The sequence below is a fragment of the Heterodontus francisci genome, chromosome 41 (assembly GCF_036365525.1).
Source record: "Heterodontus francisci isolate sHetFra1 chromosome 41, sHetFra1.hap1, whole genome shotgun sequence".
Classification (NCBI taxonomy): domain Eukaryota; kingdom Metazoa; phylum Chordata; class Chondrichthyes; order Heterodontiformes; family Heterodontidae; genus Heterodontus; species Heterodontus francisci.
In genome coordinates this window covers 30,742,646-30,886,824 of record NC_090411.1, presented here as the reverse complement: position 1 = coordinate 30,886,824, position 144,179 = coordinate 30,742,646, and the positions used below count along the sequence as shown (strand labels likewise).

Genomic DNA, 144,179 nt, shown 5'->3' with positions numbered 1-144,179 from the left:
ATGTGATGTAAATTGGACCTGACACAAGGAGCCTGAATATTAACAATTACATGGCAATTTTTTGCCAACCATTCACAGAGTCTCTCTGCCCTAAAACTCTCTGATGGCTTCACACAAGCTATAGAACATAGAACATAGAACATTACAGCGCAGTACAGGCCCTTCAGCCCTCGATGTTGCGCCGACCTGTGAAACCATCTGACCTAAACTATTCCATTTTCATCCATATGTCTATCCAATGACCACTTAAATGCCCTTAAAGTTGGTGAGTCTACTACTGTTGCAGGCAGGGCGTTCCACGCCCCTACTACTCTCTGAGTAAAGAAACTACCTCTGCCATCTGTCCTATATATATCACCCCTCAACTTAAAGCTATGTCCCCTCGTGTTTCCCATCACCATCCGAGGAAAAAGACTCTCACTATCCACCCTATCTAACCCTCTGATTATTTTATATGTCTCTATTAAGTCACCTCTCCTCCTCCTTCTCTCTAACGAAAACAACCTCAAGTCCCTCAGCCTTTCCTCGTAAGACCTTCCCTCCATACCAGGCAACATCCTAGTAAATCTCCTCTGCACCCTTTCCAAAGCTTCCACATCCTTCCTATAATGCGGTGACCAGAACTGCACGCAATACTCCAGGTGCGTGACCTTCCTTCAACCATAAGGTCAGAAGTGGGGATGTTCGCTGATGATTGTACAATGTTCAGCACCATTCGCAACTCCTCAGATACTGAAGTAGTCTGTGCAGAAATGCAGCAAGACCTGGACTATATCCAGGCTTCAGCTGATAAGTGGCAAGTAACATTCGCACCACACAAGTGCCAGGCAATGACCATCTCCAACAAAAGAGAATCTAACCATCTCCCCTTGACATTCAACGGCATTACCATCGCTGAATCCCCCACTATCAACATCCTCGGGGCTACCATTGACCGAAAACTGAACTGGAGTAGCCATATAAATACCGTGGCTACAAGAGCAGGTCAGAGGCTAGGAATCCTGAGGCGAGTAACTCACCTCCTGACTCCCCAAAGCCTGTCCACCATCTACAAGGCACAAGTCAGGAGTGTGATGGAATACTCTCCACTTGCCTGGATGGGTGCAGCTCCAACAACACTCAAGAAGCTCGACACCATCCAGGACAAAGCGGCCCGCTTGATTGGCACCCCATCTACAAACATTCACTCCCTCCACCACCGATGCACAGTAGCAGCAGTGTGTACCATCTACAAGATGCACTGCAGCAATGCACCAAGGCTCCTTCGACAGCACCTTCCAAACCCGCGACCTCTACCAACTAGAAGGACAAGGGCAGCAAATATATGGGAACACCACCACCTGCAAGTTCCCCTCCAAGTCACACACCATCCTGACTTGGAACTATATCGCCGTTCCTTCACTGTCGCTGGGTCAAAATCCTGGAACTCCCTTCCTAATAGCACTGTGGGTGTACCTACCCCACATGGACTGCAGCGGTTCAAGAAGGCAGCTCACCACCACCTTCTCAAGGGTAATTAGGGATGGGCAATAAATGCTGGCCTAGCCAGCGACGCTCACATCCCGTGAATGAATAAAAAAATATATATATTCCCCATTGCTTTCTCAGTACTGATGGATTGTGAAGTGGGAGACAGCCAGAAGTCCCACTGAGCCACACTGACCCCCAGCTGAAAACGAAATGAGATAAAGTTCAATCATTCACAGCAGAGAGTTAAGAGTCCCGAATGAAAGTGAGACTTGCTCATACTGTTGTTGAATTTCATTTCAAACACTCCTTGTAATCTCTGCTAATGAAGCCGAAAAAAAGGGAAAAACTAAATGGCACTCAAACTCACAACCCTGAGATTAAACGTCCCATGATCGACAGACTGAACTGCCACTTCTACTCTACCTCTGTTTGGATGGATGCAACTGTATTCTCCAATGCAAGGGCAGCTTTCAAATCCTCCCCTGGGTCCACACGTCAGACTGAGTTCCATTTTGTAGACTCAAGCAAAGGAAATCTGCTCAGTTCCAAAACTATCAGCAAATTGAAGCTGATTACGATCAACATCATCAGAGGTCAGAACTACCTGGTGAAAGAAGTTTTCCTGAAGAAGGATCCAAAGCTATGTAATTTGAATAGGACAGGATGAGAAATAATTTGACTGGGACAAAGGAAGTTTACCTATTTTTCTCTTAAACACCAAATAAACTTCCAAACATATATACAAATGAAACCCATAGGTGTCTGTGTTTAAATTGAATAGCTTAGTCTCTCAATGGATTCCTGACCTTGTAGCCTGAGGTTTTGTGTATAAAACACAAACTGTAAATTTCTTGTAAGTGAACAAGATTTTCAACCCCAAGTAAACATACTTCAGTTAGTAGCATTTTCATCTCTGACTCCAAAGGTTGTAGGTTCATAGTCTCACTCCAGAGACTTAAGTGCATAACATAGGTTGACATTTCAGTGCAGTACAGAAGTGTTGTCTTTTGTTAAGCTGAGGCGCTGTGTGCCCTCTCAGGTGAGCATTAAAAAAAACCTGCCACTATTTGTATGAGCAGGGGAGTTCTCCCCAGTGTCCTGGTTAACATTAATCCCTCAATTGATTTCATTAGGGAGATGATGGTGTAGTGGTAATGTCACTGGGCTAGTAATCCAGAGACCCAGACTAATGCCCCAGGGACACAGGTTCAAATCCCACCACAGCAGCTGGTGAAATTTAAATTCAATTAATGAATAAAAATTTGGAATTAAAGTCTCAGTAATGGTGCAATGAAGCTTTAATTGATTGTTGTAAAAAAAACATCTGTTTCAGTAATATCCTTTCGGGAAGAAAATCTGCTGTCCTTACCTGGTCTGGCCTGCATATGATTTCAGACCCACAGCAATGTGGTTGACTCTTAACTGCTCTCTGAAATGGCCTAGCAAGCCACTCAACTCAAGGGCAATTAGGGATGGACAAAAAATGCTGGCCTTGCCAGTGATGCCCACATCCCATGAAAGAATTTTAAAAAAATTAAAACAGGTTATCATTTATTTTGTTGCTGTTTGTGGGAGCTTGCTGTGCACAAATTGGCTGTTGCGTTGCCCTAAATTACAACATTGACAAGACTTCAAATAAAGTGCTTCACTGTCTATAAAGCACTTTGTGATGTCCTGATAACTTGAAAGGTGTGAGATAAATGTTTTAATATGACGCACACACTAATACATAGATGCACACGCATGCAGGCATGCACTCAAACACTGGCACAAATACACACAGTCACTCACGCGGTTGCTACAGTCAGATTAGCAAGTGTCTCTTAGGTGTTTTATCCATATTTCTTAGAGGAGACAGCTGCATTGTAGGCTTTCCACGTCCCTGCACACCATGATCAGCCGTGATCTAATTGAATGGCGGAACTGGTTTGAGGGGGTAAATGGCCTACTCCTGTCCCTATGTTAAAAGGACTTGTATTTATGGAGCACCTTTCGCAACCACAGAATGTCCCAAAGCACTTTACAGCCAATAAAGTACCTTTAAGATGTAGTCACTGTTGTAATGTAGGAAACACAGCAGCTAATTTGGATACAGCAAGCTCCCACAAACAGCAATGAAATAATGACCAAACAATCATTTTATCTTAAAGACAGCACCTCCAACAGTACAGTACTCTCTCAATAATGTATGGGAGTATCAGTCTAGATTTTTCCCACTCAAGTCCTGGAGTGGGACTTGAATCCACAACCTTATGATTCAATAGTGCTACCAACTCATTTCTCTTTGACTGTATATGTTTTCCTGATGGATTAGGAGATTGGGTAAGGTGGGCAGAGACTGTAACTGAAAAACCATAACATGGCATTTGGAAGGATGAGCTGAGCAGCCTTATCTTTTTCCGAAGAAGGGTCACTGACCCGAAACGTTAACTCTGCTTCTCTTTCCACAGATGCTGCCAGACCTGCTGAGTGACTCCAGCATTTCTTGTTTTTGTTTCAGATTTCCAGCATCCGCAGTATTTTGCTTTTATTATCTTTTTCCTTGCTCCCTTACAATAGCATATACACAAGACTCCAGTTAAGCTGTGTGAATATTTCCAGGTTAGCAATAACCAATTAGAAAACTGAAATATAAACAGAAATTGCTGGAAATGCACAGCAGATCTGTCAGCATCTGTAAAGAGGTAAGACAGGATAATGTTTTGCGAGGAGATTCTTTAGCAGTTCTGTTGAAGGGTCGTCACTCACTGCATAAACCTGCTTTTTATCTTTCAGTTTCCGTTGTGACAGTTTCTGATCGTTTGGTGAATAGATTTCCATGTAGGAGGATCATCAACCTTCAGGTTTATAATTCCCCGTGAGTATAATTAACAAATCAATGGCGTTTGCCAATGGACAGTAATTCCTGTAATAAACTAATTGTGTCAAAAAGAGCACTGACAGTAACTATGGTTGATCCCTGTAATATTATGTAATGCCATTTCTGGAAGTTGATGTGCTTCAGAAAACAGGTTGCTGCCTGTGTAAGCTGTGAAGAGGACTGAAGCATCTTTGACAGAAAGAGGGGGTTGTTGGTTGTTCAGTTTCCTTGCTGCTAGCATCATGAGTTCATTCCTCCTCCCTTTGCCACCCTCAGGAGGATGGTATAATCCAAAGGATGAGCTGAGTATTTGATATCTCCTCCAGGGCTCTCCCCACCCTCCCCCCTGCACCACCCTTGAGGTAGTTGTTACTCTGGATGCTCCTGGACCCCATTAAACAGGATTTACAGCACCACCCAGATCTGGACAGCTCCAACTAGAGTCAGCCCAGCTCAACAAGAGGGAGAAGAAAGCATCCTACCTGTAGCGCCAGCTAGACTGAGCAATTCTTTGAAAAGAATCTGTGCGAGGGGAAGAAGAAACTCCACAAAGACCACCCAAGGTAAGAGAGATGGGCCTTTTGTATTAAGCAGCTGCCTAGCAACCAAATTATTAACAGCAGCTTGTTGTTAAGCAAACAGTCTATTTTCTTTTGGAGAAGATTGTCAGTGATGCTGTTTGATAGTTTCCATTTTTTAAAGATATAGAATGTGCTGTTTAATCGGCCACTCCCTCAACTCAAAGAGTCCTTTGTGAGGGTTTTGGCAAAATTGCATGGTCGTCAGTAATCCCTAGGAGACCGCCCTCTCTCTCCCAATAATACCCTGTAGACTCAGGGATAGGAAAAAAAAACAGATTAGCGAAGAGGTGCTGAGTGTAATTATTTTCAGATTTGCTTCCTACCGCAAGGGTGGAGCTCTCGGACGTAACCTGGGCATCGTTCAATTTACTTAAGTGGAGCCGAGCAGCGAGGCACCAAGGAGGACAGTGTTGCCAGTGTTGGACAGAGTCAGGTAGAGCGCTGCTTGGGCGGTATCCTGTCGGGATCAGGCACTGCCCTTGCAACAACAACAACAACTTGCATTTGGATAGCATCTTCCTCGGAGTAAAAGGTACCAAGGTACTTATATAGGGTGGTGCTGCTGGGTTAGGGCGGTGGTACTGGCATGGAACTGCGCTGTCGGGCACTGGGCACTGTACTTGTTCGATGACATATTGTGGGAGAGTGCAGTGAGTTCAGGCGACCTTTTATTGAAATAATCGTCCTTTAAAAAAAAATCTGAATCATTCCTTAAATAATTCAGGTCCAGCTGGATTGCAGATTCTTCTGATTCTACTGTCTGTAAACTTTGAGGCTGAAAGATTCTCAGTGCAGCAGGTGAAAGCTAAAACAAGGTTTTTTGATGATTTCTGCTTGGCGATAAGGTGTCAGAAAAATGAGTGTCAGGCCTTTATTGTACTTCAACCTGACTTCACAATACTCAGTAACAGCATTTGACATAAAACAATTTATTTTTCTAAATTCTGTGCCCGTAACAAACAGGCATTTTAACTCTTTGACTGCTGGATTTTTGTGTACTTTGACAAAGTTCCGATAGCTCGAATTGCAGGCGCTTTGCGGTTGGCAGTTTGCAGCTGGAACATAGAGCTCAACAATTGAGAATACCCCTGAGCTAGGGATGGAAGTATCCCGATCCCTATACCTGTCCAGTGACAGATGCTGGAAGGCAAATGAGCACGGACATCAGAGAGACTAGCAACAAGGCTTGGCTGTGATGCCCCCACAGTTGAACAGCCCACTCACTCTTGTATTCTAGACTCACTCGTGATGTATAGCCACTTGGATGAAGTAATGTTGGGCCACTGGTGCAAAATCACTGCATGGTAATCCTACCTCATTTTTCTTCCAAAGAGAAAGAGAACCATTTAAAAATTCTCAACCTTGTGTTCAAATTTGTCCCTCGTCTTGCCCCTCCCTATATCTCTTTAATCTCCTTCAGCCCTACAATCCCCAACCTCCCTCCCCCACCACCCCCATCCCCCAACACCCCTCTCTCCCCAAGGTCTCTACATTCCTTCAGTTCTGGCCTCGCGCTCCCTCATTTTCATCACTCCATCAATGGCGGCCGTACCTTCAGCTCCTTGGGCCCTAATCTCTGGAATTTCCTTCCTAAACCTCTCCACCTCTTTACTTCTCCCTCCTCCAAGTTACTCCTTAAAACCTACCTCTTCGACCAAGACGGTCCTAATATCTCTTTGGATGGATTGGTATCAAATTTTGCCTGATTAGATTCCTGTGAAGTGCCCCAGGACATTATTACTATGTATAAATACAAGTTTTTGTTGTTATTGTTGGGCCAATACATTGTACCCCTATCTCAGATATGTACCCACTGTTGGAATCAGCTCTTATAGTCCAATAACTAACATATCATTTTGTGTTGTTAATCATAGTAACATTGCCATGTTTGAAGTAACTATTACATAAGACTCTGTGACATGATGTAGGGTGGTGCGGGTTAGAGTGTGGACCAGAAATCAGATGCCTTCTTTGAGTGGTTGAAAATCACAGGGAGAATTACTCCCAGCTACTGTCACACACTTACTAGGAGCTGGTTTCAAAGCAACACTGTCGGAGGTCCCGCAGTCTCGGATAGGTGTGTGGTACAGAGAAACCCAAGGAAGAGGAGTAGATGACACAGCAAGAATTGGATATTAGCCTTAAAAGAATACAAATAGGAAAATAGCGCTCCTTACGCTGCTGAATAAACACCAGCTCTATGCATTTGCACAGCAACTAATTCTTGCCCTGCTGACTAAACAGCAACTCTGTGCAGTTATATGATGAATAATACTAATCCTGATGAATAAACAGAAATAATACAGTCACACAATGAGTAATGCTCACCGTGCTGAATAAATAGTAACTCCATAGTTTCATGGCTAGTTACTTTTACTCTACGAGATAAACAACAACTCTGCACTGTTACACAAGTAATCCTAATCCTGATAAATAGTCCAGACCCCTTTCAGATGAATTGTAAGCCAGGGCGCCGTCTGCCCTCTCGGATCCCATTCACTATTCTGAAGACAAGCAGGGGAGTTACCCCTATTGTTCTGGCCAATGCTTATCCCACAACCAGCATCACTAAAAGAAAAAACAGTCATTAGCACATTCCTGTTTGCGGAAGCTTGCTGTGTGTAAAATGGCTGTCACGTTTCCTACATTACAGCAGTGACTACACTTCAAAAAAGTACCTGAGGTTGTGATCATTGCTGTATTAATACAAGTCTTTCTTTTCCTTATCTGTCCAAAGTGAATTACTGTAACTATAATTATTATTAGCTAAATGACTATTAAATGCCACTCAATAAAGATGTACTTCTCTGAAGTGTGTACTATCTACAAAATATACTGCAGAAACTCACCAAGGCTCCGTCGACAGCAACTTCCAAACTTGCGACCTTTACCACCTAGAAAGACAAGGGCAGCAGAAGCATGGGAACACCACCACCTGCAAGTTCCCCTCCAAGCCACAAACCATCTTGACTTGGAACTATACCACTGTTTCTTCACTGTCACTGGGTCAAAATCTTCGAACTTCCTTCCTAACAGCACTGTGGGTTTACCTACACCCCAAGGACTGTAGTAGTTTAAGAAGGGGGCTCATCACCACCTTCTCAGGTGCAATTAAGGATGGACAACAAATGCAGGCCTCACCAGCGATGCCTACATCCCCATCAACGAATAAAAAAAATGATATATTTATATTGATCTCAATTCTTGCCATTCTTCTCTCTTTCCATTGGAAGCTCTGTAACACCACCATTGGGGGGGTGAAGATTTGGCTTCCATCTGTTGGGTAGATTTTCTAATCTGTACATGTGGCAGATCAGGTACCTCACCACAGGTGAGGGCTCAGAGAGGCTAACGTATTGTCTTCACTCTGAATGCTGGGTGCATCCAATGATCATCAAATACGGGTGAGCTTACAGTTAGGCAAAACTAATTAGGCTTATTTTTTCTTATTATTACTTCTGACTCTCTGCAATTAAACTTCCTCACGCTTATTAAAACAAAACCATAGTTGCTACAACTCAGTTGTTTGCACCTCAACATTGATAAGCCTGAAGTCATTCTGTTTGACTCCTGCTGGAAACACCATGCCTTGGATTCTGATCCCATTCCCCTTTCAGATGTCCTTTGTTCAAGCTCAACCTAACAGTAAGGACTTTGGTGTCCTGTTCAACCCTGAGATGATCTTCAAGCCCCACATCTAGCTCATCACCAAGACTGCTTACCTCCAAGTCCAAAATGTCACCTTTCTGTACTCCAAGCATAACTGTCCCTGTTACAATCATTCATACTTTTGTGACTTTCAGACTTGACATTTCCTTTGCTGTACTCCGCCTTATATAAACTTTAGTTTTAGGTGTCAGCCTTGGCTCAGTGGTAGCAATCTTGCCTCTGAATCAGAAGTGTGGGAGTTCAAGCCCCACTCCAGGGACTTTAGTGCAGACTCTAGGCTTGTATTTCTGTGCTGTACTGGTGGAGGTGCCATGTTGTGCATGAGATATTAAATTATGACCCAATCCATCCTCTCAGGTGGACATAAAAGGTCCCATGATACTATTCAAAAAAAAGCAGTGGAGTTCTCCCAATTTCCTGGCCAATATTAAATCCTCAACCAACATCCCTGGGAAAAAAAAACATCTGGTCATATATCACATTGCTGTTTGTGGGATCATGCTGTGTGCAAATTGGCTGTCACATTTTTTTTTTAAAAGCACCTCTATGGCTTTGACATGCTTTGGAACTGCAGAGATCATCAAAGGCACTATATAAATGCAGACTCTTTTTTTCTTTCTTAACTTATCCAGAATTCTGCATTCCACGTTCTATCATGAACAAAATCCTGTGCACGTAACATTCAATCCTTGCCAGCCTCCATTGGTTTCCTATTCCTCACCACATTGATTTTAAATTCTTCGTTCATGTTTTCAATACCCTCTATGGCCTTGCCTTTCCTACCTCTACAATTTCCTCACATTGCTGCCTGCATCCCTCCTACTCTAATCAATTGCACATTCTACTCCCTCCCACTCCCCTGCTGACCACTGCGTGTTTCCCTCCACTCTCCTTCAGTCATGCCGCCCTACACTCTGAAACCTCTTTCGCTAGACCCCTTGATCTGCTTCCACCTATCTCTACCATCAAAATCTTCCTTAAAATTTCTTTGACTGCACTTTAGGTCACCTATCTAGTCCCCCTCATATCCCTGCTCTTGTTTGGCACCCAACTGTTGAAATGGGAAATTTCACTGTATTAAAGCACTAGATGAACACAAGTTGTTGTATGTGAAGAAATTTTGGGTGCAATTAATATATTATAAAAAGCTGTTTCAAATTAGAATTGTAATTTGTTTGGCTCATTTAGGTGTACTGATTCAATTCTAACTGTTAGTTAGACTGTCCTATGCCTAGCGGCTCATGAGATAACCCATTTCTTCCACTGTTTGTGCAGAGTTAAGATACTTATCTCCATTGCATCCAGTAGATCCTGGTTTTTTACAGTTGATGTTTATATATTTTTTTATTCGTTCGTGGGATGTGGGCATCACTGGCTAGGCCAGCATTTATTGCCCACCCCTAATTGCCCTTGAACTGAACAACTTGCTAGGCTATTTCAGAGGGCATTTAAGAGTCAACCATTTTGCTGTGGGTCTGGAATGACATGTAAGAATTTCACATCCAGGTAAGGATGGCAGATTTCCTTCCCTAAAGGACATTAGAGAACTAGATGGGTTTTTTACATTCGACAAGTCTGTAACAGAATCATCTTTTCTCTGGGTTGTTTGCATAACAAAAGACATTTTTACCTGAACAAGAGTGGTGGCGCCTTTAGTCTGGCTCCTATCTTACAACCTGTCTGGATTGTGCATCCGTACCAACAGTTATACGTCTGCCAGTACAGCTCTCAGGAACGTAGGAGTATGCAGGCCTTCTCACCACGTCAACATACAGTCTACCCAGAGGAGTATATTCAAGACTGATATTGATAGATTTTTGATCTTTCAGGGAATCAAGGGATACGGGCAGGAAAGTAGAGTTGAGATAGAAGATCAGCCATATTCATATTGAATGGTGGAGCAGGCTCGAGGAGCCAAATGGTCTACTCCTGTTGCTATTTCTCATTTTCTTATGTTTTTATGTATGTTATGGAGGAGCCTAATTCCCCGAAGGTGGATGAGATCAAGATATGTCGCCAGGGGGTTCATTTAGAGAAGATTTCAAAGGGATTTGGAGAAATGAAAGAGATGGGTTAAGGAACAGCAAGCAGACTTTAATTGTCAGATATAGCAATATGAAATGTATATACAGTGAATGAATACTGATCGGTGAGAAGGATGTGGGTGCTATCATTGATGTGGGTCACTTGCAAGGAAACTTAAAAAAAACAGATGCTCTTTGGAATCATCAGGTGAAAATGTTTATTTTGACCTATTATAACTCAATGATAAGGCTACAGTGGAATATTGTTGAAATCTTAGTCAAGAGATTGCTATTGATAATTTTATTGATCAAAAACTTAATACATTCGTAAGACATTCCGCTGTCTGCTATTTTAGAACAGGCATTAATCCATTTAAAATAAATGTATCAACGTCTGCATCAGAAACAGGAAACAGAGAGGAGCTGTAACTGGAAACTCTTCAAGCAGTTACAAATAAAATCATCCAGGAATAAAAACAGAAAATGCTGGAAATGCTCAGCAGGTCAGACAACATCTGTGGAGAGAGAAACACAGAGTTAACGTTTCAGATCCATGACCTCTCATCAGAACATCAACCTGAAAAATTAACTCTGTTTCGCTGTCTACAGATGCTGCTGGGCCTGCCCAGTATTTCGAGCATTTTCTGTTTTGATTTCAGATTTCTAGCATCTGCAGTATTTTGTATTAAGGTACCCCAGGAATTGGTCTGTAGCCCCTGTTATTTAAAGTATTTCTATAAATATTTCCGTTCAATAAGAAGCTCTCCGAGTTCAAAGATTATGCCAGAATTGGAGGCAATATTGGACCCAATTTTAACTCTGTCTAATTGATTTAGTTTTGAGTGAGTTAAAATATCACTCAATCTGTTCAAATCACGAAATATTTGCTTGGTGCTGTATTAGTCTGTTTTCCAGAACTTTCTTTCGATGTTTAACTTTGCAAATAAAATTGGAGGCCAAGCAAATAATAAAGAACAGCTTTTTCTGGATATATGAGAACACTGAGCTAGTAGATGCAAATACAGTTCAGTGCGGACAGATATAAAATAATGGCAAGTATTGAACCAGAATGGAGAGCAGGTGTAGAATAGAGCAGTCACACAACATATTGCGCAGCAAGTGGTTAGGATCTGAAATGCACGACCTGAGTGTGGTGGAGACAGACTTAATCGTGGCTTTCAAAAGGGAATTAGGTAATTATCTGGAGAGAAAAAATTTTCAGAGCTATGGGGAAAGGGCGGGTGAATGGTATTAGCTGAGTTGCTCTTGCAGAGAGCTGGCCCAGACATGAAGGGCTGAATGGCCTCCTTCTGTGCTGTAATCATTCTATAATTCTATGATTCTATATAGATCAGGAAAGGGATTCGGGTGGTGTATGGAAAATCATTGAAACCTGCAGCCCAGTGTGCTGGTGCAGTGAAAGGAAGACAAACAAAGTTCAAGGATGCAGCCTAGAGCAACTCAGGTGATGCCAGGTCTCAGCAATCTAAGTTGTTCTGCCTTTCTCACTTTCATCTTTCCCTTTACACCTTCCACAGTTTACTAAGTTATCTATTCTTATCTCTTGCTTGTTGCTGTATTGATCAATGAATTCAGTAACTTCCTTCTGGTGTTTAATATTGTCATTGTATTATGCAGTTACATATGCAAATAGAAATGAAGAGCTCCAAGCCATTTTCTGTCTACACGACTTATAACTAAATCTGTCTAGATTCACATCAGTGAGTCTCTGATTACATACACAGAACCCCCACTTACTCTCCTCTTTTATGTGTCAATTTCCACCTACTTTCACTTTTGCAGAACCTTCCTGTGCATCTGCTCTGTCATATTAAGGTTTTTCGAGATCAAGAGACATAAAAAGGGATTTGTAAAGGAGATTCATTTTCAGGCAGTTAATTCTTGTTAATTAGGGATTATCACATTTCACTGATTGCTCTGAGAGCTGTACTGCTGCTGAAGAAAGAAAATTTACAAACGAGGAGCTCATCGAGATCCTCCACAATATGTCTCATGTGAGAGCTCCCACGGCTGTTGCTCCTTTGTTAATTCATATTGCTCTGTGTAAGAGTATTCTCTTCTGTCATTTGCTCCTACCCCTTGTCACTTCAATCATAATCATTTTCTTGTTAGTCAGCTCTCTGCAACCAGGTAATGGGGTTCCTAATGCCCATCAAATGACCTCAACGATCAGTGGGCACAGATTGTTTTTGAAGGTCCTGCCTAATTGTTGAAGCAGAACTTGGTTGCTGTTAGTTCATGCCCTTTTCTTTGTCTGGCAGATTGAAGGTGTGACTAAAGTCATGTTCAGTTTAAATGCACAAACTGCTCAATGTCCCTTTATTTTGCTGCTGGCTTTGGCGATTGGATACTGCGCTTAGATCTACAAGAGCTTTAGATTTGTTTTCTATCCTGTGGCCTTTGTACTGGTCTGCTCACCGCATTTATATTACAGTCAATTTTTGGAAATCAACAACTCGGCAAATATATGGCCACTGCCTCCACACTCATTCCTCCCTTTAACTCCACATTCCTCTCTTTACCTCAACTACTGTGTGCGGTCCAGCCATGGGAGGGTGAATAAATGGGGAAAGTCATGGAGTGATACATCACAGAAACAGGCCCTTCGGCCCATTGTGTCTGTGCACCTCTCTATTCTAATCCCATTTTCCAGCACTTGGCCCATAGCTTTGTATGCTATGGCGTTTCAAGTGCTCATCTAAATACTTCTTAAATGTTGTGAGGGTTCCTGCCTCTACCACCTCTTCGGGCAGTGTGTTCCAGATTCCAACCACCCTCTGGGTGAAATTTTTTTTCCTCAAATACCCTCTAAACCTCCTGCTCCTTACCTTAAATCTATGCCCTCTGGTTATTGACCCCTCTGCTAAGGGAAAAAGTTTCTTCCTATCTATCCCATCAATGCCCCTCATAATTTTGTTTACCTCAATCAGGTCCCCCCTCAACCTTCTCTGCTCTGAGGAAAACAATCCTAGCCTATCCAGTCTCTCTTCATAGCTGAAATGCTCCAGTCCAGGCAACATCCTGGTGAATCTCCCCTGCACCCTCTCCAGTGCAATCACATCCTTCCTACAGTGTGGTGACCAGAACTGTACACAGTACTCCAGGTATGGCCTAACTAGCATTTTATACAGCTCCATCATAACCTACCTGCTCTTCTATTCTATGCCTCGGCTGATAAAGGCAAGTATCCCATATGCCATCATAATCACCTTATCTACCTGTGCTGCTGCCTTCAGTGATCTATGGACAAGGTCCCTCTGACCCTCTGTACTTCCTAGGGTCTTACCATCCATTATATATTCTCTTGCTTTGTTAGTCCTCCCAAAATGCATCACCTCACACTTCTCAGGGAGAGAGATGCTGTGTGAAATTCAGCAATTAAAATTGTGTGCCATTTGAATGTCCTATGTTCTCCAAATTCTAAATTGCTCCAGGATTAAGGTTGACCTCAACAAACTCAGAGCCAAGACACAGGTTGGAATTTCACGATGAGGCGGTGACCCTGCCCACCAGCTCGCCCCCACCGGCCCTGGAAGCCAGGCTGCTATCTTGCATGGCTCGGGCAATTAATTGCCTGTGGCCATGGCTTCCGCCCTCTGAAGCAGGATGTCCCATCTCCAGGAGCTGCCGATCAATCAGAGGGCTGGCAGATCTTCAGTCCCAGCAGCACTATTGGGAGTGATGGCCACTGCTCTGACTGCACCCAGCGAGAGGGGCCACAATGGATGCTGGCCTCGGTGCATGTAAGTGGGGTCGGGGCTCGTCCGGGCCAATTGGCCCAGCCCAGGTAAGGGGGATTGGATCGATAGAGACGGAAGTGGGGGGGCCTTACAGTGGGCACAGCCTGTGCTGCTGAGGAGCTCTTCATTGGGCACAGTGTACCCGATCAGGAGGGCGCGCTCCCCAGCCAGCAAGGAGCCCACCAGGTATTACTGGGCGGCATCCTCAGATAGCGGTGCCCATCTGCCGCTGGGAAAATACTAGCGGCAGGAAGAGGACCTTAAGTGGCTATTAATTGGCCACTTAATGTTCTCAATTGGCCTAAGGGCGGACGGGCCACCTGCCATCTCTCCCGCCACTGGTAAGATACCAGCAGGGGCAGGTAGGCAATGGGCATGGCACGTCCACCATCCTACCCAATTAGACTCCCCCCCCCCACCTCACCGCCCCACCTTCCAGCCCGCTCCTGGGGACAGAGGGCATTAATTTCTGGCCATAGTGACTGAGTCTGAAAATCAGCAGTAATTCTGAATTCTAATTATGCCATTACACTCCTTCTAATTAATCAAGCACCCCCCTCCTTTAGTTCAAACTGCATGATACTGTGAAATGCACTGTGTACATTGTTTGAGAATGACTTAGATTGTTAAACTAGGTCCATTATTCCTCATTTGCGTTGACATTTCTTTAATAATTAAAAATTGATTAACTGATAAATTAAAAACCCATAAACGTTTCTGTTTAACCCTCTCGCTCCAGGATGCCAAGGAAAGAAAGGAAAAAAAACACAGGTAAAAAAACAAAGAAAGCTTTCTTCCAAATTAGAGCCACAGCCTTGTTGGGAAACAGGATTCGATTTTCCGCCCACTTAAAGGAGCAGTAATTGTGGAAGATGAGTGGGGGAGCATGGCAGAGGAAGCTGACAGCACTGGAAGCAGCTTTATTGGTGCTGTCTGTTGGTTTGCCCAGATACACACGTCGAAATGTGACACAAAACAAATTTACACAGAGGAAGCAGATCACTTATCAGCTAAGCAAGTGTTCAATTAGGAAGGAGCCAGTGCAGTCAGAAGTATTGGATTATGCAACGTCTGGTTCCAGACCTCTCTGTTTAATTTCCTTTTCCAACAACACAGAGGGGCTAAAGCTTTGCTTCAATGGACAGAAAAGGAAATTCTGTAAAGATAAATGGACCAGAGAGTTAGATTGTTATACTCTTAAGTGCTAAGGGTGTTCAACAGAACTTTCTTGTAATCCCTGCATTTATAAAGCAATGGATTTTTTGATTTGTTTTTGGGCTGTGACAAGGCAGCATTTATCCATATTGCACAGAGAGCACAGAATGTGAACCACATTAAGGGCTGGATTTTGTTCCCAGTCCGACGTCGTGTTCCGTGATGGGCGGGGCCAGAAAATCAGAGCAGCAGCGGCCGCCCCGGATCCCGATGCCGGGATTGTTGAGCCCGATCTTCCCGGCGGCGGTGAAGCTCCGTGGCAGCCCCTCCACCGCCTTGTGATGGGATTCGACTTAGCATATTTAAATAACACATTTGCATGAATTAAAATATAAACCGCAGCGATATTACCTTCAGTTCTCGATCCTCAGCGCGATATGCGGCACTCACGCACCTTCACTTTCCTGTCCAGGAAAAGCTGGCACCACCGAGGTGGGGAAGGGGTAAACTCTGCACTTTGTTGAACTATCTGAGGGTTGTCAGCCTTTTAAAAATGGCGCCAGCACCTGCTTCTGTATCAGTGGCAGTGTGACTGGCATCGCCAATTCCACCCCGCCACACTCCTGGCAGCAGGATTACAAAATCCAGCTCGAAGTGTGGGATGGGAGTCACATGTAGGCTAGACCAAGTCAGGGTGGTAGGTTTTCAACAGTTCAGCATCTTTCAGGGTCATTCCTCAACGATTTACTAAGTTCAATTTTTAAAACTGCCACGTGGGATTTGAACCTATGGCGTATAAGTTTCCACTATCATAGCCACAATGCTACCTCACCTTTGTTGGTAGTCCTAAGTTATTTTAAAGCTACTGATTAGAGAAAGATTAGAAGCAGATATTCTGTTCATTAATTTTCCCAATGTGATGTTGTTTTGGCGACATTCCAACAGTCCCTGTGCTTCAAGACACTCAATGAACTCAAAGAAGTTTTGACATGAAAAGCACTGTGTAAATATGAGTATTTTTTTATTTATGGATCTAGACAGGGTCTAATGGGTAGAATTTCTTCTTCAGGATGTTGGAGTAAAAATTCATAATTGCGGTAACAAGGGGAAGAACTGAAAAACATCTGCAAGAATTCTGGGGCACTTTTGGAGTCTGTTGCTAAAATATATGCATCTGATGTTCTTGTTGCCCTACAACCCTCAGAGATCTCTGTGCATCTCCAATTTAATCTCTTACATGGTCCCGATTTTCATACTCCATCATTGGTGGCCATGCCTTCAACTGCCCTAAGCTCTGAAATCTTCTCCCTAAACCTCTCCGTCTCTCTACCTCTCTCTCCCTTCCAGACGCTCTTTAAAACCAATCTTTGTGACCAAGCTTTTGGTCACCTGTCCTATTATCTCCTTACGTGGCTGGGTGTCAAAGTTTGTCTGATAACACTTTTGTGAAGCGCCATGAAATGTTTTTACAATGTTAATGGCGCCACAAAAATGTGAGTTGCATTTGTTGCTTGCCACCGTTGCAGTTTAGAGTACCCTGTGTCCCTGGAGAGGATTTTCTCAGGTTACTACTCACAGAAATATTGTAAACATGTTCTATTGGAGTGAATATTTTACCCTGCCTTGGTAAAACCCCTCCCCTTTATATAAAGAGAGACAGGTGGTATCTGTTGTGAATTGAGTAATGACCCTGCAGCAACCTTGACTGATCTAAAGAGCTGATGCTGATACACATGTGAGAAATGTGTGATTCTTCATATTGGGGAGGAGAAGTATTCTCAAACAAGGGAATTGTTATTGAATGATTCTTTAATGTAGAAATCTGCACCTAAGATTTTTGTCTGTTCCCTGTCACTCGTAAGATTGTCAGAATAAGTGGCGTCTTTTAGATGAGACGTTAAACCATGGCCCTATCTGCTCTCTCAGGTGGATGTAAAAGATCCCATAGCATTTTTCGAAGAAGAGCAGGGGAGTTCTTCCTGGTGTCCTGGACAATATTTATTCCTCAACCAATATGACAAAAACTGATTATCATTTTCACATTGCTGTTTGTAGGTTCTTGCTGTGTTCAAATTGGCTGCTGTGTTCCAACATTACAGCAGTGACTACACTTCAAAAAGTGCCTCATTGTCTTGGAGACATCCTGAGACCGTAAAAGGCCTATTTTCCTTTCTTTCTACAGTTCATTCAGTTTAGTAGCAATGGACTTCAATATAGTAGGTCAGGGTTAATGGAATTAATGGTCCTTTGAAGAAGAACAGTCGACTCTGATGGCTTGTAGCTGACATTAATTCAGAGGCTGAGCTGTGGACTTCCCTTGTGTAAAGTGGGTCCCAGAGAGCATATCACACGCACTTCTGCTGTAGTCACTCGTGTGAGGTTGCCTAGTGAGGCACAATTTATAGGACTTCTGATCCCATCGCCGCCTTAACTATTACCCTTATTGTGTTCTCTGATAAGCTGAATACGTACAGATCAGAGCCAGACCACTAAATGGAAGAACTCATGTTTCAAGTATGTGATCTGTAGAAAGTTTGGAGAGACTAAAGCCTCTCCCATGACTGTGGCGTATCGCGGAACTGTAATTAATTTTCTCCTTGGATTAAAACAGTGTGCCTTTAAGACTCTGTTAAAAGCAGTGTGCCTTTAAGACAGGGAGAGAAGTTTTGGATTTCTGGGGCACAGTGTGATACATCTGCATTTTGTTACCTAGGCAACAGCAGGAGAAAGGTCACATGGTATAATGTTTCGATTTGGCAATGTGCAAAACTGGCAAAAACCAGTCTGAACTCAGTTTGTTTTAAGAGACTTTCTAGTGAGGTGTGCTGCTGAAGAGTTGTCTATTTTCTCTCAACAAAGATTCTACAGGGAGCTATGGGCCACATTGATAGCCTGTTGAGGACAGTTTGTATTGGTGAAGGTAGTAAAACTCCTTTACTTCCAAGCCAGGAAGTATTTGCTTCAAGATTGAATCTCTCTAGACTGATTGAATTTGCTGGAATTCGAAGTAAAGTTTCAACTGAGATACTGTCAGTTTTAAAATTCAAGTTGACTTATTGCTGTGCTCATCGTTGAAAGAATTGTTTAATGTCCGCTGCAGCCGAAGGGTTTGACTGTCTATCAAAAACAGACTATTTCATCAAATCCAAGTGGAGACTTCGAGTAGCCTTTGATTATTTTCACATTAAAATATCTCATCCATCAGGAACATAACCTGCAAAGACTTACTTGTTTATTTATTCTTAAGAAACAGCTGATTTTTAAAAACATTTTTTCAAAAAGAAACCAGTTAACCGTGATTTTTGAGTGTATGTGTGTGAATGGGGGAGTTAGGTTAAAATAAGAAGTTATAAGCTCTTTAGACATAAGTTTATTTTAATAGTGTTTAAGATTTAGTTTTAATAAATAGCTAATTTGTTGTTGTCTAATGATACCTGGTTTGGTCTGTTTTATTCTGGGGATTACTACAGTGTTTAATTTGGCTGTTTTCCGGTTGAGTGGAAAAAATCTTTTATAATATGCTGCGACCTGTGGAGTGATGGGATTGAATTGACAGTGTGTTGCTCCCACCTCAGTGGTAACAAGCGCAGCAGAGCAATTCACCCACTTGACCATTCAGATGGAAGGACAAAAATATGGAGGTGGAAAGGGAGTCAGTGCAATGTGCTGTGCAAAGCGAGTTGCAATCTAATCCATTTTCTAGTATCTGCAAGAACACAATGCAAACTGCCCATAGTTCTGCACAAATATGCAAACTCACCTCATGTCCTTCAGAAAATCCCACACAGTAAGGAATACTCTTCCAAGATTGGGCATATGATGCACTGTTGGGATAGCTTTTCTTTATCTGAGAAACTTTGTTTAGTGACAAGACTCAAGGAATACGTGCCAAAGTGTTTTATGTTAGTGGGTGCTAAGAAGGAGATGAAAAGATAAAAATTGAGAGGGGTAGTGTTGGTACTAAAGGACATTCAAAGAGAAAGAGGAGATATTTGATAGCAGGGAAAGAGTTGGCAAGGTCAAATGAACTGGGCAGAGAGTTTCAGAGCCAGAAATATCGTGGCTGAACAAACGTAAAGCCTTAGGTGAGCGGACAAGGAGACGTTGGAGGAATGAAAAGAGCATGTAAGGACATAAGACATGAGGAGATCACCAAGGTAGGATGGGGGAAAGGCTGTGGAGGGTTACAAAACTCTCTAGGGCATAGGAAACCAGTGGAGCTTATGGAGAGTGTGAGAGGTGGGCGCTTGGTGTGGGTGAAGGTCCATTCTTGGTGGCATCACAACCATTCACACAGCATCAGCTAAAACCGTTGACTGGATTGTTAACCTCGATATCAAACTGTAACTGCTTTCCCAGCCATCCGACTATAATAAAGCCAAAGTTGAAAACAGCAACAAAAACAGTGTAAATAAGGAAATTGTGAGCAATCTGGACACCATAAATTGGCCTTGGAGGGAGTGCAGCATAGGTTTACCAGAATGATATCTGAATCCTAAGGGTTAAATTATGAGGAGAGGGCTGATTCCCTGGAATTCAGCAGGTAAGGGGTAATTTGATCAAAGTTTTCAAGATATTAAGATAGGGTGGATAGAGAGAAACTATTTCTGCTGGTTGGGAAGTCTAGGACTAGAGGGCATAGACTAAAAATTAGAACCAGACTTTTCAGGACTGAAATTAAGAAGCATTTCTACACACAGAGGCTGGTAGAAGTTTAGAACTTTGGGCGGCACAGTGGCGCAGTGGTTAGCACCGCAGCCTCACAGCTCCAGGGACCCGGGTTCGATTCTGGGTACTGCCTGTGCGGAGTTTGCAAGTTCTCCCTGTGTCTGCGTGAGTTTCCTCCGGGTGCTCCGGTTTCCTCCCACATGCCAAAGACTTGCAGGTTGATAGGTTAATTGGCCATTATAAATTGCCCCTAGTATAGGTAGGTGGTAGGGAAATATATAGGGACAGGTGGGGATGTGGTAGGAATATGGGATTAGTGTAGGATTAGTATAAATGGGTGGTTGATGGTCGGCACAGACTCGGTGGGCCGAAGGGCCTGTTTCAGTGCTGTATCTCTAAACTAAACTAAAACTAAACTCTCTTTGGCAAACAGCAATTGATGCTTGATCAATTGTTAATTTTAAATCTGAGATTGATAGATTTTTGTTAACCAAAGGTATTGAAGGATTTGGGGCAATGGTGGAAATATGGAGTTAGGTCACAGATCAGCCATGATCACATTGAATGGCAGAACAGGCTCGAGGGGCTCTTCCTGTTCTTATGTTCCCATGAAAAAGCCATTGAGCGAGAGGTAGCTTGGGGAAGAGAGAATAGAGAGTAAAAGAAGTGGTGTTGCAACTCATGCAAGAAACAGCAGTGATTAGCAGTGCCAATGAGAAGTGATAGCAGTGTTATGTCGTGGGTCAGAGAAGAACAATCGCCCATCTAAGCTAGGAGTGATTGATGAAACAGAAAGTAGTCTCCAACCGAATCTCAGAATGCTTGATGCTGACACTGTACACAAATTGTCCCATTTTCTACCATCAACTTCCCTCATCTTGGTGAGCGCAAACATTCATGGGGAAATAAAACTTATCAATCAAAAAAAAAGGAAAGGTCATAGCAGATTGAAGAGAATGACAAATCATTTCACATTTCAGACACATATTACAGCTGACTCGTGTGAGGTTGCAGAAGAAATCTGCCCCCTTAATAAAAAAAAATTCTCCATTAGCAGTAAAGGTCCCAATTTCTGAAACACTGCGGGCCCAAATCAAGGCACTCTTGATAATGGAATTACCATGGATCGGAGTCAGTGCTGAGAGTGAACTCAGATGGTTCCATTAAAATAAAAGCAAAATACTGCGGATGCTGGAAATCTGAAATAAAAACAAGAAATGCTGGAACCACTCAGCAGGTCTGGCAGCATCTGTGGAAAGAGAAGCAGAGTTAACGTTTCGGGTCAGTGACCCTTCATCGGAACTGACAAATATTAGAAAAGTCACAGGTTATAAGCAAGTGAGGTTGGGGTGGGGCAAGAGGTAACAAAGGAGGTCTAGATTGGACCAGGCCGCATAGCTAACCAAAAGGTCACGGAGCAAAGGCAAACAATATGTTAATGGTGTGTTGAAAGACAAAGCATTAGTACCAATTAGGTGTTAATATACTGAATATTGAACAGCAGCGAGTGCAAACCTGAAAAAAACAGTGAATAAGCAAACTGAACAAACTAAGATGAAATGAAATAAATGCAAAAAAAAAGATTGTAAAAAATGTAAAAAAAAGAATGTAAAAAGAAAGAAAAAAAAATCACTAAAAATGAAAGTAAAATGGGGGGCTGTCATGCTCTGAAATTATTGAACTCAATGTTCAGTCCGGCAGGCTGTAGTGTGCCTAATCGGTAGATGAGATGCTGTTCCTCGAGCTTGCGTTGATGTTCACTGGAACACTGCAGCAATCCCAGGACAGAGATGTGAGCATGAGAGCAGGGGGGAGTGTTGAAATGGCAAGCAACCGGAAGCTCAGGGTCCTGCTTGCCATCTGAGCGGAGATGTTCCGCAAAGCGGTCACCCAGTCTGCGCTTGGTCTCCCCAATGTAGAGGAGACCACATTGTGAGCAGCGAATACAGTATACTACATTGAAAGAAGCACAAGTAAATCGCTGCTTCACCTGAAAGGAGTGTTTGGGGCCTGGGATAGTGAGGAGAGAGGAGGTAAATGGGCAGGTATTACACCTCCTGCGATTGCAGGGGAAGGTGCCATGGGAAGGGGACAAGGTGGTGGGGGTAATGGAGGAGTGGACCAGGGTGTCGCGGAGGGAACGATCCCTTCGGAATGCTGACAGGGGAAGGGAGGGGAAGATGCGACTGGTAGTGGCATCACGCTGGAGGTGGCGGAAATGGCAGAGGATGATCCTTTGGATATGGAGGCTGGTGGGGTGAAAAGTGAGGACAAGGGGAACCCTGTCACGGTTGTGGGAGGGAGGGGAAGGGGTGAGGGTAGAGGTGCGGGGAATGGGTTGGACACGGTTGAGGGCCTTGTCAACCACACTGGGGGGAAATCCTTGGTTGAGGAAAAAGGAGGTCATATCAGAAGCACCGTCATGGAAGGTAGCATCATCAGAGCAGATGCGTCGGAGACGGAGAAACTGGGAGAATGGAATGGAGTCCTTACAGGAGGTATGCCATCAGAGCTTGCCATTTCAACACTCCCCCCTGCTCTCATGCTCACATCTCTGTCCTGGGATTGCTGCAGTGTTCCAGTGAACATCAACGCAAGCTCGAGGAACAGCATCTCATCTACCGATTAGGCACACTACAGCCTGCCGGACTGAACATTGAGTTCAATAATTTCAGAGCATGACAGCCCCCCATTTTACTTTCATTTTTAGTGATTTTTTTTTCTTTCTTTTTACATTCTTTTTTACATTTTTTACAATCTTTTTTTTGCATTTATTTCATTTCATCTTAGTTTGTTCAGTTTGCTTATTCACTGTTTTTTTCAGGTTTGCACTTGCTGCTGTTCAATATTCAGTGTATTAACACCTAATTGGTACTAATGCTTTGTCTTTCAACACACCATTAACATATTGTTTGCCTTTGCTCCGTGACCTTTTGGTCAGCTATGCGGCTTGGTCCAATCTAGACCTCCTTTGTTACCTCTTGCCCCACCCCCACCTCACTTGCTTATAACCTGTGACTTTTCTAATATTTGTCAGTTCCGATGAAGGGTCACTGACCCGAAACGTTAACTCTGCTTCTCTTTCCACAGATGCTGCCAGACCTGTTGAGTGGTTCCAGCATTTCTTGTTTTTATTTCAGACGGTTCCATTGTTCTGTAGCTTCCCTCACCACCCCCCCCCCCACAGTCTGTTGCCATGGTAATCTCGGAGCAGCCAACCCACGACCATGTGGGTGGAATCAAAACCTGTTATTAAACCCACCTGCTGAGAGTAAATGTACCAAAGTGAGGAAACGTCACTGTCAGATAAGCTTTGGCAAGTGCCAGCAATCAGAGGAAGAAAATCAGCTTCTGTCGGAAATGAAGACAAGAGCTGTCATATTTTGGAATGTCAGATAAATGTGACCACTTAGGTACCAGTATTGCAAGAAAAAAATCAGACCATTGGAAATTATGCAATTATAAGGAGGAAAAAGAAATCAGTGACAGATTTTGAACTTGTTAAAGTGAATAGAGCTTGAGTTGTGTTCTGCAATCAGAGACATGAAGGAGGGAGTTAATTGCCAAACATAAGTGAGAGGACATATTTGACAAACTTCACCAATAAGCTCAGCCCATTTTATGGAATTGAATGTATGAGTTTTCCCCCTTTTTCTTGCCAAAGGTGGCAACTACCACATCTGCTTGGTTCCAGCTTTCATTTACTCAAACTCACCCAAGAACTGCTGTCAGTATCTTAACTCCCATAAAGTCCTGTTCACCCATTGCCCCCTGTGCTTGCTGACTTACAGTGCCTCAACAGTGCCTGATTTAAAAATTCTCATCCTCGCTTTCGAATCTGTCCATTGCCTCGCTCTTCGTTATCTCTGTAACCTCCTCCAGTACCGCACTCCTCTGAGATCTCTTTGCTCCTCTTTTTGCGCATCCCCAGTTTTAATTGCTCGACCATTGGTGCCTTCAGTTACCTGGGCCCTTATCTCTGGAATTCCCTCCCTAAACCTCTCGACCTTTCTCTCCTCCTTTACGACACTCCTTAAAACCTACCTCTTTGACCAAGCTTTTGGTCACCTATGCTAATATCTTCACATGTGGCTTGGCTTCAACATTTGTTTGATGAAGCTCCTGCAAGGCACTTTCAGAGGTTTTTACTATGTTAGAGACAACATATAAATATTGTTGTGTGGCTTGCTTAGTGATGACTGATGGGATGAATGGCATTAAAACTCTAGCCTCCTTCATTCTGTGGCTCGAGTTAACTGCTGCAGTTATCAGGACCTTTTCACATGAGACTGCTAGATTTTACAATGAGCTAAGAAAGGCTACACTGCCAGTGGTGACCGAGTTTATCTGCCAATCATAACGAGTCCTCCCTCGGTTGCATGCCTATTTTTAATGTGATGTCCTTAGCTGGATAGTTTGAACTGTTGCACTCCCTGTTACTTGAACGTACTGGTGTTTGTTGTGTTAATCTTACCAGTTCCTAGGTGAACTGCCAGATGGAACATTGCTCGGCGACAGGGTTTAGGGGCCTTTTTTTCAAACTCATCTCTATCTTGTTACAATTTGAAGTAATTACCTTTAAACATAAGGCCACACGCAAAGTTGCTCCTGGGATCCCGTAAAGTAAGTTAAGCAAAACTCCAGAATGTCTCTTGCATTACAACTTACATTATTCATCTGAAACTGGTTACCTTCCTCGGCATGACATTTCTACAGTTTCAACAGCACAGGAACCATCTGTTCCACATAGCATTTGATTATCTATTTGTACTTGTGCTTATCGCCCGCAATCCTGCTCCTAACCAGATATTCATATGGCTCTTATTAAAGGTGTTAATCAGCACAGAAGTCATTGCTTTAATTTGGGAGTTCAGTTTCTCATAACCTCAACTGCATAGAGACAAGGAACCCTCCGAAATCTCTGGTTTTGCCTGAGGCTTGTTAGTTTAATATGAGAGTCCCTTATTTCTATTTTCATAGTCCAAGTTAGACAAAATATTGTATTTGCATCGATCTATCTCTTCCTGTTTTATAATTCGGAAACATTGCCTCTCTGTTTCATTTTTGCTAATGAAAAGGAATTCACTTTTTTTCTGTGCGTCTTACCTCAGAGCCTGAGGTCCTGGAACTATTCCTTGCCACTCTTGTCCAAATCATCTATAATATATCAGTGTCTTTTTCAAAGTTACCAATAAGTTACACAATGAGTGGGGGTGGGTGCTGGGGAGGTGGGAGGGGGAAAGAATTGTTCTGGACCCCAAGAGTATCAACAACACTAATGTCTTCAAATAGAATCAATTTAAAGGGTGCAAGCCTGAAACGTTAACTATTTTCTTACCACCGAAGAAGCAACCTGACCTGCTAGTGTTTTCACTATTTTCTTTATGTTTCAGATTTTCCAGTATTTTGCTTTTTGCTTTGATAGAATGGGAGCAATTCTAATATCCATTGGGAAACTTATGGGATCTGCTGGTTTTACCTACCCATTTTCCTCTCTATTGAAGCGAACAGAGACCAATATTGGGCAGGATGTAAAGCCAGTGTTCCACCTGATCCCACAGCATTCCTGCCCAGCAAGTTGGGTTACAATTGCCTCCAATGCTGTTATGAAGGAAAGAAAGACTTGCATTCCTATAGCACCTTTCATGACATCAGAACATCTCGAAGCGCTTTACAGCCAATGAAGTACTTTTGAAGTGTAGTCATTGTTGCAATGTAAGAAACACGGCAGCCAATTTTGCGCACAGCAAGCTCCCACAAATAACAATGTGATAACGACCAGATAATCTGTTTTCATAATTTCGATTGCGGGATAAATATTAGCCAGGACACTGGCGAGAACTCCCCTGCTCTTTTTCCAAATAGTGCCATCGGATCTTTTGCATTCACCTGAAAAGGGCAATCAGGGTCTCAGTTTAACATCTTATCTGAAAGACAGCATCTTTAACAGTGCGGCACACCCTCAGTACTGCCCTGAAGTGTCAGCTTAGGTTTTTGTGCTCAAGTCTCTGGAGAGAGACTTGAACCCACAACCTTTTAACTCAGAGACAGGAGTGCTGCCAACTGAACGACCCATAATGTTGTAATGCTTAGTGAAGAGAAAAATCCTTCCCCTCCTCTCCCCCCACTGCCACATTCCAATGTGACCTGACCTTTACTCTAACACCAGAATAACTCACTTCGAGTTCTAGTCAAGTGCCCTTGATATGAGGAGCAGTATAGTGTTAGCCTTGAGAACAGCTTCACATTTAACTGGATGTCTTCCACAAATGGTTGAGAACGACTCCCATAATCCTTTTCCTCTCAGAGCAGTGCTAACAGGCCTTCCTTCATCGCGTGACGAAAACAGCACAGACGGCCCATTGTCCTCCACTGCTGCATCAGACTCCAGATCAGAAAGGTGTATATTCATTCATGAAGGCCCTTCTTTCACTTCGAAGCTGGCTGCAACAGGGAAAAATGCAAAGCTCCCAGCCCCCACCCCATTGAAATGCAGCCATCACTCTTACTGTGCCACGCGCCTTCAGCACATGCATGCTTCACACTCCAATGTGTGAAAAGCTTACTTTTATCCCTGAATTAAAAACCATCTGCCAATCCTGAGCTCGTCCACTTAATTGATGCCAGATCCATTTCAATATAATCATCCGTCTCATATTCATTACACGACCACATAGCTTGATGTTATTAGTAAATCTTATAACATTATATGTACCTTCCTTCAACTATCAATATAACAAAAGTCTCACATCTGGCAAGCCCATGATACCTCAAGCAAATTTTGTGTCACATTTGAGCATCTCAAATATAATTTCCGTCAAATAACAGTGCTCCTGTCATTATAAAGCAGTGTAGACTTTCACATGAGAAAAGCCAAAGGATGAATCATGCGAGCAGCAAGGAGATCCAGATCATAACCCTGTGTTCGCTGACCTACACTGATTCCTGGTCTGGCAACACCTCAAATTTAAAATTCTCATCTTGTTTTCAAATCCTTCCATTGCCTCGCCACTCTGTATCACTGAAACCTACTCCAGCCCCAAAACCCTCCAAGATCTTTGCGCTCCTCCAGTTCTGGCAGTTGATTATCCTGATTTTCATTGCTCCAGCATTGGTAGCCGTACCTTCAGCAGTCTAGGCCCTAAACTCTGGAATTCCCTTGCTAAACCTCTCTGCCTCTCTCTCCTCTTTCAAGACGCCCCTTGAAACCCAACTATCTGACCAAGCTTTCGGTCACCTATTCTTATATCTCCTTGATGCCCAATTTTGACTGATAGTGCTCCTGTGAAGCAACTTGGGACATTTTATTACTTTAAAGGTGATGTACAAATGCAATTTTCTGCTGTATGCATACAGTATCCTGGGCTTTATTGAAAGGGGCATACAGTACAAGAGCAAGGAAGTTATATAAGACACTAGTTTGGCCTCAGCTGGAGTATTGCATCCAGTTCTGGGCGCCGCACTTTAGGAAAGAATGGTTCCAGGGATGAGGAACTTCAGTTACGAAGATAGATTGGAGAAGTTAGGACAGTTTTCCTTGGAGAAGGGAAGGCTGAGAGGAGATTTGATCTAGGGGTCTGGACAAGGTAGATAGCGAGAAACTGTTCCCACTCATGAAAGGATTGAGAACGAGAGGGCACAGATTTGAAGTAATTGGATAGAGAAGCAAAAGTGACATGAGGAGAAACTTTTTCATGCAGTGATTGGTTAAGATCTGGAATGCGCTGCCTTCAGAGTGTGGTGGAGGCAGGTTCAGTTGAAGCATTCAAAAGGGAAATAGACTGTTATATGAGAAGGAAGAATGTGCAGGGTTACGGGGAGAAGGCAGGGAAATGGAACTGAGCGAATTGCTCTTTCGGAGAGCCGTGCGGACACGGTGGGCCGAATGGCCTCCTTCTGCACTGTAACAATTCTGTGATTCAATGATATGTACTTTCTATTTTGGCATTGAGAAGGTTAAAGTGCCTTTGTGAACAAAATCTTGTCCATTTAATGCCTAACACAGTGGTCACGGATTTACAGAAATACACTAGTCTGAGAATTGCAAACTTTAATTCGTCAAGGCCTGACATTTTCTGATATGTTATCTGTGTTATGAGTAGACAGTGACTCCAGGCTTAGATTACATTCGAATTATAGGGATCAGTCTCACCGACAGCTGCCCTGACATGATTATAGACAAGGAGATACATTTGTTTTCCACACAGCAATGACGTAAAGGCTATAGGGCCAGCTGTGGTTCAAGATTGTAATGGTGATTATGCGATGGGTTCCAGAGCCTGTCAGAGACATGTATCTATGCTTTGGTTTCTGGCAGGTCTATCACTGCACGACCTGACAAATGCGTGAACATCATCCTGATAAAGGACAGGCTGTAGAACTGCAGCAGTTGTGTAGAATAATATAACCTATGACTTCATTGACTCAGCAGACAGAGAGTAGCTATGTGCAAGATTGGAGGTTCAATCTATTATGTGCGCCGAATTAGGTGATCTCAATTGGGTTAGGGAAGGGGTCTGAATTTGGCATTTAGAGGAATTCCAATCAAGGTCTGTGCCCCTGTGTCAGAGAGAGGGAAACATAGGCAGAGTTCCCACTCCTAATGGAGTTCTCCAGTGGCTGTATGTTTGTCTGTGTGTTTGTGTCTGTGTGTATATGTAAATCAGATGAGGGCCGAATCCTGTCAATGAATAAAGAGACTGACTGTCTCAGCCCACACATGAATATTGGTCACTTGGACGAGGTACTGGAAGGCAACTAGTTCCTTTGGAACTACATCTGAACAAGGAGTCAGCACCTTGAATAAAGAGGAGGGAAGGGAGGAAATTGATGAGAGAACAAAATAACTATTACTTGGAGAGTTAGGATCTGGAATGCACTGCCTGAGACGGTGGTGGAAGCAGGATTAATGGTAACTTACAAAAGGGAATTGGATAAATACTTGAAAAGGAAAAATTGGTAGGGCTCTGGGAAATGAGCAGGGGAATGGGACTCACTGGATAGCTGTTTCAAAGAGCCAGCACAGGCACGTTGAACTGAATGGCCTCCTTCTGGACTGTTGGTTCTGTAATTATGTAGCCAGCTTCCATAGCAATTGAAGTGAAATGATAAAAACTTTCAGATGGGGAAAGATATATTTAGCTGCCAATAAACAATAACTTTCAGTTGCAAAGTGTTCATGTAAATATAGATTGTTCTGTATGTGCCAACCAACCTGACAATTGAGCCGACAGTAAAAGTAGATGATTTATTACTGGTCCAAACTAACTGTATTTGCATGCCAATATAATAAAGTTCTAAATATCTTTGTATACTCTGTCCAGAGTTTACATTTATGGCAGATGGGCAGGGATTTCTCTCCAAATAAGAGGTGTTTTCCTTTAGTGCTGATGTCCCAGCTGACACCTCTGCGCAGCCCTGCTCACAGTAAAACTTCACACCACGTATAGTTTCCGTGTGAAGATCCACACTTTTTTTTAGTTGGAGGAGATGGCTCCACAAATATCCCCATCCTCAGTGATGGGGGAGCCCAGCACATTAGTGCAAAAGATACGGTTGAAGCACTTGCAACAGTCTTCAGCCAGGAGTGCCGAGTTGATGATTCATCTCGGCCTCCTCCTGAAGTCCCCAGCATCACAGATGCCAGTCTTCAGCCAATTCGATTCACTCCATGTGATATCAAGAAACGACTGAAGGCACTGGATACTGCAAAGGCTATGGGCCCTGACAGCATTCCGGCAATAGTACCAAAGACCTGTGCTCCAGAACTTGCCACGTCGCTAGCCAGCTACAACATTGGCATCTACCCGGCAATGTGGAAAATTGCCCAGGAATGTCCTGTACACAAAAAGCAGGACAGGTCCAACCCGGCCAATTACCGCCCCATCAGTCTACTCTCGATCATCAGAAAAGTGATGGAAGGTGTTGTCAACCATGCTATCAGGCGGCACTTGCTTAGCAATAACCTGCTCACTGACACTCAGTTTGGGTTCTGCCAGGGCCACTCAGCTCCTGACCACATTACATGGACCACATTACATGTTCAAACATGGACAAAAGAGCTGAACCCCAGAGGTGAGGTGAGAGTGACTGCCCTTGACATCAAGGCAGCATTTGACCGAGTATGGCATCAAGGTGCCCTAGCAAAACTGGAGTCAATGGGAATCAGGGGGAAAGCTCTCTGCTGGCTGGAGTCATACCTAGTGCAAAGGAAGATGGTTGTAGTTGTTGGAGGTCAATCATCTGAGCTCCAGGACATCACTACAGGAGTTCCTCAGGGTAGTGTCCTAGGCCCAACCATCTTCAGTTGCTTCATCAATGACCTTCCTTCAATCGTAAGGTCAGAAGTGAGGATGTGGGCTGATGATTGCACAATGTTCAGCACCATTCGCAACTCGTCAGATACTGAAGCAGTCCGTGTAGAAATGCAGCAAGACCTGGAAAATATCCAGGCTTGGGCTGATAAATCGCAAGTAATCATCTCCAACAAGAGAGAATCTAACCATCTCCCCTTGACATTCAATGGCTGAATCCCCCACTATCAACATCCCGGGTGTTACCATTGACCAGAAACTGAACTCGAGTAACCATATAAAAACGTGGCTACAAGAGCAGGTCAGAGGCTAGGAATCCTGCAGCGAGTAACTCACCTCCTGAGAAGGCACAAGTCAGGAGTGTGATGGAATACTCTCCACTTGCCTGGATGAGTGCAGCTCCAACAATACTCAAAAAGCTTGACACCATCCAGGACAAAGCAGCCTGCTTGATTGGCACCCCATCCACAAAACATTCACTCCCTCCACCACCGACGCACAGTGGCAGCAGTGTGTACCTTTAGACATTTGGTTTTGGAAAATCATTTAAAAAAATTATATTTGTTCCTGGGATGTGGGTGTCAATGGCTAGGCCAGTATTTATTGCCCATCCCTAATTGCCTTTGAGAAGGTAGTGGTGAGCTGCCCTCTTGAACTGCTGCAGTCCATGTAGGGCAGGTACACCCACAGTGCTTTTAGAAAGGGAGTTCCAGGATTTCGACCCAGCGACAGTGAAGGAACGGCGATATAGTTCCAAGTCAGGATGGTGTGTGGCTTGGAGGGGAACTTGCAGGTGGTGGTGTTCCCATGCATCTACTGCCCTTGTCCTTCTAGCTGGTAGAGGTCATGGGTTTGGAAGGTGCTGTCAAAGGAGCCTTGGCACGTTGCTGCAGTGCATCTTGATGTCTAAAAGCAGATACAACAGACCTGGCAAAAAGCAAAATCAAGAGCCCAGCAATCTGTCTGACTCAAATCCTGCACTGGTGAAAGGATGCAGAGTGGAATTGTAGAAGCATGTGGCACAGTGGGTGCCCATTCGGCCCATCATGCCTGTGCTGTCTCTTTGACAGAGATATCCAATCAGTCGCATTCTCCCTACTTTTTTCCCATAGCTTTTTCCTTTTCAATTCCCTTTGAAAGTTAATATTGAATCTACTTCCACCACCCTTTCAGGCAGCACATTCCAGATCACAATAAGTTGCTGCATAGATTTTCTTTGCTTATGTTGCCTCTAGTTCTTTTGCCAATCACTTTAAATCTGTGTCCTCTGGTTGCCGACCAGTAATTAGTGATTTCTGTGTCTGAAATTGAATCTGGAAATGCCTGAGGAAAAGAACGCAGTTCCCAAGAAAGACGTCAAGAAAGCTGTGAAGTAAGTGACAGCTAAGGGCAACAAGAAGCGGAGAATGTTCAGGAGGGAGAATTACTCCATAAAAATCTAGAAAGACAATGAAACAGATTCACCCCGATGGCAGCATCTCCTTCAAGGCTTAGGAGCCTCCTCTGTCAGCAACATTCACCAGTGCATGGCAGGTGAGGCTTCCCACCTGCCTTGTTACAACAAGCATCCGACCATCCATCCTAAGAGATCCAGAGCACAGGTGCCAGCTGCTGCCTGGCGAACTGGCCAAGCGCAACATGTCGGAAGGGGCTGTGAACAAGAGCACCAGTGAAACTCCACAATGTAATGAGAAAAAAACACCCAAAGTAATTAGCACAAAAGCTCAAAAAATTAGCACAAAAACAGCTCCGTCTTGATTATCTCACAATGCATAAGTTGTAATGTCCTATCTGCATATTTGGGAGGAGAACTCCTTTAGGAGGCAGGTGAGGCTCCTTCTTCAGGTGCATGAGTGGGAGTCTCTTATTTGCATATATATGTAGGAGGCTGCTCTTTGTTTATTAAATCGTTTTCCATGACTTCAATGGAAACAAGAACACTAACAGCCAGCATCTTACAATCGCACCCACAGTCAGAATTAACCCCATAGAGTACCACACGGGGTTTACAAAGAACTCAACATCAGCTCCTATACAGATATCATGTAAATTATGTTCCAGCACATAGTGAAGTTGGTGGTACTCCAGGGTCAGACAAGCTGTATTGGTGATTTGAGAAACTGGTTTTCATTTTTTGTTCTCTCCCAGCAATGTGTAAATGGGACCTTGTATCTCATACAAACATTGTCAAATCCTGTGCAGTCACCACACAACATGCCGTCAGTCCGTCAGCTCTGGTATCCCAGAAATAGTTGTGTATCAACTGGTATAATACATGTTGAAGCCTGTATCTCTCTAATGCTGGCTAAACACGCCAGGCCATTCCAGGTCGAAGAGAAAAAACATCTTTCTTTCTGATGAGGACTGGCTCACTGTAGTATCAGCCATTTCTTAGCAAGCATTTGTAGTTTCCCCAGCTAATGAGCGAGGTTAAACAGTACAAGTGATGAGAGGAGAAGCTGATCACTGAATCATTATCACTGAATATTTACAGGTTTGATGATGTTACACTTGTGATCTCATACCCCTTGGTTATATTATTGCTGTGTGTCCAAACATTATTTATTTCCCTATCTCTTGCAATCTTCACAACCTTACACAAATGTATTTTGCTGTCTCTCTCTCTCTCTCAAGTTCTTTTCCCCTGCAAAAAAAAATCTGAAACCTTCTATACCATACTGTGGCAAAGGTAGAATTCTTTATCTCAGCTTATCTAAGTACATCTTCAACATTGTGGATTTAAAATGGATGCTGCTCCTTCACAAAATGGTGGATAGCAGACACTTAATCTGCAAGAAAAAGTAGGGTTTTTTTCCCGAATTAACAGGTAACCCCCAGTTTACTGGTCCTGTATCTGGGTGGATTGTAAAAGATCATTGTAAAAGATCCCACCTGATCTTAGGTCTAGTTAAATTAATACCCCTAAAGATTCTTTTTGATGGGCTATATGGACAGAATGGGGGTAGGGTTGGTAGTGTGGCTAATTGATAACTTTTTCAAAGAGCTGGCACAGGCACAATGGGCCGAAAGCCTCCTTCTGTGCTATATGTTCTATGATAGCATATACTGGCAGTCTTCCCCTCGTGCCACCTGATCTCCCTGGCATTAATAGAATCATAGAATAGTACAGCACAGCAGGAGGCCATTTGGCCCATCAAGTCTGCGCCAGCTCTTTTGAAGAGCAGTCCAGGTAGCCCCCTATCCTGCTTTTTCCCCATATCCCTGCAATTCTTTTCTACTCCAAGTATTTAACCAATTCCGAGCATTCCCAGGCTCAGAGACAAGGTTCGACTTTCCTACATAACTTGTTTCCATCTAGTTAGAGCAACACACGCTTCCAGGCCAGGCACTGCATGATCCCGGTGCAGTGGACTTTTCCCATGGCTGTCTCATGTTGGTCTCAGAAGGAGCACTCCACACCACATGAGCTTCTTCGTTCCTTCTGTGAAATTCTTGCACTAGAAGACAATTACAGTTTGACCTTCAGGGATCCTTTCTCAACTGGTAATAATCTTGCTGGTCATGGATGCCCATTTTAAATGGTTGAACCCAGCGATGGGCGGGAAATTGAATGAAATTTCATGGTGTATAAGAAGCTCTTATACATTCAGTGTGAGTAACGCAGGCAGGAAATACGAAATTGCACGGTGCATGAAATGCAGAACCGGCTCACACCAGCAAACAGTCTTTTGAAAATCTTGCCTGCTAGTGTTCAACAGTTCCTGTTCATTGTTGCCATTACGCAGAAAATGTTTGATGGAGACCCAACTCAATAGGAGCAAGAGAGACAATTAATTCCTCATGGATTACAATAAAGGTCATGCTAAGATCACGAGGCACTGACGTAGGTCTTTCGTGCCTGTGCTGACTCATTGAAAGAGCTATCCAATTAGTCCCACTCCCCTGGTCTTTCCCCATTGCTCTGAAAATTATTCCATTTCAAGTATTTATCCAATTCCCTATTGAAAGTTACTATTGAATCTGCTTTCATCATGTGAAATTCAAGTTCTGCTGAGAGTCCCTGAAACATCCTGCCTTCATGTTCCTCTGACTGCCCCCACAGTCTCATGCCCTACGTTACTTGCTTTTTCACACCCCATACACCAGCCCGGATACTTTCACCCGGGGCAATTAGATAGTATTAGCAAGAATGTAGCTCTGGGTGATTCCGGGAGATTGAGGGAGCCGGAGGAATGGGGAATGGGTGAGGTTGTGTCACTTTCCAAGCGGAGACCAATGAGATGGCTTTGGGGTTGTGAAAAGCAGATGTGACTCACAACTTTATAGCTCTGATTTAGAGCAACATCAAGGAATCTTTTTATCTTTGCTGAAGACATCAGTGGAGCATGTGGCAGCTTCACTGGAATCTGCAACAGCCACCAATCCTAGTGGCAGCCAGGGATCAGTCAGCGCTTCTTATTCCAAGGAAACATAAGTTGCTAGTCCAGTGCAGAAAGATTAGACACACCCTGCATACCAGCTTCCAGATCCTGGGGCTTGGGATATAGACATTTCGGATTCCTTTACTGCTGTTAGCCCGTCCATTGCAATGATCAACAGGGACACGGATCAAGGGCCCAGTCGACTGGAAGGGGCTTTCAGATAGAACGTTAAAGAAGGGCCCATCTGCCCTCTCAGATAGACGTGAAAGAGCGTGCGGTACTATCACTGGTATCTTGGCCAATATTTATCCTTCAACCAACATCTCTAAAATCAGATTATCTGCTCGTTATCTCATTGCTGTTTGTGGGATCTTGCTGTGTGCAAATATATTTCCTACATTCCATCTTTAAAAAGTACTTCATTGGCCGTAAAGTGCATTGGGACGTCCTGAGGTCGTGAAAGGTGCTACATAAATGCAAGTCTTTCTTTCTTTCTTAAGAAATGACATGGAGGTTGCCCAGGCTCAAGCTCCAGGGTTGTAGGAAGCCAGATGACATGAGAAGATGGTGACTTAAATCCCACAAGCTTTTCGTAGCACAAGAGCAGCCAACCACCTCTCACAATACTGACCCTCAGGTCACACCTAGGGGAAGCACTAGAATAGGATAAAGAAAGACACAAACAGCCACCCAGGGGAAGCACAGTGTTAGTGAAGAGTGGGTTGGCTTAAGTTCACTTTGGAGTTTGTCGTACGTAGAATCATAGAATGATACAACGCAGAAGCAGGCCATTTGGCCCATTGTGCCCATACCGGTCCTTTGAAAGAGCTATCCACTCCTTCACTCTGCCCAAAGCCCATCAATTCTTTTTTCCTTTTCAAGTATTTATCCTTTTGAAAGTTAGTACTGAATCTGCTTCCACCACTCTTTCCGGCAGTGCATTCAGAACAACTAGCTGTGTAAATTTTTTTTATCATCTCCCCTCCAGTTCTTTTGCCAATTACCTTAAATCTGTGTCCTCTGGTTACTGGCCCTTTGCAACTGGATAATTTCTCCTTATTTACCCTATCAAAACCCTTTGGTGTTCATGGAGATTCAAGATTTGATAGGGCAGGGGCAGGATTTAACAGATAAAATTCACCATCTTACTTACTCACCAGTTAGCAGCCCAGATCCCACCTTTTCCGATTTTATTAGACACTTCTGGACAGGTAGTTAAGAAACCAGTCCAAAGGGAGCAGAGTCCTAATTCCTACATGCTAAGAGGCCTGGTGACAACATTGAGCCCTGACAGTGATATCTGGGCTCCACAAACACATTCCCAGCTGCAATAATCATGACTGAAACTTTCACCGGTCTTCAGGATCAAGAATTGCTCACTTCCGCCAATCCCAGCCACATCTTATCTGTCGCTCTCTCTCATTTTAACTTACCGCTAGTGCATTGTAAGCACAGATTCAGGAAACCTGGGGCTGCAGCGCCACTGGCCCTCATTATAATACATTCAAATTAGTTCCTGCTGTCTAAGTGGGTGGAATATGTGATGAGCCAATTCAGGTTTGGTCATTTGGACACTTACTTATTGAGAAGGAAATCTGGCAGAAATATCTACTGCCCCAATTTGCTGGCTAGTCAAGTGAGTTGCCTAGATTTTAAGCCCCAGAAATCAACATTGAAATTTGGGTCCATGGTCTTCTTGGCCACCAGCATCAACTGAGATTGGTTTCCAAACAGCTGTTTAGACACCCAATAGTTCTATTTATATGTCCATTTCTTTGTCATTTTGTCTCTCCAACTTCTTTTCCCTCAATATTTCTCTTTCCTTCCTCTCTCCCTTAATATTTTTTCTCTGTCTTTTTTTTCTCCAAAAATACACTTTATTCATAAAAATTTGCAAAAATGTTCAAAAGAGTTCAAATTTCACATTTTGGAAAGTACAATAGAGATCAGATTTCTTCGATGCAGAAACATGAGGTGCCTCACAATTCTTGCCATTCCATTTTAAATGCAATGTACATTGACATTACATAGTAAAAAACATTTTGGTGCATACAGCCCAAAGGGTTTTACATGGGTTCCAGCTCCTCGGTTCACTATGGCGGGAGGACCTTATACAATGGCCTTTTCCATTGAGCCTTTGCGGCGGCTGCCCCAAGCTTTAGTTTGTCCCTCAGCACATAGTCCTGGACCTTGGAATGTGCCAGTCTGCAACACTTGGCCGTGGACAACCCTTTGCTCTGGAAGGCCAGCAGGTTTCGGGCAGACAAAAGTGCATCCTTCACCGAATTGATGGTCCTCCAGCAGCAGTTGATGTTTATCTCGGTGTGCATCCATCCCTGGGAACAGCCGTAGAGCACAAACTCCTGTGTTACAGAGCTGCTTGGGATGAACCTCGACAAAAACCACTGCATCTCTTTCCACACCTGGTTTGCAAAAGTACATTCCAGAAGGAGGTGGGCAACAGTCTCTTCCCCACCACAGCCACCTCAAGGGCAACGTGTGGAGGCGGTGAGATTCCGGGCATGTAGGAAGGATCTGACGGGGCCCTTCTCACCACCAGCCAAGCTACGTGTTCGTGCTTGTTTGAAAGTTCTGGCGATGAGGCATTCTGCCAAATGACTTTGGCAACCTGCTTGGGGAACCATCCGACAGGATCCACCATCTCCTTTTCCCGTAGGGCCTTGAGGACATTCCGTGCAGACCACTGCCTGATGAATTAGTGGTCAGAGGTGTTTTTTTGCACAAACTTTTCCACGAAGGATAGGTGGTCCGGCACGGTCCAACTGAATGGAGCGTTCTGTGATAATGTGGCCACACCCATCCTTCGCAACACTGGGGACAGAAAGAACCTCAGCACTTAGTGACACTTGGTGTTTGTGTACTGGGGTTCTACGCACAGCCTGATGCAGCCACACACAAAAGTGGCCATCAGGATAAGGGCGACGTTGGGTACGTTTATTTCCCCTTTATCTAGAGGTTTGAATATCGTGTCCATGCGGACACAGTCCATTTTTCTCTCTCCTCTTCCCTTTGCTTCTGCCCTTTCATTCTCTATCTCCATCTTCTTCCTCTGTGTATCTGCCTCCTTTCTCTCCCTCTCCCTCTCACTCACTCTGCTTCTCTCTCTCTCTCTCTCTCTCTCTCTGTTTCTCACCCCCTCTCTTTCTCTGTCTCTGGTTTCATGTTTCTCAGTCTCACAGATTTACAATGCTACCCTCTGGGTGTATTTTAAAATCTCCTTTGAAGATGTTGACTGTGGTTTGAGCTCTTTCATCTATGCCAGGGACAAGGTATTATGGGATACTTGTTGCTAGGAAACACCTACTCCCTGCTTTCAATGATGTCATGACTAACCTTCACCAGAATCGATTAGATTAAGTGTCTGTGAGTTAACTCCTGTGATGCTGGTACCGCCTGATGGGAAGAGCTCATTCGGGCTACCTGTAACTCCTCATGGAATAAAGTGGCTGCCTCACCAATACCATACAGTCGAACATGCTGACAGGTTTCAACATCACCTGCTGAAACATAAGAACATAAGAAATAGGAGCAGGAGTAGATCATTCGGCCCCTCGAGCCTGCTTTGCCATTCAATACGATCATGGCTGATCTTCTACCTCAACTCCACTTTCCTGTTCACTCCCCATATCCCTTCATTCCCTGAGAGATCAAAAATCTATCCATACCAGCCTTGAATAAACTCATCAACTGAGCATCCACAGCCCTCTGGGGTAAAGAATTCCAAAGACTCACAACCCTCTGAGTGAAGAAATTCTTCTCATCCCAGTCCTACATGATTGATCCCTTATCCTGAGGCTGTGCCCCCAGCTTCTAGATTCCCTAGCCAGGGAGAAACAACCTCTCAGTGTCTACCCTATCCAGCCCCTTCAGAATCTTATATATTTCAATGAAATCACTTCATACCGCCTGATGGAGGGGACTGGACAGTGCCTGAAATAGCCTGATGGAGGGGACTGGGCAGTGCCAGGCACTGCCTGATCAGCTGTAGCTCCAGCAATGCCTAGTGGAACAGGTTGTCATGCCTGCACCATCACCTGATGAATCAGATTAGCTGTGGTTCTGGGGCAGACCAGACGTGTCGTTGGCACCAGATAGCTTGTGTGGGCCGTGATAACTGGCAAACAAAGACACACTGAACAGTTCAGCAACCTCAGTGTGTGTTGGACTATTAAACTCACTGTTTAGTTTGTGTACAAATTTGTAGTGGGCCACCTTATACACTGTGCTTCCTAGGGGCACTGTGCCAATAGGTCAGTATTCCAAATACAAATTATTTAGCAGACAAAAAAAAGCATTCGTAAGCCTGGGTTCCTGTTGAGGATAATCCGCAATGCACAACCTAACATTAGGAGATTATTTCCTGGTTTGTATTGGAGCAGGAATTAGCCTGCTTATTTTATGGTGACGCATCTAGCTGCTTCCTCTCTGGGGCTTTGCTTAACTTCCAGTTGACGCAACATGGCTTGAAATGGAGATAGATGCAAACTATAAACATGAATATTAATTAGAAAGCATGACCCATAGTTAATGTTGATGCACACAATTGTGTACATAAACCGTGACACAATTAACAGATAAAATTTAGCCCAGATCTGCTAACTCTGGGACTTAGGATCTTTACTTCCTCGCTGATGAGGTTGAAGGCTCCGAATTGCAGTGATGTTGAGTTGTCCCTTTCGGTGTAGTCCCCTGGAGAGAAAGCTCAACTTGGTTCCTGTTTCAAAGTTCAAGGAATGGACGGGGCGGATTAAAATGGGCAACTTGGAATCGGCTGGCCATTATACACTCTGCCCGAGTGAAGTTAATGGAAAGGGGAAATGGGCAGGGTATAACTGGGCAGCTGAACAGGTAATGCCCATTTTATGCCTCACTCCTACATTGACCTAGGGCCAAGAATGCTAATTTCCTGTGGGGGAGGGGCAGAGAGTAACAATTTCACACATAGAGGAGGGATGAGGAGACTTTTTTATGCAGTGAGTTGTTATGATCGCGAATGTGCTGCTTGAAAGGGCAGTGGAAGCAGAGTCAATAGTAACTTCCAAAAGGGATTTGGATAAATACTTGAGAAGGCAATATTTGCAGGGCTATGGGGAAAGAGTAGGGGAGTGGGATTAGTTGGATAGCTCTTTCAAAGAGCTAGCCTAAACTTGAAGGGCTGAATGCCCTCCTTCTGTGCTGTAAGACTCCTGTTGACTCCCAACAATGTTGGTGCCCATTTAGCAGGTGAGCACATGGGAGCCCATGAGTAAGAACACGTTCGTCATGAGAGGATTCAAATTAGGGGTTTTCTGGTTGAAAATCCAACACCCAAGTACTGGGTCATATGACCTTTCAGTTGCTGCTCTCTAGACGGAAAAGTGTTGGGGCTCGTTGACGTATATCCGCTGTTCTCGCAGTGCTCTCTCACTCTCTGCTGCTGGTTTATCCCTGCTCTGCTCTCAGACTTCCTGATGTTCTCGCAGTTTTATTCTCTCTCTCTCTCTCTCTCTCTCTCTGCTGCTGCTTTCAAAAGGGAATTGGATAATTATCTGAAGAGAAAACATTTGCAGGGCTATGGGGAAAAGGCGGGGGAGTGGGGCTAGCCGAATTGCTCTTTCAGACAGCTGGCATGGACATGGTGGGCCAAATAGCTTCCTTCTATACTGTAATCATTCTGTTATTTTATGATTTCATAAGTGCAGAGATCACAGTCCTCAGCTGAGTTATCAGAATCTTTCATTAACAGCTGCCGACCTGTGTGAAAGTTTCTGGGCCTGTGCCCTGGCTCTTCCATAGCTGAGCTTATGGTTGATTTTTGGGGTTGAAGTCTGCATTATATTCCTCCAGTGATGGACCAAATCAAGTAGTCAAGTGCTTTCACTTGGTATGAGTGGAATTTTCCATTCCTAGTACTGACAAGGCTTCATCTACACAAGCAGCACACAGGAGAAAACCCATCAGCGAGCTGAATCTGACTAATAACAATTGTGGTTTCCTGGGAGACAATCGTCTCTCTCAGGGTTTCTGTCAGTTTGAATTTTGTAATGTTACAACCTTGCTGAAGGGGTTGTTGCAAAGAAAGTTGCTGTTTGGCTGCTGTGGCACAAGGACCGAACATATGAACATACGAATTAGGAGCAGGAGTAGGCCACTCGGCCCCTCAAGCCTGCTCCGCCATTCAATAAATTCATGGCTGAACTGATTTCTCCACATTACCACCTACCCCCGATAACCTTTCACTCCCTTGCTTATCAGGAATCTATCCACCCCTGCCTTAAAAATATTCAAAGACTCTGTTTCCACCGCCTTTTGAGGAAGCGAGTTCCAAAGACTCACAACCCTCTGAGAGAAAAAATTTCTCCTTATCTCTGTCTTAAATGGGTGACCTGATACACTCGGACTTTTGTGTTCCGTGTCAGTGCGCCATTTTCCCACACTCTCTTGGCCAGTCTGGACATAGCAGTGGAAGCCTTACCCATGCGCTTGTTGATTTCTGCATCTAGAGACAGGTTACTGGTGATAGTTGAGCCTAGGTAGGTGAACTCTTGAACCACTTCCAGAGCGTGGTCGCCAATATTGATGGATGGAGCATTTCTGACATCCTGCCCCAGGCGCTGCTTCACAAACCACTGACCACCTCCAGGCGCGTATCCATTGTCTCTCGAGATAAGGAGGCCCAAAAGAAAAAGAAAGAAGAAATGGGTGACCCCTTATTTTTAAACAGTGACCCCTAGTTCTAGATTCTCCCACAAGGACCTGTGTGCTTTTAAACAGAATTAATGCAGTGCTGGATGGAATGCTAAAGGGATAGATTGCCTATATTTAACAGTGATGAACTGTGAATATGTGCAGCAGAGAACCTGGGGAGAAATAAGCCATCTGGAGTCAGAATGAGGAAGAGTGAAAATAAATTGAATCTCAAAAGTACTTTGAGAGAAATACCAGAGAATGGAAATGTCAATTTCAGTCTGCATAAGCAAGATTGAAATCAGAATTTATTCAATGCGCCCTTGATATTTTTGCTCAGTCAGAGCAGTGTGTGCAGAAACCAGGAGTATCGGAGCCCACTTGAAATAAAGTATTGAAAAGATATATTGATAACCCTGGCAGAGGTAAGTCCTATTCACCATCTCCTTCCTGTCACATGACTTAACCATAACCTGTGAATCCATGGAACCAAATAGAAAAGGATGTCCCATACTATCCAATTCATTAGGCCTTCAGGCAAGTCCCATGCACAGTTCTTCCCCAAGTTACTAATACGGAAAGATCTTAATCCCATTTATTGCCATCTGACCCTCAGTTTTTGCCATTCTACGCATAAAAAAGGCCAAAGCCTCTCATGGTGGTAAAACAGATCAACTGATTTTCACCTCATTACTGTTTTGGGATCTTGTGCGCAAATTGACGGCCATATTTGCCTCCACTACAGCAGTCACGGTGCTTTAAATATGATTCATTTTATGGGAAGTAATTTGGGATGATTCGGAAAGACGTAAAATGCTGGATAATGCAAGAGCTTTATTCTTAAGACAGAACTTCAAATGAGATCAAGGAGGGAGGAGAGATTAGGTAGTGCCGAGTTTGGGTTTTAAAAGCCTTGTAGCTCGTAGGAGGCAGTGAAAACCGAGGGAGAGGAGGAATTCTGAGTTTTGGAGTCCTGGTTAGGAAAGAGTGTGATGAAGTTGCATTGAACATGGTGAGGATGTTGGGAGACGAAGAGTGAAGCATGGGGTATTTGCAGTTTTGGAGATTACACCTTGCGTCAACTGAAACAGTGACTTATCTGAGACATCTCCACATGTTCTGCTTGGGCTGAAGTTTATTCTACAAAGCAACAAGATCCTTTGCTTGATTTGTGGTCTCTTTATATGTGTGCTATTTTGTTCTATTTATGCAATTCCATAAAAAAAGCTATTTTTTCCGGTTCCACTTTACCCATTCCAAAACCTTTGAATAATCTCCACCTCTGCTAGAGAACTGCTTCCTGTGCCTACGTAATCTGCACAGTCATCAAACGTAGAAACTCTAGTTTTAATCTCTCATCGCGTCGTGTAAATTGGAAAAACAGAGGGTAAAGGATTGATTCTTCGGGATCTCACTAATCATTGTTCCCCAGCTCAAATAATTCCTTGTATCCTCTTGCATCAAGTGCTTTTTGATCCATTTCCCTCCATTGCCAACTGTCCTTTTCACCCACCCATCCCCCAACTTCCCCATTTTATCAGCCTGGCGTCCTGGTATTGATTATTGTGTGTAAGGTTTTTCATAATAGGACACATTCTAGAGCTATGTCACAAGCAGCACAGTGCATAATATATGCAGGAATGTTCTGCTCTACTGATGATAAATCTAAGAATATTTCAGGGCATCTCCTCCCCTCTGTGCACAAGGATGGAAACATGTCTTGGAAAATGCTCATCACATCTCATGTTGATCACGTCTTGTTTGAATTCATATCAGTGAATGTCACACCCACCTTTTAGTTACTTTCAGTTTACTAGGGGCCATTTGTCCTGTCAGTGAGGAGTTGGCTGGAAGTGGGGTGGGAAGAGGTGCAGCATGACAAAGGACTGAGCTGCCAAAACACTTCCTCTTCTGAAATTCTCTCCTTCCCAGAAACTCAAACTCCTTTGTCAGCAGCGACTCTGTTGGTAGCACCTCACATCTGAGACAGAAGGTTGTGTGTTCAAATCCCTCTGTGGACTCACTGCTCTCTACTTCTGTAACCTCCTCCCATAGTCTTCCAGTTCTGGCCTTGAGCATACCCAATGTCCATCTCCCACCATTGGCAGCTGTGCCTAGCCCCTAAGTTCTCGAATTCCCTCTTTAACTCTCTCTCCTCTAAGTTGCTCTTGAAAACCAAACTTTTGGTCACCTTTTCTCATACCTCCTTATATGGCTCATTGTCAGATTTCTTTTGATAACAATCCTGTGAAGCGCCTTGGGACATTTTACTACCTTAAATGCTCTCATTAAAGGCAAATTGTCGTGGTTTATAAAAGGATACAAATGATGATGATGGGTAAAACAGTTGTAACATGTCCAGAACATGACTGCACAGCGTATTCAAATTACATCCAGTTTTTAATCACACCAGTTTATGACTGCGTGAGACGCTGAACAGACCTGTAACTGGGAGGCTGCCTTTGTGACCAGGAAGCTGTCTTTGTAACCAGGAAACTTCCCCTTAAGAATGTTTTTGACCCATCAGCCAATCATTGTAATAACTGATGAAGTAAGCAGTCAGTGTGAGGCTACTGCTATCCAGTTTTTTCTGTTATCTGATAATTCTGTTGCTCTTTTGTTGCACCATATTATATGTGCATATGGCACAGAACAATGATACGCAAACCTTTTAAAGTGGCCTACAGATGGCCACTGGGACTGATTTTAGGGAGTGGCGTTAGTGCTGGTGAGTACTGCTGTGATTACCCACTGACTTGGCATCTGAGTTTTTGGTTAACGCTGTAAATGTTACAGAAGCATTGGAGGATCTCACTGTGGTGAGCCTTTACATTTCTGAGTTACTTTGAATCTGACTTGAAGGTTTGATAAGTGATTGATTCTTTAACAGTTTTGAGGTGACGTTCTGGAACTGGCTCAGCATTTCTGTAGGATACAAACTGCTGCTAGAGATGGGATTAGGATAATTCTATTAGTAACTGCAAGAGTAGTGTTCTAATTCCCTGAGAGTGGATTAAACGCACAACATTATCAGAGTGAGACTTGCTACCTCCCCTGAATAAACAGCAGCTCTGTCTGACTCTCAGTATACAATCCTCACTTGCTAATTATACCAGTTTTTGTATTGGCATTGGGTGTTTATGCTACCAGTTTGTGAAGGATGGTGTCTCCTGCAGCCACTGGCAACCCCAATGTAAACCTGACAGATTCACTAAGGCCCCCTTCCGAGTAAAACATGAAGTCGGTGAATATTGTAGCTTTAGAATAGGACTGGTGTCGTCAGTGCGAGATCCTTTGCTTCAGTGGTCCACTCACCCCATTTTAAAAGTAACTTAAAAGTTGTGCATTCCAACTTGGTGCCTGATACAGGAAAGGAGAGTGTTGGGTCATCACCTCCCAACTCTGTCCTTCCTCGCTCAACATTACCTCCCTTGAATTTTGCTTCTAGATTGTTATATCACAGTGTCAGCCCTGGCCAAAGCCACAAATGGATAATTCAGAAATTTATATGTAGAACAGTCAATCTGGTGAATATCAGCATCCACCCACATTCAGTTCTCTCAGTAAATTCTCTCGCAATCCCCTCACAATATTCACTTGCATAGAATCGCATATGCTCACAATACCATCTCTTGGATAATGTTGCTTACACATTCTTATTCCCACTTACAATCCACTTGCATACTCTTGGGCTCACACATTGCTATTCAAACCTTTTCTGTGCTCTCATGCTCACAAACCTCTCACCTGCCCTCTCATCTATTGACAATCCTTTCACCTATTGTCTCTCGCACATTCTCATTTGCACATTCACACACCATTCTTTCTCGCTTTCTTTCACACACCCTCCATCCACCTCTCACTTTCACTTGGAGACATTCAGGCCCTGGAGATGATACAGAGAAGAACTACAAGACTGAATAACAACATTAGAATGAAATGTTGGAGAAAATGGGCAATTCGGCATTGAAAAAGAGGTATTTAAGAGACTAAATTATAAAGAAAATTATATCTGGAACAGCAACAACAAGAACTCGCATTTATATAGAGCCTTTAATGTTGTAAAATATGCCAAGGCACTTCATAGGAGCATTATCAAACAAAATTTGATACCAAGCCACGTGGAGATATTAGGACAGGTGAGAGGTAAGTTTTAAAGGGCATCTTAAAGGAGGAGACAGAGGTGGAGAGGTTTAGTGAGGGAATTCCAGAGCTTCGGGCCCAGGCAATTGAAGGCAAGGATGCCAATGGTGGAGCGATTAAAATCTGGCATATACAAGAGGCCAGAATTGCAGGAGTGCCAAGAGATCTTTGAGGGTTTTAGGGCTGGAGGAGGTTACAGAGATTGGGAGGGATTTGAAAACAAGAATTTTAAAATTTAAGTGTTGCCAGACTGAGAGCCACTGTAGGTCAGTGAGCACAGGGGTGATAGATGGACAGGTCTTAGTGCGAGTTAGGATATGGGCAGCACTGCTTCGAATGAAACCATGTCAGTTGGGCAAACCGTTCAAAGGCAAAATGTAGGACTGGCATCACATTACAAGTGATCAATAGGGAATGGACTAACTGAGTAGGAGGTGAAAACCCTGGAATCATTTAAGAAATAATCAGAGGCTGAAATGGAGCCTTGTCGGAATGTTCTAGAAGGATGAGCTAAAATTGCTTCAGATTATCGGAATTCGATATTTCAGTCTGTTTGATTAATTACAATATATAAGCTTATAAACCTTTGGCACAAGAATTACAGAAAAGTGATTTAACAACTTGCTTTAAAACTATCACACAAGCCACTTCTAGCCTGCTTGATTGCATCTTTCTAAAAATTTAAAAAATAACAATGCCCTTTCCTGTGGCAACTGAATATTTAACAATAAAAGACAGATGTGTAATGCTTTAATAGTTTCTGACAGGTAGCAATTCTTTGTCAACACTTATTCCGAGCGAGGCTTGTTAATTATCAGTAATTAGCCTCCTAATGTTCCTGTTCCAACCATCAGTTCTGCTTTGACTCCACATGACGTGCAGGTGTGCCTTGCTGTTCAACACTCCCACAGCTTGTCACTGTTCACTGACCCCATGGAAAGCCCTTGTCATTCATTATCGACTCCCTGGATTTTTAAAAGCATACAATCTTGATGCTCACTCTATGCTCAACTCTTTTATTACTGGGTACAAAGGAACAGAAGAGGCCATTCAGCCCCCCGAGTATGTTCTGCCATCAGTCAGATCGTGGCTGATCTGTACCTCAACTCCATTTACCTGTCTTAGCTCCATAATCCCTTGATACCCTTACCCAAGAAAAATCTATTGATCACAGTCTTGAGAATTTTGATTGGCCTTCAGCGTCCACTGCCTTTTGAAGGAGAGAGTTTCAGATTACACTACCCTTTGTGGGAAAGGGTTGCAGGTTGACATTGTAGTGCAAGAGTTTGTATGTGCGGGCGTTAGGTTTTCCAACTTTGGTTGGCATATTCCTGGAGGCTTCATCATATAACCTCCCATCAATTACCAACTTCAATGAATAAATGAAAAAAGACATGCCATTTTTAATGTCCCTATGTTTCCCCCACCCGCCCCTCTGTGTTTGCTTGCAGCAGTGTCCTGGAGATTACTCTTTAATTCCTGGAGACTCCAGGGCAATCCTGGAAGGTTGGCACACCAGGAGTTCCAACAAGGAAGGGGCTATATACAGGAATGTGTTGTGATGGTAAAGGACGAATTACAGAAAGACCACACTGTGAGTATGAGTATTACGGTGAAGGACGATTAGTGAAAACTGCATTATTTGAGCTTCAGTGGGACAGAGACTGTTGAAGAGGACATTAAACTGAAGAGAATTTCTGCGTCAAAAAGGGAGCCAGTGGTCCCACAACGTGGCCGAGTGTAGAGAAGGGACCTGCTTTCTGAAACAAACACAACAATGAAAATGCACAGCAGGGCAATCAGCACATTTTGTAAGAGAGAGATGGGCAGATATTTATTTATTTAGAGATACAGCACTGAAACAGGCCCTTTGAGTCTGTGCTGACCACGAACCACCCATTTATACTAACCTACAGTAATCCCATATTCCCTACCACCTACCTACACTAGGAGCAATTTACAATGGCCAATTTACCTATCACCTGCAAGTCTTTGGCGGTGGGAGGAAACCAGAGCACCCGGCGAAAACCCACGCGGTCACAGGGAGAGCTTGCAAACTCCGCACAGGCAGTACCCAGAATTGAATCCGGGTCCCTGGAGCTGTGAGGCTGCGGTGCTAACCACTGCGCCACTGTGCCGCCAGTAGGAGTTCTATTTTGAAACATTGAAACATAGAAAAAATAGGAGCAAGAGTAGGCCATTTGGCCCTTCGAGCCTGCACTGCCATTCAATACGATCATGGCTGATCATCCAAACTCAGTACCCTGTTCCCGCTTTCTCCCCGTATCCCTTGATCCCTTTAGCCCTAAGAACTATATCTAACTCTTTCTTGTACATATTTAATGATTTGGCCTCAGCTGTTTTCTGTGGTAGAGAATTCCACAGGTTCACCACTCTCTGGGTGAAGAAATCCCTCCTCATCTCGGTCCTAAATGGCTTACCCCTTATCCTTAGACTGTGACCCCTGGTCCAGGACTCCCTCGCCATCGGGAACATCCTTCCTGCATTTAGTCTGTCCAGTCTTGTTAGAATTTTGTAGGTTTCTATGAGATCCCCTCTCATTCTTCTAAACTCTAGCGAATACAAGCCTAATCAACCCAATCTCTCTTCATACATCAGTCCTGCCATCCCAGGAATCAGTCTGGTGAACCTTCGCTGCACTCCCTCCATAGCAAGAACATCCTTCCTCAGATAATGAGACCAAAACTGCACACAATACTCCAGATGTGGTATTACCAAGGCCTTGTATAATTGCAGCAAGACATCCTTCCTCCTGTACTTGAATCCTCTCGCTATGAAGGCCAACATACCATTTGCCTTCTTAACTGCCTGCTGCACCTGCATGCTTACTTTCAACGACTGGTGCACAAGGACACCCAAGTCTCGATGCACCTCCCCCTTTCCCAATCTATCGCCATTCAGATAATAATCTGCCTTTCTGTTTTTGCCACTAAAGTGGATAATCTCACATTGATCCACATTATACTGCATTTACCATGTATTTGCCCACTCACTCAACCTGTCCAAATCACATTGGAGCTTCTCTGCATCCTCCTCACAGCTGACACTCCCCACCCAGCTTGGTGTCATCTGCAAAGTTGGATATATTACATTTAATTCCCTCATCTATATTATTTATATATATTGTGAATAGCTGGGGCCCTAGCACTGATCCCTGCAGTAGTCACTGCCTGCCAGTCGGAAAAAGAACCATTTATTCCTACTCTTTTGTTTCCTGTCTGCCAACCAGTTCTCTATCCATGTCAGTACCTTACCCTGAATTCCATGTGCTTTCATTTTGCATGCTAATCTCTTATGTGGGACTTTTTCGAAAGCCCTCTGAAAGTCCAAATACACCACATCCACTTGTTCTCTCTGATCTATTATACTAGTTACATCCTCAAATAATTCCAGGAGATTTGTCAAGCATGATTTCCCTTTCGTAAACCCATGTTTACTTTGTCCGATCCTGTCATTGTTTCCCAAGTGCTCTGCTATTACATCTTTTATAATGGACTCTAGCATTTTCCCCACTACTGATGTCAGGCTAACCAGTCTATAATTCCGTTTTCTCTCAACCTCCTTTTTTAAATAGTGGGGTTACATTAGCTACCCTCCAATCCGTTGGAACTGTTCCAGAGTCTATAGAAGTTTGAAAAATGACCAGCAATGCATCTACTATTTCTAGAGCCACTTCCTTAAGTACTCTGGGATGTCGATTATCAGGCCCTGGGGAATTATCGGTCTTCAATCCCAACAATTTCCCTAACACCATTTCCCTACTAATACTGATTTCATACAGTTTCTCCTTCTCACTAGACCCTATGTTCCCCAACATTTCTGGGAGGTAATTTTTGTCCTCCTTTGTGAAGACAGAACCAAAGTATGTATTTCATTGGTCTGAAATTTCTTTATTCCCCATTATAAATTCCCCCGTTTCTGACTATAAGGGACCCACATTTGTCTTCACGAATCTTTTTCTCTTCACATATCTGTAGAAGCTTTTACAGTCAGCTTTTATGTTCTCTGCAGGCTTACTCTTATACTCTATTTTCCCCTTCTTAATCAATCCCTTTGTCCTCCTTTGCTGAATTCTAAATTGCTCCCAATCCTCAGGTTTGCTGCTTGTTCTGGCCATTTTATATTTCTCCTCCTTGGATCTAATACTATCCCTAATTTCTTTTGTAAGCCACGGTTGAGCCACCCTTCCTGTTTTATTTTTGCGCCAGACAGGAATGAACAATTGTTGCAATTCATCCATGCACTCTTTAAATGTTAGCCATTGCCTATCCACTGTCAACCCTTTAAGTAACGTTCCCCAATCTATCATAGCCAACTCGCGCCTCATACCTTCATAGTTTCCTTTATTTAGATTCAGGACCTTAGTCTCGGAATCAACTCTCTCACTCTCCATCTTAATGAAGAATTCTATCATGTTATGGTCGATCTTCCCCAAGATTGTTAACTAATCCTTTCTCATTACACAATACCCATTCTAGGATGGCCTGTTCTCGAGTATTGGTCCAAAAAACCATCACGTACGGACTCCAGGAATTTCTCCTGTACAGTATTATTGCTAATTTGGTTTGCCCAATCTATATGTAGATTAAAGTCACCCATAATTACAGTTGCATCCTTATTGCATGTGTCTCTAATTTCCTGTTTAATGCCATCCTCTACATCACCACTGCTGTTCGGGGGTCTATATACAACCCCCACCAACGTTTTCTGCCCCTTGGTGTTTCTTACCTCCACCCATACAGATTCAACATCAGGATTCTCTGAGCTAATATCCTTCCTCACTATTGTATTGATTTCCTCTTTTACTAACAATGCTACTCCACCTCCTTTCCCTTTTTGCCTGTCCTTCCTAAATATTGAATACATGGATTGGGATTGGGATTGCCCTCACCAGAACAGTCAGTCTGGAGAAAGTCCCTGTTATGGAGCTGACAGGATGGATGTTCCCCAAGAAAACAAAGAAGAGAATACAGTAGAATCATATAGCACAGAAGGAGACCATTTGGTTCATCATGCAGGATCTTTAAAAGAGCTATCTAATTAATCCTACTCCTCGCTGCTCTCCCAGCCCTGCAATTATTTCCCCTACAAGTATTTATCCAATTCCCTTTGTTTTCAGCACCCTTTCAGTTAGTTCATTCCAGATTGTAACAACTCACTGCATAGAAAATTCTCGTCCTTCTCCTTCTGTTTTTTAAATCAATTGTCTTAAAACAGTAGGTGGTGGTTAAGACTTCTCATATAATTGTTGTCACACAGAGAAAGAGAGAGAGAGAGCAGCCAGTGGGTTTACCAGCCTATTAAGAGATCTCAGTATTCTAGAAAGAGCTTAACCATAGATGCTGATCGACTCACTGTGTATTTCTGTTGTTTAATTTCAGACTATATTATCAATGTAGTGGTAGAGAAAATCTTTCCAATAGTGGGGGAGAGTAAAACTAAGGGACCATAAATATAGGATAGTCACTAATAAATCCAATAAGAAATTCAGGAGAAACTTCTTTACCCAGACAGTGGTGAGTATGTGGAACTCGCTACCACAGGGAATGGTTGAGGTGGATAGCATAGATGCATTTAAGGGGAAACTAGATGAGTACATGAGGGAGAAAGGAATAGAAGGATATGCTGATAGGGGAAGATGGAGAAGGTTAGGAGAAGGCTGGTTGGAACATGTACCAGTTAGCCTGAATAGCCTGTTTCCGTGCTGTACATTCAATGAACTTCACTGTTATATCAATAGCTCTTCCTTGCCCCTGCTCTTTTAGATGAAAGAATTTTGGTGATCTTTAAAAACAAAACAAAATACTACTGAAAATCTGAAATAAAAACAGAACATACTGGAAACACTGTGGAGAGGAAAAGAGATAACCTTCCTTAATATAATCTGATATTCCAGTGCAGTACTGACAGAGTGCTGCACTGTCAGAGGTGCAGTCTTTTTCAGATGAAACGTTAAACCAAGGCATTGTCTATTCCATAAAAGATCCCAAATAGTATTCGAAGAAGAGCAGGGGAATTCTCCCCGGTGTCCTGGGACAAAATTTATCGCTCAACCAACATCACTAAAACAGATTACCTGGTCATTTATCACATTGCTATTTGTGGGATCTTCTTGTGTTCAAACTGAGCCATGGCTGACTCCTGAGGTATACGGATCAAATGGTCTACGTTTTGATTTCCTGGTCTGTGTTGATCTCAGACAGAGCTGCAGTAGGATCGTCACAATAGGCCTCAGCACCTGAAAGGTGGAGGAAGCTCATGTGGTGACTGCTGTTGGTGAGGACTGTGATGCCGCCCCCCCCGCCTCATGACTGAATTGCTTGCCAATACTTACTATGCCTGGGCTAACACATGAAAACCTCTGCTGAAAGTATGAACTGAATTGTACTGGTCCCCGAGTGATGGGAACAGAGGTGGGGCAAGTGGGAGCCGCGGGAAGCTGCGACAGGACGACTCCCTGATGCATTCCCGCTGGCAGCGAAGTTTCTCAGCAGCTGCCTGCAAAACAGATTGGCTGCCCACTCCATGGAGGTGGGCCGCTGATTTGCATTATTAAGGCTGCAATTCTGCTGCCGGCATTTTGCCGATGGCGGGGCAACCCTATTATGTGGGATGGCCGCCAGCTTCATGCAGACAGCCTCCCTGCAGCAGCCCAGGGTGTCAATTGGAGCCGGAAACTCCATGCTCCTCAGAGGGGACCACAGGCAGGAAAGGCAGCCCCCATGTCCCAGTGATCTCCCTACAGGGGTTTCCCCTACAATCAGCATGGCCTTTTGCCCTTGGCCACCCTGAATGTATTATTTCTACTTACCTATCCAAGGGCACCTCCATTTTGAGGTACCTCGAGGCCTCCTGCTTGCTTCAGCAGCACCCAGCTCTCCCGGTGGCGCTACTGAAGTTTCAGAGTTGCTGGCCCTCTGATTCGGCTCTGAAGCCCACCCACCCACCCTCCCTAATCAGATAGCAAGCCCGCAGGCAGCCAATTAGGAGGCCGCCTGATGCAAAATCACTGAGCTGGTCCTGCTGCTGGCAAGTGCAGGTTCAGGCCCCACTTTTATCAGGGTTCTAAATCCTGCGGTAAAATTCAGCCCTATAACTTTTGAGAGAGTATGATTTCACAGGATTCCATCCGATACCTACAAGTAGCATGTGTGAGCCTAAGCAGTGAGCATCAGGAGACTATTCGACTACAAGGGCATCTCAGCAGAACCTGATCCTGGTCCTACTTGATGCCCAGACATATGCACCACCTGATAGTGAACAAAAGCAGGAATCCTATCTTGTGTTCATGAAGGCACCTGAAAGTCACTGACTCAGGGGGGAGGAGGCTGAAGCTGGGACTGTGTCTCAGCTACTCACAGCCTTAACTAGCTGAGCAATTGGGGGAGCTCATTTTGATGCATTTTTGTTATCAGTAAAGCAAATGTCAAAGTTCGAGCCATGTCTCCATCTCCCCTCCCCCACTCCACCCACCCACCCTGCCATTCCAGCCTCTGTCTGCTTTTGCATTTGGAAAAGGTATCACCTCCGCCATAAGGAGTCCTGTATACTGGACTGAGGTAGCTCCTCTACCAGCCCTTCCTTCTCTCATCAGAGATGGAGATTTAAAGTGTTGCATCCAGTAGCCTGACTGAGGGCTGGAGGGTGTGCTGCAGCTTAACTTATTTTGGTGCGAAGTTTCAGTGCCTCTGCAGCAGGTTGGCACATTGACAGTTAGAAATTCTTTTCTGTTGCCTTTTAATTCTCTAGGGAATTCCATTTCTGCTGAACTATGTAACCTTTTCGCAAGCTCCTCAGGATCAGAGAATGTGACATTTATCTGTCCGCCAGCGTGTCTAAAGAAAACTCTTCCAGCGATGAGGCAAAGCCAGGTTGTATTTCTTCAATTTAATATTGCTTGTCGCCTCTTATTAGTGAGAAAGACAAGCATGTCATCCACCTTCTGTCTTTGGTTAGTCTCAGACTTTATGGTTTTCTGATTCACTGATCAGTAGAAGGTAAGTTATTTTCTCAAATCACAGTCGCTTGGCAAGGGTCGATCACTCCTGTGCTTGCTGACCAACATTGGCTCGCAGTCCGACAACACCGTTCAATTTTAAACTTCTCACCCATGCTCTCAAATCCCTCCATGGTTCCTACTCCATATCTCTGTCACCTCCTTGAGTCCTACCACCTTCCGAGACGTCAGCTCTCTTCCAATTCTGGCCTCTTGCGCATCCCCAATTTTCATCACTCCCACCAGAGCCAGTAAGAGCTGTAAGCTTTGTGATTCCCTCCCTAAACCTCTCTGTCTCTCTACCTGTTTCCTCCTTTAAGATGCCCCTTAAAACCTATCTGTTTGACCAAGCTTTTGGTCATCTGTCCTAATATCTCCTTATGTGACTCAGTGTCAAATTTTGTCTGATTACGCTCCTTGGGATATTTTGCTACGTTAAAGATGCTATATAAAGGAAAGCTGTTGTATTAACACATTCTCAGACACCACAGGCACTCTGGAGAGGTGTGCAACGTTAACCCTAACCTACAGGTGAAGGCACAAGTAGTTCAAGGCATGATGCTCTGACATTCATCCCTCAACTCCAACCATCAAAACAGAGGAAGCTGTCTTTCTTCTCATTGTTGTTTGTGGGAGCTTACTGCCCATAGGTTATCCAATGCGATTCCTTCAAAGGAACAGTGACGACACTTCAAAAAAAAGTATTGCATTTTCTGAGGAGTACTTTGGGTGTTCAGAGAACATGACAGATGTAATATACGAACATAGGAATAAGAGGAAATAACTCAACCTCTCATGAGTCTGTTCCACCATTCAATTAGATCATGGCTGATCTCTACCTCAATTCCATTTATCCACTTTTGCTCCATATCCCTAGATACCTTTATCTAACATAAATGTATTGATCTCAGTCTTGAAAATTTCAATTGTCCCAGCTTCAACAGTCCTTTGGACAAATGAACATCAGATTTCCACTACCCTGTATGTGATAAATACTTACTGATGCACTCCTAAATAGTCTAGTTCTAATTTTTAGATTGTGTTCTTTTGTTCTGGATTCCCTCTCTGTATATACCCTATCATATTCCTTTATTGTTTTAAAGACCTCAATTAGTTTAGCCCTCAAACTTTTGCACTCAAGGGCATACAGGATACAGTCCCCATAATTTAACTCTTTAGTTCCTGGTATCATTTTGGTGAATCTGCACTGTAGATCATCCTCCAATCCCTTTATCGCTACTCGCTGTCTCCCAACTAATTATCAAACATGTCACAAGGTTACCTCCAATTGTGTGCTATTCCATTTTTGCTAGTAATCTTATGTGCGAAACCTTATTAGATGCGTTCTGTAAATCCTTATCAGCAATGCCCGTCAACACTGCCTTATTCACCAAGCTAGTGATCGCCTCAAAGAAATTCAACGAGATTAGTAAGACCCTTCACAAATCCATGGTGGCTATCCTTGATCAGCTCATGCTTATCCAAGTGCTCAGTCCCTCGAAGCCCTGACGTTGGCCTAGCCCGCTCAGCAGAAATGGGACAGGTTCAGGGCAGGTGACTGTTTTGCACCCTGCCTGATTTTACACTAATGAAGGGCAGGTTAATCTATGAGATGGGTCTGGGATGTTGGCAGGTGAGAACAATGGGCAATTTTAACTGCCCACCTGCCCGGTTTTCACTGAGTGGGCAGGGTTAAAATCACCACTATAACATATAGGTATCACCAAAACATACTATCGACTGCAGTTTTGCAAGTTGTAAGAGGTAACAGTCCACACTCTGCCATCGGAACATGCCAAATCCAGTTTAGTACTTAAACAATTTATTTGGTAAGTTATTACCTTTTGTTTAAATATCATTCAAATAGGCTATTGAACTCTCCCCAAAACATTTATCCTGATAGTGACAGAGATGCTGGCAGTGACTTTGATCAATATCGCATTTTTTTGTGTAATAAACAAGTTAATAATTGCTTGTCCCATCTGTTACCATGAATGACTCTGTCACGGACTGATTGAAAAGGACAACCAGAATCAAATCAGTATGACAGATGGACAGCACCTACTTGTGTGAACTGTCACAGCCCCTTCTGTGTCATTGCGAACTGTCCTGATGAATTAAAGGGCACTGTAAATTGATATTCTAACCATTAAATGGTCAGGCCCGACTCCAGCAGTCCAGGGCTTTGCTCCAAATCAATGAGAAGCAAACTGTCAGAAGCAAACCGACTTTTAATAAATATAACATCTGCTAAATAAACTGCTTAATCAGTTACCAAAAAAAATTGCAAGGTTTCACACAAAAGAACCGCATTTCTGAGCTTGGTGCAGTTGGCTTTTTTGTTAAATGTGTGATACCCACACAAAATGAAATGTTGTAACTTCATCTTTCCTCGTACATAACCTGCTTTTATTTCCCCCTTTCTATAAAAAACCCAGCATAAGCCACATCAATATATTGTTTGGTTGTGTGATACTGCCCCGCCAACATTTGTTCAGTCACTGCAGTCTCTCTGTCACACACACATATAGAAATGTAGACACTTACCTGTTACAAATTCACATGCATATGGATACTGATTTGATAATGATCTGACTCAACTGTGCACACCTGTCACTATTTATTAATTATCTGGAGGCAAATTTGAACTGGTCTTTAGATAAAGCTGTTTGACTATGGGCGCTCTGGGGCCTAGAGAATAGATTCCGATGTTTACCAATGTTGCATAGCAGCCAAAACATGACGGGGCAGTTGGACTTTGCTGTAACATAGCAAATTTTTCGAAGCAATATATCACTAACCTATGCACTTGGTGAGGGGGAGTAGGCAAGTTAGACGACCTCCTCATGGGTCAGCTCTTGGGCCTGGCCTAGGCAACCTTCTACAGGTGCAGGTTGAATGCAGCCCATGGTGGGACGGGGAAGCATGTGGTGTCTGCTGGTTTATTTGAGGCCTTCCGTGACAGGGTGGGCCCCACAGGAACTGGAGTGTTAAGTGGATGCAAGCAGCAACATTATTATTTAAGTTTTATAAATTTCCTTTTTTTATGGTTTAGTTCTTTATTAGTTTGTTTGATGACAGTCTCCTTATTGGTTTATTTAGAAAAAGCAAAGAGGCCTGGAATCTCCATGAGGGTTCTACCAACTCCCACCATACCTTGGGCGGAAGATTGGCAGAAACGGAGTAAAAAGCCGTTCAGACCTTTCTCAGGGATTTTCCACTGATCTTGTGACAAAGTTACGGCTGGATTCATGAGCCTAGTGACACTCCCAGCACCACCCAAGTCCCCAGTATTGATTCCTAGCACTGAGGTTCTGTGCAGGAATCGCAAATTTGTAACATCTATCTTCTGGTACCTTTTAGAGGTTTGATGCAAGTTAGACAACAGACTTTTAACTATATAGATAATCATACGGTTAGCCTCATCACAAACCCCCACTCTACCTGGCCGCACAATAAGGTAAGTAAAAAAAGAAATTGTTAGTACCTTTCAGTTAGAAACCGCCTTTGAGGACTGACCCCTGGTTTTAGAGATACAGCACTGAAAGATACAGCACTGAAACAGGCCCTTCGGCCCACCGAGTCTGTGCCGACCATCAACCACCCATTTATACTAATCCTACACTAATCCCACATTCCTACCACATCCCCACCTGTCCCTATATTTCCCTACCACCTATCTATACTAGGGGCAATTTATAATGGCCAATTAACCTATCAACCTGCAAGTCTTTGGCATGTGGGAGGAAACCGGAGCACCCGGAGGAAACCCACGCAGACACAGGTTTTGTTGCTGAGCGCCTGAGCAAACTGCCCACAGCATGCAGCCTATGAGTAGTCTCAGCATTCCTGACCAATATGATGAGCAATGCACTTCTAGCGTGGAATGACTGCATGCACATGACCTGCCATATTGCACCCTTAGGCATTGCACAATGCAATCTAATTTCTAGGCCTGTGTCATTCTAAGACCTTGTCATTAGATACAGATTTTAAACAGCCTATCATTCCATATAATGTAAGTTTGATGACTGTATGGTGTGGTATTTTGCCGATATTTTGCATCGAGGAATATAGGAACAGGAGGAGGCCATTCAGCCCCTCGGTCCTGTTTCACCATTGTTAGTTAATGGCTGCTCTGTATCTACTAATTTGTGATGAGCTAGTCATTTATCTCATTGCTGTTTGTGGGACCTGCTGTGTATTAATTGGCTGCAATGTTTCTCTATGTTATGACAATGAGCACGCTTCAAAACTATCTAATTGGCTGAAAAGCATTTTGGAATGTCCTGAGATTGCGATGTGAATTCTTTACATGAGTAACAGTGTGGGGAGAAAGCCTGGCCTGTGATTGTAGTCTCTATATAATATGTAATATTTGCAAAGGAAGACTGTACACAAAGGAGACAGTGGTTTTATACTAGGCATTAGTGAATGTTAGCAATGTATGGGAGAAATGGAACTCTTTATATCACTGAGTATCTACAGGTTGGACATTATGCTTTTGTACTTGGCTGATGTGGGAATTTCTGGCCTTCAAGCCTCATGCTGATGAACATCAGTGATGGCAGTAGACCTGCTACACAAACACAGTCTGTGCAGTAATCATAATTGTTAGTTTGTGAAGTTTGATCATCATAGAATAATACAGCACAGAAGACGGCCATTCAGCCCATCATGCCTGTGCCGGCTCTTTGAAAAAATTATCCAATTCATCCCGCTAGACCACCGTGCCCATCCCCCACTGCGCTCTTTCCCATAGTCCTCTACATTTTTCCTTTTCAAGTATATAACCAATTTCTTTTTGAAAGTTACTACTGAATCTGCTCCCACCACCCTTTCATGCAGCACATTCCAGATCATCACAACTCAATGCGTAAAACAAAATTATCTTCATCTCTCCTGTAGTACTTTTGCCAATTACCTTAAATCTGCATCCTCTGGTTACCGACCCTCCTTCCACTGGAAATAGTTTCTCCTGATTTACTCTATCAAAATCCTTTATGATTTTGAACACTGCTTTTGAATCTCCCCTTAACCTTCTCTGTGGTAAGGAGAACAATCACAGCTTTTCTAGTCTCTCCACATAACTGAACTCCCTCATCGCTGGTACCATTCTAGTAAATCTTATCTGCACCCTTCCTGAAGCATGGCGTCCAGAATTGGACACAATTCTCCAGCTAAGGCCCAGCCTGTGATTTATATTGGAGGCCAGCTGCAGAGGCAAAATCTTCAAAGGCATCTAGACCCAAGTGTGTATTTTTCTGCTTTTGTATCGTGCAGCATTCAACGTTGGAAAAACCATTCCTGTGTAAATAGGGTGGGATGTGAAATTAGTGTACTTAGAATGTCCTGTCATGAAAGAATTGTGAATTCCTGTTGTTGACGAGGGGGTTGGTTTGGGGAGGGGCATAAACTGCTTTCTTGAGTGATGCTTCCTCTTCCATGAAGGCTGCAGGATTTCCATGACATTTGCAGACTCTGACATCGAAGTGAGTCATCTCCTGTATAATTCATAACTGACTGTACAAATATATTCAGGGCTTATTAAAGAACACGGAACGTGTATTTTATCTCCAACTAGACATCTTTGTACCAGGTATGCGCATCCAATGTCTTTAACTTTGCGGTATATGTATCCTTGTGTAGATGAATCAGGAATTATGAAATGGATTATAAGCCGTGCTGCAATTCCACCATTTTTTCTGTGAGTCTGGGAGCTTTGTGCAGCTTTTTCCCCTCAGAGAAATGAGAATAAGGGTGGCAACTGTTTACATATCATTAGCCCACCTTGTCACATGGCCTAAAGTGGAAAAGAGCTTCATGTACGACCGCTTTGCCCCTTTAACTAATACGCTGCTGGATGGAGAGTAATATCATGGTGCAGTTTAAAATAGAATTAAAAAGCGTAATCAGTTCATAACTATTAATATTTAGTGGCATAATCCTGTATAAACCCCTTCAACTGTGGTAATCACACAGCGATGTGAACAGTGGTCACTCAAAAGGCATAAATACGTACTCTAGTGAATTGCATTTTAACAAGATTTCCCAGAACAGAATGAGGTAAAATGTCTTATAAATGGAAAGTACTAATGCCAATAAATAGGTGAATATCAGAATGTTTCCTGATGTGCAGAATGTGTACACTGGGTTGCCTTACAGCTCAGTTAATGGTGAAGTGCCTATTCCTTGTCGACCCTGAACATTTCAGCCCTTACACCAAGCATTTCAGCACTTTGAAAGAAATACTTTATATAATGCCTTTCAGTACCCCAGCATGTTCCAAAGTGCTTTACAGTCAATTAAAAACTTTTGAAGTGTTGTATTATAGGAAATGTGGCAGCTGCTTTGCACATAGCTAGATCCCACAAACAACAATGTAATAAAGACCTGTTTTTATTACAATTTGTGTCATGGGATCTTTTACTCTTTTTTTGAACTCTCTTTTTCTGAAAGGTAGACAAAGCCTCAGGGGGTTGATATCTCATCAGAAAGATGCCAACTTTGGGAGTGTCAGCCTAGATTTTGTGCTCAAGTCTCTGGAGTGGGACTTGAACCCACAACCTTCTGACAAAGGTGAGAGTGCTAGCCACTGAGCTGCAGCTTTTTCCCGGAGTGGGGGATTCAATTACTAGAGGACACGAGTTCAAAGTGAAAGGGGAAAAGTTTAGGGGGGATATGCGTGGAAAGTTCTTTACGCAGAGGGTGGTGGGTGCCTGGAACGCGTTGCCAGCGGAGGTGGTAGATGCGGGCACGATGGCGTCTTTTAAGATGTATCTAGACAGATACATGAATGGGCAGGAAGAAAAGAGATACAGACCCTTAGAAAATAGGCGACATGTTTAGATAGAGTTCCGAAGAAGGGTCGCTGACCCGAAACGTTAACTCTGCTTCTCTTTCCACAGATGCTGCCAGACCTGCTGAGTGATTCCAGCATTTCTTGTTTTTGTTTCAGATTTCCAGCATCCGCAGTATTTTGCTTTTATTTTGTTTAGATAGAGGATCTGGATCGGCGCAGGCTTGGAGGGCCAAAGGGCCTGTTCCTGTGCTGTAATTTTCTTTGTTCTTTGTTCTTTGTTCTCTTTGATCCCTCTGATGACTGAGTGCTGTAGATATCTTAACTGGTCAGAAAGTCATGTGGCTTCCTTTATTGCTCCAGCCAAAGTTGACTGTGATGATCCATAAATCCTTGGGGTAAAAGATAAATATTCAATGGAAAGAGGTAAGAACTAGCAAAGAGATTGAGTGTTGTATCATTCTGAGGTGCCAAGTTATGGTCGACTATGTTATTTAGAATTCACAAGTGTGATTTCACTTTAAAAGCATTTAGAGATAGTGGCATAAGTTCTGAAATGGTCTTGTGTGAGTTATGGCACTGCCTGGTGCAATATTAAGTCATTAAACTATATAAGCCACACTGTATCTCCAGTCTGAGTTGATATAGCTGATCCCAATCAGGGTGACTGTAGGGCTGTACTTGATCTGTGCAGTACCAGGGTAGGGAGGGAAGAGAATTGGCCAGGGTTCTCACCTCTGATTTCTATCCAGTAACTACCTCTACCCCTGTGCCCCACTAGAAAGAACACAAATGAGGACAGGATCCAGCTCAGATACTTGTCACCACTCGCTGTCTGGACCCAAGAATGACCAGTTGGGTGAGGCACTGTGGAATCGGCTTTCAGCTTTCAGTTCATGAGGGATAGTGATGTCCTACAGTTCTTCACGTTAACCTTATACTGATTTATTCACCACTTAACATTTTAGATAGGTTATACTCTGTGAGGAAATCCAAAACTAGGGGTCATAAATATAAGATTGCCACTAATAAATCCAGTAATGAATTCAGGAGAAACTTCTTTTCCTAGAGAGCGGTCAAAATATGGAACTCGCTATGACAGGGAGTGGTTGAAGTCAATACATTGATACATTTAACGGGGGGAACTAGGTAAGTACATGAGGCAGAAAGGAACAGAAGAATATGTTGATAGAGTTAGATGAAGTAAGGTGAGAGGAGGCCCTGTGTGGAGCATAAACACCAGCATAGATCAGTTGGGCCAAATAGCCTGCTTCTGTGCTGTAAATTCCATGGAATAGTATTTCCAGACTGCTTCAAATAGGAATTTAAGATGAGGTCAAAGTTGGTCTGGTATTCATATCATGTCAATGTGGGTTGCTGAGTACAAGTTCACTGACTCCCCTAGTTGAAACCAAAACCTCAAAGAGCGCAGTTCTTATTGAAGAAACTATAACTCATGAGTTTACACCAGTATAAAGAAAGGTACATAAGACTTTAAGATTTTTCATTTAATCCCAACACGGTTGAAGAAAGAAAGAAGGATGATTATTATTACATTTTTACACCCCTTTTATTAAAGAGAAGGATGGAATCACACTCAGATAGACATGAGGATTGCTGATGTAGGATGTGAAGAAATTTATACTCATGGAGCAGCAAGTGTGCTTCTGAGATTGGGGTTGAGGGATGCTATTATGACAGAGCAGAGAGCTTTGCTGTGAAGCTGGCTGTATTACCCACCACCTAGGAAAGCTAATGCTGACATTGGCTGATGAGAAAGCTTTCCAATTCCCAGAATGGACATTGAGAACAGCATAAGATGCATTTTAATTTTTTTCAAAGGATATAAGAAATGTTCTCCCATCCATTGGCTTACCAACAAGCCAAGAACCATCTCCTTAGGACTTCCTTGGTCAAGTGTAGCCAATATCAGAGATGGTGGTGAAGATCGCATACTTAGTGGAAAAGCAAATTACTGTGGATGCTGGAAATCTGAAATAAAACCAAAAAAGAGTCTGGAAATACTCAGTTGGTCAGGCAGTATCTGAGGAGAGAAACAAAATTAAAATTTCAGGTTGATGACCTTTTTGTCAGAACTGGAATTGAGTCTGAGAATCACCATCTAAATACCAAAGGGTAAGTATGACATATTAGCATCAGCTGAGGCAGATGGAAACTATTCACTGAGAGCTCTTAAAGAGCCTTGTTTACTACAACTCTTACAGTTCTTTCTTCGTTAAGAATAAATTTACTTCTTGAGTCTCTCTTCTTACTCATTGATCATTGTTGTTCATCCCTGAATCCATTGCACCTCCTCAGTATCTTCTTTTTCTAAGTAAAGTGACCACAGCCAGTGACAGTATTCCAACTGTGGTTTCGTGATGACTCCACGGACTGTCAGCAATACCTCCTTGGACTTTCTCGGCTGCTGGTCAGAACTGACCAATTAGGACTACCAGCACTGATCGTTACCAATTGTTTCCTGCAATTTAGTGAGTTTATTGGCCAATTACTGCTATCCCTTTTATCTCAGAAGTTTTCACTTGAGCTCTTTTGCATCATATCTCTTTAGGAGACTCCTTCTGAAAGTCAAAACGTTACATGATCCCCTTTGGGGACTCAGTCAATGCCTGTGTCCAAAATGGAGCCACATGAAATCCTAACAGTACAGTTGGCATGAGCCAAGTGATCAATAAACTCAGGATTTCATGGCACAGAGCTTTACCCCATTTATTTCTCATTCTGTCTCAAAAGCCATAATTCAAGCCAGCCTTCAGTTCCTCTCGTACTGACAGCCTTCCAGTATCTTTCTCAAATGTCCGTGGGTGAGCCCAATCTGTGAGCGTTCGTGTGGTATTCGACAGTCAGGGGGCATTGCAGCCAGGGGACCAACCTAATGTCAACACTTATGCGCCTTGTAGCAGGAGTCTCTGGCTGGCAATCCAGGTGGGGAGTACCAGATTAGCCTTCTGCTCCTGGTACTGAGGCCAATGATACCCACTGCCACCGTTGAGAAGATACTGGACCAAAAATCGAACTGGAGCTCTTCACTGGCGATTCAGTGTCATTAAATACCGCAGCAGGTGGTGCATGTATCCATGCATGTATCCAAGCTGCACTTAGGTGTAAATTAATCGACAAATGTAACAGTTACCATGGAGCTGTGTGATCAGCAAATGTAGCAGTTACCGTGGAACCTGCCCAGCAGCTGACTGTGTTTATGAAAGATTTCAACTTGAAATATAAATATGAATGGAAAGGTTACTTAGGCAGATAAAACCATGGCGACCTTTTCATTTCTGTTTGACTTCTTCCTGCTCAGCCTTTTGCTCCCAGTTGAGGTGTATGGTGAAGCTCCAGGGATGAAACTGTTGCCAAGGAAACCCTCTGGATGTCCGTGATGAGGGAGCATTGTGTGACAACAGGTGATGAGAGCTGAGCTTCTGGCAGGTGGCAGGGAAAGGAAAAATAAAGTTTACATAAAATATCTGTTACTGTGTTGTATGCTGGAAATGAGTCAGTGTTATTGGACATAGGTTTCACTTTTATTGGAAGAGATAGAATGTTTTTAAAACATAGTAACTACAATATGGCGTTAAGCCATCTTTTCATCTGGAAAAGTATGGTTACAGTAGTGCAGTGGCTATGGTGCTAAACTGGAAACCTCAGAGGACATGGCCTAGGAATTTTTTTAGGCCAATTTTCAGGAATCAAATGGCTCTCAGATCCATGAATTTCAGGGTCTTAATGTTTATTCAGCAGGGTAAGGGTCATTCACTGTGTAACTGTACAGAGTTGCTGATAATTCAATTACTGAAGCTTTTAATTTTTACAGATCCATCAAAACAGAAGACTTTTTCTAAAGTAGGGTAACTAAGTTGGTCAGTCAGGCATGATTGTTAAGAGGCAGGGTGTTGTATTATTTCAGGACTGCACTGGAAGAGAGGAAATCCAATTGGGATGGTGAGGAAAAGCTTCCTTCACAAAGAGCGAGGAACAAGGAGGTGCGAAAATGAGTGTACGACTGTAGTGTGTTCGTGTGGAGAGAACATCAGGTCCATCAATTGAGGCCTTCAAAAGAGAACTGGATAATTATCTGAAGAGAAAAAATTTGAAGGGCTACAGGGAAAAGGTAGGGGAGTGGGACCAGGTGAATTTCTCTAGCAGAGAGCAAGCATGGACATGATGGGCTGAATGGCCTCCTTCTGTGCTTTAACCATTCTATGACTCTATGCAGTGCATTTTTAATGTCCAAAAGCACTTTACATCAAGATTAATCTATTTTTAATGATGTTGGTTGAGGAATGAATATTACCAGGACACCGGGAGAACTCCCCTGTCCATCTTAGAAGTAGCACCAAGAGAACTTTTAAGATCACTTGAGAGGGCAGACAGCGCCTCAGTTTAACGTCTCATCCGAAAAATGGCACCTCCGATCATATAGCTTCCCTCAGTACTGCATTTAAGTGTCAGCCTAGATATTGTGCTCGAGTCTCACGATCTTCATGACAGAGGCGAGAGTGCTTCCACTGAGCCACAGTTGACACTACATTAACTCTACAATCTACAGTAGTGTACAGAGGCAAGTAACAAAAGAAAACTTGCACTTATATGATCCTTTTCACATCTTCAGTGCATTCAAAACTCACAGTCAACAAATTGCCTTTTGAAATACAATCATTGTTGCCATGCTGGAAAATACATAAGTTAACTTAGGTCTGCTCTGACGTTTACAACAAAATAAAACACAAGCTCATAGGAATGAGAACAGCTAATCCCTAATCTAACTCACTCTGTCCCCCAGGTCCTGTTTTAGGAACTCATTTATTATTTTCCTTATCTGAGTCAATATCCTTCCAAGCTTCACTGAATCAAAAGCTGGTTCAATTCCTATTGAAAGCTAATTTGAGTCAGTATTTAACGATATTAGGTGCCTGACTCTTCCAAATGCTAACAACTCCAGGTTTGGAGAAGATCAGTTCATTAATTTTATGGATGCAAAATTACATTGGCTGTGAATCAGGTGCACTAATCTCAGTGTTCAAATTCCAAACATGAGTTCCAGTTGGGTGCAGCTCATGCCAGGAGTGCTAACATGTAAAATGTAGCATTAAGTTAAATTGGAGCTGTAGTTGTTTAGTTTTTAACCTTGTTCTCTGGTTCTTTTGTATTGGGTTTGCTCCAAATACCTGTTGACACTCACATGGTTAATTCCTTCCTCATTTAAAGAAGTGAAATCACATCACAAGGTAGAGGTAGGTGAGATAGACAGTTCAACCCACCTTAGCTTGTCCACCCACAAAGACCATACAGTAACTCTCATGGCGGCATCCAATCGTTTCTTAAATGATTCTTGAGTTTTCACCTTTACTGGTCTACTCTGAGGTTTCTCCATATATTTAGTACTCTCTGTCTGAAGAGAACTTCCTACCATCAGTTCTGAATTGTCCTTTTACTGCTTGAAATTTGTCCCTCTTTAACCTGTTTCTAATGAACACGGGCTTAGCTTCCATAGCCCCTGTTCAATGATCTAAAAACTGAGCACAAAATATGCTTATCTTAATAGCTGTCACTTTGACACAATGGTTTTTTTGTATTGTCCAACGACAATGGGTGGCACAGTGGCGCAGTGGTTAGCACCGCAGCCTAACAACTCCAGCAACCTGCGTTCGATTCTGGGTACTGCCTTTGCGGAGTTTGCAAGTTCTCCTTGTGACTGCGTGGGTTTTTGTCGGGTGCTCTGGTTTCCTCCCACAGCCAAAGACTTGCAGGTTGATAGGTAAATTGGCCATTATAAATTGCCCCTAGTAGAGGTAGGTGGTAGGGGAATTGAGGGAAGGTAGGGATCTGGTAGGAATATGGGATTAATGTAGGATTAGTATAAATGGGTGGTTGATGGTCGGCACAGACTCGGTGGGCCGAAGGGCCTGTTTCAGTGCTGTATCTCTAAATAAATAAACATCTTTATTGAAAAGGTAAGGCAGATTTGGACTTCCACTAATATCTTTGCTCTGATTAGTGTACCTCAGTTTATCACAAAATGCCTTGGCTGCATTTTCTGTATTGCGTGTCCTCCCCAGAGCTTTCAACATCTACAATCGCTTGAACCATGCCATAGATTCAAAAGGTTAATTGAATCAAACATTGAAACAACTGTTCCCTATCTCTCCACTCACCTAAACATTGCTACCACTTCCAAGTACCTAAATATTGCAACAACGCTCTCAGCTCCACTTAAATAAACACTTCAGTGAAATGAGCAGCAACAATAAACAGCAACACTAATTCCAGCATCAAGAACTCTGCTCAACTAAACATTATCAGGATCAGTCCTTTGTGTTTTGCTTCATATCAATAGAAAATTTGAACGTTTCATTTGAAGTGATCAAACCGACACAGCCTCCAAGCTCCCTCGGTTGCCTCTGCACAGTACAGGTGAATTCATGGGGAAGCTAGATAGCACAGGAGGGAGAAAGGAATAGAAAAAAATGTTGACAGCATGAGATGGAAGGGCAGAAGGGCACTTGTGTGGAGCATAAACACCTGCATGACCCTGTTGGGCCAAATGGCCTGTTTCTGTGCTGTAAATACTTCATAATATTTTATAATACTTTGCTATTTTAGCAAGCAAGAAGAACTTAGGTTCTTTTCCGGATCTCGGGCAGGGCAGCAGTTGGTCTCAGTTCCCCTCAGGTAGGGCACGGAAACATCAGGTAGCATTCCTGATTGTGGTAACTATCCATTGACACCTGTTGGCAAGTTCATTTGTGAATGTTGGATGAGTGTTGGATTGTGCTGCATTGTCCTGTCAGATGAAGGGTTACAGTTATGAAGAGAGAGAGACTTGAGAAGTTGGGTTTTTTTTTCACAAAGCTGAGAAGGTTAAGAGTTTAGGAGAGAGGCTTAGGCTGAGGATTGGGGTGACCTGATGGAGATCTTCAAGCTTATGAATGATTTTGATCGATTATGTAAAATATTAGTTTGACCCCCACTGGAGTATTGTGTCTAATTCTGGGCACCACACTTTAGGAAGGACATGAAGTCTTTGGAGTGGGTACAGTCGAGATTTACCAATATGTTTCCATATTGATGAGGGACTACAGGTATGTGGATAGACTGGAGAAGCTGGGGTTGTTCTCCTTAAAACAGAGAAGGCTAAGAGGAAATTTGATAGAGGCAGTTAAAATCTTGAAGGTTTCAGATAAAGTAAATAAAGAGAAACTGTTTCCAATAACTCAAGGGTCAGTAATCAGAAGGCACAGATTTAAGGTGCATACGAACCTACGAATTAGGAGCAGAAATAGGCCATTCGGCCCCTCAAGCCTGCTTCGCCATTCAATAAAATCATGGCTAATCAAGGTGATCTGCAAAAGAACCAGTGGGGACATGAGGAAAACTTTCTTCCCCAAAGAGTGGTTAGGATTTGGAAAGGGCTACCTGATAGTGTGGTGGAATCAAATTCAATAGTCACCTTCAAAGGGAAATTGGATAAATACCTAAAGGGGAAATTTTTTTTATTTTTTTTATTCATTCATTCACTCACGGGATGTGGGCGTTGCTGGCCAGGCCAGCATTTATTGCCCATCCCTAATTGCCCTTGAGAAGGTGGTGGTGAGCTGCCTTCTTGAACCGCTGCAGTCCATGTGGGGTAGGTACACCCACAGTGCTGTTAGGAAGGGAGTTCCAGGATTTTGACCCAGCGACAGTGAAGGAATGGCGATATAGTTCCAAGTCAGGATGGTGTGACTTGAAGGGGAACTTGCAGATGGTGGTGTTCCCATGTATTTGCTGCCCTTGTCCTTCTAGTTGGTAGAGGTCGCGGGTTTGGAAGGTGATGTCTAAGGAGCCTTGGTGCTTTGCTGCAGTGCATCTTGTAGATGGTACACACTGCTGCCACTGTGCGTCGGTGGTGGAGGCAGTGAATGTTTGTAAATGGGGTGACAATCAAGTGGGCTGCTTTGTCCTGGATGGTGTCGAGTTTCTTGAGTGTTGTTGGAGCTGCACCCATCCAGGCAAGTGGAGAGTATTCCATCACACTCCTGACTTGTGCCTTGTAGATTGTGGACAGGCTTTGGGGAGTCAGGAGGTGAGTTACTCGCCTCAGGATTCCTAGCCTCTGACCTGCTCTTGTAGCCACGGTATTTATATAGCTACTCCAGTTCAGTTTTCGGTCAATAGTAACCCCTAGGATGTTGACAGTGGGGGATTCAGCGATGGTAATGCCGTTGAATGTCAAGGGGAGATGGTTAGATTCTCTCTTGTTGGAGATGGTCATTGCCTGGCACTTGTGTGGCGTGAATGTTACTTGCCACTTATCAGCCCAAGCCTGGATATTGTCCAGGTCTTGCTGCATTTCTACACAGACTGCTTCAGTATCTGAGGAGTCGCAAATGGTGCTGAACATTGTGCAATCATCAGTGAACATCCCCACTTCTGACCTTATGATTGAAGGAAGGTCATTGATGAAGCAGCTGACGATGGTTGGGCCTAGGACATTACCCTGAGGTACTCCTGCAGCGATGTCCTGGAGCTCAGATAATTGACCTCCAACAACCACAACCATCTTCCTTTGCGCTAGGTATGACTCCAACCAGCAGAGAGTTTTCCCCCGATTCCCATTGACTCCAGTTTTACTAGGGCTCCTTGATGCCATACTCGGTCAAATGCTGCCTTGATGTCAAGGGCAGTCACTCTCACCTCACCTCTTGAGTTCAGCTCTTTTGTCCATGTTTGAACCAAGGCTGTAATGAGGTCAGGAGCTGAGTAGCCCTGGCGGAACCCAAACTGAGCATCACTGAGCAGGTTGTTGCTAAGCAAGTGCCGCTTGATGGCACTGTTGATGACACCTTCCATCACTTTACTGATGATTGAGAGGAGGCTAATGGGGCAGTAGTTGGCCAGGTTGGATTTGTCCTGCTTTTTGTGTACAGGACATACCTGGGCAATTTTCCACATTGCAGGGTAGATGCCAGTGTTGTAGCTGTACTGGAACAGCTTGGCTAGGGGCGCGGCATGTTCTGGAGCACAGGTCTTCAGTACTATTGCCGGAATGTTGTCAGGCCCCATAGCTTTTGCAGTATCCAGTGCCTTCAGTCGTTTCTTGCTATCACGTGGAGTGAATCGAATTGGCTGAAGTTTGGCATCTGTGATGCTGGGGATTTCAGGAGGAGGCCGAGATGGATCATCAACTCGGCACTTCTGGTTGAAGATTGTTGCAAATGCTTCAGCCTTATCTTTCGCACTGATGTGCTGGGCTCCCCCATCATTGAAGATGGGGATATTTGTGGAGCCACCTTCTCCAGTTAGTTGTTTAATTGTCCACCACCATTCACGGCTGGATGTGGCAGGACTGCAGAGCTTAGATCTGATCCGTTGGTTATGGGATCGCTTAGCTCTGTCTATCGCATGCTGCTTACGCAGTTTGGCATGCAAGTAGTCCTGGGTTGTAGCTTCACCTCATTTTGAGGTATGCCTGGTGCTGCTCCTGGCATGCCCTCCTGCACTCTTGCAGGAGTATGGGGTAAGAGCCAGGAGTGGAACTAACTGAATTGTCCTCGAAAGGCCAGCACAGACTTAATAGGCCAAATGGCCTCCTTCTGTGCTTTACTATTCAATGATACTATGATTGTTTCCATGGTCAGTGGGACAGGAATGAGATGGTGCAAATTTAAGATAACCACAAAAGGAATTAAAGTGAGGCTCGGAAAGAATTCTTTACACAGAGCATGATTATTATTTTGGGGTGGTCATAATTTTTTCCTGAGGCTTCATGCTTGGTAATTTATTGGTTCAAGGCAAGCTGTAACTTTGGATGTTTCACTTGTGTGACATTGTCTCTGTATTTTTTCAGACTTTTCCTTGCCTCTTGCTATTCAAATAACCATTTCATTCCAATTCCTATAGGATTAACATCCATCAGTCTGGTTAAAAGCTGAAAATGAATGCAGCACGTAGGGAAGCCGCAATGGTATCTGCTGTGACAACTCCAGAGTCAGAGCCAGACCACAATGTCACGGAGACACCAAGCAAACATGATGTGTTCTCACACATGAAGAACAAATTCATGAATGAACTGAGCAAAATACCAAGTAAGTCACTTCAGCCAACTTTGAATTCTTGGATTAGAGAACATTCCAGTGAAATCATCAGATCTTCATGAAGTATAGCATACCTGCATATGGGGAAATTAGGTTCTTTTGGCAACAGTTATGGGGATGTCAGGTATATCAGAGAGTGTTACAGTGAGGGGCGTGGGGTATATCAGAGAATGATACCGTGAGGGGTGTGGGGTATATCAGAGAATGATACTGTGAGGGGTGTGGGGTATATCAGAGAGTGTTACAGTGAGGGGCGTGGGGTATATCAGAGAATGATACCGTGAGGGGTGTGGGGTATATCAGAGAGTGTTACAGTGAGGGATGTGGGGTATATCAGAGAATGATACTGTGAGGGGTGTGGGGTATATCAGAGAATGATACTGTGAGGGGTGTGGGGTATATCAGAGAATGATACTGTGAGGGGTGTGGGGTATATCAGAGAGTGTTACAGTGAGGGATGTGGGGTATATCAGAGAGTGTTACAGTGAGGGGCGTGGGGTATATCAGAGAATGATACCGTGAGGGGTGTGGGGTATATCAGAGAGTGATACAGTGAGGGATGTGGGGTATATCAGTGAGTGTTACAGTGAGGGGTGTGAGGTATATCAGAGAATGATACCGTGAGGGGTGTGGGGTATATCAGAGAGTGTTACAGTGAGGGATGTGGGGTATATCAGAGAGTGTTACAGTGAGGGATGTGGGGTATATCAGAGAATGATACAGTGAGGGGTGTGGGGTATATCAGAGAGTGTTACAGTGAGGGGTGGGGTATGTCAGAGAGTTACAGTGTAGGGTTTGGGATATATCAGAGAGCATTACAGAGAGGGGTGTGAGATATATCAGGGATTGATACCATGATGAGTATGTGTCTGTCACTGGGTATTACAGAGAGGGATGTGGAGCTTATCTGAGTGTTAGAGCAAGGGTGTTTAGCTCCTAACATCTATTGATCACTGTAACCCAACTCAATTGGATGGGTTCTGTCAATCTCAGTCAAGGGCAGCAGATGGGGAGCTTTATAAAAGCAATTGGTGGTTCCTTGGTCTATACGTTATTTTTATATTGAGACGTTTGGTAATATTTTTCACCTCTTGTTTTCCTGAAGTGCTATAAAACCTGAAAGTTTATTGACTCTCTGTGGAATTTATGGGGTAAATTTTACAAATGAGCCCTTTCAGCACAGAGGCTTGCTTGACGGAAATGCAAATCAGAAAATCAACTGCGTTGATCAACACCATCCCCCCTGCCCAACGATCTAGCACCATTTTAATTCTTGGCTTGAGATCCTTGAGTCACGCAAGGCTGTGCATCAGAAGCACAAGACTGTAAAATATACCCACGAGCTTTTTTTGTTTCATTTATTATTGATTTCTGCTTTCTCCTTTATTTCTTACTATTTCTTTTTCTTTCCCAATTAACCGATTCAGTGCATGCAAGAAAATGTAAGTAGAACATGGAAAATTACTGTCGCGGTCTTAATTATTACAGCTTTCAATGTTGAAGTCTGATGAGGTGAATAGTATTCACGATATGAGGATGCTGAGATATGTCAATAGGATTAAACATTCTGTGTGAGGATGTGATCATAATACAATTGAATTCCTTGTTAAGTTTGAAAGCGAAAGTTCCAGTCTCAAATAAGAATCTTAAACAAAGCCAATTACATAGGTATGAGGGGAGAGCTGGCAAAGGTTGATTGGGTAAATAGACTAAAAGATATGACAGTAAATAAACAGTGGGAAACATTTTAAAAAATAATTCAAAATGTTCAACAAAAATACATTCCATTAAAAAACGAAAATTCAGCATGAAAGAGCCATCCATGGCTTACTAGGGAAGTTAAGGATAGTATTAGATTAATAGAAAAGGCTTATAACATTTTGCAAAGAATAGTAGTAAGCTTGAGGATTGGGTGTGATTTAGAAACTAGCAAAGGGCCACTAAAAAGTTGACAAAAGGGAAAATGTAGAATATGAGAGTAAACTAGGCAGGAATATAAAAACAGATTGGAAGAGCTTTTAGAAATATATAAAAAAGGAAGAGAGTAGCTAAAGTAAACATTGGTCCCTTAGCGACAGAGATGGGAAACCATCATGGGGAAGGAGAAAATGGCAGAGATGTTGAACAAATATTTTGTGTCTGTCTTCACAGTAGAAGACACAAATTACACACCAGAAATGGAGGGTAACCATGGGGTTAATAAGAGTGAGGAACTTAAGGTAATTCATATCAGCATTGATAAAGTATTGGAGAAACTTAAGGGACTAAAAGCCGACAAATGACCTGATGGCCTACATCCTAGGGTTCTAAAAAAGGTAGCTGTTGAGATTGTGGACAGGATTTTTATTTAAATATGAGGGCAGGAACAGAGGCAAGGCAGATGCTTAAATGCGCCCCTTAGGTCAGTGTGTTTCCGGATGTGAAACTGACATGCTATGAGTTTAAAAAGCTCCGAGGAGAACAGGAAGATGCAACCCGCCTGAAATGGATAAATGGCTAGTTATGGCTCTTACAAACTTGTTGTCCGCTCATTAAGGACCAGTTTTGAATTTTCTTTATAAGGCATGGGAACCTTGCAGGATCTCAACCATGACAGGGAGGAGGAGACGCTAACACAGCAGGGAGCAAATCAGAACAGCAGGACAGCAACAAGGGACATTTTGCAGGGGGAGGCTGCTTTGGGGGGTGGGCAGGTCCTTCTGCATACTGGCCTCACGGGTTCATGAGAGGGGGGGATTAAAGAAGACTCCACATTCCAATTGAAAGGATGGAAGGACATAATAGGAAATGGGATTAAGCTACTCTGAGATAGATTCGACTAGCAATGAGGAGCAGCACCTGCAGGAGCAGAGGCAGATCCCTGAGCAACAGGGGTGCAGGGGTGAGGAATGAGAGGCAGGAAGGCAATGAAGGCGATACCCTCAGCATAGGGTCTACCACCAAAGGAGATGCTACCTGGACATGTCAGAGCATCAGTACTGCAGAAGGCTGTGCCTGTCCAGCCAGATGCATGCTGACTTGCGTGCCCTTGTTGAGGGTTATTCGAGGGTTCGCAGGAACTGTCAATATGGCTTTCCCATGGCTGTAAAAGGCATGATGGCCTTGCACTTTTTGCAACCAGTTCCTTCCAAGGAGCGGCAGCAGACATTGGTGGCATCTCGCAGGCAGCAGCCATCATTGCATCACAGAGGTAGCAGGTGCTCTGTTTGAGAGAGCAGGAGATAGTAGCACTCAAGCTCAAAGAGCAGTGGGATTTGCCTCCTTTGCTGGATTCCCTCAGATGCAGGGGGATCGTTGATTGCACCCATATGGCCAGCAAGGCACCAACTGAACAGCCAGGGAGATTCCTCAATAGGAAGGGATTCCACTCCTTATACTTTCAGCTGGCATGCAACCACAGCAAGTGGTTTAAGCCGCTGTGTGCACGCTATCTTGGAAACTGCCATGACGCTTCTATCCTCCAGCAATCGCAGGTGCCGCACTTCTTCATGGAGCCATCAGATGGCTGTTAGCGGACAAGGCTTATCCCTTGAAGATATGGCTGATGATATTGGTTCATAACCCTGTCATGGAGGCTGAGAGACACTACAACCTATGCCACCTGAGCATAAGTGTCATCATTGAGCTGGCCAATGGCCTCATGAAGATGAGGTTCAGGGGCTTTGATCAGTCAGTGGTACCCTACAATACACTCCCTCAAGGGTGTCACGCATTGTGGTGGTCTGCTGCGCTGTCCACAACATGGCCCTCTAGAGAGCTGTGAACCTTGAAGAGGAAGAAGCATCAGAGCCTGTACTGTTACGTCTCTCTTGTGCACCCTCCACCAGCGCCTCCCCCTCTGCAGGTGACCTTGTGAGGGGAATAAGAGAAAGTGGTCATGAGTAATCAGCACAATCAACAGATGCTTCTGCTGCTTAAAATAATGAGATGACAGCTTATGCATTGCGCAGGGAGCATTGCCATGCATCCTTTAAGCATGGAGAAGTTGAGATCTTTTCACCATGTCTAGGTTGGACTCTCGTTTCTCCATCTCCAACATCCCCAGGCTTGCCACTCTGGCCAGTTTAAAGGCCAGCTCCTCAAAATGCATCAATGACATGAGCTGAGGCACTACACCATCCAAATGTGCCCTCCTGATCTCCCTGGGGTTGTTCTCCTTTTGGCCTGCAAGGTGAAGAAAGATGCTAATAGGACAATGCCTGTCTCCCTCACCACTTGCAGCTTTTCATTCACATAAAATGTTGCAGTCTTCACTGTAGCCTACTGTCCAATAGCACTAGTGTTATGAACTATGCTAAAGGGTCATTCATGCTGCTGTGCACACATCTCTCCTATGGGCAGGAGAATGCTATATGCCCTCAGGATGGTCCTACTTTTGCATTCTGATGTCTGCTGGCCAGGAGGCGTGCCATCTGGGTCTCACCTTCCAGACCTAAGCAGGTCATTAAAATGTTTCCTGCATTGAATCCAGTTTCTCCTCACCACTCCTCTGCTGTTGACCTCATGAGGTGCCTCTAGTCATATCTTTTTGGTTTGCCTTGTCAGCTTTCTCGTGATGCTGGCAAGGAATAGGATATTTCTCCATGATGTCACCTCCTGCAGCAGCACCTCAAGTGAGGCATCAAAGAAACTGGGTGGAGGGGGTGGGGGACCCTGGCACAGAAACCCTCCCTACCCACTGCCCTCTGCTCAACTGCCGCGCTGCTTCCTGTGTCCCGCCTCCCTTCCTGCACCCGCCACCGCTAATTGGATGGCGATTGCAACTCTGGGCAAATTAAGTTAATTTTCAATTTAAATAGCAACGTGTGTGCATTGTCGAAGCAGTGCGGGGTCACAACCTGGAAATGAACGCAACGTCGGGGTCCCGGTCCTGGAATTGAAATCTCGCCCAGTGGATGCCCTGGTTATGGTTTTCCAAAATTCCCTAGATTATCGAATGTTTCTAGTTAATTGGAGGTTAGAAAATGTAATACTGCTATTCAAGAAAGGAGGGAAAGAGAAAACAGGGAACTACAGTCTAGTTAGCCTGATATCAGTCATCAGGAAAATAGGGAATCTATTATTAAGGAAGTTTTAACAGTGCACTTAGAAAATCATAGTATGATCAGACAAAGTCAATATGGTTTTATGAAAGGGCAATCATGTTTGACAAATTTTGCTGACAGTACAAAGCTAGGTGGGAATGTAAGCTGAGGAGTACACAAAGAGGGTTTTCTTTTCGTTCATGGGATGTGGGCATTGCTAGCTAGGCCAGCATTTATTGCCCATACCTAATTGCCCTTGAGAAGGTGGTGGTGAGCTGCCTTCTTGAATCGCTGCAGTCCTTGGGGTGAGGGACACCCACAGTGCTGCTAGGAAGGGAGTTCCAGGATTTTGACCCAGCGACAGTGAAGGAACGGCAATATAGTTCCAAGTCAGGATGGTGTGTGGCTTGGAGGGGAGCTTGCAGGTGGTGATGTTCCCGTGCATCTGCTGCCCTTGTCCTTCTAGCTGGTAGAGGTCACAGGTTTGGAAGGGGCTGTCAAAGGTGTCTTGGTGAGTTGCTGCAGTGCATCTTGTAGATGGTACACACTGCTGCCACTGTGCCTCGGTGGTGAAGGAAGTGAATTTTGAAGTTTGTGGATGGGGTGCTTTGTCCTGGATGGTGTTGAGCTTCTTGAGTGTTGTTGGAGCTGCACCCATCCAGGCAAGTGGAGAGTATTCCATCATGCTCCTGACGTGCTCTGTAGGTGGTGGACAGGCATCTCTGGTTTGAGATGGTCCTTGTGTGGCGTGAATGTTACTTGCCCTTATCAGCCAAAGCCTGGATATTATCTAGGTCTTTCTGCATCTGAACACATTATCTGAAGAGTTGCGAATGGTGCTGAACATTGTGCAATCATCAGCAAACATCCCACTTCTTATGATGGAGGGAAGGTTATTAATGAAGCAGCTGAAGATGTTGGGCCTAGGACACTACCCTGAGGAATTCCTGCAGTGAGGTTCTGGAGCTGAGATGATTGACTTCCATCAACTACAACCATCTTCCTTTGTGCCAGGTATGACTCCTGCCAGCGGAGAGTTTTCCCTCTGATTCCCATTGACTCCAGTTTTGCTAGGGCTCCTTGATGCTATACTCGGTCCAATGCTGCATTGATGTCAAGGGCAGTCACTCACACCTCTCCTCTAGAGTTCAGTTCTTTTGTCCATGTTTGGACAAAGGCTGTAATGAATTCAAGAGCTGAGTGGCCCTGGCAGAACCCAAACTGAGCATCAGTGAGCAGGTTATTGCTGAGCAATTGCCGCTTGATAGCACTGTCAACGACCCCCTTCCATCACTTTGCTGATGATCGAGAGTAGATTGATAGGGCGGTAATTGGGTGGGTTGGATTTGTCCTGCTTTTTGTATACAGGACATACTTGGGCAATTTTCCATATTGCCGGGTAGATGCCAGTGTTGTAGCTGTCCTGGAACAGCTTGTCTAGGGGCACGGCTAGTTCTGAAGAGCAAGTCTTCAGTACTATTGCCGGAATGTTGTCAGGGCCCATAGTCTTTGCAGTATACAGTGCCTTTAGCCGTTTCTTGATATCCCGTGGAGTGAACCAGATTGGCTGCAAAGAGATGTAAACAGGTTAAGTGAATGGGCAACAAGGTGGCAGATGGAGTATAGTGTGGTGAAGTGTGAGGTTATTCACTTTGGCAGTAAGAATAGAAAAGCAGAACATTTTTCAAAAGGTGTGAAGCTTCTAAATGTTGAATATACTGAGAGACTTGGATGTATTTATAAAAGGCACACAGAAAGTTGGCATGCAGGTACAGGAAGCAATTAGGTGGGCAAATGGCTTGTTGGTCTTTATTGCAAGGGGATTGGAGTACATAAATAAGAATGTCTTGCCACAATTGTATAGGGCTTTGCTGATCCCAACCTGGAGTGCTGTACTGAGTACTGTGAATCTTTGAAATTGTATCCCCAGAGGGTTGTAGTTGCTCCATCATTGAATATATTAAAGGCTGAGATAGAATTTTGGTCTTTCAGGAAATGGAGAGCAGGCGGGAAAGTGGAGTTGAGGCAGAAGATCAGTCATGATTGTATTGAATGACAGAGCAGGTTCGAAGGGCTGTATGGTCTACACCTGCTCCTATTTCCTATCTTGTATGATGATGGGCAGAAAAGTGGGAACCTTTTTGTTTTGTTCTTGGACGTGGGTGACACTCACAATGTTGTATTTGTTGCCCAACTCCAGATGCCTTGAGGGGCATTAAGAGTTACCCAACTCATATTTGGTATAAGGGTTTTTTAAAAAAAAGATTAACTTAGAGAGACACTTTCCATCTACTTTGGCATTAAGGTGAAAAATTAATGGATAGCCTTCAGTTATTCACCCTGCACTCAGTTTGCAAGAAAAGTTATGGTATGCATATAATACACAAAAACAATGTTGGTTAGTGTCTGTGTTGACAAAGTACTGCCTATCATTCTGTGTAGCTAATGATGAACTCTGGGTGCAGGTTTGCTGGGTATTCCAGGATATATCACACAGCCCCACTGTCTGTTGTATCAAGGGAATGTAAGCAAGGGGCCATGGAGGGTGAAAGTTACACCAAGGAGATGGCTTGTGTGGCTGTGTGGCCCCCAAAATCAGCAGAAATGGTACCACTGTCAGGCAATTGATTATAACAGTTGATGGTAGGGTTGCCAATGCTCCAGGATTGTCCTGGAGTCTCCAGGATTCATCTGCAGGATGATTCATCTGTTAGGATGTCCCAGAAAAAAATCATAAGGGTGTTGAAAAAGTTATCATCTTTTCATTTTCTTTGAAGACTTTAGCTTATTACTTATAAAAATATTGGAGATGATCAAAAAAGGCTGTTTGACTTTAGAGTCAGCCATCATTCAGTTGGGTAACAAAAAAATCTCTTCACTCTTCAATTGGCTGTGGGCCACAAGAATAGACCGATCAGGTGGTCAGTGACGGAGGCGTGGCAGTGGGTCGTTGAAGGCGAGATATCGTGTGATGAAACCTCCGGGGTAATATCCAACCAGAGATCGCAACCCAAGCTGGTAGACAGGCCGCCCTACCTGTCTGATTTCGCACTTACTAGCCTCTACACATTGTCCTCAGTTATTGGGGAAGGTACAGTGACCAGGCACACAGTTGCAAACAACTGGGCATTCCAGCTGCTGTAGGATCAGCTTCAGAAGATAAACAAGCCGCCATTCACAGCACCAGGACCCTGAGGCAGTATTGTAGAGCCACTTTGCTAGGTGGTTCTCCAATGTAAACATGATATTAGTGTCACTTTGCATGATGCCAACTTGAATTCTAATCCACGCATGTTAAATCATAGTAAATACAGGTGAAGACTCACATACAGATGTGGAATTAACGTTCTTCAGGTACTCAAAACATGTTTTGTGACAAGTATTGATCTGACTCCTCTGCTTGAGGTATCAGTGAAGAGGGGTCAGTTTAGAACTGTCATTAAGAGATTGTGGAGAGAGGTTATGAGAAAGTTCATCAGACCAACAATTGTAAAAACATGGATGCTTTGCCATAGGGAGTAGTTGAGGCAGAGACCATTGCATTTATTTAGTGGATAAATATTTGAAACAGAGGAAATTACATGACTATGGGGAAAAAGCAGGGACATGGAATTTATTTTGATTGCTCCAGCAAAGTAGTGGAATTGATTTGATGGTCTCCTTCTGTGCCATAAAAGTCTGGCAATGATATATATCTTCATTTTTTTTAATCTCGCCACTACAGGACAGGGTTATTCTTTACAACTGCATTAGTTTTATAGGTTTACCAACATATACACTGCATTTCAAATGCACTTTAACAGGTGAATTGATGATCATCTAAATTGAATTTATCACTCTAGTTACAATCTCCTGGTGCTCTGGGAGGTTAGGATAAATTTGTGTCCACGACTGGTCAAAGGCAAGTTACTTGGTTCTTCTGATAACGGATCAAGCTAAGGCAGTGAGTAACTAAACCAGAAAGACCAGGAACGTCCTAGGTTTGGTTCTCTGTAGTTGAGGGCCCTTGATGCCTGTGAAAATGTAAGCCATTGAGAAGCCAATGCCTTCAGAAGAGGAAGAGGGGTTGGGATCAAATTGGCAGAAAATGGAAGGCAAGAAATTAAAGTTTCTGATTTATGACAAATTCTTAGGCAGGCTAAGTTCTTAGACTTTTGCATTGCCATAGATTAGATGGAAAAACACTGTAGATACCAGGGGAACAGGAATAGGCCATTCAGCCCATCGAGCCTGTTCTGCCAGTTAGTAAGATCATGGCTGATTTGTGACCTAACTCCCGATACCTGACTTTGCACCATATCCATTAAAACATTTGGTTAACAAAAGTCTATCAATCTCAGATTTAAAATTAACAATTGATCTACCGTCAATTGCTGTTTATGGAAGAGAGTTCCAAACTTCTACCACTCTTTGCATGTACAAGTCTTGCCAAATTTCACTCTTGAAAGGCCTAGCTCTAATTTTTAGACTATGCCCCCAGTCCTAGACTCTTCAACCAGCAGAAATAGCTTCTATTTATCTGCCAGAGGGGGAGATCAGGAGAAGTGTTTTTTACACAGTGAGTTGTTATGATCTGGAATTCACTGCCTGAAAGGGTGGTGGAAGCAGATTCAATAATAACTTTCAAAAGGGAAATGAATATGTTCTTAAAGGGGAAATAATTGAATAGCTATGAGGAAAGAACGGTGGGGGGAGGGTGGTGGAGGTGGAGGGGGAACATGGGACCAATTTGACAATTTGATAGCTCTTTCAAAGATCTGTATCTTAACTCTATTTACTTGCCATTGTTCCATGTCCCTAATAAAGATCTATGTGCAATTGCATTGCTTGCAAATGACTTTGATTTCTTCGTTTGCATTTGTGCTCCTCCTTGTGCAGTTCCACCTTGGGCTTTGGCGGCCATTATAATTGTCGTTTGCCTGCTCCTTCTGTGCTGCTGCTTCTGTGTCTGTAAGAAATGCTGCTCCAAGAAGAAGAAACAAAAGAAAGGGAAAGACAAGGGCAAAGCTCAAATCAACATGAAGGAAGTGAAGGATCTGGGAAAGAGATACATTGACAAGGTAAGTGAAGAACACAGGCTGTCGTGCTGTGTTGGAAGATTAGAAATTTAATTGTTTCTGAATCTCATGAGTTTATTATCTTAATTGCCTCAGAAAATTAAGTAAAAAGCAGAGATTCCATGACACTAAAATAAAAATTACGCATGTAAAGAAAAAAGAAAATTTGATTTGTAAATGTTTTAAATCTGAAATATAAATTCTGAAAATACACAGCAGATCCGCCAGTAGCTGTGAAGAGAAAAGACAGATTAGTATATCAGAAGCCAACAAAAGGTCTTAACCCAAAATGTCAACTGCCCTTTTCCCCTTGAGATACAGACCACCTATGTATGTTCAGCATTTTCTGCTTCTCTTTAAATCATACATAGTCTATTGGAAAGATTGGGCTGAGACAACAAAGTAAACAAGATCACAGAATCATAGAATGATACAACACAGAAGGAGGCCATTTGGTCCATCATACCTGAGCCAGATCATTGGTAGAGCAATATAATTTGATCTTTCCTCATCTCCTTGTAAATTTTTCCCTTCAAGTATTTATCCAATTCTCTTTTGAAAGTTATTATTGAATCTGTTTCCACTGTTCTATCAGGCAGTGCATTCCAAATCATAACCTCTCACGTAAAAAAAATCTTCCTCATGTCGCCTCAGGTTCCTTTGCCAATCACCTTAAATCTGTGTCCTCTGGTTATCGACCCTTCTGCCACTGGAAACAGTTTCTCCTTATTTACTCTTCCTGATTTTAAACATCTCTATCAAGTCTCCTCTTAACCTTCTCTTGTTCTATGTAGAGCAACCCCAGTTTCTCTGGTCTCTACACATAACTGAAGTTCCTGCATCCTTGGTACCATTCTAGTAAATCTCTTCTGCATCCTCTCTAAGGCCTTGATATCCTTCCTGAAATGTGTTGCTTTGAGTTGGCTACAATATTCCAGCTGAGGCCTAAGCAGTGTTTTATAAGGTTTGGCAAAATAAATGCCAAAGTCTAAATAACAAAGACTTCATGTGTAGTTCGATTACACTGAGGAATACCCATTGTCGGTGCAGATTAAGAAATATACAGGGTTCTGTTCCTTGCAGGAAAGAAATTGGAATTGAGCTTGTGGGTGAGTCATAGCATGAATGTCAGCAGAGATAAATGTTATCAGCGATCTGAGATGAACATCTGAGTATAATTTTCCAAACTTGCTATCATTTTTGATAGCACACTGCCTCATCAGAGAGCGTTTCAAAACATTTGGTGATCCATCACAGATAATTGACAGTGAGAGTTCCTCAGACCTGCCTGGGAGTCATCATAATGTATTGGGAATGTTGATTCACTGTGGCCCATACACTATTAACCATTTGGATACAAAACTATATTATCTCAAACTTCACTGCAATATATTGTAGTTCAAGGAAACGATCAAATTACTAGAGCTGTTTGAACAAACAAAGGAATTGAGAGAATCAATTTTGGATGGTCATATGTACTGGGCCAATCCCACCATTCCCACCCCACTGCCTCCATCCCATTTCCCCCAAGAGCAAACTACCTTCCTTCATTTTGGACATTACTTCTCCTGTCAGATTGGTTAAAAGGAGGGTGCTACTGTAACTTAAACTTGTTTTCTGGTCTTAATTTTTCCTCCAATTCCCCTTACCCTTGATAGCCTGAAAGTATGAACTAGAGCTCCAGTACTGTTCCACACCAAGCAATGACTATCTGGTATCTCATCCAAGTGGGCCATCTTTATTTGTGAGTGTTGGCAGGTAGTTTGACCATGGGGGCCATTAGATTGGTATCGATGTGCAGGAGGTGTAATAGAAGGTGATGAACAGTCTTTCTTTTTCATCTCTCCAGCTCAGGAATACAGAACGCAACCATAGCTCTCCCACTGACAGTCCTACTGGGATTGGCTAACATAATGCAGACCAGTCTTTGAACTAGAACACACCACCTCTGCACAATCCTCCATATTGGACACACTACTGCTGCACTATTTTTCCTCACTGTCACACAAACATTTTTCCTTATCAAGCACTTTTCTACTGTAAACTGCCACCTCTTCCCCACATCAGAATTCCAACTGCCTCACAGCTGGCACTTTATTGAACAGCCTCTGAAGCACAGATCACAAACCCAGGAATATGCTGCTGTGATCAGGGGACACTGGTGTGAAAGTGATATCTGCAACTTTTTGTCCTGGTTCAATTTATATATAGTGTATAAATGACCTGCCTGCTTTGCAAGTCAGAAAACCCTGTATGGAGATGTAACCTATACCCTGGATTCTGCATTAACTGATTTGCCAAGAATTTTGATTGCACAGGGGAATGCTGCATTGAAATTCTACACTCTGGCCCTGGAATTATCTGCTCGGATCAGGTACATGTTTACCCCAAGATCATAAGATAGGATTGAAGGAAGAAGACTCTTTCATGTTCTTTGATCCCATCCCCTCAGTATGCAATCCTGTTGTCTTCCCCGTTACAGCATCTGTTTCTTAAATGAGTCCAGTATTCTGATCTCCACCACACTTCCTGGAAACTCTCTCAACTGTTGATCACCCTCTGTAAAGAAATACTTCCTGGCATCTGTATTCATTTTGACCTTCACAATCCTGAACCTGTGTCCTTTTGGCATTACTGAACGTTTTGTTGCTGTTTTACTTTATTGCGTTAGGTATCACCCCATTGATCCAGGAATTACAAAAATTGATATAATATCTTTAAAGTAACACAAAGTATATCATAATGTTTATTTAGCAGTGCGCCGTGTTTTCACAGACAGCTGGCCAGTTCCACATTTCTACCAGTTAATTAATGAATGCTGGTGAGTGGAAACATGGCTGAGACTGGTTGGGGTATCTTTAAGCGGTAGTTTAAAATGGGTGATGGCGAGTCAGTTTTACAACTCACCTGACATAGGGAGTGATGTAAAATGCACTCTTATCTGTATTGATTCTCATTTAACATTATTGCACAGCGTCAAGATCTGTCCCCTTGTGGGCAGACTTTTGAAGTGTAAGGGGAAGAATATTGGTTAAAAACATGCATGCGCATAGGTAGACAGAAAATGGACTTGCACAGGGTAGATGGAATACATGATGCAACTGTAAGGTTTGGTGATAAAAGGAGTGTTATTCCTCATGATATTGAAGTCATTGAACTGTCCCCTACTCAAACTCATTTTTTGTTAGGATCTGTTCAATTCCTCAGCTTTCCTTCATTCTCCAATCTACAGGCATTTAAAATCTGATCTTAGTGTCACTAAATCCTGATTTGCTTCTTTTTACTTTTCGTCTTCGTGGTGCCCTTCTCTATAAGGCTGATCCTATGGGTCCACACTGCCAGACGGGAGTCTTGCCTATCCAAAGGCTCAGATTTTTTTAATTCATTCGTGGGATTTGAGTGTCACTGGCAAGACCAGATTGGAAATTCCATTGTGCATTCATTTTACTGGTTGGAAAATCTTGCCTGCGGGGATTGGTCCTTTATCTAAGCTTCCCAATTAAAAGTGGCGAGTGAGAGGTTGTGATAATGAAGGGATGGTATGTTCAGCTCCTGTGACTATTTATTTAGAGATACAGCACTGAAACAGGCCCTTCAGCCCACCGAGTCTGTGCCGACCATCAACCACCCATTTATACTAATCCTACATTCCTACCACATCCCCACCTGTCTCTATATTCCCCTACCACCTAACTATACTAGGGGCAATTTATAATGGCCAATTTACCTATCAACCTGCAAGTCTTTGGCTGCAGGAGGAAACTGGAGCACCCGGCGGAAACCCACACAGGCACAGGGAGAAATTGCAAACTCTGCACAGGCAGTACCCAAAATCGAACCCGGGTCGCTAGAGCTGTGAGGCTGCGGTGCTAACCACTGTGCCACCCATGACAATGCATGAATTTTAATTGTCTTTCTACTTTGGGATTTAAGGTACAGCCGGATGTGGAAGATCTGGATCCCAGTTTACTTGGGGATGAAAAGAAAGAAGAGGAGAAGCTTGGAAAACTGCAATATTCCCTGGATTACGACTTCCAGAGTGGGCAGGTTTGTGTCTCAATTCACTTTGCATAACAGGACTGATGTGTTTAGACTATCTCATAGTGTGAACTAACAGTTAGGGTGGAATTAATCCCAATTATATTCCCTTTGCACCTGCCATTTCTTCACATTTGTCTTATGCCTGTTTACCCAGTTACATTCACGTTGTGAGTAAAAAGAAAACTTTCTTAATCCCAGCTGTAATTGGAGTTCTTCGATTCACCAGGGGCCAGACTCCAGCAGGTGTCAGGATCCACACACACACAGAATTCTTGGTCTTGGCCAGATCATATTGAACTGAAGCTCTCCCAGCCTGGAGAGAAAGGAATTCAGAAGGTTAGTTATCCTGGCCGCTCTCACAGGCCTGACAGCAATGAGCTAAAGTGCAGAGCTGTCAAGTCATCTGCAGCTATCTTGTCCAAGGGGCACTGTGGCCATAGTGGTTATGGTACTAGACTAGCAAATGAGAGGATATGAGTTCAAGTCCCATCATAAAAGTTGTGGAATTGAATATCATTACTCCTGCTACTTTGTGGGCTTGAATCAGTAAGATAAATGACAATGAAAGCTACCGGATTATCCTAATGTCCTTCAAAGAAGAGAATTTTTCCTCCCCCAACTTATTGTGGCCTACAGATGATTCCAGTCCCACACTATGCGAGGAATTTTAACTCATCAGGGTGGATGGGTTTCTGTGCTGTCATGTCGGGAAGCTGCCAATTTTTGCCTTTAACCTGAGCACATTCTGCAGCACCGGGAAACCCCCATGAGATAGGCGGGTCTGCTATTTAAATATGTAAAATGATCATTAGCTGATCTTTTAACCTGGGATTCTGAATTTAACAGTGTGTGCACAGATTTTTCAGTCTTCCTGGAACTTGCCAGGGAAAACATGGTGACAGGACAGCAGGATTTGACTGCAGGCTTAGCAATTGACAAGCAAAGAATGCTTTAAATTCTGAGGTCTGACACCTGCTTCTTTGCCTAAGTGATAGGCTTTTTCACAGGACTTGTTCTGGGAACATGCTTTCACTGCTTTGGAGGTGATTTCCAATACACTGGAGGTCATTTCTACTACCTTGGATGTTTTTGGTTTTGATCTGCACTTCCCAGCTGCGAGCCTTCAGATCAGCATGGGAGCTGCACAAGCAGCTCTACTGTGGACCTCAGATGAGGCACAAGAGGAACAGGAGCAGCACCAGCAAGAGATGCAGCAGCCTCAGCCACCTGATGCTCCACAGGACTAAGGGGATGAGCATGGAGCTCCAGCTCACAGGAGATGATACCACCAACACAGGGCATGCAGACAGAGGATAAGCTTCCTGAACATGATTGAGCACCAGTACCTCAGGAGGCACAGACTTTCCCATCAGGTGGTTGCTGACATTTTCAGCCTCCTGGAAGGAGACCTCTTTCCAAGTGGACCAGGTTGGCACACGCTGCCAGTGATGGTCAAGGTCACCACAGCCCTGAATTTCTTTGCTCCTTCCAGCAACCTGCAGGTGATATTTGTCGAATCTCGCAATCCATTGCTCACAAGTGAATGTCACAGGTGACGGATGCCAGCTTTACCAGGGGCCAGCACTTATGTGCACGTCACTACTAATGAGGCCAGTCAGAATGAGTAGATACTTGCATTTTCTGCTGTGGCCAGATTCCCAGAGGTCTAGGAAGTCATAGACTGCACCCATGTGGCAATCAAGCTGCCCCAGATCACCCAGGAGTGATTTCAAATGGAATTTCACTCCATCAATGTTCAGCTGGTCTGTAACCACTAAAAGAGCATCATGCAGGTCTGTTTAAGATTCTCAGTGAGCTTTCATTGATGTGTTCATCCTGCATCAGTCAACTCCTCCAGAAATATTCACACTTCAAAGCAGAGTCAGCAGTTGGCTCCTTGGAGACAATGGCTAGCCTCTAAAGACATGGCCGATGACTCCTGGGAGGAGCCTAAACACTGACATCCAGGAAAGGTACAACAGAAGCCACATGAGCACAAGAATTGTAACTGAGCAAGCAATCGAGATGTTGAAGATGCGATTCAAGTGCCTGAACAGATCTGGGACACACTTTTTTATGCACCAGCCAGGGTTCCCAGAATGGTAGTATACTGCTGCGTCTTGCACAACATTCCACAGCGAGGACTGGAGCTCCAGTAGAAGGAAGGTAATGAGCACTCTGCATCTTTAGATAAGGAGGAGCAACAGGAGGAGGAGGAGCCTGATCTGGTGAGGGTGCCTGCAGCCACACACACAGCTGCCAGAGATGCCCGGGATGGTGTGATTCAGGCACACTTCAGTTAATGTGAGGCAGTGCAGCCATTTGGCACACCAATTCTGAACCTATGGCTTACCCCCAGCACAAAGCAGTCCCACAATCAACAATTCATCGCTCTCACTCATTGCTTGACTTTAACTCTTGGCTTACCATTCTTCACAAGGCAGAAGGCCACTGGGCAAATGGCAGGCATAAATGGGAAAGATGGGATAATGGAGCGGTGAAATAAATTTTATGGTTCATAAACATGGAACAAGAATATGACAGTATAACGCTGTGTTAAATACACAAGTGAATACCTTTGTGCAAGTACAAATCCTTTCTCTTCCTTTTTCAACTACTTCCACCTGGTGCTATTCCTGTAGCTTCAGCAGAGCTGGAGGCAGGCTGCTGATCTCCTTGCTCTGACTGCTCAGGTGCTTTTGGTCAACATCCTGAGTTTTGGCACCTGAGCGAAGATGGAAGGACAACATTTGTGTAGGATCACTGAGAGATGGGTATGACTTTGCAATAAGATGAAGGTGATTGTTAGTGGTGGCTGGTCAAATGGGGATGTGAAGAGATACCTCAACAGTGAAGGCTGGTTGCACCTCAGAGGTGTGCTGGTATGAGAAGTGATGTGCTGGAGAAGGCTTGGGAAAGCATAATGAAGGGGCTTATTATTGAATGTGCCATGCTGGTAATCTTTCCTGCCCTGAACAGGCCATTAAACCTCTTGCGGCACTGTATCCAGTAGTGAGGCGCCACATTCCTGCTGTTGACCTCCTCTGCCACTAGTAGCTATGCAGGCTTATTTTTGATGGCTGCCTTCATACTCTTCGTTGCAGAAAACAGAATATTCCTGTACCCCTTACAACCTATAGCGTTATCTCCAGGGATGCATCGCTGAAGCCTGGTGCTGCCTTGCCACTTTGAGCCTCCATCTGTTCAGGTTCTGGCTCTATCAATACACTCCAATACTTCAAGTCTGATCCTTGCAGCCTTCCTTTAACTAGTGGAGCTGAAAGAGATTAATATGGGTCATTATCATGCCCGCTCACTCTAATTAGTCAAGAAACCTGGAAGTCAGATGGTAATGCAGTGTCTGGTTTAATAAACCACTGATAAACGCATTGCTGAAATTTCTGGGTTCCCAACAAGCTGTTGGCCTCCCACGAGCAGATCTAAGAGTTAAAATTCAGCCCTATGTGTTTGATTCTTGATGCACTTTGAAGTGGCTTCGCAAGCTACTCAGTTGTCAGGAATACTAGGGATGGACAAAAATGCACAAAAGAGTGAAAAGAGTAACACCTACTTTTGGTATTTGAATGTGTAAGTGACTCGCATCACAGAATTGAACAACTGCTGATATTATGTCCTTTGGTAGCTCTGTTGGCCTCCAGCACTTTCCAGTCTTTGTCTCTGAGCTAACACAGTAATTGCTGACAAGGTTTTCAACTGGGGAGGTATTGCAGCCAAACTCGACCCTTTCCTCACCCGTTGTCCACACATGCACACTTTACAGCAAGTCATTGAATAGAGATCAGGCGTCAGTTTTCCTCACCCTGGCCCAGGACCATTGAGGCGAATTACAAAGAACAAAGAACAAAGATAATTACAGCACAGGAACAGGCCCTTCGGCCCTCCAAGCCTGCGCCGATCCAGATCCTCTCTCTAAACATGTCGCCTATTTTCTAAGGTTCTGTATCTCTTTTCTTCCTGCCCATTCATGTATCTGTCTAGATACATCTTAAAAGACTCCATCGTGCCCGCATCTACCACCTCCGCTGGCAATGCGTTCCACGTGCCCACCACCCTCTGCGTAAAGAACTTTCCACGCATATCCCCCCCTAAACTTTTCCCCTTTCACTTTGAACTCGTGTCCTCTAGTAATTGAAACCCCCACTCTGGGAAAAAGCCTCTTGCTATCCACCCTATCTATACCTCTCATGATTTTGTACACCTCAATCAGGTCCCCCCTCAACCTCCGTCTTTCTAATGAAAATAATCCTAATCTGCTCAACCTCTCTTCATAGCTAGCGCCCTCCATACCAGGCAACATCCTGGTGAACCTCCTCTGCACCCTCTCCAAAGCATCCACATCCTTTTGATAATGTGGCGACCAGAACTGTACGCAGTATTCCAAATGTGGCCGAACCAAAGTCCTATACAACTGTAACATGACCTGCCAACTCTTGTACTCAATGCCCCGTCCGATGAAGGAAAGCATGCCGTATGCCTTCTTGACCACTCTATTTACCTGCGTTGCCACCTTCAGGGAACAGTGGACCTGAACACCCAAATCTCTCTGGACATCAATTTTCCCCAGGACTTTTCCATTTACTGTATAGTTCACTCTTGAATTGGATCTTCCAAAATGCATCACCTCGCATTTGCCCTGATTGAACTCCATCTGCCATTTCTCTGCCCAACTCTCCAATCTATCTATATTCTGCTGTATTCTCTGACAGTCCCCTTCACTATCTGCTACTCCACCAATCTTAGTGTCGTCTGCAAACTTGCTAATCAGTCCACCTATACTTTCCTCCAAATCATTAATGTATATCACAAACAACAGTGGTCCCAGCACGGATCCCTGTGGAACACCACTGGTCACACGTCTCCATTTTGAGAAACTCCCTTCCACTGCTACTCTCTGTCTCCTGTTGCCCAGCCAGTTCTTTATCCATCTAGCTAGTACACCTTGGACCCCAAGCGCCTTCACTTTCTCCATCAGCCTGCCATGGGGAACCTGATCAAACGCCTTACTGAAGTCCATGTATATGACATCGACAGCCCTTCCCTCATCAATCAACTTTGTCACTTCCTCAAAGAATTCTATTAAGTTGGTAAGACATGACCTTCCCTGCACAAAACCATGTTGCCTATCACTGATGAGCCCATTTTCTTCCAAATGGGAATAGATCCTATCCCTCAGTATCTTCTCCAGCAGCTTCCCTACCACTGACGTCAGGCTCACCGGTCTATAATTACCTGGATTATCCCTGCTACCCTTCTTAAACAAGGGGACAACATTAGCAATTCTCCAGTCCTCCGGGACCTCACCCGTGTTTAAGGATGCTGCAAAGATATCTGTTAAGGCCCCAGCTATTTCCTCTCTCGCTTCCCTCAGTAACCTGGGATAGATCCCATCCGGACCTGGGGACTTGTCCACCTTAATGCCCTTTAGAATACCCAACACTTCCTCCCTCCTTATGCCGACTTGACCTAGAGTAATCAAACATCTGTTCCTAACCTCAACATCCGTCATGTCCCTCTCCTCGGTGAATACCGATGCAAAGTACTCGTTTAGAATCTCACCCATTTTCTCTGAGTCCAAGCATAACATTCCTCCTTTGTCCTTTAGTGGGCCAATCCTTTCTCTAGTTATCCTCTTTCTCCTTATATATGAATAAAAGGCTTTGGGATTTTCCTTAACCCTCTACTGCCACCTTGGCCAAGATCAGCTAATTCAGTACAGGCCAGAAATCAGGCATCACACCAAGTCCATATGGTTCAGTTACCCACTGGTTTTGCCAAAAGAGCTGCCGAGAGATTGTCTTGTTAGCAAACAGCTGCTCTGCCTGTCCAGGGCTCATAGGCATTATAATTGGAGCTCTATGATTGTTTATTTTATGCTAATAGTTTGTTCTGTGTGATTTCAGCTCATTGTCGGGATTATCCAGGCAGCTGAACTGGCTGCCTTGGATATTGGTGGAACATCTGATCCCTATGTGAAAGTCTACCTCCTGCCAGATAAGAAGAAAAAATTTGAGACCAAAGTTCATCGCAAGACTCTCAACCCCACTTTTAATGAATCCTTTACCTTTAAGGTAGAAACCTGAAAAGACAACTAATGGTTAAACTTCTGATTTTTATGTGGTTGCTATTGAGATATGGTGACTAGATTTTATTCGGCACTATCGGTGTTCTACTTGTTACCATGACAGTGTCTTCACACCAGGATTTCAGTTTAAGTGTAATGGTAGGCGTGTGAAATTTTCACACCATGTTCACATTGTGAAAAACATCAAGCAGTATGATTACATATTTCGTCTTTCCAAACTTGTTGCATTGCATTTGCAGAGTGAATATGTTGTTATATAACACTCGGGTGAAATTCCAGTCGTGAGAGCAGTGGGAACAATTTGAAGTAATAAATTATGAGTTGCTGCTGTGCATTGTTTAATGCACCTCACCCAAACCAGCTCCCCGAGTATAATGAGAGCATTAGCCTTGGATCAGTGGGTAGCACTCCTGTTTCTGAAAGTCATGAGTTCAAACCCCATCTCTGAAACTTAAGCACATAATCCAGACTGGCACTTCAGTGCAGTACTGAGGCAGTGATGCAGTGCCAGAGGTGCTGTCTTTGGATATTTTAAATGGAGGCCCTTTCACCCTCTCAGTGGATGGATAAGATCCCATGACACTTTTGAAGAAAGAGCAGGGGAGTTCTCCCAGTATCCTGGCCAATATTTATCCCTCAACCAACATCACTGAAAAGACAGATTATCTGGTCATGTATTTCATTGCTGTTCATGGGATCTTGCTGTGTACAAGTTGGCTGCTTCTTTTCTCTACATTACAAAAGTGACTACACTTCAAAAGTACTTAATAGGCTGTGAAGTGCTTTGGAACATTGTGAAAGATGCTATATAAATGCATGTTCTTCTTTTGCTTTGCCTAAACGCGGAGTGTTTGCTGCTGTTGGGTACAGAAAGAGAGGAAGAAGGTTGTTTATCACACTAACATCCCACAGCTTGAAAAGCACAAGCGTTCATCCCGCAAAAAATGTATATACTATAGACAACCATCATTACATGAAGGTCTGAACAGACATTTACAATTGTACGAATGATCTCCATTTGATTAAAAGCACTAAGAAGCATCTATTTTTAACCGCATGACCAGGGCTACTAGTTTTTTGTGACTGAATAACCCAAAATCCATTTTTATTGCACAGGATTACAGGATCATATTTTGCAATTCCATCTGATTTCCCCTGAAAATATATCAGCCTGGCCCAGTGAGTAGCACTCTAATCTCTGAATCAAAAGGTTCTGGATTCAAGCTTCAGAATTTGAGCACATAATCCAGGTTGACACTCTAGTGTAGTACTGGGAGAGTTTGGCATTCTCAGGTGAGGTGAACATTAGGTCTTGTTTACCTGTTCAGCTGGATGTTAAAGATTCCATGGCACTATTCGAAGAACAGAGAGTTCTTCCAGTGCCCTAGCCAACCAATGCCTCTCAGAATTGCACACCACAAAGTCATGTATACAACATCAAACACTTGAGACATTATACACTCAAGTCTTGATCAGTCTCTATACAGTTACCTTTGCTTCTTGTATTAATAAATTGGACCATGTGATGGATATGTATATCAGTTTATGTTATCAGTAAAATGTTTTTAATGAAAAATTATTTTGATATATTACCGTTATCCCGACTGTTCACGTCATGAAATGGCTGTCTGGATTCTGATGACACGAGGTGTAAGTGTAGAGATAATCAGATTGAGGCTTTCTTATCAATCCCCATTAAGGGCTGTAACCTCTGATTCTGTATTGCTGCCAGTTTGGGCTTTAGGTGCCCCCTTCAAACAGTGTGACATTGCAGACAATCTGGAAGGATGATTAATGCGTCTCCTGCTGGCTCCCAAAGAACAGGTGATTAAAGATTGACTTGGGCAGCTGTCACTTGGCTGGAGTAATTTGAGAAATGACAGATTGGAGCAGTTAGTAAGAGCCAGATCTTGACTGTAATAAACTGGGAGAAGCTGATTTATGAAGTAGACAGACAATGTACCGTAGGAGAAATTGGAGGGTTGAGTAGTGGAGATGCTCAGATAGCTTCTAACAATGTGAATGGTGAATTTTCACAGAAGTTTAGAGCCAAGAAATGTAATTATGTTCAATTATTTTTCTTTGTGTCTGTACTAACTTTGAACCAAAGGCCACAATCTCATATGGTGACAATGGCTGCTCACCAATCAACTGCGTCGAATCATATCCAGAAATTTATGTCTCACAAAGAACAAAATAATTGCACAGGTGAAAGGCTATTGCAAACATTTTTATCAACTTATTGAAGGTAACAGCGACTACCAGTAATTTCTTAGTGTATCTACCTATTTCTATCTGAATGTGTATTTTGTATCTCTAATCCCTTATCACCCAGCAGGCAAAGGCAGGCTTCATATATCACTAAGCCACTTGAACTAGAAGGTGACAAGTTAGATTCCCTGCACATGGTTGAGTTAACTCAGCTGGATCAGCAATTGGTATGCTACATTTGACCTCAGCAACCTCCTGGCTAAGGAGAAGCAAACAGTCCACTTCAGATAACTACCCAATAGTTCCTGCGGGAAATGGATTCCGGATGAAGACAGAAACAAGATTGCTGTGATGCCTTGCACATTTGACAAGCGTCCTGACATTCATGGGACAGAATTTTTAGATCCCGCAGGGGCCGAGAATGGAGGCAGGCGGGCACTAAAAGTAAAGCTGCCAGCTGGCCTACCAGTTCATCGGCTCCATCCCGCCCCGGTGCCATTTTCCCGAAGGCAGAATGGGGGGTGGGGGCGGCAGCAGGTCTACCTGCTTGCAAGCAGCGGGTGTCTAATTGAACTATTAATGGCCACTTAAGGCCAATTGTTGGAGGGCCAACAGGGATTTTCCAGTCAGCCTCCAGGTCACTGCAGTCCTCGGGGGACATTTTAGCTTCCGGGAGATGGCCTCCCAGTGGCAGATGGGGGGACCAGCATTCCAGGCAGGCTTAGAGGCCCTCCCTGGGTTCAGCAGCAGCTGTGGAGTGGTTTTTCCCCAGACAGTGGTGGCCCGGGTGCAAAGGCCATTTTTAATTTTAAATTTGAAAAAGTAGGAGAGAGAGGCGCCTCCATTTTGAGGCACCCTCTCCCTCACTTATTTGCCATGGCACCCTGCTGGTGCTTTCAAGTCTCCAATTGGCCCTCCAGCTTTGAAAGCCCACCTGCCATCCTTAATTGGACAGCAAGCCCGCCTCTGGTCATTAATTGGCCAATTCGGGGAAAATCACAGCTGTCTGTTTCCCACACAGCGTGGGCTTCTGATCCCTATTTGAGCCTGATGGAGGAGTTCAGAAGCCCACATGAAAATCCTGCCCATAGTTTGCATTCAAATGCTAGACAAATGTACAATACGGGGCCCAGTATCTGTGGAACCACACTATTGAAAAGTACACACTTTTAGGAGAGGATTGGGGAAACTGGAAAAAAATCAGAACTATCTTGCTATCCGCATGGCAGCTAACAGTGACAGATTTACGTGAAAAGTGTATCAACCCAATTCCTGCTGGCAGCCCGACCTCATCCCTATTCCTCCGAATAGCCCTGACCTAAACCAATCTGACTCCCACTGGCATCTCAAACGTAGAAATGAATACTTACAGCTGACAAGTCCTCCAGTCTTAAAAAGAAAAGGACGGACCTAGAATTATACAGTATAGAAAGAGGTCATTTGACCCATCGTGCCTGTGCCAGCTCTTTAAAAAGCTATCCAATTAATCCCACTTACTTTCTCATTCCCCACTTCCTTTTCAAGTATTTATCCAATTCCCTTTTGAAAGTTACTATTGAATTTGCTTCCACCATCCATTCAGGCAGTGCATTTCAGATCATCACAACTCACTGTGTTTAAAAAAAAAACTCATCTCCCCCTTAGCTTTTTGACAATTATCTTAAATTTGTGTCATCATATATGGAATATGAATTTTTAAGTGTTAACTTTGTTCTAATGAATGAATAGAGATAGAGGATCTGGATCGGCGCAGGCTTGGAGGGCCAAAGGGCCTGTTCCTGTGCTGTAATTTTCTTTGTTCATATGAATAAAATAAATAAAATAACAGACACTCCAGTGAACAGGCTCGCACAGGAAGTCAGGTTGGATTGGAGCTGCCAGCTTGAATCAAGTTAATAGGGGTTGCATCCACACACCCACCCCCACCAAATCGACCATTGCTTCTGTCCAACCTCTGTTTAAACTTTCATATTGTGCTTTTCCAGCGGAAAACTCATTCACAGGTTTGCGTATGAGTAATGAGCTTGATATTTGTATTAATCCCACTTAGGAGAAATCCGCACAGTCATTGAGGGAACATTTTTTATCTGCCAATTTCATAAATTCAATTAAGTACCGGGAGCAAGACAAAGTAGTAGCAAACAGAAGAAAACAAAAACTCTATTACCACTATACGCACATCTTTTTTTCATTAAACAACAATTTTAATGAAAAGAAATGTTTCACAGATTGGAAAATGGATGCTAAAGTGAAAGGGAGAGATTAGATGGGGTGACTGAAAGCTTGCCGAAGAGAAAGCTTTTAAAGGAGGAGAGAAAGGTGTAAAAGTGGGGGGCTGTTTAGGGAGAGAATTCCAGAGAGTGGGGTCTAGGTGGCGAAAGGCATGGCTGCTAGTGGCAGACCAAAGGGGAGAATGCACAATAGACTGGAGTCAGAGGAACAAAGTGTCTAGGGAAGAAGGCATACGGCTGGAGGAGATTGCAGAGATCAGATTTACGAGGGAATAGAGGGATCTAAAGATGGGGATGACAAGGATGTCAAATTTAACAGGTTGGACGACAGGGAGACAATGTGGACAGTATTGAGGGCTTCTGAGGAGAGGAGTGACGTGCTTTTCCTATAAAAGAAAGTAGAACCCTTAGCCGTTGATTGTGCATGGTGTGGGAAGATAAGAAAAACTACTGGAGAAAATAACTTGAAATAGTGTCTTGCATTTGCAAAGCCTGCTGTGCCTTAATAATACAGCACTGCTTAGAGGGCTTTTAAATACTCATATAACCTAATTTATGATGGGATATTGGTTTTTAATGTCATATTTAAACTGCATTGATTTCATGAGCGAATATATTCCTTAGCTATAATTGTGCTGGTTGGTATTTAATCACAAGCAAAAAGCATGGGGGAGGGATGAGTGTAGTGCAAAGCACAGGCTGAATGCAATTAACACAGTTAAAAGAAGGGGAGCATGGCATCATGCGCCAGCATCCCAAGAGCATGAACATTACATGGTACCACTGTGCTAAATAGACACAGCATCATGCCACAGCACACAAGAGAATGTGGCATTGCCTGCTGCGTCAAGCATATTTTATTTTAGGTTACATGATCTGTTAAAATATAAGCAAACTCTGCTATCTGCTGTGTGAATGAGTCTCCATTGATGTTTACCAAAGTTTACAGTGGGAGTCAAACTGATTTGAATTCAGTTGCTGCTTTATTTTCCAAGCACCAGATAGCATGACCAGAATAAAAATCTGAGTTCAGCTAAGGTGCTCTCTACTCTGTGTTTTATGTTTGATGAGTAGGATCACTTCCTGCAATACCCTGACAACACAAAATGTTGTTATACACTAACTCAATGCTTGCTGCTTTTAGCTGTAACTTTAAAAAAGGATTATTTGTGGGGCTTGGATGAAACTGCCAAGGCTGCATTTACTGCCCATCCCTAGTTGTTCTGAAAAGGTGGTAGTATTCCTTTTCCTTGAATCACTGCAGTCCTTGTGGGAGATGGTGTTCCCCGCGAGGATTGGGAGGTAGGGAATTCTAGGATATTGAACCAATGACAGTGAAGGACTGGTGATATATGCCTGCTTGGATGGTGTGTGATTTGGAGAGAAGTTCAGAGATGATAGTGCTCCCACGAACACCATCACCTGTAATGTTATTATTTTTACTCAACGTAGTTTGGCAAGCTGCAAAAGTAATGCAAGTCACACAGCACAGTATCTGCTGGCTCCGTGACATTACAAGTCTAAACTGCTCACTTAGCAGAAACTTAAACCTAAAGTTAATTATGCCACCCTTAAACTCCAGTTACCCGTTTGAGACCTGACACCAGTTTTCGTTCTCATTAGTGCTTGGCTGTACCTGCAGTTCTGTTGCCCAGGAGAGATCTGTGTGTATGCTTGGTTGCACAGATGCACAATGTCAGCTCCCAGCAGTTAAAATCTAACTGCCTGAAATTCCTATCAGGCCCAGCACACGATAACAACGTGAGTGGTAATTGATGTGAATTACCCGGCGCAAACTGCCAGCATGCTGAAAGAGCCCCATATAAGGCCTTAATGGCACCCTTGCCAGCTGAGAGCTGGAGAGAATTCCACTGACAGTAGTAATTGATCCTGGAGGGGATCGATTATTTTTGTAATTCCAGCAATTAGCTCCCTTTGGGGTTGAAGATAATAAAAATCTTACTTTATCTTTGGCCTGAAAGGTCCCAGTTGGCCCTGTGGTAGGTTGCTGCAGGCCACTTCGAGTTGTGCTGGTAGATCGGGGCAGCTGCCGCTGATGTGCATGACCAGCTGTCTGGACCATGTAAATAGCCTGATTCCCCAACATGGGATGGAGCCTCAGTTCCCATCAGTAATGGTACAGCATACTCCTCCCACTTCAGCATTTCCAGTGGAACAGCCTGATCAGAATTCTGGGCACTAAATGTTTGGAGTGTGGGAAGGAGCATCACTGTCCCTTAAGCATCAAGCTAACACCAGCTTGGTTTACAAAGTGATCAACAGACCCACTGCGCCACCCCCCGCTGAGCACTTTGTATACAGTTGTGACAATGTATTACAGTTAGGCTACAGGAGATTAGGGATAGAAGGAGGAAATGGCAAGAAAAACTCTTGCAGCCTGCATCAACAACAGGACTTGGGGTCAGTAATTATCACAGTTGCTACAGTCAGATCTGTAACTGCCCCCTTTCAGGCAAACTTGTGCTAGTTCTCATCGGGTCCTGATTCAGATTTATATGGCACTTTAGTGTCACTGTGAAGCAGAAAAGCCTTCAGAATTGTGCTAATGTTGCAGTATAAATACACCAGTGAGTGTAGTGGTTTTATAGAGAAAATGCTTTTTTTCTTTTCTATTCATTTAGCAGAAATTTTCACTTATTTGGTATTGACGTAAGTGGAGCTAAGTGTAGCAATTCAAATATTTTTCAGTAATTACTGACGCTAGTTATGTTGTTAAGCTAAATCTTAAACCCCAAGAGCATGTGGGTTGGGCCTATGCCGGAGGTTAAAATGCAATAGAACCGGAACATGAACCAAACCCGTCTCGAACCTGCCCACTTTTAGTTTTAACCGATGCGGGACGAATAGTGGGTATGTAATCTCTGCTCGTGGGAAGTGGGATGGTCATTTAAATATTATAATGAGTCTGCCTGCCTTCATTTTAACAGTCGCTACATTTTTAACCATAAGCAACTGAGTTTCTCATGCCCTCAGGAAGCTCGGCAGCTGAAGGAAGGCGAAAAGGGCTGAATCCATGAGGTAATTGTCTTTACAGCACTGCTTGTGAGCTAGAAAGAGCAGGAGTGTTTCCTCCAGGCCCAACAAGCCACCCAGTAAATCCCCACCTGACGTGATGTTTGCTCCACCACCCCCTGTCTACCATCAGAACGCCCCCAACCAGAATCTGCTTCCCCCAACTACTATTGGAAACTGCCCTACAGTGCAATCAGGGCCCCCTCAGACCATCGTCGGAACCACCATCCCCCACCGACGCAATCTCTCACTCTCCCAATAGCTGCCTGCTCTCATAGGCTTTGGCCTTGTGAAGCAGGCTTCCATCCAAAAGGCTGCCTGTAGGTGGAAACCACACTGAAAAAAATTAAAGGAGTCCTGCAGTTAAATTCTGCAGGCAACCTCAAAACAGCTCCATCGCGGCTTCCCACACCTCTCACCCCACACAGGTCTCATATCCAGGCTAAAGTCTGGGCCGTACAGTCATGGGCACTCATTATTGTACCCATTTATCATGTGCACCGAGGCAGTGGTTGTCAGGAGGGAGGCTACTTGACTATGGAGGGTCCCTGTCAAAGTATTAAACTTTCTAATTTGGCACTAATTAACAATCTACCTCAGAGGGACCACAAAATGGCTTTTGCATGAAATGGAAAATTGTTGCACTGATACCATAGGGTGTGCTCTTATGAGTTTAGATTGTTCAGCAGAGTGAAGGCAGCTTTAGTCTATATCCGTCTGACCTGGGAATGCTTGATGCTGATGCTGGTTGCCTGACAAACAAAGGGCACCATTTCCGCAGCGTTAACATGTCTTGTCTTAATGAGCATAAAATTCACACAATAAGAACAAACCTGCTTAACTTTGGGGTAGAGCAGTTCATCATTGCATATGGAAGAATGCAGCTCCAGCAAAGCAGCACTCTTGCAGTTCTGCATTGGTCAACCTAGTTCTATATTATGTACAGATCACTTGCCCCACTTTAACTCATCTAGCCGTACACGCATAGATCCTTTGACTCTATGCATCCTCAACTCTTTCTGCATGAACACTGGTGGCAAAGCCTTCAACTAACTTGGTTCTTTTTTAAATTCTCCCTGAACGCCTACACCTTGCTGCTTCTCCCCCACATTTAAGGGCCTGCTCATAACCTATCTTTTCAACCATGTTTTTGTCATCTCACCTAACTCTTCTACCATAGATCAACATCTTCACCTCTGTGAAGTGGTTTGGATGTTTTCTATCTTAAAGCTGCTATATAAACTCAAGTTGCTGTTCAAAGATAGGGAAAAATGTTTCTCGCTTGTACTGAGTTCCGATGAAGGGTCTTACCTGAACTGACAACCTAACATCTTTCAGACAACCCCACATTCCCAGTATTTTCTGATTTTACCCCAGTCTTCTTTTAATTTGTTCATGGGATGCAGCCATCGCTTGCAAAGCCAGCATTATTGCTCATCCCTAATTGCCCTTGAGAAGGTAGTGGCGAATCACCTTCTTGAACTGTTGCAGTCCCTGTGGTGTAAGTGCACCCACAATGCTGTTAGGTAGGGTTTTCCAGGATTTTGACCCAGTGACAATGAAGGAACGGTGATATAGTTCCAAGTCAGGATGCAATGTGACTTGGAGGGGAACTTGCAGGTGGTGTTCCCATGAGCCTGCTGCCCCTGTTTTTCTAGGCGGCAGAAGTTGTGGGTTTGGAAGGTACTGTCGAAGGAGCCTTGGTGAGTTGCTGCAGTGCATCTTGTATATGGCACACACTGCTGCCACAGGGTACCGGTGGTGGAGGGAGTAAATGTTTAAGGTGGTGGATGAGGTGCCAATCAAATGCTTTATCTTGGATAATGTCAAATTTGTGAGTGTTGTTGCAGCCCCACTCATTCAGGCAAGTATAGAGTATTCCATCACACTCCTGACTTGTGCCATTTTTGCTTTCCTTTTTTAGATACCATATTCGGAGCTTGGTGGCAAGATCCTTGTGATGTCAGTGTACGATTTTGACCGGTTTTCAAAGCACGATGCTATTGGCGAAATTCGGATTCCGATGAGCAGCATCGATCTAGCCCATGTAATTGAGGAGTGGCGAGATCTTGAGTCAGCTGAGAAAGAGGAGGTATGGAGTTAACACTAAGACAAGCTGACTGCAGTTTATTACAGACTTCCTGAAGGACAGGTTCTATTAGTGAGAAGGAAACTGTATCAGTAAAGCAAGTTAAAAGCAAAAAGCACTCTCTCAAAACAGACCTGAGAAAGAAGATGTAATCCCTCTCCTGGACAGGGACTATGATCTTCAATTAGGAGAAAGGAGAGACAATTCTGAGACTGCCAGTGTGGCCACAGATCTGATTTTGAATCGAACAGCCCAGTTTTGGGGTGGCGTCCCAATAATCTGTGCATTCAAAACCAGACATTAAAGCCTCAAAGTTGCAAAACCATGTTCCTGTGAAGCATCTTACATGTTTCACTGTGTTAAAGGCGCTATATAAATGCAAAGTTGTTGTTGCGGAAGGGCAAGATTAAGCTTAGAGGTCAGTACATCTGATTTGTGGTGCTCCCAATTTTCGGGCCATTGATTTTAGTTGTGGGGCTTAAAACTCTGGCTTTTGGTGCCTGTATTCAAAAAGAAATGTTCTGCACATATATAAGGGGGTCTATCTAAAACACAAAATTATCCCTAATTTAGCACATATTAGCTTGTGGGGGTAAATTCACTTCGTGTTCTTAGGGGAAGCCATGCTCAAAATAAGTTCAGGTCAGAGTATTGTGTGACATTGTTATAGCTACATGTGTGATCCACCCTCCCTTCGATCTCAGCTCCCTGCTGGGAGCACAGGATCAGCGCATTGACCCTTAGCTTAGCAACTCACTCAGAAAAGCCACCGAGTAGAGGACCCTTTACTCCGCAACTAACTGTGCTTTAATGATCTGGGAATGCTTGATGATGACACTGGCTGTTTGAAATGGAAATTACCCCATTTCCAAGCACCAACATCCCTCCCATTAGTGTGTAAAAATAACTACAATAGCAACTCAGATAAAAAAGACCTTAACCAGAGATCAATCATAATTTTGAATGTGCATTGGAATAAACCTATAATTCTTACCATATGGCATAATTTATTCATCATTTTGACAGTGCAGTGTTTTGTTCTGTTTTACGCGATGCACAGTATATTGTGCTAACACCATTTATTTGCACAAATGGATAGTGTATGCAGGATAGATATTATATCCATCAGAAAATTCGATGTGATAATTGAGAAGTCATCAGCAGCATGGAGTGTTCTAGGATTCACTTAAGATTCAGCCAGAAGCCTGTTGCTTAGACTAAATATAAATGCAAGTAGTTGTTGCTTAGACGAGACACGGTCAAAGTTCATTTGTGAGGAACCTCCGTTACTCATTTCTGTTATGAAATTTTCAAGAACATTTTTGCCATTTCTTAAAGCAAGAGAAACTGGGCGACATGTGCTTCTCTCTTCGTTATGTACCGACGGCAGGCAAGCTCACAGTCATTGTACTGGAAGCCAAAAACCTCAAGAAAATGGATGTGGGTGGACTATCAGGTAGGATCTAAGTGCTTTAAAAGTAGATTTTTGCTTGAAATTGTTGGGTGAAGTTAACCATACACTGCTGCTGTGCCTCAACACTGCTTATAAGGTGAAAGAGAAGATTCATAAAGTGGCAGGCAATGACCACGTCCAACAAGAGAATCTAACCTCCTCCCCATGACACGCAATGGCACTACAATCTCTAAATCTCCCACCATCAACATTCTGGGGGACAACATTGACTAGAAATACAACTGGACCAGTCACAGAAATGCCGTGGCTACTACAGCAGGTCAGAGGTTGGTTATATTGCATCAAGTGGTTCACTTCCTGACTCCCCAGAGCTTCTTGGCCACCTATAAGGCACACATGAGGCATGTGATGGAATACTCTCTGCTTGTCTTGATGGGTACAGCTGCAACAACATTCAAGAAGCTCAAAACCATCCAGGACAAGCAGTCCACTTAATTAGCATCCCATCCACCAACTTACACATCCACTCCCTCCATCATTTGGGCGGCACAGTGGCGCAGTGGTTAGCACCGCAGCCTCACAGCTCCAGCGACCCGGGTTCGATTCTGGGTACTGCCTGTGTGGAGTTTGCAAGTTCTCCCTGTGTCTGCGTGGGTTTCCTCTGGGTTCTCCGGTTTCCTCCCACATGCCAAAAGACTTGCAGGGTGATAGGTTAATTGGCCATTATAAATTGCCCCTAGTATAGGTAAGTGGTAGGGCAATATAGGGACAGGTGGGGATGTGGTAGGAATATGGAATTAGTGTGGGATTAGTATAAATGGGTGGTTGATGGTCGGCACAGACTCGGTGGGTCGAAGGGCCTGTTTTAGTGCTGTATCTCTAAACCAAACTAAACTAAACTAAACATCATCAGCCTTCCATGGCCACAGTGTGCACCACCTACAGGAAAGTCATCAAAGCTTCTTTAGCAGCACTACTCCAACCCATGTCCCCCACCACCTAGAAGGACAAGGTCAGCAGATGCATGGGAAAACTATCAACTTCAAGTTCCCCTCCAACATGCCCAACTTGGACAGGTGCTGCTGTTCCTTCATCGTTGCTTGGGTCGAAATCCTGGCACACTCTACTGAACCATATGGATTGGAGCAATTCAGGAAGGCGGCTCACCACCACCTTATCAAAGGCAACGGTAGATTCATTTCTTCCTTTCCTTTACTTTTGCTCTCTCTCGGTTTTGATTCCCCATAGCTCTCTCCTCATCTCTCTGTCTTTACCCATTTCTCTATGCCCATCTGTCATGCCCTCCCTAGTCATTGTCTTTCTTGCTCCTCTCTGTCTCTTTGCTTTTGTCTTCCTCCTACGTATTCACGGATTTTGTTTAATCATTTCACACTGGTCAATGTATATTTAAGGTTTTTTTCCATCATATGTACATATCCCTTGCAAGACATATAACCTACAACAGTCATTAATGTATTTCCCAAGATATTATGAAGCTGCACCTTAAATCCATTTGGAACAAATGCCATTAAAGAGGAAGCTCTAACAACTTCTTAAAAAAACACCAAGGCATGTGTATAAATTGTATTTTAGGAAACTGATGAAGACAACAAGAGATTAAATTCACACCAGGAATGGTGATATGTGCAACTGTTATTGATTGCATATGTGGGATGGGAAAGTAGGAGGATAGAGAGGGGAAGGTATCCTGGGGTTTAATTTCCGTCTATTTGTGCCAAGTTTCCTTGGCTCTTGAACTGTATCCGACCCCTTTGGTCTTAAAATAACGCAGTGAATCTTCAGTTTGATGCCATTATAAAGTAATTTACCCAGCCTGCTAGATTTCATCTGCAGGGTGAATAAGTGTAAGTGTACTTAGGAGTCTGAGATTCAGCACAGACCACAGGTTAAATTGGGCTGAACTGAATTCAATCATCTCATACATATGGTCTTATTCACAGTAATTCCTAATTAAGTTTAGATTATTAACCCTGCTGGGATTATGGGTGAAACCTGCTGCGCGGATCAGGCTCTGGTTAGGTTGGGATCAGGTCCAGGTGGGTTGCTGTCTTAATGGATTTGTGTGAATGTGTGTGGATACCTTATCATGTATCATGTAAGTGAAAAATAGATGTTAAGAACAGAGAATTATTTGTTAAACATAGAAAATTTACAGCACAGAAGGAGGCTATTCGGTCCATCGTGCCTGTTCTTGGGACTCAGATGACCCAGGCAAGTCTGCATTTATGGCCCATCCTTGCTTGCTCTGTTTGTATAACTGACTAGCTTGCTAGGCCACTTCAAAGAACCAATTAAAGTGACACATAGATCAGACTGGGTAGAGGTGGCAAATTCTCCTCCTTGAATAGGAGCAGCAAGTGAAGAGCATTGGTGCACACAGGTTTTTGTGACAAGCCAGTAACTTCCATGACCAAATTACCACAAATATTAAATTCAGTTTCACAACTTACCCAAGATGGGATTTAAGATCACAACCCCTGGGTTAGTCATCAGCCCTATAACCACTGCACTAACATACCCATAGAACAGTTTATTACGCTAAAGGAGCTGTATAAATGCAAGTTGTTGTTGGTAATAACAAAATAACTGAGATGATCCATTAGCATGGACAGATTAATATATTTTACACTGCCAAAAGGAGCCTAATGTGCTGGAAACTGAGGGTTATGTGCTAAATGAGAAGGTGGATATGATTAACCAAACAGAGATTTACAGAAGACCAGGGGAATAGGAGTGAGGTTCTTATTGCCAAGGATAGAGGTGGCAGAAGAAATAAATAAGGGGAGTATAGCACCAAAGGTAAGGGAGGACATTATAAACAGGGGCATTGGCACATGATTAGAATACAACTGATCCATTTTTCTGATAAAGTCTAACATGATCCTGCATGTTGTCGTTCTGTCAGTTTAAAAGTATAGAAGATATTGCGGTATATTACAAAGAAAGCAAAGCAGAAGCACTTAAACAGGAGTATGGATGATAATTCCAGGTCCTTGCAGTTCATGAAATGCAATGCAAGTCTAAAAATATTTTGTTTCCTTTGATGATATGTGCATATAAAAAAGTTGGAACAAAACACGGTCATCAAGTCCACTGCATCCGCAGACCATGTACAATGTGCCCGATTAGACTCTACCCATTTGATCTCTGAAGTGAAAGTCCTGTATAAATGCTCCCTAATTCCCAAAGCTAATGAAGCAACACTCCAGAATGTCTATCCATCCCCAAATATCCAACGTTCAATCTTGGCTGGTTGCTTTCCGCAGCTTTCATTCCCTTAGCCAAAGCAGCTTAGGACTCATCTCGTTCAATGGATGAGCTGATATAGCATTCTTCTTGATACAACAACTTGCATTGATACAATGATGTTAATAAAATGTCCCAAGGCACTTAATATAGAAGAGAACAGATGTCAAATAATGGTAGGAAAGAGGTGATCAAAAGCATGGTCGAGAAGCTGTTCTTTGAGGAACATTTTAAAGATGGGGACAGCGCAGTTACAAAACAGGGAGGTTTAGGAAGGGAATTCCAGGAAGTAGGCCCAAGGCAGCTGAAGGCTCTTCCACAAATGCAAAAAAATGGGGAAGGGTGATACACAGGAGGCTAGAAGTGGATGAATGAATTGACTTGGGCTGTAACGTAGAGTTGGAAAAGGTTAGGGTGGGATGAAGACAATGGAGAGCACAGGGAATGAGTGGAGGTGGGCAAGGAGGTTGATGAGTGAACAGGCTTAATTAGGTCAGAGTCCAGACAGTGAAACTTTGGTTGAATTGGAGCTTTTCTAAAGTGGTACTCTGAGAGACAAGTGTGCAGAAAGGTTTCACTGGCATGAGAATATGAGGTAGGGGCAAATCTTTAATTTACCTTTATTCTGTTGGCTCCCTGCTCTCCCACTGTTCATTGGAACCACAGAACCATTGATATTTATGGCACAGAAGGGGGCCATTCAGCCCAAATAAGGGCCCAGCCTCCACAAGAAACCAATTTTGCATGTCAAGCTATTAGAAATAGTTTGAATGTCACTTCAAAATAGTCTGGAGAAAATGTAATTAAATGGAGAGTTTTAAGCACAATCTGCTCTGATCCGACGTGCCAGCTGGATGTCTTTGTGCATAATGGAGAAAAAGAGCTATATAACCTAATCTCACTTTCTAGCTCGGCTCGTAGCCTTATAGATTACAGCACTTCATGTATATATCCAAGTGCTTTTTAAATGTGATGAGGGTTTCTGCCTCTGCAACGCTTTAAGGCAGTGAGTTTCAGACCCGGCTGAAAATAAATTCTCCTCAACTCCCCTTGAATCCTTCTGCCAGTTACTTTAAATCAAATGCCCCTGGTTACTGTCCTCTCTGTTAAGGGAACTTGGTCCTTCCTATCCACTCTATTTAGGCCCCTCATAACTTTATACACCTCAATTAAATCTCCCGTCAGCCTCCTCTGTTCCAAAGAAAACAATCTCAGCCTATCCAATCTTTCATCATCGCTAAACTTTTCCAGTCTGGCAACACCTTCTTAAATCTCCTCTGTATCTTGTTAAAAATAATTTCCATTCAATACTAGCTCTGAAGGTTTCTCTTCCAAACTATTAGGAAGTCTAGATTCTGAAGGTAGGCCATAGTCACATCACAACCTTTGACCTAGTTAGGATGTAGTTTCTTGGGTGAAGCAGTTTTGTTTGGTTATCAGTTCATTTATTGTTAAGTAGCTGCCAACACAAACATTGCAGTAACCTCAGGAATAGCTTTATTACCAGGAAGATTTCTGCTAAAAGCATCCCTGCAACCCTACAGAACCCAAATGAGGCAAGTTGGCCGTAGCACTCAGAGGGTTAGATATTGCATTGAATGTTACATTCTGGATATTTTTCAGCCTTACATGGCAGCATGTTATATCTTGTTTGCAATTATTCCAATGTCTCCCCTAGATCCATATGTGAAGATACATCTCATGCAGAATGGCAAGCGGCTGAAGAAAAAGAAGACTACCATTAAAAAGAACACTTTGAATCCATACTACAATGAGTCGTTCAGTTTTGAAGTACCCTTTGAACAGATTCAGGTATGGTCAGGCCCTTACATTCACTTGCAAAAACGCTGTCAGATTTCACTTGTGTGTTGTCTGCCAACAGAATACCAACTAAAGATAGAGGATGGATTCACTCAATTTTGAAAACTTCTGACAAGTATAATCTTCATGGAACAGCCTTGAGATGAAGCTTGTAGCTCTGAAACATCCCTTGTGTAAAAGCAGATCTTTGAATCCTATGTTTTCATCTTTTGCTTTACTGAGTTTCCATGGTAGCTATTTAGGCCAACAATCCCTTCCTACTATCCTTCATTAAAAAGGATTTCTAGTATAGACATATTCCTGAAATTCTCCAACAATCTGTTTACTGTGCAGATTGTGATATTTCTGTTGTCACCCTCATTTCTGGCTACTGTTTCTAAGTAGGAGTTATTGGCGGTCAGGTCAATAATTCCTGAAAACCTGACCCCGTTTTGAACATTTTGTTTTGAGTTGCATTTATCAACACATGTTCCAAAGGTATGCTCATGTCTGCCAGAGGTTTTAACACAAATTGCTACAAGCTGCAGTATAACACAAATCCCTCCCTTGTTTTGTGGCACTCATCAGTAAAGATTTTCCATTGATCTTTATCTCTATTTTGTCAGCAAAATGTGTATCAACGATTCACATTAACATTCTGCTGGATTTTTACATGAATGCACAAATGTTCATGAGTAACAGGTAGGAAAAGAATTGTATTCATACAGCTATTGTGATTCTCACTTACAAAAACCCTTATCCACCCTCCCTGTTGAATTAGCAGTAACTGTGCACAATTACATGGTCTGTAACTCTTACTCTATTGAATAAACAGAGACTCTGTACAGTTATATGCTTAGAAACCATTACCTAGCTTAATACAGCAATTCCATGCAATGAGTAACCCTTATCCTACTGGTTGAGCAGTAACTCTGCCCAGTTACACAATGAGTAATTCCTACCCTGATGAATGAACAGGAATTCTGCAGCTGTACAGCATGTAACTTTTACCATTAAATAAGCAAGAACAATATCTTACATTTTAACTTACAACGTGCTGAATCATAGAATCATAGAAAGTTTAAGGCACAGAAAGAGGCTACTTGGCCCATCGTGTCTGTGCCGGCCACCTATTCGTATCCTACCTTCCAGCATTTGGTCCGTAGCCCTGCAGATTACGGCACTTGAGGTGCATATCCAGACTCCTTTTGAATGAGTTGAACATGAGTCTAGAAAGTACAGTCAATTTTGGGGGCAGAATTGACATCATCTGGGTTGTGGGGAGGGCTTTGGAGCAGAATCCATTTCCTCCTCTCTGGCCAGATTCTGGAATTCCAAATGTTGGGTTGGGTCCTTCTTCCACCTATCCTTGCCCCTTGTTGTGGCATTACATTTGGGGGAAAGACTAGATATCAGAGGGATCGATTGCTCTGAGGAAAGTAGCTCATCATAATAAGATCTGGTCAGCAGCGACATTCCTTTTTTGGGGCATTTGATTGGAAAGGCCCCATCACAGAGTGGCAAGCTGCCATGCTGATATCCCACTGCTCCGTAGTGCCATATATGACACAAACACCTGTCGCGGTGATGCAAATTGCCACATCCCCAGATTTGGGACAGCTTCATTGCTCCAGCAGATTGACGGGCAAGATATCCCAGCTCACTGTGCATCTGGCTGCATGGTTCCTGAGCCATAATTTCTAGGACCTCTGGTTGAATAGAGCAATCTTGTGTCTTGCCTTTGCTATATAAGCAGTGCTAATTTTCATTTTTTATCCGTTTATCTTCCAGAAAGTCCAGGTGGTCATTACCGTACTGGATTATGACAAGCTGGGAAAGAATGAAGCTATTGGCAAGTGTTTTGTGGGATGCAATGCCACCGGCGCTGAGCTTCGACATTGGTCTGACATGCTTGCCAACCCTAGACGGCCTATTGCTCAGTGGCATACCCTCCAACCTGAAGAAGAAGTCGACATTGCCCTGGGAATCAAGACGTCATGATATCGCACTCAGGCCTTTAGGAGTTGCAGTAGTTGAATAAGCTTTGAACAGCCGTTTGTTTTTTGTGGCTATTTGTAAAATATATAACAAACAAGTTGTTGATGAACCTACACATGTACCTGTTTCAGGATGTCAAAGTATGCTCAGAATAACCTTGAATAAGCCCAAGTGTTTCTCTATTTTTCAGGCAGTCTGTGCTCATTGATTATATTCAAGGGACTGTTTTTATTCCAGACCTGGTTGTATCGTTATTTCCATTATCTGATTGTGTAGCGTTGTGCCTATGTTGTCAGGAGAAAGTTGGAAAGCAAGAGAGCAAGAACCACGGGGGAGGAAGAGGATGGCAGAAAAAATTGAAAGCAAAAGAAAAAATGAAAGCAAAATAAAAGATGCAAAGGAGATGGAATGAAGGAAGAGAAAAAAAGGGAAAGGACTGTACACCAACCCCCTAAAAACATGCTCAGAGACTGCAGTGAACAGTCAGAATTCTATTTTGTGAACAGAAGTATGATCTGTTGAATAAAACTTAAGTTATTGTTCCTCATGATTCTGTAACTGGTGGTAGTAATTGGAACACTGTTTCTTGATGCCCAGCTCTTGTTCAAATAATAATAGGATAGCAATATGCTTACATATTTGACAAAATCTTCCCACCACAATCATACCAGTCACTTCTCTATTACAACAATCACAGGTCTAAGCCAATAACAACAACAACTTGTATTTATGTAGCACTTTTAACATAATAAAACATCCCAAGACACCACAGGGGTATTATAAAACAAAATATGACACCAAACCACATAGGAGATATTAGGAGAAATGACCAACGGTTTGGCCAAGGAGGTAGGTTTTAAAGAGTGTCTTAAAGGAAGGAAAGTGGTGTAGACAGACTGAGAGGTTAGAAGGGAATTCCAGAGTTTAGGGCCCAGGCAGCTGAAGGTAAAGCTGCCAATGGTGGAGTGTTTAAAAGCGGGGAAGCTCAAGAGGCCAGAATTAGAGGAGCGCATATTTCTCAGAGGGTTGTGGGGCTAGAGGAGATTAAAGAGATTGAGATTACAGAGATAGAGCCACCTTAATAGAATAATTTAGCCTAAGAGAAAGATGCAGCAAAGAACCATATCCCGTTTTCTTTTCCATAAGAGCTCAAGTATTCTTCAAATGGAATGACAAAAAGATAATTTGAAATATCTTCTGATTAATTTAAGAGCAGAGGTTGAAAGCACTGCAGGCTGTTTAGTGTCGCCTGAGCAGGAGCTTCACCAGAATTAATGCAAAAGTATAAAGTCAGGCATATGTTCAGGCAAGAAGATTGATAGTCACATCAAACGCTATAGAGCCCATTAAATGATCAGTAAAGGGCTTTAGAGTCTATTAAATGATCAGTAAATTGGAATTATAGATAAAAAGCCCTGCCAGTTCAGATGTATCTCCATGGCAAAAGGGGTTGTAATTCCCCAGCAGAAAAATAACAAAATTCATAGAATCTCACAGCATAGAAGGTGGCCATCTGTGCCCGCTGTTTGACAGAGATATCCAATTATTCCAATCCCTGGCTCTTTCCCCATAGTCCTGAAATTTTCTCCCCTTCAAGTATTTATCCAATTCACTGTTGAAGGTTACTATTGAATCTGTTTCTACCGCCCTTTCATGTAGGGCATTTCAGATCACAACAACTTGCTATGCAAAAAAAAAAATCCTCGTCTTACCTCAGGTTCATTTGCCAATCACCTTTAAATTCTCCTCCAATTGTTTTTGGACAAACAGTATTTCATTTAGATCCCATACAGTACACTTTCTTCAACAATATCAGTGTCAGGGTTGTTATGCAATATTTGTCATGATTGCTTGTGGTGTGTATGATACTGCTTTTCCTCAGTGATGTTTGGATGAATTTCCCCATTATTTGGATATCAGCAGAGAAACTGTATTACCACTGTAAGTATAGTCTAGTAATTACTTGGCGAGGTCAGAGGGCAATCGCTCAATCCATTCTTATGGCATCTCTGTGACTGCAATCCACCCCCAAAACCATATCCCAACACCCCAAGGTGCAGCTCATTAAGCCACCTACTATTTCACGTTGTTTAGAGCACTGAATATTTCTGTAGATAGAACTATGCAAGGATCTGTTCCACATCAGAGGACTTTGGTTAAAATAACAGGTGAGTACCACTCAACACCTTTGTGCATCTCACTATTGTCTAGAAAAATTGTATTTTTTAATGTAGAAATGTGGGTAATTTAAATGTGGTTTCCTGTTGTCACCTGGTAATGAGCTAAGTTGCAAGTATAGTAGCTAATGGGGGACCTAATTAAAATATATAAAATATTAAAGAGCTTAGATGAGATGTACCCAGATATTACTTCAAAGTAGGGCAAGCCAGTAGAACATAGAAAAGTAAACTTAAAACCAATTACAGAAAAAAACTTTACAAAGATGATAGATGTTTGGGATAATATGCTGGGCGGGTGTTGCAGAAATTCAAGTGCATGTTAGGGTGCGAGAGTAAGGGTACTAAGGGTTACCAACTTGTACCCAATGGTCCTTTCTCTTCCTTTTGTCGTATGTATATAAGCATTTGTCAAACTGTTTTGCAAACCTGCTCACTTATTATGTTAGGGTGCCCCTTTCAGGAGAAAGTTGATCACTACAGATGTTGTATTTTTCTGTGCTGACTTTCAACGTGTTCTGATTTCCTGTACTAAAATCATTATTTCGACAATGATAAATGTTTTATTTAATTCTTCATTTATATTCTGTGGAGTCTCCCTGTACCAAACAGGTGGAGGGACAGGCTGGAGATCTGGTTCCAGCCCTAAAGATGGTCGTTTAGGGAAGGCGACTGGCCTTCTAATTTTGCCTCCCACCTTTATTCTGCTTAACACTTTTCTCTTGACAGCACAGATCAGATTGAGAATTCACCATGTGGGGAAATGTGACCAACTAGTGATTATACTTCCTAAGGGAGAAGAGGGAACTACTTGAGACATTCCCAGTGCAGTCCTGATGAAGTGTAGCAGCAGCAACAACTTGTATTTGTATAGCGTCTTTAACACAGGAAAACATTCCAAGGTGCTTCACAGGAGCATTATCAATCAAAAAAAAAGACTGCCTGAGCTGCTGACTTTTGGATGAGACTTTAAGTTTAGTTTAGTTTAGAGATACAGCACTGAAACAGGCCCTTCGGCCCACCGAGTCTGTGCCGACCGTCAACCACCCATTTATACTAATCCTACACTAATCCCATATTCCTATCACATCCCCACCTGTCCCTATATATTTCCCTACCACCTACCTATACTAGGGGCAATTTATAATGGCCAATTTACCTATCAACCTGCAAGTCTTTGGCATGTGGGAGGAAACCGGAGCACCCGGAGGAAACCCACGCAGACACAGGGAGAACTTGCTAAGGCCCCACCTGCTCTGTCAGGTGCAGGTAAGAAATCACATTGCCCCATTTTGCAGAAGAGCAGAGAAGTTCTCCCTGGTGTCCTGGCCAAAATTCATTCCTCAACCAAAGTCACTAAAACAGATTATCCAGTTGTTATAATATTACTGTTTGTGAGAGCTTGCAGTAAAGGCTTGCTACCCGACCCGAACCCGATGGGTCCTGACCGACATGTGTTGGGTTCGGGTCGAGTCGGGCCCCTCTTCCGGGTCTGGCTTTCGGGCTCAGGTCGGGTCGGGCTGAGTACGGGTCGTGCTCGGGTTGGGTCGGGCCAAACGCACACGGTAAGTGCTCTGCTGGTAAGTATTAAAAATAAAAAAACTTAACTGAGCTGGGAGTCCGGGACAAAACTGAGTCTGCGCAGTGAGTGAGTGACGTCAATATAACATCATCACGCATGCGCTGCAGCTTCATGATGCTTCCCAGTCGGAAGGTAAGTAAAGGGATGGTCAGGTCGGGCTCGGGTCGGGTCGAGTGGGGTCGGGCTCGTGTCGGGTCGGGCTCAGGGTAAAATTGGAGGGACTTTGGCCGGGTCGGTCTCTGATCTACTGTGGATCGGTCGGGTTCAGGTTGGGTTCTTTTTCCTGACCTGAGCAGGCCTTTAGCTTGCAGTGCGCAAATTGGCAAATGCTTTATTTTATTCGTTCATTAGATGCCCATCCTTAATTGCCCTTGTGAAGGTGGTGGTGAGCTGTCTGCTTGAACCACTGCAGTCCATGTGTGATAGGGAAGGAGTTCCAGGTTTTTGACCCAGTTCCAAGTCAGGATGTGTTGCTGGAGGAGATCTTGCAGATGGTGGCGTTCCCATGTGTCTACTGCCCTTGTTCTAGGTGGTAGAGGCCGTGGGTTTGGGAAGTGCTGCCAAAGGAGGCTTTGCGAGTTGCTGCAGTGCATCTTGTAGATGGTATACACTACTGCCACTGTGCACCGGTGGTGGAGGGACTGAATGGTTAAGATGGTGAATGGGGTGCCAATCAAGCGGGCTGCTTTGTCATAGAGTCATAGAGTTATACAGCACAGAAACAGACCCTTCGGCCCATTGTGACCATGCCGGCCATCAAGCACCTATCCTAATCCCATTTTCCAGCACTTGGCCCGTAGCCTTGTATGCTATGGCGTTTCAAGTGCTCATCTAAAAACTTCTTAAATGTTGTGTGGGTTCCTGCCTCTACCATCCCTTCAGGCAGTGTGTTCCAGATTCCAACCACCCTCTGGGTGAAAAAATGTTTCCTCAAATCCCCTCTAAACCATCTGCTCCTTACCTTAAATCTATGCCCCCTGGTTATTTCTTCCTATCTACCCTATCTATGCCCCTCATAAATTTGTATACCTCAATCAGGTCCCCCCTCTGCCTTCTCAGCTCTAAGGAAAGCAACCCCAGCCTATCCAGTCTCTCTTCAAAGCTGAAATTCTCCAGCCCAGGCAATATCCTGGTGAATCTCCTCTGCACCCTCTCCAGTGCAATCGCATCCTTGTCCTGCATGGTGTCGAACTTCTTGAATGTTGTTGGAGCTGCCCTCAACCAGGCAAGTGGAGAGTATTCCATCACACTTCTGACTTGATAGTGGACAGGCTTTGGGCAGTTAGGAGGTGAGTTACTTGTCTCAGAATTCCTACATTGCAACTTCAAAAGTAATTCATTAGCTGTAAAGAACTTTGGGACATACTGTAATTGTGAAAGGTGCTATATAAATGCAAATCTTTTTGAGTTAAATTTGTTCCAAGACAACGTATCCAATGCTGGAAGGTTGGACTCAGTAATCCATGCAAAATTAATTTCACTAAAGCCATTTAAGAGAGATTTTACTGAAAGCTGTTTCTTGCATTGTGTCAGCCAGGGTTGTCCAAGCTAATGTCTTTGTTGACCGCTTAGAGCCTCAGGGGTCCCATAATAAAGAAAAACCTGCATTTATATAGCGCCTGGCACAACCTCAACACATCCCAAGGCGTTCTAGGTACTTTTGATGTGTAGTCATTATTGCAAAGTAGGGGAAAGGGGCAGCCAATTTGTGTACAGCAAGGGAAATAAAAGCAACAAGATAAACAGCCAATTAAACTTTTTTTTTAATTCATGGGATGTGAGCATCACTTGCCATCCCTAATTGCTCTTGAGCAGGTGGCAGTGAGCCGCCTACAACTGAGTGGCCTGCTCGGCCATTTCAGAGAGCAGTTAAGAGTCAACTATACTGGTGTGGATCCAGAGTCACGTATAGGCCAGACCAGATGTATTTTTACAATACAATAGTTCCATCATTATTAATGAGACTAGCATTTTCCACATATTAATTAATTGAATTTAAATTCTCCCAACTGCCATGGTGGGATTTAAACTCATGGCTCTAGAGCATCAGTCCGGGCCTCTGCATTACTAGTCCAATAACATTACCACTATACTACCATTCTCTAAAATGTTGGTTGGGGGATAAATGTTGGATAGGACACCAGGAGAATGCCCCCGCTTTTCTTCAAATAGTAGTGTGGGATTTTTTACATCTACCTGAGACAGGACCTCTGTTTAACATCTCTGAAAGACAGCATGCCCTCAGTTGTACACTGGAATGTCAACCCAGAATATATGCTCAGACCTTTGGATTGTAGCTTGAACCAATAAGCTTCTGGCTCAGATTAAAGAATCCTACCACTGAACCAAAACTGGCACATAAAGTTGAAATCCATGCTCATGGTTATTTTTTTGTCATTCTCAAGATGTGGGCATCACTGGCGAGGTTAGCATTTATTGTCCATCCCCTAGTTACCTTATTGAATGGCTTACTGGGCCACTTCGGAGAGCAGTTAAGAGTCAATCACATTAGTATGGGACTGGAGTCACATATAGGCCAGACAGGTAAGGACAGAAGTTTCCTTCCGAACCAGTGGATTTTTGCAATAATCCAGCTGCTTCGTGATCACATTAACTGAAACCAGCTTTTTATTTCCAGATCTTTTCAAGATAACACCAAATTTTCAAGTTGCCTGGTGGAATCTGAACTCTCATCCTCAGGATAATTAACCACTACACTGAATCTTAACTTGTTGATGCCAACAAATCTTGGCGTTCTGATTTTGGACTTTCAAAACATCTAGCTCATTAAATAGCTCATTAAATAGCTGGGCAACCCAGCTATTAAGAAATATATTTTAAAATGGGGCTAAGTTATCTGGGCATTATAAACTCCCAGGACTTGGGAACTAAGTGTTCCCAGGTCATATTTTGGGTATCCCTGAGGTAAGCTGTAGCAGAAACAGAGACTGTACTGCAGCAATTCTCTCTCTCCTCGTACAGCATAAAAGGACCTTTTCTTGGAAGATTAAGTGGGTTGAGTACTGTCCATAATAGAGCAGAGCATGCACAGTCTTTGATTTGCAAGACTTGATGGACTGAATGGCTATTTCTTGTTGCATTATTTTCTTAAACCATTATTTCTGATCAGTTCCTAAAACTAAAATCTGCGTGTTTTATTATCAACAAAGTAGAGATATGACTCGGAGCCACAGGACTGATGATTACTTTCAGAGCGGCTGAATGACAATTTAAAAACAATCTCACTTGTATGAATTGCAGAAAAACTACTGTATTTGTAAAAAATTGTAGCTTCTCTCAGTATTTATATAATGCTTTTCACAATCTCAGTAAATCTCAGCATGCTTAATGACCAATGAATTACTTTTTGAAATGTAGTCAGGTTTGTTATGTAGGCAAATGCTGCAGCCAATTTGCACCCAGTAAGATCCCACAAAACTTAATGAGGTAACTGTCATAGAGTGATACAGCACTGAAACAGGCCCTTTGGCCACCAAGTCTGTGCCAACCATCAACCACCCATTTAAACTAATCCTACATTAATCCCATATTCCCTACCACATTCCCACCTTCCCCCAATTCTCCTACCACCAACCTATACTCGGGGCAATTTACAATGGCCAATTTATCTATCAACCTGCAAGTCTTTGGCTGTGGGAGGAAACCAGAGCACCCGGCGGAAACCCATGCAGTCACAGGGAGAACTTGCAAACCCCGCACAGGCAGTACCCAGAACTGAACCCGCGTTGCTAGAGCTGTGAGGCTGCTGTGCTAACCACTGCGCCACTGTGCCGCCCAGTTAATCTGTTTTGGTGACATGGTTGTGGGAGTTATGTGAGAGGACACACTCTGACTAGTGCCATGGGATCCATTATTACATTCACTTAAACTTCCACCAGAATAGGCGAGGTATTCTATGGTGAGTGACTCACCTCCTGACTCACAACCCTGACTCTCCAAAACCCGTCCACCATCTGCAGCTCCAACAACACTCAAGAAGCTCGACACCATTCAGGACAAAGCAGCCCGTTTTTGTAGCCAGAGTATCTATGTGGCTGGTCCTGTTCAGTTTCTAGTCAATGGTAACCCCCAGGATGTTGATAGTGAGGGATTCAGTGATGGCAATACCATTGAACATCAAGGGGAGATGGTTAGATTCTCTCTTATTTGAGAAGGTCATTGCCTGGCACTTGTGTGGCATGTAAGTTACTTGCTCAGCTCAAGCCTGAATGTGATTCAGGTCTTGCTGCATCTGGACATGGGCTGTTTATCTGAGGAGTCGCGAATGGTGCGGAACATTGTGCTATCAAACGCAAACATCCCCACTTTTGACCTTATGATGGAGGGAAAGTTATTGATGTTCTGGGACCTCTGCTCTTTGTGATTTTTATAAATGACTTGGATGAGGAAGTGGAAGGCTGGGTTAGCAAGTTTGCCGATGACACGAAGGTTGCTGGAGTTGTGGATAGTGTGGAAGGCTGTTGTAGGTTGCAACGGGACATTGACAGGATGCAGAGCTGGGCTGAGAAGTGGCAGATGGAGTTCAACCTGGAAAAGTGTGAAGTGATTCATTTTGGAAGGTCGAATTTGAATGCGGAATACAGGCTTAAAGACAGGATTCTTGGTAGTGTGGAGGAACAGAGGGATCTTGGGGTCCATGTCCATAGATCGCTCAAAGTTGCCACCCAAGTTGATAGGGTTGTTAAGAAGGCGTATGGTGTGTTGGCTTTCATTAACAGGGGGATTGAGTTTAAGAGCCGCGAGGTTATGCTGCAGCTCTATAAGGCCCGGGTTCGACCACACTTGGAATATTGTGTTCAGTTCTGGTCGCCTCATTATAGGAAGGATGTGGAAGCTTTAGAGAGGGTGCAGAGGAGATTTACCAGGATGCTGCCTGGACTGGAGGGCATGTCCTACGAAGAAAGATTGAGGGAGCTGTGGCTTTTCTCATTGGAGCGAAGAAGGATGAGAGGTGACTTGATAGAGGGGTACAAGATGATGAGAGGCATAGATAGAGTGGCTAGCCAGAGACTTTTTCCCAGGGTGGAAAGGGCTATCACCAGGGGGCATAATTTTAAGGTGATTGGAGGAAGGTTTCGGGGAGATGTCAGAGGTAGGTTCTTTACACAGAGAGTGGTGGGTGCGTGGAATGCGCTGCCAGCGGTAGTAGTAGAAGCAGATAAATTAGGGGCATTTAAGCGACTCTTGGATAGGTACATGGATGATAGTAGAATGAAGGGTAGGTAGTTAGTTTGATCTTAGAGTAGGTTAAAGGTTCGGCACAACATCGTGGGCCGAAGGGCCTGTACTGTGCTGTACTGTTCTATGTTCTATGGTTGGGCCTAGGACACTACCCTGAGGAACTCCTGCAATGATGTTCTGGGACTGAGATGATTGATCTCCAACAAATATACCCAGCTTCCTTTGTGCTAGATATGACTCCAACCAGCGGAGAGTTTTCCCCCTGATTCCCATTGACTCCAGTTTTGCTAGGGCTCCTTGATGCCATATTTGGTCAAATACCACCTTTATGTCCCAGGCAGTCGCTCTCACTTCGCCTCTGGAATTCAGCTCTTTTGTCCTGTATGGACTAAGGCTGTAAAGAGGTTAGGAGCTGAGTGGCCCTGGCAGAACCCAAACTGAACATCAATGAGCAGGTTATTGCTGACAAGTGCCTCTTGATAGCACTGTTGACCATACCTTCCATCACTTTGCTGATGATCGAGAGTAGACTGAAAGGGCCGAATGGTCTGAATGGTACCTTCTATGTAGTTTCCAGATCTGAGAGCCCAAGTCACTACCTCATTTATCCTCAGGATGGCGCCTTTCTAACATTCGAAGCGCGAGCCCGACTTTCAAATCTGTTTTCCGTTGGTGAGCTCGTTGCCAGGGGGATCGCGTCCAACTCGCGCCGCCTCCGAAACTATAGCCCCGCCCCGCGCCGTTGTGATTGGCTAACCTGCCTTGGTCACGTGAAAGTGCCGGCCAGGAGGGAGGTTTGATTGGTGGAACTGGGCTGTTCATCAAGCGAGACGCATTCCGCTTTTAATTTTATCCACGCACGGTGAGAATTTGCAGGGTTTTACTTCGACCTTTTATTTTATTCGCGAAGCTGGGTGTCAGCAGTATCGTGAGAACTACTTTGTTACGTATGGCAAGGGGAAGGTGGTAGCTGCCCAATAGCTTGTCCAGTCCCGTTCATGAAATGTTTTGGGGTCATGGACTGGCATTAGGGTCAAGGATTAGTGTTGGGCATCATGGATTGATGATGGGGTCATGGACAAGTGATGGAAGTCGTGGTCTGACAATGAGGGTTATATTCTAACGACAAGCTAATCGATGGCAATGGAGGCCATGGACTGGTGGTAGGGTCTGGATTCTGGCATGGTTGTGTATTGGTGGTGAGTGACATAGTCTTTTGGAGAAGTGAACTGACAATGGGAGTCACGGATGGTCTGGTGATTAGGGAAATGGTCTAATGGGGTTGTCGACTGGCTTCATATGGCTGTTTGCTGCTGTTACAAATTCATTGAAAACCTTAATTGATGTCTCTTCAAGACACAGAACCAAATCACAAAAATGGTTTGTGATTTAAGATTCAAGCTTTTAGTGCCCAGGTTACACTTCAGAAATGTCCAGAAAAGCCAATCAAAACCATAAGACTATGTGTCAACCACTGTGTGTGTCTGATACACAGAAAGAGGATGCTGTGAGAGATACTGCTTGTTGCACTCTCTCTTGCTCCACATGCCAATCTTATGCAGGCCGAGGGAATTCTCCAGAAAATGAGTCCTAGTTTCAGCATAACGGTATCAGCAGCAACACCATCAACAGGCAATATTTGTTCAGCGTTTTTAACATTCAAAACATCCCAAGACATATTAGGAGATGTGAAAGAAAGAGCTTGCATTCATACAACACCTAGAAAGTCAGAGAAGCTTTGGGAGAGAGTTACAGAGAGCAAGGCCTAGGTGGCTGAAAGCCCTGCCAGGAAGGAAGGAAAATGCACAAGGGGCCAGAGTTCAAAGACTGAAGGATGTAGGACAGAAAATAACACTGCACAGGTCAAGAGGAGTGAGTCTATAGAGGGACTGAAGATGAGCATTTCACATTTAATGCTTTGGGTAACAGGAAGTTGGCAAGGATGGCAGTGATGAACAAGTCGGGAGTGTAGATAAAGGAAGGTTAGCAAGGAGCTCATTGGAATAATTGAGTCTAGTGTGACAAAAGCATGGATAAGGATTTCAACTGAGGACCCTGTCTTGGGACTGGAGTGAGGTTTAGCCCAGTTTAGTAAGAAATATGAGGCAAAGACTGAGACAGAAGCAGCAGGCTGTTGAACATAAAGGGTCTTTTTTATTCTGTTTTACTTTCACTTTCAGCTCCCACTGCTGGCTTATGTGTGCATGGTAGCCTCAAGTGAACAATATGTACAATGCAATTTTCAAACCACTACAGAGTCCACATGGAATGGGGCCAAAATATGGCTGAAGCAGGTCCGAGAACCATGTTGCAGTGTAGCAGTTGCAGAACCTGCAGTATTTTTGTTCTTTTTAAACATTTAGCACCAAAGCCTAGGTAATTGCTTGTTCGTCGATTGTTTGCACAGGTTTGGGGCTAATTAAATTGTAACTGGCTCTCACACCTGGGTGTCAGGGACAAACAGACATACCTTGTGTCCAGCGTTGCTATGGTGCAAATGACAGGAAATACGCCAGATTTTGTATCTTTACATATTATTAGAATAGGCTTGCTCATTTATGGGCATATGTATTGGATGAGGAGCTGGTGGACTGACTATTGCATTTGCTGCCCCAGTCAGTCGTCCTTTGCTAGAGAGCTGGCATAATCTAAGCTGAAAATTTAGGCTATGTTTTGTGGATTAAAGTTGGTGATCATGAATCACAAGGTGCAATTCACCTTCTAACAAAATGTTCTGAAATTAGTAAAATTATGGGAAGAAATCAACCTTTTTACATCCCTTGGGGTTGAATCCCAGGATATCAGTATTTATTGTAGCTGGTTATGAAAATAATAGCTGTGACTGATGGAGATGAGAGTTATATCTGACAGCATTATGCTTAGGAGGGGAGCTAAAGTCATGGATGTGTTGAGTCAGAGAGAAGGGAGATAGAGTTCATAACTACTGCAAAATACTTTTCATAGCTCTTGGGAGGCTAGTGGTTGAAATTTAAAACTGTGGGAAATAAAATTGGAAACTTTGCACTGTATAACTTAATTGATGCAGTGTTGCAATGTATTTAACGTAATTGTTTTTATATTCCTCGGTCTAGTATTAAGAGATGACTGCCTGTGGGACTGGGGAGGGGTTTGGAGCGGTGACCTGGTGGGGGTTCAGCCCAGCAATGGATTTCCAAGAAAAAGGTGAGATTGATTTGAAAATTTCGACTAAAGCTAAATGTAGTAATGTATGTTTGCCTTTAAACTCTCCAGCATTTTGGCATTGCAACAGAGTGTATGGAAGTGATTTTACAATAAGTTGTTGGTAGGATTGAGTGGCAGGATTCCCTGTCACCTAACTGTGCCTGCCTCTTTGTAGTGATTTGGTTTGGTGCCCAGTAGCTAAGGCCAGATTGTGATAAAGGAACAACATGCGAAATGCAGGCGAAGCCTTTTTCCGCTGCTCCCCGTTATAAGCATTCCTCAGTGTTTTTAAATCAACTTTTATTGTAGGGATGAACTATGCGCAAAAAAGAGTGGGGGTTAGGAATAGTTTAAGATGAGTGTTCGCTCCAGCTCAGAGTGGTGTCTTGAGTAAGTATGCCTTTGGCAAATTTTGCAGACGACAGCAGGGATTGAAGAACGGGACCAAGCTGGGAATATTTGTGTTATATTTAGAAGGAAAATCCCTGCCTAAAAGCAGCTGTGAAGTCAGAAAAATGGGATGACCAGAGTCCAACATGGAAGAGAAAAAGGAAATAAATTGGGGAAATCTGACACTTAGGAAGGATAGGAAGCTAGGAAAAGGTGGAGAGGTGGCCCTGTTAATTAATGATGGTATTAGCACAATAGAGAGGAATGACCTAAGTTCAGGAAATCAGGATGTAGAAGAGGTTTGGGTAGAGATAACAAATGATAGAGGCAAGAAGTCACTTGTGGGAGTGGTGTACAGGCCCCCTAACAGTAACCACATGGTAGCAGAAGGTATAAAGGAAGAAATAATGGGAGCTTGTCAGAAAGGTACGATCATAATCATGGAGGATTTTAATCTACATATAGACTGGAAAAATCAGATAGGCAAAGATAGCCTCGATGAGCAGTTCATAGAATGTTTTCGGGATAGTTTGTGAGAAAAGCAGATTCTGGAGCCAACCAGAGAGCAGGCTATACTATTGATATTGTGCAATGAGATAAGATTAATTAATGACCTCATAGTGAAGGCGCTCTAAGCAGCAGCGATCATAATATGATTGAATTTTACATTTTCAGGGAGAGAAGAGTGGGTCTATGACTAGTATTTTAAATGTAAATAAGGGCAATTATGAGGGTATGAAAGCAGAGCTAGCTAAAGTGAACTGGCAAAGTAGGTTAAGGGATAGGTCAATAGAGATGCAGTGGCAGACACTTACAGGGATATTTCAGAATACACAGAATACATTCAAATGAGTGAGAAAAATTCCAAGGGAGGATCCGCCATCAATGGTTAACTAAGAAAGTTGAAGATAGTATCAAAATTAAAGAAAAAGCATATAATTGCGCCAAGATGGGTAGCAGGTCAGAAGATTGGACAGAATATAGAAAACAGCAAAGAATGACTAAAAGATTAATGAGGAGGCAAAAGTTAGAGTATGAGAGAAAGCTAGCTAGAAATATAAAAACAGATATCAAGAGCTTCTATAGATATTTTAAAAAGAAAAGTTAACAAAGTGAACGCTCATCCTATACAAAGTGAGTCTGGGGAATTATTAATGGAAAATAAGGAGCTGGCAGATGAGCTGAACAGGTATTTTGCATTAGTCTTCACTATAGAGGATATAAGTAACATCCCAGAAATAGTTGTAAATCAGGAAACGGAAGGGAGGGAGGGACTCAAGAAAATTACAAATCACCAGGGAAGTGGTACTGAGCCAATTGTTGGAGCTATGGGCTGACAAGTCCCTGGGTCCTGATGGACTTCATACTAGGATCTTAAAAGAAGTGGCTAGTGAGATAGTCGATGCTTTGGTTTTAATTTTCCAAAATTCCCTGGATTCAGGGAAGGTTCCATTAGATTGGAAAATAGCGAATGGAGCTCCTTTATTCAAAAAGGGAGGGAGACAGAAAGCAGGAAACTACAGGCCAGTTAGCTTAACATCTGTCATAGGGAAAACGTTAGAAGCTATTATTAAAGACTTTATAAAGGGCATTTAGAAAAATTCAAGGCAATCAGGCAGAGTCAAGATGGTTTTGTGAAAGGGAAGTCATGTTTAACCAATTTATTGGAGTTCTTTGAAGGAGTAACGTGCTGTGAATAAAGGGGAACTGGTGGATGTACTGTACTTAGATTTCCAGAAGACATTTGTTGAGGTACCACATCAAAGGTTACTGCGGAAGATAAAAGCTCAAGGTGTAGGGGGTCACATATTGGCCTGGATAGAAGATTGGCTAGCTGACAGGAAACAGAGAGTAGGCATAAATGGATCATTTTCTGGTTGGCAAGATGTAATGAGTGGTGTGCCAAAGGGATCAGTGCTGGGGCCTCAACATTTTACAATTTATATAAATGGTTTTGATGAAGAGACCGAAGGTTTGGTTGCTAAATTTGCTGATGACACAATCTAAGGTTGGAAAATAAGTTGTGAAGAGGACATAAGGAGGCTACAAAGGGATTTAGATAGGTTAAGTGAGTGGGCAAAGATCTGGCAAATGGAGTATAATGTGGGAAAATGTGAAATTGTCCATTTTGACAGGAAGAATAAAAAAGAAGCATATTAGCTAAATGGTGAGAGATTGCAGAGCTCTGAGATGCTGAGGCATCTGGGTGTCCTTGTACATGAATTGCAAAAGGTTAGTATGCAGGTATAGCACATAATTAGGAAAGCTAATAGAATGTTATTGTTTATTGCGAGGGGAATTGAATACAAAAGTAGGGAGGTTATGCTTCAGTTATACAGGGCATTGGTGAGACCACATCTGGAGTACTGTACACAGGATTGGTCTCCTTATTTAAGGAAGGATGTAAATGCGTTGGAAGCAGTTCAGAGAAAATTTACTAGATTAATACCTGGAATGTGCGGGTTGTCTTAGGAGGAAAGGTTGGTCAGGCTAGGCTTGTATCCACTGGAGTTTAGAAAAGAAAGAGGTGATTTGATTGAAACATATAAGAACCTGTGGGGCCTTGACAGGGTGGATGTGGAAAGAATGTTTCCTCTTGTGGGAGAATCTAGAACAAGGGGTCACTTTAAAGATAAGGGGTTGCCCATTTAAGAGATGGTGGAAAAAAATTCTCTCAGAGGGTCGTATATCTTTGGAACTCTCTTCCACAAAGCAGAATCTTTGAATATTCCACGAAGTAGAGTCTTTGAATATTTTTATGGCAGAGGTAGATATATTCTTGATTAGCAAGGGAGTAAAAGCTTATCGGGGGTTAGGCGGGAATGTGGAGTTGAGGTTACAATCAGATCAGCCATGATCTTGCTGAAAAGCGGAGCAGGCTCGAGGAGCTGAGTGCACTACTCCTGCTCGTAATTCGTATGTTTGTATGAGTATGGACTTGTAGAAAACCTCCCTGGATGTTAACATAGGGCCTTTGAGTTGGAGAGACGACGATGTACCGATTTTAATAAATAGATGATCTTTTAGCTGGACTAATTTGCATGCTTTTATGGCAGCATACACAAGAAAAGTCAAATGCCTGGCCTCCAAGGTGAAATCTAAAGCGTAACTGAGTTGGATACTGCTCAATGCTGTTTTCTGCCATCACACTTTCAACAATGACGCCATAGTCACAAGTGCTTCTATTCATTTGTTTTTGAGTCAATGTGGTTAATGCACTAGAATATTCTGATCTTGAGTTTATTCAATAAATACTTTGAGCAGTAGTCATAATGGAAGCCAATGCATTCGTGTACCATCAACAATGGCTGCAAACTTTACTTTGAGATAGTAGCTGGGGTTTAATTTCCATCCAGATATTCATTGAATTTTCATGATACCGTAACTTTACCATTACTCTTTTTCTAAATTTTAAATTTCACGTCATCCTGATTTAAACATGATAAATGAGTCGGGTTTGTCTCTGTGGAGCTTACTGAAATGTGAGCATCGCCTTATGTTGCCTTGATAATCCTTGATCAAGTTGAGATCTTTGAGCTTATAAAAGTTCTATGAAGTAACGCAGGGAAAAGCAGGATAGTCATGGAGTCATAGAGAGATACAGCACTGAAACAGGCCCTTCGGCCCACTGAGTCTGTGCCGACCAACAGCCACCCATTTATACTAATCCTACGTTAATCCCATATTCCCTACCACATCCCCACCATTCTCCTACCACCTACCTACACTAGGAGCAATTTACAATGGCCTATTTACCTATCAACCTGCAAGTCTTTGACTGTAGGAGGAAACTGGAGCACCCGGCAGAAACCCACGTGGTCACAGGGAGAACTTACAAACTCCACACAGGCAGTGACCAGAACTGAACAGGGCGACAGTGGCGCAGTGGTTAGCACAGCAGCCTCACAGCTCCAGCGACCCGGGTTCTGTTTCAGTGCTGTATCTCTCTATGACTCTATGAACCCGGGTCACTGGAGCTGTGAGGCTGCAGTGTGAACCACTGCGCCACCCTGATAGTTTAGATTAATCAACAGCATTTGATTGTATTGCTAAAATAAATGGACAGGAAGACAACAATTTAGAGCACCAGTGTTGTTTGCCGCAGCACTGATGGGACACAGATATGACCTTCTGGCTTCACTGAATTCCCCATCTCAAATGCAGTGGGGTTTGTATCATCAGAAATGTCTGCTTAATACGCCTGCTTAAAATTCACCTCTAGCCAACTCTGCGGACTGCACCTGGTGTAATCTTGGCTTTCCTTACTCTCAGGTTTAACTGTTTCAATGAAGGCTCTCAGCTCAAAAGAAGATAATGTTCCTGAACTGAATATTCTCATGGTTGGTGCTGGTGACAGCCGACATCTCTTAACAACTATTTCCCGGGCTCACCGCTGGCCACGGAGAAAGATTAATGTAAGTCAAGAACCAGAAGACAGCAGATCCTTTTTTGATAAAAGCAAAATACTGCGGATGCTGGAAATCTGAAATAAAAACAAGAAATGCTGGAACCACTCAGCAGGTCTGGCAGCATCTGTGGAAAGAGAAGCAGAGTTAACGTTTCGGGTCAGTGACCCTTCTTCGGAACCCTTCCGAAGAAGGGTCACTGACCCGAAACGTTAACTCTGCTTCTCTTTCCACAGATCCTTTTTTGAACTTATTTTTCCTTCCCTCCTCTCAAGATTTTGATTTTTGCTTAAATATCAGTCAACTGATGCTGACTGTCGGGGCAGTGAGTGTCGTCAGGCAATTCAACTCTGGAAACCGAGCCAACCTTGCCCTGGGCCATTGTTCACACGTGTGCACTTTCCAATTAAGCTTCAGTCTCCCGATAGGTACTGAGGCCACCTGGCGCTAATGTGGGAAAATACAGTTCGTGGTCAATTTAGCCTGGTCTTATCTCACTTCTTGCTCGATAGTTAAAATGGTCAAACATGGTGAGGATGTAGCCTGGGGCATCTCACATGGCTAAAGGCAACAGTCTTAAGGTGCACTGACCATAGAGAAAACACATGTTGTGGGGTGGTGGGCAGGCGTTGTTACAGAGAGAGAACAGAGACCCCACATATCAATATTTACATTTAATAAGGCTAATTTTTAAAAATATCTTTTTGCTAGTACATTTTTAGATGTTTAACATTTTTATATGCATATTATATATTTACATATTTTACAATCATATTTTCAGTATATTAACACTTTTGTTACTTATGCCAGTTTTACATTGTGGAGAATAACTTGGAGCTGATAGGCCGACATCTTCTTTTTCTCACTGTTGCTGTGGAACCCCCAGGACGGATGGGTTTACAAGGTATATGTTTATTCATTACCCTTATCGTAAAATACACTAATACATCAAACTGCATTCTTCTAATTCTCCAGTTGTGGTGCTTTCTTTTAAGTTATTTTAAGTTATTTAAGCAATTGTCAATCTTCACTGTTTTTCCCTTTCTGTTTCTGTAGAAAAGTGTGAACTCCTGCTTGAGTTGTTTGGTAATAGTCTGATACGGAGTCAGACTGCAACCTACCTGCAGGACAAGGCTAACCTCTTCATCCATTATGTGACGGACCTTGATTTTCTTCATAAGAAATTGCCAATGGTTGACATGTCTGGCCTGAAGGTAGAAAGCTAGTATAGTCATTGGTACCTTTCGCACACAAGTCAAAGCCTGTCCCAAAACCATGCGACTTAAAAGTGGAGCGTATGGAAGGCAACAATTCTTTTCAATGTTACAACACAATAGCAGGGGTTTATTTTCCATCCAGATGTTATTCTATGATGTTTCATAAGAACCGTAACATTGCCAATACAGCTTTTTAAAATTCCTTATTTCACATCATTGTAATTCAAGCATGATAAATGACTTGGATCTGTATTTGCAGCTTGCCAAAAAGTGAGCATCCCCTTATGTTGCCTCGATAATGTTTGATCAATTTAGACTTTTCATTTCGCTAATTACTTGTATCATTTTTGATAGGCTTACTGTCTGGCTTCATGTCTTTGAAGTACAATATTTGTAGGAGTGAGCATATCTGGAAACAGATAAGAAACAGATTATGTTGTACAAATAAATTTAAATGTACTAATGTCTCCTAATCAGACTTCCCATGTGACATTTAGCCATTTAGATATAAATCGGCTTGCAGGTCAGTACTGTTCGGTTTTCTCTCATTCACCCTCTCTTTCCCAAGCTTGTGGAGGTTGCCTTCACTATAGATGTGTTTAGTCTCTTTCCCTCTCTTGGTGCTCCATATAGGTGGATGCTTCTATCGATTTATTTGCTCCACCCTCCTCTGGCTGGCTATGAGCTTTCTGTAGGTTGGCAATCTGATTATCAATCCCATGACCAGCTTTCCCAGGCTTCTGCAGAACCTCTCAATTTAACCCCCATGATTAATGGTTTTGTTCACACTAAATGAGTGGGTTATGTTGCTGCTTCCAGTAATACCAATTTTCTTTAGCATCAAAAATTATGTCCATTGGATTCAACTCACAAGCTTGAGCATCATGCATAACAAAGATAGCACTATAAGTCATCCAGGGAATCACTGGTTGTCTGCTGCCATGGCTTCCAGTGGCAGGCATACGACAGTCCTGTTTGTTAACATTACTAGCTGCAATGTGTTAAATGAACCTTTAGATAAGATAATTGAAGTTATGGTACAAAAGTTGTTGAATAAGTCCTTTCCAAAATATATAATTTCTTGTAAGAGTTTCATTTTCAATTTTAAAACTCTTTTTTGCACCTTTTTGCAGTTTAAAGAGAGAGATCAGTTGGAAGCACTTTTTAAATTCTGGAGGAATCCAGATCAAAAGGTGTTTCAGATCAATCGGATGTGGGATTTACGAATCAGGCAATATTTGGGCAACCGATATGACTCTAAGCAAGGAGTCTATGACTGGGACTTGCATATGAAATTGCATGATCGAGGGGTAAGTATTAGAGCTCGTTGGGTGGGTGATGCAGCACTTCAATATGTTCTTCATTTGTCATGTGTTAAAACCAGATAAAATATTTGGTGCTGAGGAGACATAAAATTATGTAATTGATTATATGAGAATATACCTTTGGTGTTTAAGAACTGGGTTTAAATTAAATTAGAGCACAGGTAATGAAATTCCTTTCTCTGAGTTTTACAATGTTTTTAAAAACAGAGATCTAGAGCTGTAGCAGATTGATAATGCAAGGTTGCCAAAATCCTTTCTGAATTAATTAAAATGTTAGAAGTCTTTTAGGTGGTGCAGTTTTGGTGTAAATAAAGCATTGTTGTAAGCCTACTGACTGAAATACGGTCCATATTTGTAATCTGGATATTGGGGTGAATTTGGCAAATCATAGTTATGACATTGACAATTTAGGGCACTTTGGAAAGCAAAAAAGTAAAGTTGGTTGGAGCATTGGATTTCCTCTTCAGTATAGGTTGAGGAGTTGGGGGTCACAAAACTGAGGCATCACAGCACCACATCTGCTGGGAGGATGTAATATCTGAATTTACATAGACAATTATACATTTGGACATAGGAAACATTCAAATTGGGAAATGTTGTGCACACCTAAAATTTTTAACATATTACTAATCAATCTCCTGTGACATTTCAAATGGGGAACCAAAACCAAGTGTAGACTTCAGGTGAGGCAGAGTTAGAAGCTGGGGAATAATTTGACCAGGGTGCACAGACATATTTGAGTCTGTCTTTTAAAGTAGTAGATTTTATCCTTATTTTTATATTTCCATTATAAATTCCTATATGGGGATGACCTTGCTGAAAGCTTTCTTCCACGCAGGCTTTTCTTTTATTTTATCAGGACTGAATCATAAACACCCACCATTGTGTTATCCACATTAAGATTCTTCATAATTTCGTCTTGTTACAGGCACGTGTTGTAAACAAGCGACAATATTACCAGTGGAGAGATAAAGGCTTGGCATTTGAAATACGTGAGGGGTTGTATGATGTTCCAAACAAATCGCTGGCTTCTGGGCTGCTTGTGAATTACGTACGTTCAACTAAACGTCAAGCGTCTGTTTTGTATAATTTTGAGAAAATCTCATAAATGTAGGTAGAAAAGAAAGAGATATATTGATAACTTTTAGATGAGGGGCTAGTTTTTATTGGTATTTGTGGGGGAGCAATGTTCTTTCATCATTACCATGGGTTTTATAGATTCAGGTAAGTTGACCTAAAAGAGTCAGGTCAGTAGTACATATGGACCATCACCCAAAATACGTACTTTCATGTGATCACATTTTCCAGTTATTTCCATATGTAGCCCCTTGAAGGAAGGGATCAGGTGTGCGTGTTTTCCTTCTGCTTCACTTCCTTGATAATACATAACTGTGTGTGTACACAACCATGCACACATTGGGTGAGGATGAGTTCTGGGGGGAAATCGGGGAAAAGTACCCAGCATGAAAGAAGAAAAAAGAACTTGCTTTGTGATTGTCTGACTGTATAATTTCCCCGAGGCGAGGAGGTCAGGTGAGTGGAAAAGGAGATAGTGAGAGTCCTACAGAAAGAGAGGTAAAAACCGAGAGGCATACAGAGAGTGAAATCATTCAGGAAAAAAAGACCAATGGAAAGAAAGACTCAGAGAGGGAAAAGAATAAATAGTATGTCAGCCATGGAGAGACTGATTGGAAGACAAGAGAAAAGACAGATAGAATTAAAGAGTGGGAACCAGCAGAGAGACCATTACAGGAAGTAAGCAACAAAATGTAACTTTTATGCATGAGCATTGTTAGCAAAGGTTAATTATTTTCTCTAAGTTCCTTATGAATATTGCACTCTCTTCCTGTAGAAAGGGGAGAAGGTTCCTACCCGTGGTTACTGGGGAGATATTGTCACAAGCCCGTATATCGCATTTGGAATTGAAACTGAAGAACAATCCTTTCTAAAGACAGCAAATGGTGTCCATGTTAAGGTAACAAATCATTCCGACTGTTTTACTGCCATTATGATAAACGTTTACTTTAGCAATCCCTTAGAGAGTGATATCTACTTGGTATTTGTTTACGAACGCTGCTCCAGGAATTGCATCAAAGAGAATCTGAGTCGCACCTCCTACTGCACCAGTGTGATACTTCCATTTCCATGGAGCCAATGTGCCATATCTTAATGAGAGAGCTAAATTAAGGGCAGGTTTGTGATATAGGCCTGTGTCCCCTAGAAACTGATTGAGCCTTTGCTGAATTTCAGCTACCCAGGATCAAGATAATAACTGCTTATGGCACACCTACAATTTTGAACATAATTAAGGCATTTAGAACACAGTAATGGAAATATACACAAAATAATCATGTTTCTCTTCTCTAGACAGCACAGGATATCTCTCAGTACAACATAACAGCCTTGCTCCATGAGCTGATTGCTAAGGAGAGATATGTACTGCTGCCACCGATGGAAAAGGCCACCTTGAGTGAAATTACAGAAGAGGAGGAAGGAGAGATGGAGAATGACTCTTCTAATATAAAGAACGAATTCACTCCTGAAAGTCAACAGCTAGGGATTGTGTTAGAGAAAGGAATGGTGAAGCAAAACAATGAGATGGATGACACAGGGTCCAGTGGCCATTGTACAGCTGAACCTGGTACTGTTTCCAGAAAAATCTCAGGGGAGGGGATCAACCCAGGGTGGTTGGAATCTGGAGCACACTGCCTGAAGGGGTGGTAGAGGCAGGAACACTCACAACATTCAAGAAGTATTTAGATGAGCACTTGAAACGCCATAACATACAAGGCTACGGGCCAAATGCAGGGAAATGGGATTAGTTGGGACGGGTGCTTGATGGTCCGTGCAGGCACGTTGGGCCGAATGACCTGTTTCTGTGCTGTAAAACTCTATGACTATTTATCCTGTGGCATGTTCCTCTCAATAATTAATTGATAGCTTTGATTTACACAAGTTGCATATTGAACGGGTGCTGACAAGTTAAAGAAAGATACGATTCCCTATTTGCTGACTTGCATCTATAATTCAAGATATCAGTAGAGGAATAGTACCAAAAACATGTATTGTTCCTATGACTTATTTCACACTTCATGATACTGATCCTGGTACCCAGCAGATCCTTGTTTGCTGTAAAATAATATCAACATTCACAAGCACTCGCCTTGTTTCCATAATCTGTGCAAGATTTGCAAGAAGGCTTGCTTTTTGTGATTATTTTACGTGGTTCTCTAGTTTCTATTTGTCAGCTTGGGTAGATGTAAGAAAATTCAATTACTCAACTTTTTTCTGTCTTCCTTCAGATTATCTCCCCCTGCCTGATGTGAAGGTTCATTTCCTACCAGTAAACTGTGTTACAGAGCTTCATAAGAAGAGCATTTACAGTAACCTATTTAATGTGATCTACTTTTCCTGCAGGTAAACTGGAGACTTTTTGTATTCCATTTCTCTGTATATGTGTGTTGCAAACACCTTTATTTCAATATCTCCATTAGTGCATATTCTTTCATATGTTCTCTTTTCCTCTCTTGTGCCCTTTTTTCAGCATTATCGCCTGCTTTTCTCATGTGGATTCTGCTCTGTCTTGTTTCCTGCTTTCTGCTGCTTTTCTGCTTACTCTGTTTTGCACTCTCATGCTATTTCTTATGTTCTATCTGTCTGTATCTTTCTGTAATTTTTTTCTTATTTTTTCCAAGTATGATTCACCAGCTGAAACCAGAGTTGAAGCACGTTGCTGCACCACAAGCAACTCTAATTGTGGAATTAACAAAGTAAGTTTTTCATGGCTTCTGATAGTTCCTCTAAATGGTCCTTACACCGATTGCAGACATGATTTTCAGCCCCTCTCCACTTGCTTGCTGTGCTTTGGTTCCTTTCAATTGAACCAATTCTTTTTTGGAAACCCATCACTTGTTTAATGGTTTGCACACAGGGCTGAATTTAGTCGAGTTGGCAGGGGTCCCGAAGACGAGCTGAAAGGCGAGGGGAACCCGACCTCGCCTTTTCAGAGACCCCACCCCTGGGCGTAATTCAACGGCACTCGGGCAATTAGCTGTCTGGCATCATGGTCCCCATCCCTTAAGGATCGGGATCCTGCCACCCAGATCTGCTCGCCTATCAGAGGGCTGGCAGCTCAGTAGTATTGGCAGCGCCACCGGGAGTGGTGACCACTATTGGTACCACACCAAGCCTGGGACGAGGCCCAGTGCATGACCCTCGGATCCCGGGTAAGTGAGGCATGGTCACCGGGGGCGGTCCGGGAGGCCTGGCGAGGGCATGGTGGGAGGGTCATCTTTGAGGCTGGGGTGGGTAGCAGAGGGGTGGCAAAGAACAAAGAACAGTAAAGCACAGGAACAGGCCATTCGACCCTCCAAGCCTGTGCCGATCTTGATGCCTGCCGAAACTAACACCTTCTGCACTTCCGGGGACCGTATCCCTCTATTCCCTTCCTATTCATGTATTTGTCAAGATGTCTCTTAAACGTCGCTATCGTATCTGCTTCCACCACCTCCCCTGGCAGCATGTTCCAGGCACTCGCCACCCTCTGTGTAAAAAACCTGTCTCGCACATCCCCACTAAACTTTGCCCCTTGCACCTTAAACCTATGTCCCCTAGTAACTGACTCTTCCACCCTGGGAAAAAGCTTCTGACTATCCATTCTGTCGATGCTGCTCATAACTTTGTAAACCTCTATCATGTCACTCTGCCACCTCCGTCATTCCAGTGAAAACAATCTGAGTTTTTCCAACCTCTCCTCATAGCTAATGCCCTCCAGACCAGGCAACATCCTGGTAAACCTCCTCTGTACCCTCTCCAAAGCCTCCACGTCCTTCTGGTAGTGTGGTGACCAGAATTGCACGCAATATTCTAAGTGTGGCCTAACTAAGGTTCTGTACAGCTGCAACATGACTTGCCAATTTTTATACTCTGTGCCCCGACCGATGAAGGCAAGCATGCCATATGCCTTCTTGACTACCTTATCCACCTGCGTTGCCACTTTCAGTGACCTGTGGACCTGTACACCCAGATCTCTCTGCCTGTCTCTTTTGCCTCTGGAGGCCCTCCCTGGGCCACAGATTGCCCATGGAGAAGGCCCCACCCCCAAGCCCACAGGAAGGCCGCCTTGTTTGACTGGACAACCTCCCCTGTGTTGCAGAAGCCCCCACCCCACTGCAGGTTTTATTCCAGAGGTGGTGGGAAGAGGCCCTTAAGTGGCTATTAATTGGCCATTTAAGGGCCTCAATTGGCCTCTGGGTGGGAAGGCTGTCCTGGGCCTTTCCCACTCCCAACTTAATCGTGGGGCAATGGGAAACTGATGGACATTCTGTTCCTCAACCTTCCATCACTATTTTATTCCCCCCCCCCCCCCACCGTCTGCCAGGAGCCCATAAAATTCTGACCAGACAGTGTAGCTTTTTTCCCAGTCTTTAGTGCACAAACTGTACCTATGGTGACACACCCCATTTACTCAAGCATAACTACAGATCAACAGAATCAAAGATAAGTGCACTAAGGTACTGCTAGAATTTAACCTGCCAAAATCAAGCAGTCTATCAACATAGATGATTGGTACATTTCCACTGCTCATTCAGCAAGAATACTCTATTACAGCATTGTCGTCAAGGATTACTTGCAGAGGGTACTAAAATTCCATACCTCCAAGTGCTAGAATCATTCAATTGGGTATGCTTGTATAACCATTCCACAGTCAGGTGAATGTTGTTAATGCACTCACATTGTATGGTGAGCTGCATTACAAAGTTGCTTACATCAGGTACCAGATAGCCACTTAGTGAGACCCCAAAATAAATAGTTCAAACAAAAAAATGTTTGCAGTGAACGACTACCAGAACCAGTGTAAATCTTAAACTTATTTCATAAATATGATAATTTACACAATTTCTCAACAATTTTTATTAAGACTTTGAACAGTTGTTACTGGACACCAGCAAGTAAGAGTTCATTCCTCTGTGACTTGCTCAGATTGGAGAATAGCGTGTAAAGATTTGAAATTAAGTATACAGTTTTTGTTTCACTAGGTTTATGTTAGATCTGCGGAAGGAACTGATAACCCAGTTTGCCAGCCGTGCAACCGAAATGGCAAAGGAGGCTGGCTTTATGCCTTTTGGGAAAGTGGATGATGAGAAGGATTCATTTGCACGATTTGAACTAAAGGATGGCCCTTAACTTTGATCATCCAGTGTGAAGACAGAGGTTAGCTGAATAGAACAGAAGCATCAAACAGCTCTGGTATCACGTACTGATTGTCCTGATGCTTTTAAAAATGGAGGTGATGGCACTGGGACATTCTAATGGTAGCACATCAGATCTAAGCACATGAATATCATTTAAAAACAACCAACTGAATGGATTATCATTTCAAGCTTCTTGTGCTGTGATAGAAAATTATTATTTATAAGAATTTCTACATCAAAATTTCAGTTTTTAAAATTAATCTGGAACTCTGTATGACAATGGATTAATTCTGACAGTGACTGTGTGGTCTGAGAACTTTTCATTCCAGTTGAAGACTTCCCTGTTTTCCTATCAGTGTTGGCTAAAATTAATTGAGAATAAATTGGAGTGTCTGAAAGTGTCCCAAGAAATGAATGACCCCAACATCTGGGCTTTGAACCCACCAGCCCACCTTCAGCTTTTCATCTTTGCTTCAAATATCTCCTTTAGTGCACAAACTGTACCTATGGTTCTCTTTGACTGTTCTTTTAGCCCCAACCTCATTCTTTTCCCCTTTCTCCCTCCTGTTTGGTATCTTTTCTTTGGTCTCTGCCCTTTGAAGTTCTCTGAGATGTTTTGCTAAACATGAGGAGCGCTAGAGAAATGCAACTTGTTGCTCCAATAATGTGATGTTTCCATTTTGTAGCATATGCGGTCCTTCTGCTAAAGCCAATAGGAAATGTTGCCAGCACCCTTATCCCCTCGGGATCCTATCTGTTCAGTTTTTTTTAAATTTTCATTTCTTAGCACCTTTATTTCAAGCAGCATAGGCTCCACACAAGTGTCGGCACTCAACAGTATACAGTTTTTACTATTTTGAGAGGTTAACAGTTTTCTTCATTTATCTAAGATTGCTCAGGACTGGCTGACCAGCCAACAGAAATTCTATGGCATGGCTTTCTCTGAGTATTTGGTGTGTAGCTTGTGCAGATGTGGGTATAATTCTTCAGTCCTGAGGTTTCTGTTCCATCAATGTGCAGTTGGTATGTGACTGTCCTGCTGACTGCCACACGCTGATTTGTACCATGCCTTTAACATAGTATCTCAAGCTCCGTCACAGAGGAGAAACAAACATAGCAGTAGGAGGAGAAGATTTAGGGGAAGTGACAGAAGGCACTGTCAAAGTTTTTAGTTTGGGAAGGCTTTGGAGGATTTAGAAAGATGTAGCAAGCCTCAGAGAGAGAGTTCTAGAGAGCAGGATTGCGATAGGTGAAGGCTATGTCACTTATTGGCAAGGAAATGGGGAGTGGCAACCCATAGCTTGCTATAGATAAGAAAGTATTCACTGGTGGTGTTAAGCCAGTACTCTCAAGAAAGATTTAAACCAACTGCATCACAATCCCTGCAGTTAAGAGACCAGGGGATAATTTGTTCTTTAGTGATGGTGTAAGATGGAGGATATCAGATCAGCTGTCTATTATATACTTCTCCCAGTTTTCCTTTTTATTGAAGTCAGTGGAAATGAAAATTAGGTGAGTTGTATAATGGTTGGCTAATCCAATATTGTCCATTTTATATAGTTGTCAAAAGATTAAATTACCCCCCACTCTGTTTTGCAGATGTGACCTCAGACGATTGCATTCGCTGTTGGATTGTGTTTGATTCATATGAACTTAACTAGGAAGCATCACTGTATGTTTGATTGGAAAAAGTTCAGCTGAATTCCCAACCAATATAACTCTTGCCATTCCATGTCAGATGGACCTCGCTGTAATGACACTGAAACAATGCGAATAACTGGAATCAGTGAACATAGTTGGAGCAGCATTATTTATCAAAATGTTATATATATATATATATTCAGCTGACGAGACAGTCAGTACTTTTTAAATATGAAATGGTAAATGTTACAGTGAAGACCCACCAGGGTTTCATTTAAAACACTTTTTTTGGGAGGAGGGGAAATTGCTGATTCAGCTACAGCATCAAAAAAAAATTAAAAGGGATGAGGGTAGGGGAATGATACTAAGTGGATGGTTCTTTCAGCAAGCTAGAACAACTGCAGTGGGCTAAATGGCCTCCCTTTGTGCAACAAAGTATTATGATTCTGATATTTTAAAAGAGGATTTTGAAAATTATTCAATGACTGAGAAGTGCCTTAAAACGTATTTGGACCGTTGCTTCTGCCTGTGTTCCTTTCTTGTTCCTTTATCTTTCCTAAATGAAACAAATTTCTCCACCAAAATAAATGCTGCTGAGTCTGTTAGCGTCTGTAAAGACTAGTTCACATTTCCAATGTAGAGTCTTTGTTTTGTTTTGACAAAGGGCCTACGCCTGAATCATTAATAAATATAAATATATTACTGTAGCCCTGAGAGTGTCATCAGCAGGAGCCAAGTCTCACGGTAACCCTAATATATAGCAATGCCATCTGCAGGTAACAGTAGTACTGCAGCCAGCATCCACTGCAACTTCACTCAAAGGCACCATGTACCAATGCAGCCTTGATGAACAACTGCACCAATAGTAGGAGCCTGCATCTTGACTGTGTGAATTTTAATGAATTTCGGAATCACTAGGTACTTTCTGGATCAGGAATGTAGTACCACATTATACCTACTAGTGGTGCTGCTGTACATGTTTCAGTTACAATGGTATTATAATTTTAAGCGCAATACTCTACCTTTCCTGCAGGCTGGAAGTTTATTATGCAATCTATATATCAACTATTGCACTGAACAGAACAAGATGACTGATGGTTTGCAGTAGGCAGGTTTGAGCGCTGCTCCACTATGTTCCTAATCTGAGCTACATTGAACAGGAGGAACATTGAACAGATGGAGAGAAATAACTGGGAAGTTCACACCAAGGCAGTCAGCATTGGCACCTGGTGACTGGCTGCAGGGAGCATCGGTCATGGCCCAGGAACAGCCCGCGTGGCCAACAACTTGACTGTAGAGATATCAGAATCATAGAAAAGCTACAGCACAGAGGAAGCCATTCAACCCATTGTGTCTGTGCCAGCTCTTTGCAAGAGCAACTCGGCTTGTCCCACTCCCCCAGCTTTTAACCATATCCCTGCAAATTTTTTCGCTTCAGATAATTATCCAATCCACTTTTGAAAGCCACAATTGAATCTGCCTCCACCACATCTCAGGCAGTGCATTCCAAATCTAACCACTTTCTGTGTAAAAAGGTTTTTCTTCACATCGCCTTTGGTTCTTTTGCCAATCACCTTAAATCGGTGTCCTCTGGTTCTCAACCCTTCCGCCAATGGTAACGGTTTCTCCCTATCTACTCTATCCCGACCCCTCATGATTTTGAACACCTCTATCAAATCTCCTCTCAACCTTTCCTTCTCTAAGGAGAGCAGTCCCAGCTTCTTCAATCTATCGATGTAACTTTCCTGCACCCTCTAATGCCTTCTCATCCTTCCTAAAGTGCAGTGCCCAGAATTGGGCGCAACATTCCAGTTGAGACTGAACTAGTATTTTATAAAGGTTCACCATAACCATAACATCCTTGCTTTTATACTCTATGCCTCTATTTATAAGGCTAAGAAGAACGCATATACACTATAAGCCTTGAATGCTATCCGGTGATCTACACTGTAAACTGCATGCATAGACACACAAAGGGGGGAATTTTATCCTGGCGGCAGGAATCATGATATCCAGAGAAACTGACGCCGATCCCCTCATCACCTCTTTTCTGCAAGGCCTGCCGAATTTAGTGCCAATCAGGGACTTCGGTGGACAGCAGCGGACCTTTCATAGGATCTAGGGCCCTGTTGTCAGAAGTGCCACTCTTGGAGAGCTGCCAGCCAATCAGAGATGCTGGCTGCTGCTGGAGGTGACTTTACCGGAGGCCGAGGAGCGTCGCTGGAGCCAAGCCTTAGGTAGGTCAGGGCAGGAGGGATCTCGTGGGGTGGGGATCGCGGGGGAGAGGGTCGGCAGCAAGGACAGGGTGATGGTCCTCCGTGCCTTTTAATGAGGGCCCACCCCTGGCGCTGGGAAACAGCCTGCACAGCTTTTCGTGCCATTCATCCCATCCAGCAAAAGGACTGCATACTGCAAGGCCATTTGCGGCTGTGGCAGAAAGAGGCCCTTAATTGAGGGATTAATTGCCCAGTTAAAGGCCTCAATTGGTGGTGAGGCCCGAAAGTCGTTCACAGGCCTTCCCGCCTGGGTCTATATTTTGGAAGAGGCGGGATGGTGGCGTGAACCCCACCCCCATCACCATCCCACCTGATTTTATGCTCTCCCTGTCTCCAAACCATTGTGCGGGAGAGCATAAAATTCCCCCCAATATGTCAAAGGGATTAAGCTTGGCTGTGACGGTCAGTATTGTCAAATAGCTTGCCAGCATTCATCATCTAGAACTCAAGATGAGGAATGGTCCATGGCACCACATTCCTGCTGATAGGAGAGAAGTGAGGTGACATAGTTTTCAAGCTTTTTTCCCCAAAATAATTTTTTTTTAAAGTAAAAACATAATTTAAATAAATAGTTGGGACTAAATAAAAAGCAATTTATCACCAATTAAAAATGGACATTACGATTGGCTTTTCCAGGGCTATCTATATCTGTTAAATTGAATTACCTGATAGTGAAGCTCTGTTAAAGCCCTAGGCATTGATAACATTTTCCTCTCATTTGGATCTGCTACTGTGCTACACCTGTACTTCACTAGTGATTTCATCAGCAGCATAATCCCCACCCTGCCTGAAATCCCATTGTCTCCTGCATTGAAGCCCGCACACTCAAATGAGCCCTCGACTTTCCAAACACAGGTTTCTGGACAAAAACTTTGTGAGTAGACAGGTCACATAAGTACAAAGTGCAATTTACTGGGACAGCTTTCACAAGAGTAGCATGAGAAAACTGGCCAAATTCTGCAACAAGTTCTGACCACTGATCAGAGGACACATTGTATTTAAAGAAACAATCTATTGAAGATAACAGCTATTTCCACCTCAGATCCAAGGACAAGGATTCTGGATAGTAAATTCGTCTTGGCAAATGACTCACTGATCTCCAATCTTTGGCAGAGGGTTGCAGGATTCAACATTTGAAAGGCTCACCCTCCTCTGGTTTTCCAACCTACTACAAAAAGCTGATTCATTGCAATAACGGATGTGTGCAGGGTTCAAGAGATTTTCATTGCTAAAACAGAAGTGAAATTGTTTGTCCTTGGGAAGTAGCACTATGTCTAGTCAGTTGCATCATGACATCGTTTTGCAATGTGCAGTCGTATAGATTTGCTTCAGCTAATCTTACATCCTCCTGTATTAAATATTTTTTTCTTCAAAGGTAACCAAACTTGACCCTGGAAAATCAATAATAGTTGTAGCAGGCAGCTCCTTCCAGGTAACACTTTCAGTGTTGTAGCAAAATAGAGTCATAGAAAGATACAGCACTGAAACAGGCCCTTCAGCCCACTGAGTCTGTGCTGACCATCAACCACCCATTTATACTAATCCTACATTAATCCCATGTCCCCTACCACATCCCCACCTTCTCTCAATTCTCCTACTACCTACACTAGGGGCAATTTACAATGGCCAATTTACCTATCAACCTGCAAGCCTTTGGCTGTGGGAGGAAACTGGAGCACCCAGCAGAAACCCACGCGGTCACAGGGAGAACTTGCAAACTCCGCACAGGCAGTACCCAGAACAGAACCCGGGTCGCTGGAGCTGTGAGGCTGCGGTGCTAACCACTGTGCCAATGTGCCGCCCTATTTGTATTTGCACTACTTTCTTCAGTTTTTTGAGCAAATATATATTTTTCTGTCATAGATGGTCTTGTGTCAGGAAAGAGCCCATTAAACTCCTCAAATTTATTTTGAACATCACAAATGGGTTCCATGCATTTGCTAGTAAACTTTCAGGCATCATAAACTCCTCCAGAGTTTCTTTGGATAGTTAATGCAATCTCACAAGATTAAAGAAGCGAGCCAAATGCTCTTCTCTCTTGTCAACATCATATCGAGTCCTCTGAAGAACAGCATTCAGAACAGTGTCTTCACCAGGGACATTCAATGCATCTGCGTCAAGTCATTTTTCTAGTAGTCCAGCATTCATTTCTAAGAAATCATTTGATTTTAACAGAAGAGAAAAGTGCTGCACTGCAAATAGCAAAGCATGATTGTACAAAGTGGAAGAACCATAACCCTCAGACAGAGACAAAAGTTGCAAACAGTTGGTGAGATCAAGGGTTTTGATTAGAAAATCACTGCAGGTTTTAGATAGCAAGGACACTTGATGAAATGAAGACATCTGAAAGAACATTTCAACATAGGGCATGCAAAGATATCTGAGAACAATGTAAGCAAAATCCAGAAATGCCCTCACAGCCTCTGAAAATAAGTGATTTTTATACTTCCATCATCCATTTACCTCACGTGAACTTCAAACATGGCTCTGCAAAGAAAACAGTAACATAACTACTGTCTTTAACAGGACATTACAGAAACTCTGAATCTTAAATATTTCTTGCATGATTTTCAGCTTCTATTTGAACACTTAAAGCAGCCAGAAGTACTGCACAAAGAACAGCTAGGCGTTGCGCAAACGACTACTGGCAACACCTATGCAGTCATATTCAGCTGGCCTCAGACACCGGAAACATCAGAGGAATGTATGATGGCATGAAGAGAGCTCTTGGGCCAACCATCAAGAAGATCACCCCCCTCAAATCTAAATCGGGGGACATAATCACTGACCAACGCAAACAGATGGACCGCTGGGTTGAGCACTACCTAGAACTGTACTCCAGGGAGAATGCTGTCACTGAGACTGCCCTCAATGCAGCCCAGCCTCTACCAGTCATGGATGAGCTGGACATACAGCCAACCAAATCGGAACTCAGTGATGCCATTGATTCCCTAGCCAGCGGAAAAGCCCCTGGGAAGGACAGCATTACCCCTGAAATAATCAAGAGTGCCAAGCCTGCTATACTCTCAGCACTACATGAACTGCTATGCCTGTGCTGGGACGAGGGAGCAGTACCCCAAGACATGCGCGATGCCAACATCATCACCCTCTATAAAAACAAAGGTGACCGCGGTGACTGCAACAACTACCGTGGAATCTCCCTGCTCAGCATAGTGGGGAAAGTCTTTGCTCGAGTCGCTCTGAACAGGCTCCAGAAGCTGGCCGAGCGCGTCTACCCTGAGGCACAGTGTGGCTTTCGTGCAGAGAGATCGACTATTGACATGCTGTTCTCCCTTCGTCAGATACAGGAGAAATGCCGTGAACAACAGATGCCCCTCTACATTGCTTTCATTGATCTCACCAAAGCCTTTGACCTCGTCAGCAGACGTGGTCTCTTCAGACTACTAGAAAAGATCGGATGTCCACCAAAGCTACTAAGTATCATCACCTCATTCCATGACAATATGAAAGGCACAATTCAACATGGTGGCTCCTCATCAGAGCCCTTTCCTATCCTGAGTGGTGTGAAACAGGGCTGTGTTCTCGCACCCACACTTTTTGGGATTTTCTTCTCCCTGCTGCTTTCACATGCGTTCAAATCCTCTGAAGAAGGAATTTTCCTCCACACAAGATCAGGGGGCAGGTTGTTCAACCTTGCCCGTCTAAGAGCGAAGTCCAAAGTACGGAAAGTCCTCATCAGAGAACTCCTCTTTGCTAACGATGCTGCTTTAACATCTCACACTGAAGAATGCCTGCAGAGTCTCATCGACAGGTTTGCATCTGCCTGCAATGAATTTGGCCTAACCATCAGCCTCAAGAAAACGAACATCATGGGGCAGGATGTCAGAAATGCTCCATCCATCAATATTGGCGACCACGCTCTGGAAGTGGTTCAAGAGTTCACCTACCTAGGCTCAACTATCACCAGTAACCTGTCTCTAGATGCAGAAATCAACAAGCGCATGGGTAAGGCTTCCACTGCTATGTTCAGACTGGCCAAGAGAGTGTGGGAAAATGGCGCACTGACACGGAACACAAAAGTCCGAGTGTATCAGGCCTGTGTCCTCAGTACCTTGCTCTACGGCAGCGAGGCCTGGACAACGTATGCCAGCCAAGAGCGACGTCTCAATTCATTCCATCTTCGCTGCCTTCGGAGAATACTTGGCATCAGGTGGCAGGACTATATCTCCAACACAGAAGTCCTTGAAGCGGCCAACATCCCCAGCTTATACACACTACTGAGTCAGCGGCGCTTGAGATGGCTTGGCCATGTGAGCCGCATGGAAGATGGCAGGATCCCCAAAGACACATTGTACAGCGAGCTCGCCACTGGTATCAGACCTACCGGCCGTCCATGTCTCCGTTATAAAGACGTCTGCAAACGCGACATGAAATCGTGTGACATTGATCACAAGTCGTGGGAGTCAGTTGCCAGCATTCGCCAGAGCTGGCGGGCAGCCATAAAGACAGGGCTAAATTGTGGCGAGTCGAAGAGACTTAGTAGTTGGCAGGAAAAAAGACAGAGGCGCAAGGGGAGAGCCAACTGTGCAACAGCCCCAACAAACAAATTTCTCTGCAGCACCTGTGGAAGAGCCTGTCACTCCAGAATTGGCCTTTATAGCCACTCCAGGCGCTGCTTCACAAACCACTGACCACCTCCAGGCGCGTATCCATTGTCTCTCGAGATAAGGAGGCCCAAAAAGAAAAAAAAAAAAAGATTTGAACAATACTTAATAAATAATATTGTCCTGATTACAATTTTTCAGATTACTTTTTGGGCAGGTTTTCTGCAAGTACACAAACATGAATATTCTTTTCTGAAAAATCAAAGCAAATTTCAACATACTACAGCCATTTTTCTAGTTCATGCCAAGAAAACCAAAATGACTGTCAATTCAAATATATTTGAAGCAGAGAAGATGCAAGGCTATGACGAGCAAGCAAAGCAATGGGACTTAGTTTTGGATTACTCTAGCAAAATGCTGGCACAGACACAAAAATGTGTGTGCTGTAACATCTTAATATGGCTGAAATTTATCAATAATGGAAGCTACAAAAACTTAAGTGAGCATTAAACCAAAATATCTCTAAGTAATGAAGTTAGAGACATCTAACATAAGTTTTATTGATAATAGAAATACCGTAGAGGATGTGTGCTTTTACAACCTCAAGAAAATTTGAACTGTTCCATTTATAGCTGCAGAAAAACACTTAGAATGGCATAGGTGGATAAGAAACAATCAGCAGGTCATGCTTGACTAACTTGTTTGATTTTTTGAGGAATTTACAGTGTATAAAGGGAATACATTGGATGTTTTATATATCGACATTTGTGTGTCTGATAAGTAAGTAATGAAAATTAAGGTGTATGGTATGAAAGAGATTGTGACACTCATGGAGAGGTGGCTAACATTCAGAAAGTGAAAGTTAAGAATTAATGGATGACATGTGTCTAGTAGTGTAGCTGAGAAATTTCTGCTGGAATCCCTTTTGTTTTAAATTTATATTAATGTTTTGGACATAGGCATAAGAGGAATAATTTTGAATTTGCTGATCAATTAGGGGCCTTGGAAGAAGAATACAGGAGGAGATAGACGTTAGAGTGAGCAGACAGATGACATGCACATTAATGCAGAGAAATGTGAAGTAGAAAATTTGGGGTAAATGAATTACGTAAATAAGCATACCCTAA

The 144,179-nt window shown here is 43.2% G+C and overlaps 2 protein-coding genes and 1 pseudogene across 5 annotated transcripts; 2 read left to right on the top strand and 1 right to left on the bottom strand.

Annotated features, from left to right (window-relative positions):
- Positions 1 to 44,231: 44,231 nt before the first annotated feature.
- Positions 44,232 to 109,291, top strand: LOC137353669 (synaptotagmin-1-like). Its single transcript, XM_068020029.1, has 10 exons — positions 44,232 to 44,298; positions 47,165 to 47,307; positions 70,433 to 70,617; positions 80,529 to 80,710; positions 84,641 to 84,754; positions 90,670 to 90,837; positions 100,251 to 100,418; positions 101,754 to 101,871; positions 106,775 to 106,908; positions 108,688 to 109,291. Exons 3-10 carry the CDS (start codon positions 70,467 to 70,469, stop codon positions 108,895 to 108,897), a joined length of 1,245 nt encoding a protein of 414 aa, XP_067876130.1. The 5' UTR covers positions 44,232 to 44,298; positions 47,165 to 47,307; positions 70,433 to 70,466; the 3' UTR covers positions 108,898 to 109,291.
- A 9,349-nt stretch (positions 109,292 to 118,640) lies between these two features.
- Positions 118,641 to 136,948, top strand: LOC137353426 (dynein axonemal assembly factor 3-like). 4 transcript variants are annotated; one of them, XM_068019699.1, is made up of 13 exons: positions 118,786 to 119,054; positions 120,948 to 121,038; positions 125,701 to 125,843; positions 126,645 to 126,738; positions 126,891 to 127,048; positions 128,185 to 128,361; positions 129,305 to 129,427; positions 130,229 to 130,351; positions 130,744 to 131,017; positions 131,679 to 131,793; positions 132,072 to 132,146; positions 134,415 to 134,589; positions 136,170 to 136,948. In XM_068019699.1, exons 2-12 carry the CDS (start codon positions 120,957 to 120,959, stop codon positions 134,560 to 134,562), a joined length of 1,512 nt encoding a protein of 503 aa, XP_067875800.1. In that variant the 5' UTR covers positions 118,786 to 119,054; positions 120,948 to 120,956; the 3' UTR covers positions 134,563 to 134,589; positions 136,170 to 136,948. The 4 variants fall into 4 exon arrangements, with proteins under 4 accessions (XP_067875799.1, XP_067875800.1, XP_067875801.1 ...); XM_068019698.1 differs by lacking the exon at positions 118,786 to 119,054 and adding an exon at positions 118,641 to 118,717 and having other exon boundaries at positions 134,415 to 136,948; XM_068019700.1 differs by lacking the exon at positions 134,415 to 134,589.
- A 2,156-nt stretch (positions 136,949 to 139,104) lies between these two features.
- On the bottom strand, positions 139,105 to 139,954 carry LOC137353624 (kelch repeat and BTB domain-containing protein 3-like; annotated as a pseudogene).
- Between the last annotated feature and the right edge of the window lie 4,225 nt (positions 139,955 to 144,179).

Excerpts from the sequence above, each read along its gene's own strand:
- LOC137353426 (XM_068019698.1), top strand. The coding sequence starts at position 120,957 with ATGACTGCCTGTGGGACTGGGGAGGGGTTTGGAGCGGTGACCTGGTGG. Across the intron at positions 121,039-125,700 it reads AATGGATTTCCAAGAAAAAG|GTTTAACTGTTTCAATGAAG; the intron begins GTGAGATTGATT and ends CCTTACTCTCAG. Across the intron at positions 132,147-134,414 it reads CTAATTGTGGAATTAACAAA|GTTTATGTTAGATCTGCGGA; the intron begins GTAAGTTTTTCA and ends TTGTTTCACTAG.
- LOC137353669 (XM_068020029.1), top strand. The coding sequence starts at position 70,467 with ATGAATGCAGCACGTAGGGAAGCCGCAATGGTATCTGCTGTGACAACT. Across the intron at positions 70,618-80,528 it reads TGAACTGAGCAAAATACCAA|TTCCACCTTGGGCTTTGGCG; the intron begins GTAAGTCACTTC and ends CTCCTTGTGCAG. Across the intron at positions 84,755-90,669 it reads ACGACTTCCAGAGTGGGCAG|CTCATTGTCGGGATTATCCA; the intron begins GTTTGTGTCTCA and ends GTGTGATTTCAG.